The sequence below is a fragment of the Podarcis tiliguerta genome (genome assembly GCF_965153285.1).
Source record: "Podarcis tiliguerta genome assembly, chromosome: 3".
Taxonomy (NCBI): Eukaryota; Metazoa; Chordata; class Lepidosauria; order Squamata; family Lacertidae; genus Podarcis; species Podarcis tiliguerta.
Genome location: NC_139536.1, coordinates 55,552,766 through 55,694,808, shown reverse-complemented (window position 1 = coordinate 55,694,808; position 142,043 = coordinate 55,552,766). Strand labels below are relative to the sequence as shown.

Here is a 142,043-nt window from a genome sequence, read left to right as displayed (position 1 = left end):
AGCATGTTTTACAGGATCAAGAAATGTAATATATATCTGTTATATTTTGTGACATGTGTGCTCTGAACTTTTGATGCTGTTGTGCAACACTGTATTATTCAATGCCTTTCCTTTTAAAACAAATGAAGTCTACTACTATTTTCTTTAATTTGCTTGGTTTTGAAAAAGGACATGAAGAAAGAGATGGTATCAATAAATCGTACAGGAAACATCCAGTATAAGAAAGCAAGGGTGGAATTGTTTGAGGCAGGAGACCTTCAGACAGCTGAGAATGGTGCAGCTGTAGGAGCCAAGGTCATGGAAAGAATATATTGGGATATGAGAGCAGAAAGTAAAGTGCTGGAATGGGAAAAGCGGATAAAGCTTAAACTCATGAACCAGAAAGCAAAAGGAGAAGAGAAACAGCAGCAAAGAGAAATGTGGCAGCAAAGAACACGCCAGCTCAGAAGAAAAGCTGCTGTATTAACTTGCTCCTTAAAAGAGAAGTGCAATCAGATCCAGAGCACCTATTTCTGCAAATATGCTACCTGCACCAGCATCAGCTTCGTTTCAGCTGGACCAGAGTTTGCAGCAGCTACACCGTCACTAACTGTGAAAACTACCATCTGAATCCATTTCTGAATCCATTTCTGATGCCACAGGACCAGAGGTAGATCCTGAGTGGTGAACCTGTGGCCCTGCAGAAACTGGTTGGCAACAATTATTATCCCTGACCATTGGCTATGTTGACTAGGACTAATGGGAGCTGGGAGTCGAGCAACATCTGGAGAGCCACAAATCCCCTATTCTTGAGCTACATGACAAATTGTATCTATGCTGGAAGAAATGTAAACAACGCTCCTAAAAGACATGGGAAAGCTGATCCTGAGCTGAGAAAATGAATCAATTAAAAAAGGCCTGATTTTGTGTAATATGTTTCGGCTGTATGGCAGAATTCACCAACCTGGTGCATCTAGATTTTTTGGGGACACCCAATGCCCATCTGTCCTAACTAGGATAGTCAATAGTTAGGGATAATGAGATTTGTAGTCCAGAATAATCTGGAGGATCACAGTTTTACCTTACTTTCTCTAAAAAGAGAAGAAACGAGGACTGGTATCATACAGGAATCTTCTAAAAGGGTGGCTTATGAAGAAAATCTCAATCTAATTGTGCAACCAATGTGCTAAATTATGGAGCAGCTGTGGAGCATTGTGAACGGTATGTGGCAGCAACAGCAGCACTCTGACCCAAATATGCTCCAGTTTGGCATGCAAGGAAGGCTGGCATCTAAGTGGCTGAAGCTTTCAAATAGAAATGATTGTACAGAGCTCTTGAAAGGAAGAAGGTAGAGACCAAGAGCATCTCTGTAGGACAGCCAAAGTAGTGGGAGAAACCAATAAGAGTTCTGTAGAAGTGGCAAGGCTACATGTGGGGCCATCAAGGAGGAAGTATAAATGGTCAGTGAGATGTGGGGAAAAGGTTAACGTATATATGAAAGTAGCAAAATCAGGAGCTGACTTTCGGCTGAGATTATGCAGACAAGAACTGGACAATGTTAGAACATTTCACAATACAGTGGTACTTCGGGTTAAGTACTTAATTCGTTCCGGAGGTCCATTCTTAACCTGAAGCACCACTTTAGCTAATGGGGCCTCCCGCTGCTGCCGGAGCACGATTTCTGTTCTCATCCTGAAGAAAAGTTCTTAACCCGAGGTAATATTTCTGGGTTAGCGGAGTCTGTAACCTGAAGGGTATGTAACCCGAGGTACCACTGTATATCTACTGAGTGTTGACTGAAGTGTGATGAAAACATTCCATGCATCTGACCCAGTGTTTCCCTGATGCAGCAACACATCATTAAACTGAAAGGACAAGAGCCCAGCACCTTAGACTTTTTGGACCTCTTCTCATCCTCATCGGTATCATCTGAATGGTGGCGTTTCTTCTTCTTTTTATCAGAGTGCCTGTGACTTGTTTTGCCGTCATCCTCTTCCTCCTCCAATACAAGGTCATATCTTGAGCTAGAGCAGTCTGTTAAGGAAAGCTTGGGAGACCGATATTAGGGTTAGCCAACAAGTTGGCCAACAGAGTAACACCTTCCAGCACTATCAGGCAAAAACATGAGTGAACTGGATCCAGGAGAATAAAATGACAAAGTAAAATGGTCCACTTCAGTGTACCTCTGGATTCATTTCTGGAAGGTCAAAGCCAGCGAATGCACATTATCATTTTAACTGCATAACAAAAACAAATGCCACCCCCCACCCCATTTCACAGCTATTCTAAGGCACAATTCAAATGGCACAAGTAGGGAACAAAAGCTGTCAAAAGATATTTCTGCATAGAGATGATGGTTAGACTCCATGTCACAGCATCTGTAATGGGTTCACTATGTGGTTCAGCCAGATTGTACAGTAAGACGATCCAGGCAAGCATCATCAAGTCTGAGGGAGGCAGCACTGGCAGGGCAATTAGAACACACAGAGCTCCCACTATATGAAAACATGCATTTTTAAAAGTTAACTACTCTGATTCGAACCACAGCCTGAGGATGGAGCTGCTCTGTTTTGAAGCCCACAAAGCTGGAATATGGCCCAATACAGACATTTAGCTGGGGCTATTTTGTTTTGGTCAAGGAGTTGGAAACGCCAATTGAAAAGTGATTTCCACATTTCTAAATTCAACTAAGATTTTAACTAAATCAGTGAATTAAAATTTTACATGCACAGTTACATCGCAAAGGAGTTTACATACAAAAACTACTAGTCTGAGAAGTTAAGGTAATAAAAATCTATCTACCAAATTCAAGGTAAAATGTTTTTGCAATCCCACTGCAAGATTCCAATAAACTAGAAACATATACCAGACTTATCCAGGTTGTAGCCTTTTTACTCATAAATAGTAAAATAGGAGTTTTTAAAAATAACATACAATTATTTAGTTGGAAAGGATACTCTTGCTTTGGCTTCACCTTCTCCTTCAAACTTAATTTAGGAGTTTTGTCACGGTCCTTTTCATATTCTTTGAAATCATCCTTAGTATACTTCCCACCTGTTTATAGGAAGAGAGATAAGCTGCCATTGATCTTGAATGCAAGTAAGACAAAAATCATAAGTCGCCTCCGCACCCCAAATTTGGAATTGTCAAAATAATAAATAATATAAAACTTTTTAAAATGTGGGAGAGGAGGAAAATTCACTGCTTAAATGAGTATCTTTAGCTATGTGCTGCCATCTTATGGTTCAAGGTCACAAAATGCAAATGGCTAAATACTTTGTAGAGTTGAGGTTCCAAGCTAGCAAGAAGGGACTATTCAGCAAAGAGAATTGAGAGAAAGGACTCCTGCTAAAACGGTCATTAATGTCTCTCTTTCTTGGTCTACAGATTCTCATGCACGGCAGAGCATATGTGCAGCTGCAGACCAAAACTCCACTACATTCTCATCTGCCTAACAGAAGCTCTGAATGTTTGGGTATGTCTGTGAGTCTCAGTACAAAGAATAAGTAGATTTTTAGAAAGGTAGTCAAAAAGTTTGAGAAACATTCACTTTCAATGCTCATTGCCTCCCAGTTCCCCCAGCTTTTACTGGCTGCTACCATTAGGGATCCCATGAGTGGCTCTCCTGATTGTCTGCATATTTGGTGGCTAGCTGACTTGGCTAACAGAACTAGGGAGGGACACCCCTGTTCATTCTAACACCTTCCCACCAGCCTGGTGTAAGGGAGAGAGTTGGATTGCTTTGCCCTTATTCTCCACCAGCACAAAATACTATACACTGCCCAATTTGAGAAGCTGGGTATTTATAGGGTGCTAACTGGGAAGAGATCACATTTTATGGTTGTTTGGCAATTTCATAACTAGCAAACCTGAACATGACTGCATCAAAAGCTAATGTTTGTCTGCTCTCCTAAAGGAGAACTGATGGTTATAATAAAAAAGAGTTATAGATATAATGCATAAAATAAATTACCTTTTCCTTTCCATTTAATCTTTGCAACAGACTGGCTAAAATCCACATGTATCCGCCTGTCATCTATTAAAACATTATCCATCTTAAAGTAAGCTTTCTCACAATCTTCTTCCTGGTACACGTTTCAGAGAAATGTAAAGTTAAAATTAGAAAATGACATTTAAAAATAAACCTGCAACGGCAGTATATGAATGGAAAAAGGAAATTCCAGTAGCTTAAAAGTCCATGAAGTCCTCATGCTTCGGATGAGGAACACCAACTGTTGTGCTGGCACAGTGATAATGTGTCATCCATGATTGTAGAGATTTGTTTCAACTTAAAACGTTTGGTATCAAGTTTGCGTAATGAAACCCCAAATGTTTCTACACGGTGGTTATCCAAAACTGCACTAATCTATCTACCTGTATGGTCAAGGAATCCAAAACCATTTCTGCCACAGCCCTGTGCAACCTACACAACCACAACATCACTACACTTCTATGAGGAGAATTGAAGAGAAGCAAATCAAGAGCCTGGTTCTTCCCATGCATTAAGAACTGTCAAGCCATTTTCAATTTCTTAAATGCATAAACTAAACCAGAAATTGAAAGGAGCACAAGCAACGTTCTCCCAGGATAACCAACTGTGGAATCAGGCACCCGAACAGGATCTGACTTTCTGAAAATTTAGGGAATATAACATTTACAACCATTAATTCTCTCACGATCCCAGTGAGACTGGTTACTGTAAACTGTATTTTATGAATGGGGATCTAAAGCTGAGAGGCAGTGACTTCCCAGAAGCCACAGAAATGAACCTACAGCAGAGCTCATTTGGATCTTTCCAGATGAGCATTATACACTATCCAGGACACCAGAATTGTTCCAGCAGAAAATACTTTCCTCAAACTCACAACAGAAGATTTGTCATTATAGATTTTGGGTGTGGGTGAGTTGTACTGGTGCTTTGAATGTCATAAGCTGCTCCACCTTTGTAATTTTATTAGCAGCATTATAAAACCATTTCATAAGAGACAGGTAGAACACACCTTTAGGTTTTACCCTCCTATAAAGATGCTACATAAAATGAACTGTGAGTACAGTTTTTGTGAGGCCACATACCTTTTCAAACTCGATGAAAGCATAGCAGAGGGATTCACCTGTCTTCCAATCTCGAATCACTTCACAACTGAAAAATGAGTAAAGCATTTTGTTCTGGAAATCGCAGGACGACGACAACAGTGGTATGATATCAATGGGCTGAAACCTTCCTCAACAAGTCCCCAAGAAAAACAGCTCTGTATCTGCTAACATGGATCACATTTTCTATACAGTACTAGCCATCGCTGTTAGGTCTAAAACCAGAAACAGAGGGCTGCCTCCTATATCACAAATTCTGGGTATAGAGTGGCTTCATAAGCAATTGTTGCATCAGAAACCACAAAATGCATAAGGATATGTGATAAAAATGCAGGTCTTGCGAAACCCAACATTATGATTTGGATCCAGACATCTTCGTCTGTGAATGGAAGTGCACCTTCCATTTGCAGGTAGAACTCTGCTCCAGAAGAACCTCCTGCTTTTCTCTCTGGGCGCTCCAACTGGTGGAAGCAGTGAGGAGAGGAGATCTTGACCAATCTTCCCTTCCGGCTACAGCCCTCTCCCGTGAGGGTCCCTCATGCAGGAGGCATATGGGGAAGGAAGAATGAGCAAGAATTCCTTGCTCACTCCTTTTGCTCGTGGGATAATCCAGTTAGCAGAGTTCCACTCTGTCCTAACGAGGCATTGCATAGGTAAAGCCCCTTCTCTGTGCACATACCGTATTTTTCGCTCTATAAGACACACTTTTTCCCCTTCAAAAATTAAGGGGAAATGTGTGTGCGTCTTATGGAGCGAATGCGGGCTGCTTGGCTTCAGCGACAACAACGCAAAGCCTTCCGAAGCGCAGAGGAAGCGCTCCTGCCGCGCTCTGGAGGCTTCGCGTTGTTTTCGCTGAAGCTGCCTGAAGCCTCCGGAGCGCAGCGGGAACTCCTGCTGCGCTCCGGACGCTTCAGGCAGCTATCCCCGAAGCCTTTGGAGCGTAGCAGGAGCTCCCACTGCACTCCAGAGGCTTCGGGTTGCCTTCACTGAAGTCTGGAGAGCGAGAGGGGTCGGTGCACACCAATCCCTCTTGCTCTCCAGGCTTTGCTTCGCTGGAGAGCACAGTTTTCCCTCTTTGCGCAGCATCCCTTCAGTGAAGCGGGAGGAGAAATGGAAAGGGCTCCGTTTCTCCTGCCGCTTTGCTGAAGGGGTGCTGAGCAGAGAGGGGGATAATTTTCCCCCCTGTTCCTCCCCTCTAAAACAGGGTGCGTCCTATAGAGCGAAAAATATGGTGCCTCCCTTCCCACTCTGTCCCATAGCCCCTGGGGCACTCTTCTAGGGATCAGACAGCAGCACGCTTGAAAGAGGTAGAATTCAAAAGTGAATTGACAAGAAAAGGCAGGGAGAGAAGAGGACGAAAAAGTGCATCTAGGGGAAAAAGGACTCTCGGAAGGAGAGGGAAAGATGCTGCACAACTTCTTGTGATACCATGTTTCCCCTAACTTTGTTACTACACATGCTGAAGGGGAAGGCAGCCAACAAGCACTTTCTTCCAGCCATAGTAAAATTCCTGACTCCCACCCACCAGCACCCGCCTCTGCTGTTCAAGTCTTAAAAATTTCTAAAATAGCCAAAGGTTGAAATAAAAGATTTATGACTGCAACAAACTGAAAGCAGAGCAATCAGTCCCAGAAAGGAAGACTTTTAAAATTACTTGCAAACTTTTTGCTTCTTGCACCGATTTTCAATAATTACCTTTTTATTGATCCAAATCGGGAAAATATGATTTCAAGGTCTTCATCTGTTGTCACAGGATTAAGTTTGCAAACAAACAAGACATTTTCAGGAGGCTTGATATCTGCATCAGGCAAGTCTCCAACCTGGAATACAAGTGTGATATGAGAGGAGATTTTAGTCCCACTTTATACAGTATCTCGGGCAAGTCACATTTAGACATGCTTTGACATGTAATTATTTAACATATACAACCTTTTAAGCATGAATAAAATCCTTCTGATTTATCTTTATGTCCCATTGCAAGATCAATTATTAGATTTTTTTAAAAAAATTGAACCTACATCTAGTTTCAACAGACAGTCCTAGTAATCATCATATCTGATGCTGCGATAGCTTTATTTATATTCACAAAAAGCACATGCATATCTGCAAGGCTGACTTTTGAGTTAAATAATTGAACATATTTACCATTTCCAAAAGAATAGCCTTAGTTTTTGCTTCTTTCTCTGCCAGAATTTCTTCCACTTCATCAACAGACCTTCCTTTGAAGTCATCAATCTCCTCATCAGCTCCTATTCTTCCACTCTGTCTTATATTTAAAACAAATAAAAGAAAAACAGCTATTTAATAATATTTAGCCAGTGAGTATATATTGTTGCTTTTTTCCAATCCATTTGTGACTCAATGCATAGCTGAACTAAAACTAACTTTACTGCTTGAACACAAATTTTAAACATACACAGGAAGACATACAGAAACACTTTAGAATCATTATATAGATGTGAGTTCAAGCTTAAGAGATTGATTACAGTCCTGTCCACAGTACAGTCATACCTTGGCTCCTGAACAAATCGGTTCCCGAATGATCAAAACCCAGAAGTGAGTGTTCCGGTTTTTGAATGATTTTCGGAAGCCGAATATCCGGCACGGCTTCTGATTGGCTGCAGGATGCTCCTGCAGCCAGTTGGAAGCCACGCTTTGGTTTCCGAACGTTTTGTAAGTCGGACGGACCTCCGGAACAGATTCTGTTCGACTTCCAAGGTACAACTGTACTGTGTAGCTTACCCTTTTTGCAATTATACACTCAGCAAAATGTAAGCAATTAGCACAATTTTACATATATCACAATAATCTATATTGTGAACCACCAGACACGAACATGCTTGATGACAATTATAGCAGTTAATTTGTATTTTTCTCCTTCTAGTTACAGGATGACCCTTATTTTTCTCAATTCCACAATGAATGCACCAATTGTTCTCCCCATTTTCTTCACCTTTTAAAACCTGGACAGGGGAGGGGTGTAGATGCAGTTCCATTTCTGAAGTTCAAGGCAGCAGTGTACCTATAAACCTAAAGTTGCCTGCCATATTAATGTCTGAAGCACAGGCATATAAACCTGCGCCTTAGGAGGCATAGCTACATAATGTGGCATGGATAGCACATGTGCCTGTTTGCCTGTGAAGACACTTATCTTCCTCCTTATCTCTGGTCAGACATATGCCTTCTTTGGAAAATACACAGGTATATCTTTTACATTTCACATATTGCACCTCCATGTTTCTGCAGGCATTGGGTTGTGTGCAGCCATGCATTCCAAATAAAAATGGAAGATATACCCAGAAATAACAATTTTAATAATCTGTCTGCTTGAATGTTTCAGCCCTTGAAAATATAAATTCTTTCACATCGCAAAGTGTTAGCGCCAGTCTAACATAGTTTAATCAGAGGTTGATGGATGCCTTTCAGGATAGGCTTTTTTTTATGACACTGCTTATTGAATTGGGAGGAAAGCAGCAGGTGGAGGGAGAATCTCTCTCTGGGAACCATTCCTCATGCAAGTCAGAGCTCCAAAAAATGCACTCTGCTGAAACTGAGAAACCCACATTACTATTGTCCTTGAAGAGGATTCATTGTCAAGACACAGCTTGATTCTTGTTTCAGTAGTAAACTTTCTATCTCCACCAGTTCAGGTTCCCTTTTTACTTTTTGTTTTACAGTGGTGCCTCGCAAGACGAAATTAATCCGTTCCGCGAGTCTCTTCGTCTAGCGGTTTATTGCGAAGCAACCCTATTAGCGGATTAGCGCTATTAGCGGTTTAGCGGCTATTAGCGGTTTAAGGGATTAGCGGATTAGCTGCTAAAAGGCTATTAGCAGCTTAGCGCCTTAGAAAAAGGGGGTGGGAAGCGGAAAAACCCCTCAAGAATCGCAAGACATTTTCGTCTTGCGAAGCAAGCCCATAGAGAAATTTGTCCTGCGAAGCACCTCTGAAAACGGAAAACCCTTTCGTCTAGCGGGTTTTCCGTCTTGCGAGGCATTCGTCTTGCGGGGCACCACTGTACTCTTCATTTTGCATATGTTGAATGGGCACCATGATTAAGGACTGAGGGTTTGTGTGATGGTGATAAATATTCCTTGTTTATCTATTTTCTTATTTCTCTCTCCAGTATCAAAAGACATTAAATAGCAACACTCACATCCAACTGTTCCTTGGTAGGCTCTGGTGAACGATCTGGTATTGCCAAACCAGGAGGGTCATCAAATGGATCATCCAAGATCACTGTATGGTTTATTCTAGACAACAATTACAGTAAAAGTAAAGGATAATTTCATGCATATGTGTGCATTGTGGCAACAAATGCATCAGTAAAATACACTCACACACTAACCTCTCAGATGGATAATCAGAATCTGTAAGAAAGTCAGATCATTTGCAAAGTATGTATGTCAAGTATGGCACACAGCCAGACAGGCAATGAACAGAGCATCACTGTATAGTGCAGGGCTCTTGCCGTTTCCCAAAAGCATGTGAGCTGGCTTTTGTGGAGGAAGGTTCAGATCCTACTGCAACATATGACTGCAGAGATATTCTCTTGGCTAAAACAGAAGGCAAATCATATTTGGCCTGTTCATAAGACTGTCGCAAAATAGCCAAGAGCTGATGGTCACACAACTGACTGGCAACGATTTCAGAACAGACCCCCCCAAAAAAGTTAAGAAAAATACCATCATGTAATACACAACTGAGGTCCACTTGGCAGTAAAAAGCAGCATATAAACACATTAAATAAATAATAAAAACATTATTTTGTGGAATTCACTGCTTCTGAAGATGGTCATTGTAACTAGTTTGATTGGCTTTGAAAGATGAGTTCATTGAGGATAGGTCTAGCAAAAACGTTTGGCATGATAGGCCAAATAGACCCTCCAGTGTCAGAGGTGGTATACCACTGATCAGAAGGTATTGAGATGCGGCAGTTGGGAACAGGTACTGATTGCTATGTCCTGCATGTGGACCTCTCAAAAGAACCTGGCAGACCCCTGAGGGGGATGCTGGACTAGAAAGACCATTGGGTCTGATCAAGCAGGGATTTTCTGATATATGTAGCCTATAAAAGCAAAACAGAGTCAAACCTGATGTCTTGATATGGAACAAAATCCTTGTCAACGAAGGCTTCATTAATTTTCATCAACACATCCATGCCTTCTGTTACTTCACCGAAGACTGTATGTACGCCATTCAGGTAATCTAAGTTGTCTCCTGTAGTAATAAGAAACTAAAAAAACCCAAAACTATTTTGAGTTAACTGTATGGTGGAAATCTCCAGGTATTTTAAGATGTTTCCTTTGAGACTGTTTGCTATCAACAGCAGCTTTCAATATCATCAATCACTGTATATTCTGAACGGGATTAGGAACTACAGGCAATATATTGTTTTCTCTGGAGGGCAGGTTCCAGAAGAGAGGCTATTGTAATATGTTATGTGTTACATGTGGGGCTGCCTTTTAAGATGGTTTGGAAACTTCAGCTAGGACAAAATATAGAAGCCTGCCTGTTAATAAGTGCAGACTGATATTCACATGCAAGTTTTGAAACATCTGCACTGGTTGCCGTCCAGTACCATTTGGAAATATTGGTTCTCAGTTTTAGGTCCTGACTCCCTCAGCGATCATCAGCTTTGATATTTCCCTCCCCTCCCAAAGATTACACATTTACATTTTTATGCCTTTCCAAACCTAAGAGTGCTAAAGTCATGTAAAAATCTAACACATTTTAAAATTTACATAATTGCCACAAGATTAAGAACCATCTCATCTTGCTTGACACTGTGAACAAGTAAAAGAAAGACAATACTGTATAGGAATTTTGTGCATGTGCTTTATGGTGGTTTTTAGAGTCAATGCTCTTCTATTACCCACAATGTCAATCTATGTAAGTATTAGTTTTGGTTTTTAATGTTGTGTCAAGTCTTGTTAGTAGCTGTTCTTTAAGAACATATCTGTATCATGTGCATGGATTATGCCCAGTCAAATCGTTATTTTAATTCTTTGTGGCATCACTCCTTTCACTTATCCCAAGTTTCTTGTAAGACTCTTCCAGTACTGTGGACTGACCTGAGATCCATGCTGATCACTGCCATTGTTCACCATTGACACTGTACCCCTTTTCTTGTGTTTAATTCTTGGCACTTTTTCTGTTTCAAAAAATCTAGCTTGGTCCCCATACAATTTGCTGAAACACACAAAGGTAATATTCAGACAAAAAAACTAAACAAATGTTATAGTCTACTTACACCTTTCCTCCACAAGAATATAAAATGATCAGTTATTGGCGGTGCTCATAATGCTGCTAATTAGTGTTTAAACTTCATTATAAGTGCCTCAGTCCAACAATCAGTTTAAAATGCTCCAATATGCATGCAAAGCTCTTCTATTAAGATCATCACTATTTGTTTCAATAGGAGACCAAGATGCAAACATATTCCTTTCAAATGAATAGGCTACATCAAATAATGTAGGAGCTCTCTGTGTGCCTAAGAAACTCTTAATCGGGTAACAACACCCAGGTTCACAAGCTTTTAGAACTGCTTTTAGAAAAACAATGCATTTGCCTTGATCTGTCAAGCTTGCCTCTAGTTCCATGTGTTCAAAGGAGTGGTGTGAATCTTGTTGGACTGGCTACGGAGATGATATTCATTTCCATTTTTAAAAGAGTAATGTTCCATACAACGGAATCTCCCTTCTTTAGACAGCTGAACACAAAATTTGTCAGCATTACTGGAGGGGGAAGAACACCTAAGATAGACAGTCCAGATAAGGTCTATTGGTCTTTCTCCTGGGTTTAATTACCCAATGAGTTGTCCATTCCAATGCATGTTTACTTGGGCAAAGGTCCCACGGTGTCCAAAGAGACTCACTTCCTGGTAAGCATACACAGACTCAAGATCTAAATGAAACTCACCAAAAAATTGATTCACCTCCACGGCCAGTCCCCTGTGGGTCTCCAGTTTGTATGATAAAATCTCTCTGAATGAATGCAAAGCACATATAAAAAGTTCTTTAATGCTATCTATCACCATAGTTTATTTATTATTATTATTTATTAAATTTATATACCATCCCTTATCCAAAGATCACAGGGCAGTTTACGAGTTTTAGAAAAATAGGTTTATTAAAATTTACTGCTTGCACTGACATTTGTATGATGCAGACTGCAAAGCTATTATTCCCAATATACAGTACAGGTGAAGCGAGCTAAGATCTCCTAGGTCTAAGTTCAACTCTCTTTATCAACTGTATAGCACAAAATCTTTAAATCAATCATAACAAATACTTACTTGTATATTATGTATAAGGCAGTAATTGTAATACTTGATTTTGCAGAGCTTCAGAAAATTCAGGCAAGCTGCAAGAAATTTAAAGCAAATGAACCAGTCTGCATGTTTTGCTTAATAAAAGAAACTTTCACTGTTCCTCCATTATATGTAAGAACAACAAAATCCACAACACATCAAGGCCTGCAATAAGAGGCTAGTAGAAACAAACCCTGTGCCAAGGTTGTCACTCTAGTCAACCCTTAACAGAAATTTCAGAATAAAGAACTCATCCTGAGTAAAATAACAGTGAAAAGATGATGTTCAGATGTTAAATGGGGTTGCACTCCCTTTAAAGGAGCAAGTGTGCAGTTTAGGAATGCTTCTGGAACCACGGCTGTCATTGGAGGCACAAGTAGCCTGGATGGTGCAGCGTCTTCCACCAGCTTTGACCTAGATCAGGGGTCGGCAAGGTTTACCTCACTTGGACTGGTTCACTCCAGCGGAAATCCCTCTGTGGGCCAGACTGCACGCACGGCCGCAATTTCCGGTGTCTGCACAGACATGATTTCCGGTGTCTGCATAGATGCGATTTTTGGCACCTGAGCATACACAGACGTGATTTCTGGCACCGCAGAAGTGAGTCCCCGCACAGCGCACGGGGACTCGCCGAGCAGGCAGCTCAGTGGTGGCTTGTGGGCCGGTTAAACAACCCCAATGGGCCACTTGTGGCCCATGAGCCTTAGGTTGTCTACCCCTGGCCTAGATGCTACTCTATCTGGACAGAGATAACCTAGCTTCAATTATTTATATGCTGGTAACCTCTACGGTAAACCTCTACAATGCTTTATACATGGGGCTGCCTCTGAAAACAGTTCAGAGGTTACACTGTTGCACAATTCAGTGGCCAGATTGCTAACTGAGACCAGAGGTAAAGGGACCCCTGACCATTAGGTCCAGAGACCATTAGACTCCGGGTTTGCGGCGCGCATATCGCTTTACTGGCCGAGGGAGCCAGCGTACAGCTTCCAGGTCATGTGGCCAGCATGACTAAGCCGCTTCTGGCGAACCAGAGCAGCACACAGAAACACCGTTTACCTTCCTGCCAGAGTGGTACCTATTTATCTACTTGCACTGCGTGCTTTCGAACTGCTAGGTTGGCAGGAGCAGGGACAGAGCAAGCCCTAGGCTCTGTGGTTTAACCCACAGCGCCACCTGAAGAATCAACGAAAGTTGTCTCCTGGAAGCAACTGTACTTGTAGAAATATATATCCCAAGAGAGACTGTGCTAGAGGATCTACGCTTTGCTCTCAGTATCTACAACATTGCAAAGGATGTTGTTTTGCTTCTAGACTGCACAGTCTAGCCCAGTCTTTCCCGAATTGGTGCCCTCTAAATTTGGGGGCCACAACTCCCTTCAGCCCCAGCCAACATGGAGCTCTAGTCCAAAACATCTGGATGACACCCTCCCACCCCCAAAGGTGGGAGAAGGCAGGTCGGGCCACTTGGAGGCACACCACCTAGGACCGGTCCTGCTGGGCGGTGTGCAGAAACCCAACCGGTGCAGCGCAGAAATGCAACGAGGGAGGAAAAACTCCATGGCGGCTCCTGAAGGCCGCGTCGGAGAGGGACACTCGGGAAAGGCATCTGCAGCCTGTTCGGCCTTCTGCTGGCGGACGCCGGAGCTTCCTCTCACCTCTCGGCCTCTCCTCCGTATACAAGTCGATCACCAGGTCTCCCAGCGTGGTTTCCAGGAGCACCGCCATGGCGCCTCGCTCCGCTTCCCGGCGGCCTCCCTCGCCCCGGAAGGAGCCGCCTCAGTGCCGCTCCGCCTTTTCCTCCCCTGCTTGGCAACAGACTCACGCGCTCAGAAGCCGCCGCCTCCGTTCACTTTAGGCACCATTTTGTGGCGGTGGTACAAACCTCCCGGAGAAAACACTGGGTTTCCTATAGGTGTGACTGGCCGGAGCGGGAGTGGGATCAGCCTGTTCCCCATAAAACAGGTCGCAGCAGAGGCAGAAGCGCCTGCTCTTTCCGGCGAGGCAGGTCGTGCTTCGCGTGGTGAAGGCGCAGCGCACCTGCCTGGAAGTGACTGCAGCGCAAAGCTTCTGCCTGCATTTCTGACCGGGGATCCGCTCGAGCATGCGATGCTTGAACTACCTGCGCGGACCTTGGCTGCCAGTGCAACCCGAGAACTGCTTCTAACCTGCGATAGAGTGGTGATTTTCTAGAGCTCCTGGAAGTCGCTTTCCACCACAGACTACAGACCCCATAGTATAATTGCATTGGCATTGGTGGGGCAAAGTTTCAAATGCTTTAAACTCACAAAAACACATTTTAAAAAACCACTATGACATAAATCCTTCCTTTCGCCCACTCACAACTGTTCGGAATTTCTCCATTGGCAGCTCTAACTTCTTTCTCCTGGAATTAAACAGCTTCAGAAGGAGCCTGGATGTTATGTCTCATAACAGCTTGGTCCCCATACAATTTGCTGAAACACACAAAGGTAATATTCAGACAAAAAAACTACACAAATGTTATCGTCTACTTAGATCTTTCCTCCACAGGAATAGAAAATGATCGGTTATTGGCGGTGCTTGTAATACTGGTAATTAGTGTTTTAAACGTCATTATAAGGGCCTCAGTCCAATCAGTTTAAAATACTCCAATATGGTTACAGCAGCTGGAAGCAGTGCCTGCAGCGCCGCGGCCGAACAAACCTCTCTGAACGCGCATAAATTGGGGAGGGGGCGCTGCCTGTACCTGACAGTAAATTGTGCTTTGTGGAGGGCATACACATATTTCACAAGAACACCACTGAACCTGCAATTTGCTGTTTCCCTTTCAATTGCTCCTTCCCTCTGAGCCACCAGACATAGAAAAATTCAGGAGTTAAACCATGGGCGTAGCCAGGATTTTTGTTAGGGGGGGGCTGGACTTTTCGGGGTGGGGGCAGAACCGACGTAATTGTTCAGTTTGTTAAGTATTTCTATTGTTTTACTGTGCTTGATCTAGGGGGGTGCAGGTGCCCCCTGCCCCCCCCCACTGGCTATGCTCATGAGTTAAACTGAGCAATGAAGGAGTAATGGCTAAGTAATTATTCATATGTCCCCATCAACATTCAACATAGCAACTGTAAATCATTCACTAAACAAATGGAAAGAGATCCCAATAGGAATTGATTTGACAGAACGAAGTGGTTTAGGAGGAGTTATTGCTATCAATCCCATCCACAAATGACTCAACCGCATTACATTCACAAATTCTCAAAATACGTTTTTATTCTGGACAAGTTTAGATTCCCAGGTATAAACACTTTTTTGTCGGGGTGGGGTGGGGATAAAGTAACTTCTTTCCACTCACACCTGGATTTTAATTACTACAGTACTTTCGTCCCATTAATAGACTGGCTTTATGCAGCACATTGATTTCAATGGGATTAGGCAATTTGGATCATGCAGCAAGCTGATTCATGTCCTGATAGTTAGTCCATGTGAAATGGACTAACATGCATTTTGCTTCATAGTAAATATTTTTTAAAACAAAAAACCTGATTTTTAGTGTGCTTTTTTAGACCCTCATGAAATGGCAAAACAGCCAAGTGTTGCACTCTTTTTAGAGAGGCAACCATACCCACCTTTAGAATAACAACTTACTCATTAACCCATTGCATTGGTAAGTGTGTTCATTGGGGTTCACTCTCAGGATTGCAGCGTCACAGCCTCTTAAGAACATAAGAGCCATCCGCTGGATCAGGCCAAGGGCCCATTTAGTCCAGCCTCCTGTTCTGACAGTGGCCAACCAGATGCCTGCAGGAAATCCCCAAGAAGGACTAGAGCAAGAGCACTCTCCCCTCCTGCAGTGTCCAGCAGCTGGCATTCAGAAGCACGTTGCCTCTCACCTTAGAGAGTACTAGCCATCATGGCTAGTCGCCACTGCATTGTTTACTCTTCCAGGTTCCTCTGCAATTACAACAGAGATGGCCTTTCCCATGGTGACATTTCAACTTTGCAATTCTCTGCCCAGAGAAGCTTGCCTGGTGCCCACACTAATGTATTTCTGGTGCAAAGGAAAAACGTTTTTTGAATTCCCAGGCTTTTAAACTTTATCTGTTTTATTTGTTTTGTTTTGTTTTCCAAATAAAAATGCTGCCTTTTGCTTTGTTTCAACTTTCTGTTTTGCTTTTAGCATTATTCATTTCTGCTGTTTTTAACCCCACCTAAATAATATTCGAAGGCGGGGGAAAACTCTGTATGGTAATACACAAAAAGATAATGCTCTGGTGGGCATTATCAGGGGATGGATGCTGAGGAGCCTTCAGTGGTACCGTATGCACACTGAATAAAGCGGGATTTATTGCTGACTAAACCTGCATGCCTATTGTCATCTCTGCTAATTTGAGGAAGGAGGACTAATTTATTTGAGACAGGTTGCTCTTTCCCCCGCGCAAATCTCCTCTGAGCTGTTTGGCTCCAACTCCTAAGCCTTTCCCAAGGGAAACCTTTTTGACAGGGCCTTTCTCCTGCCCTCAGCAGCACCTCTCCTAATCCTGCATCTTTCCCGGCTGTGGTGTTGTTGTTGCTGCTGCTGCTGCTACGGTCTCCTCCTCCTCCTCTCCTCTCCTCTCCCCTCCCCTGCCGGACTCCTCCCCGCCTCTGCTCCGCCTGCCGCCTCCTCTGGCTTTGTTGATGTTTCACTTTGTTTTAATTCCCGGCTCCCAAGATGGAGGCGGCGCTGGGGCCACGCGAGTTCCTGCGGCTGCTCCCGGGGCTCCTGCTGCTGCTGCCCTCCTGCCTGGCCGCCCCGGAGCCGACAGCCGCTTTCTCCCAGCTCGATAGCCAGGTAAGGGAGAGGAAGGGTCTCCGGGCAGCCTCATCTTTATTCTGACGGCACCAGGACGGAGAGTACACGGAGGGAGTGGGGAAGAGGGGCGAGCAGAAGTGGACCCCTCGGAGGAGTCCGATAAAACCAAGAAACAAGAAATGCAGTGGGTTGGCCCCTAATCTTCCGTGCTCAGCTTCCTCTTAATTCGGAGTAAGGAAGCGACATGCTGCTGTAGATAGGCGCGGCGGCGTTGCATTGTTTGTCTTGTCTAAGGTGCCGTGGGAGTGTGCAAGACTGAGTGTGACGTGCAGGAGCTTCGTGTGGACATCCCGAGATGGTGTCCTAGTGCCCACCTGTGTGAAATGCTCAGGCTTGTACACTTTGAAGGTGTGTGGGGGGGGGGGAGGTGTTTCTTCCTCCCCCACCCCCAGCCCCGTGAAGGAGCGATTTGTATATTAATATGTATGCAGAATTGCATAAGATGTGGCATCGGGCCTTGTGTGGCTTGGATGTTGGTATGAAGTACGTCAGCTGCGTGCTTGCTATATATGCACACAGGCATATTCAAGGGACCAAATGGATATGCAGTGAGAATACAGGATGTCCATTGGGCTAGGTAACACCAAGATTAGATTTTATTTGTCTGATTTGAACTTTGGGATTGAGTGCTTTCTTTAATGCATCTGGTCTGCGTTGAGAGAAGAGCATGATATTCTCAACTGTTTCTGTGCGGAAGCCTTTAATGATAAGCTGTCCAACAAAAACAAATTGCTTTTGAAAATAAAGAGGAATGTTTAAGTGATTTGTAGGTGTTACAAATCCTGTGTTTTGTGGGTATTACTAGTAGTTTCTTTAAGTTAATCACATGTTATAGCTGTGTTAGCTTGAAGCACAGGAGTGGTTTTGGTACAGTGTCCTTTTCAAGCACTTAAGATGCTACTGCTTTCAACTTATGATAGCTAGCTAATTGCTAAGAGAGCTAACCCAAAATCTCCACCACAAACATCTGAACAAGCAATGATTAGATTTGGATTAACTTTATCCCTGGTTTTCAGTGTGATGGAGTAGTATATGGAAAGATCCACTTTATGAAGAACTAGCAAAGTAAATACCTCAAGTGAGCATTTATAAGACACACACTCACTCTACGTTTTTTATATTGTTTATGAATGAACTGAAGTTTCACATGAATATGCTGTACTAGAATAGTCAATAACTTTGCTTTTTGAAAGCATTTTTTATTTTAGAAAAGGAAGGTGCAAGAGTCTGGGGACTCTTCTTTAAAAGAGTGGTGCATATTTACTCTTCCGGTAGTGATTCTCTTCACTACTAAGGTGATGGCTACTTGCAAGAAACAGTGGGAAATGCGAGAATCGCCCTCTGTGTCTTTGTGGTACCTAATGCACAAAGAGCAAAGGAATAGTTGACACATCATAAAACTTTGATAGAAAGAATGCACTTATTTCTTAATAACCCCTAAGAAGTAGATGCTGCTTGCATAAACATAAGGGTAAAAAGATTTTGATCAGTACAGGTGTTCATGACTTGCTAAGGGGTTTGGACTGGCAAAAAGAAGTATTTTTGAGGTTCTTTTGTGATTTGTTTTCCTCTACAGCTATCTCAGTGATTCCTAGGAACTATAAAATCAACAGGAGAATATCTAAGAGGAAAGTGGTCAGAAGTTCTGTCCTTCAGGCAAAACACTGCTAGTTTTCATTCCATGAATCTGGAATGATCTTCCTTTAGTTGTTTTACTACTTCCCTACTTCCCTCTTCCCCAAAGAATTCTCATTTTCACCCTTAACATGTCATCTTTACATCTTATATTTTAAAGCCTCCAGAAAGGCTTACTGCATCACTAGAACCTGCTGGTAGAAGTTTACCTTCAGAATACAATTATTTTAGAAATATATCTTCTTGAAAAATTGTTAGAGGAAAGGACTAAGAAAGAAAGATATTGAAAGGCAAAATAATAAAATGTCTGTTCAGTCATTTGCTTATGGTGCAATCCTCCTACATGACCACTATTGCACAATTTCTTGCAATTTTTCTAAACTACGTAGAATATGCTCTACAGTTGACTCCTCCCCCTTTGTTCTGTTGAAATTATTCATTCTTTGCATTCGTCACAAAGGGAACATTGTGAACTCTGGCCTCTTCGTCATAATTTTGCGGAATGGAGAGTTTTGAACTGAAGGGTCATTAAGTGCACCCAAGAAATACTCTACCCAGTCATGCAGTGTGTGTATTTGGCAGGGCAAGAAATGCTGGGACATCCAAGAGACGTGTAGTGTGTGTGAAAATAATATAATGTGAAAAGTACTGTTTTTTATTGATTTATACTTTTTATTATTTAAAGTTTTATCACAGCATTCACAATATGTGCCAGCATAAAAGGAGGGGAGGGGGGAAAGGGCTGGGCGGGGTGACAGTTAAAGGAAATATAAACCAGGTTATACATACAAAGCCAGCATACCATATGTGAAGCACATATGCAGGCTAGTATACATTTAGTAAAATTCAGACCTAAGATGTACATTGAAACTGCTGTACCTCAGTGAATTATTGAGAGGATAAAATCAGCTTGGTGGTAGGGCTGGGTGATATCTGGTTTTCAACATCATGATATACCAATATATCACAATGTCTGAAATAAGGATGGACCTAGGTAGAGGCATTGGCTGGCTTCACGGTTTCCACCACATTGTGATTTTTGCATAGGGCACGCATGCACACGCGCACACACACACACACACACACCATGATTCGTGATATATTGCCAGGTCAAAAATTAAGAAACCAGCATCACGGTATGGACTCCGGCCAGCTCTTCTTGGTGGTTGGGAAATCATGCACATTCTCCTAAGCATCTTGGAGGAAAGATAGGACATAAATGCAAAAAACCCCAAATAAACAATAAATAAATTAAGGAGTTCCAGAGAGCTTATGCAAACTTAGGTTTGCTACCTGCAAACGACCCCAAGAGCATTTTATTTTGTTTGTTTTCCTGAAAATACAAATGCCAGCAGTAATTTGGATTCCATCTCTGGTGCTAATTGAATTGTAAGGCAGAGAGCAGAAGTAAAGTATTGGTTAAACTTTTGATAAGTTAGACATTTGTCACAGTGTGGCACGTGCTCTCTATTCATGGCACTCTCATGCACTGTGTTCTCATATATATAGCTTATAAGCAGTTGATTGCCTTAATTTTTTTAATTAAAATATAAAGCAGGTGTGGGGAACCTTTGGCTTGTTAGCCCCAGCAATCATGGCCAATGGCTTGGGATGGTGAGAGATGTAGCACTGCAACATCTGGAGAGCCAAAAGGTCCTCACACATGATCTAAAGGATAATGTGAACATACAACAAATAAGGATATAGTTAATATACCATCATTTTGACAGTTGTTTTAATATAGGAAAACCTGGATATGGAATACAACTGGTGTAATACCTATTCCGGCGCTGTGGGTTAAACCACAGAGCCTAGGACTTGCCAATCAGAAGGTCGGTGGTTCAAATCCCCACGGTGGGGTGAGCTCCCGTTGCTCGGTCCCTGCTCCTGCCCACCTAGCAGTTCGAAAGCATGAAGTGCAAGTAGATAAACAGGTACTGCTCCGGCGGGAAGGTAGCGTTTCCGTGCACTACTCTGGTTCGCCAGAAGCGGCTTAGTCATGCTGGCCACATGACCTGGAAGCTGTACACCGGCTCCCTCGGCCACTAAAGCGAGATGAGCGCCCCAACCCCAGAGTCGGTCACGACTGGAACTAATGGTCAGGGGTCCCTTAAAAAAAAAAAAAACCTATTCCAGCAACTCAGATGAGAACCTGTTGTGCATTGTAGAATGCAATGTTTATTATTACTCAATATCTGGGGCACAGATCAGGATAAACTGCAGAAAGTGGAAGTAACTTGGCGCCTGTTCATCAGATTATACATTTTTTTTACCAACCACACCATGATCAACTGACTGCTAGATCTCACAGCTTTTGAAAACTTGGTTGTATTCAGTTCTTCGTAATCTAAAGGTCTGTTATCTAGTTTTAATAAAATTAGACTCTACTTTTTGAATATACAGGAAACACAGATAGATTAAAACTGGTATTGGAAAGGGTTTTGGAACTGGAAATAGAAACAGCTACCTAGTTAATGCCATATTGAGGGATATGTAACATGTTTCTTTCTTTGAAACCTCTTCCTCCTCTTACATTTGCAGGAAAGCATCAAGATTAAAGTTACAATGCTGGAAAACAACAGGGATGGGCAGGTATGTCAGACTTCCTGTACTTGCTTTAGCTAGCCTTTTATCTTGTGATTGTGATCAGTCAGTGGAAATCAAGCATGTATTTAGGGTCTAAATAATCTGTGATAGATACAGAGTAGCAGGTACCGTTGATGGTAGCAAGTGATGGCACCATGTGACTTCTTGTTTTGCTCCCCTAAAAGATTATTGTGATCAGTGGGAATTGCTTATGCCTACTGCATGGCTGGTGTAGCTTTGCAAAGCATTTTGGGGTGTCTCCAGGGAATATGGAGGTGAGAGGATGCAGAATCCTGTGGATCCTCAGCCTCGCCCACTCCATTTTGACCCCTACCACCAGCAAAACATCTACACCTTCAGAGCTTTCCAAACATGTACTGGGGGACCTCTGGTGCCAACTGCATCCCATAACCAGTTGAATGCCAGTTACATGATTGCAGCCTTAACTTCTTAAGGTCGGAATTCTGGTAATTGCTAAAATGATTATTTAGATTAAACAAACTTAACAATTGTGCTTGACCTTGTATTACAAAATGTGGACATTTTAACATATTCGATTCTGTTATTTTCTTTAGGTCATCCTTAATATTACCTATGTAAATGGTCAGGTGTATGTAAATGACTTTCCGCTGAAGAGTGGAGTTGCTCGGATTAAATGTCAGACTTTAATATGTAAGTATTGTTTAATTCCTTACCTGTGCTGTGTGCTTCCATGCAGTTCACCACTCATGAATAATGGTATAATAAATTAGTAACACTATACTATCAACACATCTGCACTGTTAAAAATAAATCTCCACTGTTAAGGTATATTTAAAATAGATAAAATACGAAATGGAGTGCCCTCTCTATTTCTCATCCACAGTTCTCACATATTCTGCCCATAAAAAATAATGAGTTCAAACCTTCCCTTTCTGGAACAGTTAGCGAAGTTCCTGTTCAGTTAATTTATTTGTTAAAGGCAAAGAATTTGTGCCGTAGACTAGGCAGTATAAATTCAAGGATGTGACTCCACCCTGATAAGTCCTGTCTGTCTCCTTTCTTAAACTGGCATCTATCCAGATACAGTTGTGTAAAAGAAAGAATAATAATAGAATGTTGGGAGAGTCTTTCAGATAATCTTTGCAAAACACTTTCTTCTCCTGTAAACTTTCTTAGTTTAAGTTCAATCTCTTCTAGAGATTTGATTGAAAAGATTTCCTAGTAATTTTTATAATGTAGTTATTGAAAATGGAAATACTGTCCCCCCCCCCCCCAATCTGCTTTGCCCTGGACAGAAACATCCTGATTTGGGTATACAGGCAACATTTTACATAATGAATGAAGCTAAAGCAATTACTTTCCATGGAAGAACATTTTATGCACAGAGTAGTCTCTTGATGCACTGGTTATGGGTGGTCTCAAGGTTAAGTTCTGAGATCATCTACCCTTTATGATCAGCTCTTGCACTAAGGGCATGCTAATGTGTTTTAAGCATTGGCTTTTGAAAGCCTAAAACATTATGCATTAATAACTAAACATGGTTTCCTTTAAGGAGACCAGGCAGTGGCTCATCATGGTTTGGATGCAGCAAAAGTGCTCCTATGCTTAAAAAAATTAGTATAGATCTTCTAAAGGAAGTAGGTTCTCTTGAACTGAGCAGGGCATATGTCTCACTAAACATATTTAAAAATGAGCTCTCACTGTTCTTTACTCAGATGCAGTCAACTCTCAAACCATCACAATACAAATTTGTATTGATTTAATATAAAATCTAATTGCTGTTGGTTCTGTAAGCCTTACCTTTGAGTTTCTGTTAAATTTCCAAGATAAGAATATAAAATGTTTCTGGGGTTGTATAATAAGAGTGCATGTTATTACTTCCCACAATGCATTCAAACATCCACTTTGCCTTACTGGAGGGATGGAGGGAGGTCAGGGTAGGAGGGGGTCTCAACTGACACTAAATACCCCAATCCTTGCAGAAGAAAATAGTGGTACGTGGAACAAGCCCTTATTTTTTTTGTCTGAAACTCCAAAGACTGATTTGACTTGTGTGTTGTGGATAGAAGCTGCCTACATATTACCAACAGGGTTGGACGCATGCATGTGCAAAGCCAGCAAGACAGCCGCTCCGTCCCTAACATAAATGTCCATAGGAGCAAGGATATCGTACTTGCCCCTGGGGCAGGGAGTTTGGATGTTTGAATGGATGCAAGTGTCCTATCATTTGCTTTCCTTCATTTTTGTGCCAAAAAGTCGTGGGGAGATTGGTCTTGGTAGACATGGTACACATGGGTGGTGCTGTGGTCTAAACCACTGAGACTCTTGGGCTTGCCGATCGGAAGGTCAGTAGTTCGAATCCCCATGACGGGGTGAGCTCTGTTTCTCTGCCCCAGCTCCTGCCAACCTAGCAGTTCGAAAGCACACCAGTGCAAGTAGATAAATAGGTACCGCTGTGGCGGGAAGGTAAATGGCGTTTTCGTGCGCTCTGGTTTCCTGTTGCACCAGAAGCGGTTTAGTCATGCTGGCCACATGACCAGGAAAGCTGTCCATGGACAAATGCCGGTTCCCTTGGCTTGAAGCGAGATGAGCACCGCAACCCTATAGTCGCCTTGGACTGGACTTAACCGTCCAGGGGTACTTTACCTTTTTACCTTTACCTAGACATGTGCTGTGTGCACTTATCTGAACACTATTCCTGCTCCCCTTTCTCTGCCACCAATTTTCACAAGCCCCAGCTTTAATGGGAATGCAGTGCTGAACTCAGTTCTTGGGAACCCCTATGGAATGAAGGAGGCTGCTTGTGTTTCCACTTGTTCTTTGGGAAAACCAATACACAGATGATTAAAAAGTATTCTTGTTTGCATTCAGGGAAACCTTTGTACTCTCTTGGCCAATGATCACTTCTTTTGAAAGCTGCCTTGAATCCAGCAAGCAGTTCTGTTCCCGTTCAGTGAGGAGCCAAATCTAATCTGCAATGCACCGATCACCCATTTATGTGTACCTTGTTTTTAGAGATCATATCTCTCTATATAACCACTATATGACACACAGTTCTTCATTGATAGTGGAGAGTAGTAACTCTGAAACACTACAGGAAGAGGAGCGATTAGGAATTGTCAGCGTTCGCATCATGGTCCACGAATGGCCGATGGCATCCAGATCCAACTTGCGATTGATTGTCGTTCAAGAGGAAGTGACAGAAATTGATGGCAAGCGGGTAGGTCATACCACTTTAAATTATTGTATTTGTTGGCCAGTTTTTAAATTCATTGGAGCACTTGGTTCCACTGTGAATGGGTAGTTTAGTTGTATGATACGCCCTGGGCCACCATATCATAACGGTGTCCGATGTTTGTGCTATTATATGTCCTCTTTGGGCAGTGGACCCCAAGTACATTATTTATTTACTTTAAGTATATTCTGCTCCGTATTTAAACAAAAACATCTAAGCTGTTTACTAAAGGAATCCATCTAAAAAAATGCAATACAAATTCCACATTTAAAACTAAACAGCAGCAGCAGCAACAACCACCCCACATTTTGAGTAACATAAGCAACAATAAATATCTCTTAAAATATACATAAGTAAAAGAACTAAAAACCACAAAACAAATAGGATTTTAAAAGAAACCATAACACCACAACAATATATACTGTATATTATCACCAAACAGGGCTTTCCAGGGACAGGGAGAAGACAGGGCTCATCTGGACTGGGACTCATTGGATACAGAGACAGCCCTGCTGCTGTCACATAATGATATTGACCTAATACCTGTTAACAGAATTTCTAGTACATCGCTCTTTTCAACTGTAGTCTGATCTTATTGTAAAATCCACTCCTGTACTGCATAAATTAATGATTCTAATCAAGAAACTGTCAAAAGAGAATCTCTCTTACTAAATGTGTGTGGCAACAAGAAGAAACAGGGCTTTCGAAGAAAAATGGTTCTGAGTTCTAAAGTGACAAAACTCTTCCTCTCAAATAGTTCTGGTAGCCTGGTGATTTGCTTAAAATGTATGGTGTTTTTAAATTTTCAGCATGAGATAACTTGCCACACCCAGTTGAGTATTGTGTACCACTGTGTACAGTACAGTACTGTTGACAGTAATTCTGTGTTGTATTGTGTTTAGTGCTCTAATTGTTTTATGCCATATGCTCAGAAATGTGAAATGAACTAAGTGTGAAGTGAACTACTAGGAATTTGTTTGCTTCAACTCCACTGTTCAATGCTCAAATCTAAATTTCAACAGAAGTGTCAGTTTGAATATGTAATTCTTGATCAGCATTGCAGCTAGGGCACCTGAAAGCCTGGCAGAGGGCTGAACGATAAAACTTACATCAAAAACGGCATCCTGCTACATTCCTCTTCATTGACATGTCTCTAAATTGTTAGGGTTTAGCACTTTACAGTCAGATTGGATTCCCCCCCCCCTTCACAACTATCATGTCAGTGTTGGCATCAGGTAGTATGTTCTGAATTACTAGTGACAAAAGGACAGGAAAATCATCAAACCAGTTCTGTAATTAATATATGACAGTGCTCTAATTTTGGTGCCAAGACTTATTCAGTGAGCACTCATGGCATCCCATCTCCTCCTAAAGAGTTAATAGATTGGTGATTTGTTTAGAAAGTTTTGTTTTCTGAATTCCAGCGTTAGAGAACTTTCCTCATCCAGTTGCATTCTATGCATAATGGGGAATTGTTGTCCAGTAAGTCTGTGGTGTGTTATTTTTAGCACTCCCATTGTTTTATGCACTACACTCAGTCTGCTGCTTATTTCTGAGTGTGATAAATGCAGCCATTAGTTTGTTTAAATGCATTTTTTCAGCTGAAGAGTAGGGTAAAAATACTTCAAAATACATATGCCTGATCTTTTTTTTGCCCTTTTAAGGGAGAACCAGTCAGGATATTAAGTACAATTACTGAAGCTGAAATAACAGCAACAGACACTTTGGAAACAAGTTCTACTGATTCAGAGTCATTTACTTCCTATTAATCAAACTTGGTAGAGTTTACACATCATTTATTAAAGATTTCTCATTACCATACTATTCCAGGCAATGTGATTCACAAGATGCCTGTCTCATTTTTATCCCCATGGACTTTTGTAAATTGCACCACACTGTTGCAAGCAACAAGTGGCATGAAGACTCCACAGCAGAATGACAAATTCTATTCTGCATTGAGTTCAGAATGTGGCATATTAGAACAAAAATCCTACACTTTTATAGTGACAACTTGGGGGTGGGGGTGGGGAAACACCTTGAGGCCTTGGTAAAAAGCCCCTGTGAAAATCAGCCCGACACTTGGTGGCAACTGAAAGGGTTATTGTTCATAACCATAGAAAAGCTCAGGACGTTACTGGTTCAAATCCACACAGAGGCAGAAACATTTTAGGGAGATGGGTGCAGTCCAGGTTGGCCGGAGAAGCACTGGTGTCAGCAGCTCTGAAGAGCTGCTTCCAGTCAGTGTCGACCAAGCAGTTAACATGCTACTCTATGGACTATAACTTCCAACTTTCCTGACCATTGGCCATGCTGGAGCCCAACAACATCTGACGCATAGCTGTCAACGTTTCCCTTTTTTAAAGGGAAATTCCCTTATTCCAAATAGGATTCCTTGCAAGAAAAGGGAAAAGTTGACAGCTATGATCTGACGGGCACCATGATAGCTGTAAACAATACTGAGCTGGATGGACAAATAATCTGACTCTGTATAAGGCAACCTATACTATATATTTTTCCAGTTTCACAGAACTAAAAATAAAACGGTGCCATTATTTAAGTCTGGGGGATATTCCTTCCTTATCTGAGTGGAGTCCTGGTGGTAGAGGGTCCTGTGTTTGGATTAGAATGAAGGGGCAGCTTCCTTCCATCCCAGGATTTTGGAACTCAGGAGGCAGAACTTTCCAGGAATTGATGTGTTCATGGTCAGTCATGTCCAAGTATGGGAGCATCGTTTGGAAGGGAGGGGGAAGGAGCAAGCCATTCATTCCTTCCCTCCCATCCAGTCAAACAGAGGCAGCTCCTTTCTTCATCATTTAGGCCACAGCTAACAGATGCTGTTCTGTGGATAGTTCTAATAGCCAGATGCATGAAATACTAGCATTGAGGTCATCAGATGAAACTGACAGCTCATACGGGAATTAATATTTGGCACAGAATTATTCGCAATTCTCTTCTTCAGTTACTTTAAAACAAAACAGCATTCCCATACCACATGACATTGCTGCTTTTTCATACTTCCCCACATTGGCCCTCATTCTAGAGAGAAGATGTTCAGCATGTTTATGTTGTAGTGGGTAGGCCCCATTTCCTGGTAATGTTTTAATGAAAGATTAGGAGCATGGGTTTGTTGGCTATTTGCAGATTAGTTGCGCTGCAGAAAGCTTGCTGGGGAGACCACACATTGCAAGGAACACAAAATAACTTTAACTAGGTTTTAATAACAAAAACAAAAACTCCTTTTACATTAAATATATCAATAAGCATAACCCAACCACCAGGGTACTGAGAGAGCTAGGTGCTGCTCTTTATATACTATACCCAATTGCTGACACAGCTTAATCACCACAACTTAACAGCACCTGCTATACTGCTTCACAGCTGTAAAACTAGGTCACGTTATTTGCTCTGGCCCTTAAAGAAATACACATATTGTGGAACAATAATGAACCTTCAAATTTCAAGAGACAATTCAACAGGGTTGCTCTTTAGAAGAGAGTCGATATCACATTCTGCCTTTCACCTTAATATCTCTGTAGTGAGACTACAAAAAAGGCTACAGTGAGTGGAATCTTTATTTAACGAGGAAGAAACATGGTTCACTGGTAGAGCATCTGCATTGCTTGAAAAGGTATGAGGTTCAGTCCCCAGCATCTCCAGTTTGGGCTGGGAATGGCTCCTGCCTGATGAGTGGCTACTGGTCAGTGTTGGCAGTACTGCGCTAGATGGCCCATTGGTCTGGCTCAGTATAAGGCACAGCTTCCTATGTTCCTAAATCAAACAGACTTTTCATCTTGGCATTCTGTTTATCTTTTATACACCTGCCTTTTTATTTTCACCATTTCAAAAAAGCACCTACCGCTCCGGTTTCAAGAGGATTACTCATAAATAGTTATACTTCTCCTTTGCAGGTTCAGCAAGATGAAGTGACTGAAATAGACATCTTGGTAAAGGACTTAAGAGTCCTTAGGCACTCAAATTACACTGTTCCTTTGAAGGAAAGCATGCTGTATTCCATCCCCAGAGACAACGATATCTTGTTCACACTTCCTAACATTGCAGGAAAAGGTATGCAGTGATGTTGATCTCTGACAAACCGGTTTGGCTTCTTCATTACAGAAAGTGTTGCCATAATTTTTGTCTTTTCATTTAAGCTTTCCTGTATTACTTTTCAGTATCCATACACCGAAAGGGAGAACATCCAATCTATTTTAAGTTGATTGATTTTAAAATGTCTATAGGCTGCTTTTCCGATGTTCTAAGTGGTGTGCATCATTTAAGAACAACTTGGTAAGATGAAAGCAGCAAATAATGATAAAACAATCCCCAGACTAGTGAATCAGCCAAATGCCAGCTAAGAAGTCTTTCAAGTCTTATGGGAAATGGCCAAAAATTGACTCCTCAATTTTAAAGGCAGGTCAAATTTGTTTGTTTGTCATTCTTTTTAGTATGTTGTATTGTGAAACAAAATGCACAAGTATATTTGGATATTCTCAAAATGTAGCCTTACTTTGTTATTTTGCTTGCTTGCTTTCCCCTGGAATTATCTATGGAGGTGGGGAGGCATCTACTTGTTAAGCTAACCTCTTTCTTTTCTTTTTAAAAAATAGATATTGAAAGCCCACTACAAACAACCAGTCACTACCTTCTAAGACAAGTAGAAACTACAGTGGACGAAGAGACAATGCCTGGCAAGTTGCCAGAGACTCCTCTCAGAACAGAGCCTCCATCCTCTTATAAGGTCTTTTCTGTTACTGTTACACCACTATTGTAGGGTGGTGCATTCTCGTGAGACATTCCAGGAGCCTAAATTATGTAGGGGACAAGACAGCAGGGCAGAGTACTGCTGGGACAGAGGAAACTGCTCCCTACCCTTTCCAAAAAATATCATAGAGTTATTCTGATTGCAGAAGGGACTTCAACCCAAAACCCCAATGGTAGGGAAGGCCAAGAGCTGGGCGTACATGCACGTTTCAGAGATGAGAATTCACAATGCCCAAGGCCAAGCTTGTGTGTTCTCAGCTCCTTCCCTCCTGGGATATGAGAGCACAGGTGTCTTTTTTTACACATTCAGCTGAACTCCTACTGGTTGGGAGCATGGCCTGTGGGCATGGTCTTCCTCCTGCTCTACAAGATGATTGAACATATGTGATGTTCATCAAGGAGCTGAATGTTTCTTGCCCTGTAACTGAACACAAAATAGAAAAGTTAATTTAAACATGAAAAAGAAAACATGAAACCAAACTAATAACCAAATGTATTATAGTCAAAATCGTGCGCAAAAAAAGACATATATACCTTGAGCTAAAATGTATTGGTATTTGTATGCTAATTCTAGATGTTTCAGATCCAAGATAAGCAAATTAAAAGTTCCTGGAATTAAAGAAAAGCATATACTTAAAACATAGTTAAAATATCAGAAGCATTATGGTGATAATCTATTTCCTACTCCTGGGTATAAAAATTCCAGAGGCCCTACTTGGAGTGGTATTAGTCTGCATAAAAGAGGACATTACATATAATAAATTAAAAATAATAAAAGAAGAAATCCCGTCACAGAAGTACCAGGCCTCCAAAATAATATATTATGAACATGTCATTATGCTCCTGACCAAAACTCTGATGATGATTTTCAGACAGACAAGCTGGGTAGGCAGCCAAAGGAGAAACTATTGTAATAATGGACAACTTAAATTATCCTCACTTTGGTTAAATATCAGGCCATAACAAAAAGACAAATTTCTAGATACAATAAATACTTGTGTCTCAAATTCAGCATTTCATAATCATTGTAAGCTTGCCCCGAAAGTGCAGTAACGTGGCATTCAATTTCAGAAGAGGAAGTGTCTAAAAATGAGAGGTTAGTTACAAAGGAAGTTAAAAAAATTCTGCTTACTGCTGCAGTCCCCAGAGCTATATTCCACACTGTCAGCAATGGTCTCCCAAGTCTCTGGAACAGATTTTTGAGGAACATGGCGGGGTTATAGAGAGAAGTAAATTGGCACAAATGACTTCTCCTTCTCTTATATAAACAGACCCCACTGCTAGATCAAAAGCTGTTCCAGTATCACCCAATAATTATAACAGAGTCAGATAAAAATGTACAGGTGCAAACGAGTCCAAGAGAACGGCAGTGTGGTTAAATAGCAACGTCAAGGAAGCTGTCAAAGGCGAGTTAGTATCCTTTTTGAACAAAGGAGGGAAACAAAAAAAAATTGGCCAAAACAAGTGTAAGTTTATGAGGCAAGTACAGAAGGAATTTGAGAAGCTTCGGGCAACTGTGGGGGTGGAAGAGGGGAAGGGAAACTTTCCTTCCATGATCTTTTTGTTCACTTATCTTAAGATCTAAGTATCTGTGTAGATGCAGCATATATATCATGTGCTGAAGGCATAGAAGAGGAAAAAGCTGCCGCCACCAGGCTTGCAAACTTCACCTCTAAACTGGCCACTTTTGGATAGAGTGCAGGGCTAGAGCCGCCACTCTGATCAGCCCCCGCTAGTCTTAATCACTGTTTATTTATCAGTAAATAAATAGTGGTTGAGAGCTAAAAAGATCATTTAAATTGGAGCAGTTGGGCTTCGGAAGAGGATCTATGGTCTGAGATTTGAAACAGATATACCACCACCTGTGTTTAGTGGGCACCAGTGATGGGTATTTAACTGGCAGTATTGTTGCATTTGCAGGTGATGTGCCAGTGGGTGGAATACTCGAGAAAAGAGCTCTGCAGGTTCTGGCTGCAGTCCTTTCCAGTGTTCTTTGATCTAATGTTGGTCATTGTTGTTGGAGTTGTTGGAGCAGCTTTAATCATCAAAGTCTTAAAAGTGTTTTGCCCCTCATGTGAACCAAGGTAAATGCCTTTCTACTTTTCATTCTGTAGAACCAAACTGTTACTTCAGAAAAAAAAGGAGCTTATTTCTGACTACTGTTTTCTTTCCCTGCTTAAATTTTTGTGAGCATAGTCCAGTTCCACAAATGTAGTTCTCCTAAAATATTATAATATATCGACCCTTTTAAAACCATTCTTCTATATTTCAGGTGCAGCTGTTTTGAACAGTTGCTCTTCCTAATAGGCACTATAAACGCAGAAGACAAACTTTTTTTTAACAGTCTTAGCTTACCATGCTTACATATCTGTTGAAGTAAACTTGTTTTTGTTGTACAGTTTTCAGTTCTGAAGCTGAAACAACGCTGTTAAACTGGGCATGACAACTGGTAAGAAAAACCTTGAATTTCTGAAGTCTAGATTTTAATGACTACCTGCTTCTTTTTCAGGGGAGTCCTTCAGGTTGATCTCAGTGTCGTCCCTGTGGTCGGGATCAGCTTACTTCCAGATATTCCAGAGAAGACAGATAATATAGAGGAAAAATGTATTTAAACACATTCACCTTAATTGTATGAATTTGTTGACACGGTATTTGACACTTGAGTCTTAATATATTGTGTACCCTTTCCTATACAGACTATGAACTATCAATGTTTTAAAATGTTTTAAGAGGCCCCAAAGACTACATCTCCACTTCAAACACCTTAATAAGTTATTGACAGAAGGGGGAAAAAATAGCAGTTTCCTTCCATAAGGACTTCAGCAAGTTCTAACTTCTATGAAGTAATTTCCCATCTCCTCATAAAATCATCCCGACTACACTGGTTGCATGAACCTGCCACACTAATCTAAATAACCTGCTGCCTTGAAACATCCTGAGATTTCAGTAATGATACGTGAACATAATTAAGACTGCAGCCTTAAGCTCCACAGAGCAATGAAAATAATAAGTGATTAGACCCCAGCAACATGGAACAGCATGGACAGGATTGTACACACCTGTGAGAAAAGGAAAGCTAATTTAGGCCTGCTGTCCTTAAGCGTGCCTTATGGGAGAGGTCGAGAGATAGCTTTCATCCTGCTCTTACAACAAATTCAGTATTGGTGCGGTGCTTTTTGGTGCACGAAAGGCAATCTTAACATTACAAGCACTTTATTCAGTCATTTTTTTAAAAAGGCCTCTTCCCACTAAAAGTTGTGTTTGTAAAACTGTACTTCTTGAAGTTGCAGTACAGTATAAATGCCTCTTACCCAAGAGAAAATGTCTTCAAGATCCCGATTTACTAAGAATTGTTTTACATATGGATTTGTACGATCACAGCTTTACAATAAATCCTTATCTGTTGAGAGAAACTGGAGGCCTTGTATCATTCATGTCTATCAAGGACAGCAAGGCCCGACCCTTGCAAAACTGTTTTGCTTCGTATATTTTACAGGGGGTGGTTTATTTCACAGAGTTGCTACACTACCCTTCAGTATTACTGCTCCGAACATGCCTAACAAAAACACACCAGATGTATTTAACTGCTTAGAGGCAAAGAAAGCAGCAATGTAAAATAAATTCTCAGCAGCAGATAAAAAACCCAATCACAGATTTAAAAAGCTTTAGGATTGTGTTGAAGGGACGCGGGTGGCACTGTGGTCTAAACCACTGAGCCTTGGGCTTGCTGATCAGAAGGTCGGCGGTTTGAATCCCCGCGACGGGGTGAGCTCCCGTTGTTCGGTCCCAGCTCCTGTCAACCTAGCAGTTCGAAAGCACTAAGTGCAAGTAGATAAATAGGTACCGCTCTGGTGGGAAGGTAAATGGCGTTTCCGTGCGCTGCTCTGGTTTGCCAGAAGCGGCTTAGTCATGCTGGCCACATGATCTGGAAGCTGTCTGTGGACAAACACTGGCTCCCTCGGCCTATAGAGTCGCAACCCCAGAGTCGTCCGCGACTGGACCTAACAGTCAGGGGTACCTTTACCTTTAGGATTGTGTTGAGTGTTGCTCAGCGGACCGTAAGGAGTCTGTCAGCAGAATAGGGAGGGAAGCAGCATCTCTTCTCCTGCACATCCCTCCTAAGTTAGTATGGAGGGCTGGGGACTTTCCAGAGCAGATTTGGAAAGAGGAAGGGAAATTGCTTTGCTCCTTATTCTGCTGCTGGAAGCCTTACCTTCAGCCAAGCACCACCACTGAATGATCAAATGCTACTTTGGGGGCTCTTTCTACAGCTGAAAGATGGCACATAAATGCCTTTATAACATGAAAGCTAAAAGGCCTGGGGAAATAAAAAATATATTTGCTTGGTGCCAGAAAGATAACGGAGGATGCAACAACTGAAAAAACCCATATCCTAGCTGCTACCTGCATTACCTTTGGAGATGGGAGGACTCAGGGTGATCTCAGCAGGAGGGCAGGTTCATGTAGCTATCAAGCCTATGACTTCACATGAAAAGAATGCCTTCAAATATTTTATATTGAAAAGCATTCCATTTTTGAGATAACTGCCATGCTAGAACACAAAGCACTACATATTCATAATACTGAAATGCTACTGCTGCTTGGTGAATAAGGTCTCCAGAGCAAAGTGTGAGACAAGGCAAAATATTTATTTTCTTACCAGCACCATGTTACCCTTTATATATTGCCATTGGTTTTCTCCTGTGAATTCTCCTTGTGCCGTTCGTGTTTCCCAGCACCACCTAGCATTGATTCCCATTGAATGTTTATGTAATTCGCTAAAGTTACAGAATTAGGGCACTGTTAGTGAGTGGTTCCTTAGGCTGTATGGATGGGAGATTGCCTGTTTCTGATGGGATTATATACTCTGAAGGAGCAGGTATGTAGCTTGGGGGTTATTTTGGATCCTTTGCTGTCACCTGAGGCTCAGGTGGTTCACTTTTACTTATCATTAAAAGTGTAGGCAAACAGCAAAGTGAGCTTACTCTATTTGAATATAAAAAAATTGAAAATGTGGATCTATGTCAAAAAGTTTTCACCCTGTTATCTGTAAATAGGTACGTATAACACTTCCCAACTAATACTATTGCATTAGTTGGGTGCATAGATGGAAGTAAGACTAGTTTACATGCAAATACCTTGTGCAGAGAACAGAAGGGACAACTGGTGCAAGAGGTAAAAAATGAGCTGCAGTTTAAAAAACTAACTTTATTAAGGATATTGCTGTTAACTGTAATTACAAAAGTTAAAAAATAGTACTCAGTGCCCTGTTGCACTACTTTTTAATTACTTCTGGAATTGTTTGAAGACTTAAGGCAGATATCTCAAGGTAGGAAGGCTTAGCATGATCCAAATTCGAATATCCATTTCTCATATTTTTGAATGTCCGCAGCAGAGACTGACTTCGAAACTTTCTTTAAAGCCATTTCAAAATCTTCCATTGTGGTTGGCATGTGCATTTCATCTCTGGAAAGATTTCGGATTTCTTCTGGTGTCAAGCCTTCAATACGCCTTCTCATAGCCATTAGTGAAGCATCCCTGTTGGTATCCAAGATTGAACTTAATGAGAATACACAATGCCACTGGTCCTAAGCAAATGGCTAATAGTAGTTGTAGATGAACACTGACATGCTTAAAATATCAAACGGAGACTGCTTGGAAAGTTTGACCTTCCACACACAAACGGAAACACATCTGAGGACTTCGTACTGTATCCAGTACTACATAGATAGGGAACCTGTGGCACTCCAGATGTTGGAGTCAGTCCAGCAACATCTGGAGGCATGCAGGCTCCCACTTCTACAACAGTGGATTAATAACAGTTCAGTAGATCACATAAATCTATTGCAGTAATTTGGAATCTGAGACCCAGCTTGAAAACCCAGCTTACAGAGACACCTTTTTATCATTCTTTCCTCTCTCTCTGATCTTGCATGTCTTACCCTTTGTACAGTGGTATCTCGGGTTACATACGCTTCAGGTTAGACTCCGCTAACCCAGAAATAGTACCTCGGGTTAAGAACTTTGCTTCAGAATGAGAACAGAAATCGTGCAGCAGTGGTGCAGCAGCAGGAGGCCCCATTAGCTAAAGTGGTGCTTCAGGTTAAGAACGGAACTCCGGAACGAATTAAGTACTTAACCCGAGGTACCACTGTATATTCACAGAAACCGCTACACATTTTTGGTATCTCCCTTTAGCAAAATGTCACAAGAATCCAGGAAGTTGCCTTATACAGAGTCAGAGCATTGGTCCATCCAGCTCAGTATTGTCTACACTGACTGGCAGTGGCTCACTAGGATTTCAGGTAAGGGATGTTTCCAACCTAGGAATTTATGCATTCAGAGCAGATGCTTTACAGCTACAGCTCTGTCAAATATCAAAACTGCCTTCAATGGGAAGACAGGAATTTCGGTATTTCAAACAGTGACACCGGCTAGGCTAATAGATGACAGAAGGCAAGCGGTGTGGAGTCATTTTGGAGGGGCCGATATGGGCATTACCCTCTTCATTTTGCAAGGGCTGAATGGATTCAGCTACTGAGAAAAAGCACAAGTAGTGCAGTTGAGACAGGTATGGGCTTAGAGAAAGATTTACTGAGTGAGGCAGGAAAAAAATAACAGAGAGGGAGTAGAGGGGAGTGGAAGAAATAAGAGGAAAAAGTGAATATGGCCAGAGAAAAAGGATAAAACAAAATGTAGAGTGGAGAGGAACAAATACATGAGAGAAGTGTGCACCAAGAACAAAAATAACCATCATGGCAGAGAATGGGGACTAGAGGGAAATGGTATACAAACCTGCCATTCCCCAAGTTCAAGGAAAGCAGAGAAATAGGTTGAATCTGTCTGCTTTCCTTGAACTAGAGGAGAATGAAGAGGGAGAAGAATAAAGACTGCCTGGCTGGGAAGTAGTTTCAGTATAATATTTTTTTTATCAAAGCAGCAGTAAGCCAGTGGACAAACGGCAACATTAATGTATTTTCATAAACAAATTTTGGATTCCAATAGAAGCCCCAATTAAATGATTATTCATTCAAATTTCTGAGCAGGTATGCTTAAAACAGGCCTTAATTATTTTAGAAGTGTTACAGTTTTAACGTACCTGCACACATTAGTAATGTCAGCCCCGGAATAACCGTCCATATTTTCTGCTATATTGGTAAGGTCAACATCATCAGCAAGTTCCAACTCTCGCAGGCTTATTCTTAGAAGTTCTTCTCTACCTTTGGCTAAAACGGAACATTTTTTAAAAGTAACAATATAAATAGTTTGAACCACATAGTATAGTTACTAACTTTCAAAAAATGCTGAGGCTTTCAAAAATGGGTTCCTAAACATGCACTTTGTTCTGCTTTTTGCCACCCGAGAATCTTGTGTGCCAAAGTTTACAAGCAACAATCTACCAAGGAAGGGAAGTGATTTTCACTGCAACCCAAACTGCCACCCTAATCACAGCTCTGGAGGTACAGGGGACTTCCCCGGGGAGAAGGGAACACTGTCCCTTCCATAGAAGGCAGCACAAACCTGGGATTCTACTTCTTGGGGGAGTATTTTCCCCGGAGGCCACTTGGAAGCACCACCCCTATTTCCCAATACAGCCCTATACCAAATTCAGGTTCAGAATTCAAAATTCAGGATAAATAAAAAGGTTGGTTTCCCCCAAAATGGAAGTTGTTCTACCTGATGGTAAAGGAATGTAAATTCTCTTCTCTAGCCGCCGTCGTAAGGCCTCATCAATATCCCATGGGAAATTAGTAGCAGCTAGTACCATAACCATTTTGGAAGGGTCATCATTTTCAGAAGCCCCTCCAACACCTAAATCAGAAGGAAAGAGGAAGTTATAAGGGGAGGTCACAAAATTCTGGAAGCTATCCAAAGTTAAAGCCAATGTGAATTTTAATCACCTGCATAAAATGGCAACATATTTGCACTGAACAATTTGAATAAAGTGTCTCTTGGCTATTGAAGCAGCTCCCCCTGCTGCTGCCTTTAATTACTAAAAAAGAAAAACAGGAGCAGAACGACTAAGACAGCTTTGTAAAGAGGGAAAACACTTTTCAGAAGTCTATCCACTGGTCTGCAAAATTAAGACTGTTCAATGATTCCACAACCACAGTAATTCAGACAGTGCTACATCCACATGATACACGTATAGCACAAAGCTACTACTCTAAACAGTCATACATAATTTCTGATCCAAAGCAGAAATATTAGTACAGTGTTGCTACTATAATGTCCCATCCAAGTTCCTACTTTGAGCTCCACATCTCTTTAACACAATGTGAACTGAGCTTATTTACCATCCATCTGAACGAGTAATTCTGCCTTCACCCTTCGGCTGGCTTCATGCTCCTCAGAAGTTCCTCTGCGACTACAGATAGAATCGATTTCATCTATAAATATTGTTGTTGGTGCATAGAATCGAGCCTGGAGAGACAAGATGAAGGAACATCAATTAAATCACCAAAGTACCGCTGAGCTATGTTTAACAACTTACTTCACACAAAAACATGGCATATAACCTTGAAAGTCCATACAATTACAGTTTTCCCCTCTCAAGTCAGCAACCAGCACCAAATTTAGGGTGATTCGGGTAGTTCCCCTGCACAGGGTGCCGAGCCGAGGGGGTGCATCATCATCATCATCATCGCTATATTTATATGGGTACCTACTCAAAGTTTTTTTTGGGGGGGGGACAATGCCAGATTTTGCCTTTGCTCAGGGCACCATATTATTAAAGTCTACCCCTGAAGCAACAATCTTGGGTTCCCAGACACTGGACTTCAACTGCAATTCCTAGCCAGCATGGCCAAATGTTATGCATTAATCCAACATCCAGAGACCCAACAAACTTTCAAATAATATTCTGGGCAGCATGCAAGCGGGCTTTGGAGTGCTTCATAATAAATTTAAAAAATCGTCCAGTAGCACCTTAGAGACCAACTAAGTTTGTTCTGGGTATAAGCTTTCGTGTGCATGCACACTTCTTCAGATACTTTTTAATTTTTTTTGACTGTGTCAGACCAACACGGCTACCTACCTGAATTCATTCATTAAAAAAGTAATAGAAGTTATACATTAACTTGAACGGTATGAAACCAAGGGAGGTGCTACTATGCAATTCACTGCTAAGTGGCAAAGCAACTTGTAAGACTTTAATGGAGAGGGGTGGTGTGGGAATGAGGCTGGCTGCACACACACACACACACACACACACACACACACTCTACATTTTGTGATGCAACTGCATCATGCTTGTCTGGTAAAGGAGAATAACTCATTGCAGTCAGATTGGACTGGTACTGCGTTAAGACAAAATTATGACAGTACAAGGAGTCTGGTCCATGATAGCTCAACGCTGGTCAGGCCTGCTGAACTGACCAATGTAACACAACAAACATGCATACCCTTTAGCTGCTGTACAACTAGAAGTCTGAAAAAAAAGCTTAAATATAAATTTCAGACGAGTAGCCAGGTTTTTGAAACACCTGTATATTCTAGAAACTATTATTCATCCAAAATATATATCAAAGAACCAACAGTGAACTCTAAAATCACCATTTCAAATAGAAGTCGAACAAGTTTTTCAGATTCTCCTCTGTATTTTGAAGTAAGTGTTGACGATGATATGTTGAAAAAGGTTGTCTTGCATTCAGTAGCTACAGCTTTTGCAAGAAGCGTTTTTCCAGTGCCAGGAGGACCAACCATCAAAACACCCTATGTAAAAGAAAGGAAGTCCAAAAAAATGTTCAGAAAGTTTCTCATTTGAGATATCTAGAACACATTTTCCATGGGAAATTGCTTTAGAACTTCCTTTTCTCCAAATGTGCTTTAATATCACGTCTAAGGAAATGGTATGCTAGCTCTGAGGATCAGAACAGCAGGCATTCTTACATAACTTGTTTACGTATCCAGATCACTACACATTGCATTCAGTGGAATTGTGATATATTATATTTTGCTCTTGGAACGCGGGTGGCGCTGTGGGTAAAACCTCAGTGCCTAGGACTTGCCGATCGTATGGTCGGCGGTTGAAATCCCCGTGGCGGAGTGAGCTCCCATCTTTCGGTCCCAGCTCCTGCCCACCTAGCAGTCCGAAAGCACCCCTAAGTGCAAGTAGATAAATAGGTACTGTCTTATAGCGGGAAGGTAAACGGCGTTTCCGTGTGCTGCGCTGGTGCTGGCTTGCCAGAGCAGCTTCGTCACGCTGGCCACGTGACCTGGAAGTGTCTCCGGACAGCGCTGGCCCCCGGCCTCTTAAGTGAGATAGGCGCACAAACCTAGAGTCGGACACGACTGGCCCATACGGGCAGGGGTACCTTTAAAAGGTAAAGGTACCCCTGCCCGTACGGGCCAGTCTTGCCAGACTCTAGGGTTGTGCGCCCATCTCACTCAAAGAGGCCAAGGGCCAGCGCTGTCCGAAGACACTTCCGGGTCACGTGGCCAGCGTGACATCGCTGCTCTGGCGAGCCAGAGCCGCACACGGAAACGCCGTTTACCTTCCCGCCAGTAAGGTACCTTCCCTATTTATCTACTTGCACCCGGGAGTGCTTTCGAACTGCTAGGTTGGCAGGCGCTGGGACCGAACAGCGGGAGCGCACCCCGCCGCGGGGATTCGAACCACCGACCTTTCGATCGGCAAGCCCTAGGCACTGAGGCTTTAACCCACAGCGCCACCCGCGTCCCAGGGGTACCTTTACCTTTACCTTTATATTTTGCTCTATTGCTAAAATGTGAGAAAGTCTAGCCATACAATAATTGCATTCAGATTTTAGGTTAATACTATCTCATCATTTTCTCTTATTAAAATTGTGCCTGATCAGGACATATGAAAACATTATTAATTCAAAACTAAATTGCATGATTTTACCTTCCAGGGCCTTCTAATCCCCTTAAAGAATTCTGGCATCCACATGGGTAAAACCACCGCTTCTTTGAGCAACTTTTTAGCTTCCACTAAGTCAGCTATATCATCCCTGTTTAAGAAAAGAAATTAACAGATTATGACACACTAGAAGCAACTAATTACTGTTCCATTCAAGAGTCCCTATCACAGTCGGACGGTAACCTTGGGTTAGCTTCTAAAAGATGCATTCCTACCTGCAGCTGAAACCTTCTATGACTCTCTACAGAAGAATATCAAATAGTTTCCCATTTGAATTCTATCCAAGTAAATTTGCATGATCTGTAATTCTGTTCCAGGAGAAAACTATCAATACATCAACACACTTGTTGTTTGTACAAAATGTTCTTTCACATGGAAGTCTATCATAAAGTTGTTTTTAATATAAAAAGTTCAGGTGTTTTTTTTCATTTAAGCATTTCAGTAACATTTATCATCCCTTTAAGTAACCTGGCTTAAAATGCTCTCTGAATGCAGGCACCACATTCAGTTAAATTTTGACTTTTTAACACACCAAGTTAAAATATGATTTTATATATAAACCAAGGGTAAAAGTGATTAGAGGTGAAGCTTTATAAATACGTGCATTTGTTATACAAATTATAAATATTCAAGAAGTCAAAAACCACAGAAAGGTATTCAGTGGGTGTCCCACTGCTGACAGAAAAAATATATTAGAAGACTGAGCAGGCTGGCTGTTTCCAGCAATTCCTCCTCCCCCTGCAGCCCCTCAAACCACCTCCTCCTCTAGAGAGCTTCAAAATATAAATTAAGTAACAAACAAACAAACAATCACAACCACAACCGTTACATTCTAAGTTATGGAGAAACATTATTTTGTACAGTATGTGCCAGCCCTTTCTTTGGGCACAAGTAGCCTAATATTATTCATGTTTACTCAGCAGGGCACATTCTTCAGGATTTAGTAAGAATGAAGTGTTTCAGTATGAAGGAATTTGCTTTTAAAGTACAGGTTCATAATAGAAACAGAAACCAATCCATTGGTTGTATATGGCAAGTAAAGACCAAGGAAAGCAGGCAATTTGCTTCTCTAAGTCAGAAGAGTGTTCTCCCCCCCCCCCTTTCAGGCATTGAACAGGCCCAAATACAGACTACACAAGCTCTAATTTTAAGATGCACAAACTCATTCTCCCACCCTCACTGAAAACTGGCTCATGTAATATTCTAAGAAAAATTCTGTTGAGGCAAATTGATCATGTTTTCCAGGGATTCTTGGTACAAGTGTATATGTTAAGCTCATTTTATAACATTCTTGCCTTATGTATAAACAAAGGAGGAAAATGTTAATTCAGATAATTAGCAACTCTTAACAACTGTTGACTAGCCCACATTGGGACAGTAGTCATTTACGCTTCAGCCACTAAAACTACATCCTGTTCATAGCAAATACAGGATGCCAACCAATGAGTGAATGGCCACTCAGCTGGCTATGTGGTAACAGGATTGCTTCTAAGCAAGGAAGTCTGTATAGCAGCATTAGTTAAGAGTATGCTTATTATTCTTTCAGACCACTGATGTTGTGGTATAGCATCTAGTTGTGTACCATTATTTTGCTGTTCCTGGCTGCACAGTAGGTATGATGTAGTGATATCCCCTCTATAGAAGCCTTGTGCTAGATTCAGCTGAACGATGCAAATAAGTTGGCAGGTCACAGTGGACAATATGTTGCACTGAGCTAGGCCTGATACACTTAATTCCTTGAATGTAATATCTTGCCGTAAACTGAATGAAAAATATTATTAATGGAAGACCTACAATCTGTTGTCAGGTTAAATTTAATTTTTAACCAAGCAACCTTTAAAGGATTGAGCTTACACACATACTTCCCAAGTAAAAAAAATTACAGAGGTGAGTTACACTTACCATCGAACATTGGGATTTTGGGAAATGATGTCTCTTTCCAAAGCTTCTACTAAGTCTTTGTCGTATCCAGTGCTATCAAATTTCTTTGGCTCAGATTCTGAAATGTCAGACGAGGGCTTATTCTGCATTACAAACACAGTTTGCATATCAAACCTACATTTGTTATTTTTAAATTATCCACACAATGAATCACTATACCTGGCTTAATGCCTGCTTAATTATAATAGAAGCAAGGGTCCTGTAGGCAAAAGTGGGCATAGTCTACACAGCTTACATCTGCACCAGAATAATGCAAATTCAATATGGAAATATGGCACTGGGTGGAACTATTAAAATCATCCCCAAGTGCAGGCTAGCTAATTCAGAAGTCAGCTGAGCCATGAACTGATCTGGCACCTTGTTATAATAAATAATTCCGTTACTGAATTGTGGCATTAGGTATATTTATATAGCATTTTACAATGGAAATGTTTTGTAAAAGCACCCATGGCTCCACCCAATATTATCAAAGGCTGTTTCTCAGATGGAAGGACATAGTGGAGGTCTCTGCTAGTGGAAGAGGGGGAACCATTTTTACCAACCCCATTGATCCCTTCCCCAAAGATATATTCTGGAGCGTTGAGCAGTGCTGGAGTGCCATGGTGGGTGTTGGTGAAAACGGTCCCCTTCCATTAACCGAAGCCTCTTCAGTTAACTAAAAGTTCTTCCGTGAATGGAATGACTCCATCCATTTGCAGAAACCGCAGGAGAGGGGAATGCTCTTGTGCTCGAATCCTGCTTACTGGTTTCCCACTGTGAGAACAGGATACTGGACTAGATGGGCCCTTGGCCTGATCCAGCAGGGTCTTCTTATGCTCTTATGAAATACACTATAGCCTTCAGACTCCCTGAAAGGAAATTCTAATAATATTCATCTTTGTACCATTTGACAAAAACGCCACGTTTAGTTTCATTAAGGCTGCAATTCTATACACATTTACCTGGAAATATGCACTACTGAATGTAATGGGGCTTCAAAATTGACATGTTTCAAACTACTCTTCTCTAAAACCTTAGACCTCCTGCCTCTTGAGAATGCTGACAGTGTATATGAGAGAGATCCAAATGGGAGAGGGGCACTTCTAAGAACTTGAAAAGCTAGCTTCACATTTTAGACACTTACTTTTTCTTCTTTCATTTTATTCTGCGGATCCTTCTTTTCCCGGCCGCGGATTATTTTGCCTTTATCGTTAGAGCTTCGGGAGGAGGGACGGCTGGAGACTTTAGGCGCTGCACTCGCTCGGTTATTTTGGCTCCTGCAATCACTGCAATGAGCAGACTGACGTTTCCTGGCTCCTGGTGAACTTCTGGTTAGTTAGAAAATGTAAAAGAGAAAACTGTAATAAAGCTAAACTAAAGCAGCTTTCAACATAGGGACAAGTGCATAAGCATTTCGTTTGGACCTATGAGGATCTGAATAGTTTACATTATGGGGCAATAGATCTTAGGAATCCCCCCCCCCAGGCAAGGTCTGTGCTGAGGCTTCATGTGGATTGCTATGGTATATTTACCGGGGACAGCGCAGCATGCTTTCCCCCCGACTTAGGAACTGGAACCGGGGTGTGGGCCTCACAGACATTTTAAATGTAATGTTTTGGGCTTCCCTGATCCACTTTACACTCTCGGCGTCTCTTACCTACGTTCGGCAGGTACAGGCAGGGACCAAACTTCTCCATCATGAGCCGGTAATTCTTGCTGCGCAGCTTTCAAAGGCGTGCTGTCTAATTTAAAGCTTTCTAGTGTTTTCATGATATCCTTCACGTGCTTCGCTTCTACACTTATCTCCTGCCTAACCTGAGTGAAAACATGAAAAGTACAGCTTTAACAGGTAGAAACGTGTCCCTAGCTGAGCATATGTACCTTAAAAAAAATTCTCCATTAGAAGTGCTAGAGATGTTTAACTTCAATTGTTTGCTTTGATTTTTTTCAATTGTTTGTTTTTATATTGTATCAGTCTTTTATTTTTATCTTTATTTTGGATGAAGGGGCCGTTTGGAAGTTTTCAAAATAAATATGTTACTTTATGGGAAGTTGACCTGGTCCACCAAAGATTCCCAAATCCTGCACCAAAATGGGGAACAAATGCACCACTACATGCTTGACTTTTCTTTCAATGGATCTTACATGCAAACTTTTTTATGCTTAAAGTTCATTCCAGTCCACTTTGTACTGTTTGCAAACTTATGCTAAGTAACTTAGAAGTTTGTTTGCATGTTCCATTCCATATTAAAGGTACAGTATTACTTCTCTGTGATAGCTAATCTTAAGGATCATCCATATGCTAGGTGCCCTTTAAGGTGGTTATTCCAGAACAGACTCCTGTAGTCTAAATTTCATAGCAGGCACAGTAATGCACCACAGAAGCCCTCACACTAGTGTTTACTGCAGGCCTTTCAAGGTTACTTGGGCCACTGCAAGATATTCCAGTACTAAATAAGCAAGTCATAATGATGAACTATTATTCTATTTATATCCCACTTTACATATTTATATTCCAGAGGCATATGTAGGATTTCCAGATGGCCTCCCATCCAGGCATTGATCTCAGCAAGGTTGCCGCATCATGTGCCTTTGGAACATACCTTTAGTACTGAGAAAGAATACAACTCCCAGTGTGGCAGGAGCAAATTCTCGTGACAGGAAATTTCAGATGATCATTAACATGGAAGAGCCACGATATGCCAGAAAGGTCACAATTTTTCTGCATAAAGTTGTGTTTTTGAAAAACATTAAGGGAGAGCATTCATAAGTGCAACTCCTCACCAGCAGTCTGAAGTGATACATTCCAGGAAGGGCTCAGATGTTCACATGATAGTGATTAATTAAGAGCAGTAAGTTTTAGATTAATCAACTAAGGCTGCAAATCCAAACTCCACATACCTAGCAGAAAACCCCACTGAATTCAATATAGGACTTGCTTCTGAGTGGACAAGGTTTGGCTTGAATTTTAATTAAGCAGTGGCATCAGATTTTAATCAGTGCTGAGTTTATTTTTGAGGCTTTTTAATTATTAAAATAATAGGTAACTTAAAAATTAAAGGTGCCATTTTCTCTAACAATTAGTAGCAGCTTTTCTTTAGTATGTGTAAGTCAGGAATTCACCAAGAGGAGGTTTTAGAAATGTGCATGTTTATAAAATTTAATCGATCTGTTGTAAGCAAATTATTATCAAGCATTTTTTTTAAGCCAAGGACCTTATGAATTAAGTGTAAGTAAGAACCAATCAATGGAAAAAGGATGACCCACCTGTTGCCATTTCTGCTGGAGGTATGTGTCTTTGACAGAAGAGAGGTATTTATTCATTTGGTCAAGTACTCCCTGGTAATAGACCATTGCAGAGTCATAATTTCCCAGCAAGGCGTACTCACGGGCCAGCTTCACATTCTCACTTATCATGACAAGACTCATGGTCAACATAAGCTGGGGAGGAAAAAAATGCTGCAATTGGAATATACAACAGCTGGGATATAAAGAAAACCTGTCAAATGTGTAAGAATGGAAAGTTTCTCATGCTGTATTTCAATTTTTCATACATTATGTGAAATAGTCTTAGTACTACAGAACACTTACATTTTGTAACAAAGCCATCTCTCTCAAAGACCTTTGAATCTATTGTGAACATAGCTGTTGTCAAATAGTCATGACACAAGCATTACTCAATACATAGTTCAAGCATGCTCAGTTTCATCTCCAAAGAACTATACTTTAAATAATGATAGAAGTTGCACATAGTCTGTAGATTTGTCATAATTTATGTTAGACTGTTAATTGTGAATAACTAGAACATAAACTGAATAATTAAATTATATGGTATATAGCAACCAGACACATGGCTTCCCCTCCAGTCCCAGTTTCATTGCTTTGTATTATTCAAATTCAGAATCTGAAAGATTTTCTCTACCAGTCTTAAAGCACCTGACTTGGATACAGAAGGTCCTAAATTTAATCCCTGGCATTTCCCGGTATGGCTGAGAGACACAGGTGCAATCTACACACACATTAAAAATGTTCTGAAAATGCTTTTTAAAAAGCATTTAAAAAATACATTGAATTTTCCATAAGGTTTCATACTGCCATATAGTGTCACATCGTATATTGCACTTAAAAAGGTTTATTTGCAGCTGTATAGCTGAGTCCACAGAGTGGCCAAGGGCTTTCAAAAGAATAGAAGTACATGATGGGCAGAAGATGTTCCATTAAAGCCAAATAAGGAAAAGAAACCATACTTTCCCTCTCAGAATACATTTAATATCCCGAGCTGCCCATATGTATTACAGAAATGCTATCAACAGGAGGGAGGCTGATGGAATGAAAAGACACACTGTAGTTGCCCAATCGCATCGTGACTTCTTAATTATTATTAAATGTTCTCTCTTTATATCACTTCAGAAGTGCTGTGTGTCTGACAGTGCAATTCTACACAAGCCTATTCAGCAGAAAGTGCCATTGAGTTAGTTGGAATCTACTCCCAGCATTCCAAGAGTTCACCCTTAGAAAACCTAATGTATCTTAATGGCTCATTCATAAACGATCATTGTTCTGGTGAGACTTAAATAAGCAGCCATAAATGTTACATTAAATGTTCTGCACTATGTTCTAAGTAAATTAATCTGGTTATCCATGGAAGAGGGATTTAGGATAGAATTACACTTAAAAACAAATGCAGGATCATTTCTGCAGCATTTTGTGTTTAGTGAAAATTTTACTCTTTTGATTTCTACTTGTTTGTAGGTAACACGAGATTAAAACTCAGGGAATGACTCTCACTGAAGTTGGTAAAAGCTCTCTGCTTTATCCCTTTAAAACACATTTCACTGCGTCAAGTGTTGCTATGAGATTTAGGACGCAACCCATTCAGAGCTACATGTTGAAACTAGTTATGGGTAACATTTCTGGCTACAGAACTTATATTAATAGAAACTCAAAACACGCTGACATAACTGGCAGTAAGTAGTGCAGGGTGCGGCAGCAAGTTTGCAGCTTCCCCTGCCGATAACACAGGGGCCCAAACTACATTGACCTGATAAACAGCTAGTAGCTGTGCATTCTACTGATCACCATGTAATTTTTAGAATTTTATTTTATCATATTGGTATATAATTTTGATTTTTATATGTTTTGATCATTTTGTACACTGCTTTTTTTATTAAAAAAAATTAAACTTTTTAAGTGTCTTAAGCTTTAAAAAAAGTTTAACAAAATTTCATTGAAGATACCAACCACACTTAAATTAATGCTAAAAGACATTGCTTTGTTTAGTATGTGGCTCTTTAATGGGATTTACTTTGTGTACAGTGCTCTCTCATTTCAAATACTCTTCCTCTGGTTTTCTCCTTGCTTACCATTGCTACCGTTTCATTCAGTATTATCTACTTCCTTTTTTTTTTTTGCCTGCCTATGACTTTTCAGAGCACTCTTATCTCTCGTTCTTTACTGCAAAAACCGAACTATAATATGCTTTTAAACTCTGGAATCCAAAAAACCCAAATCTCCTTTATGACTTGCCATTACTTGCTTAATTGTTTTCATCATCTTGCTAAACTTGTAATTTCAAACTAGTTTAGTCATCAGCTCATACTAGCAAACAGGTGTATCAGGTATGAGAACCATTTTTACCCATCCTAAACATCTATGAGCAAGCTTGCTGAAATCTTGGAAGCATGTTTTCTCACACAAGTTGTGCACTAAAAACTTCACAGCAGTTTCCAAGACTTGTAACTTTTAACAACAGCACTAACAGAAGCTCAGCTTCCAAAGAGAAATTATGAAGCTTATAAAATGCATTTCCAGTCATGACATCATACTTTAGCATTATGTTTTTTATTCAAACCATCTATTTAAATTTTTTTTTAAGTGTGTTTGTGTGCTCTGCTGCTAAATGAATCTCTCCCAAAACAATACTTGGGCTGGATCGGGTGTGGGGAGAAAGCGGTCAAGTGCCCCTGGACGGCACATTGGGGGGGGGGGGGACTTCAAAATTACTGGGTTCAACACACACACACATCAATGCTGAAAGGAGCGAAAGGGAAGGGAGGAGCCTCTCACTTCAAATTGGGTCTGGTCTGTTGGGCTGGCAGCAGTAGAGCCCAGAACCTTCCCTGCCATTTCTGCCTTGCCTTGCCTCACTGTTGCCTGGCAGCCCTTGTTCCAAGACGCAGCAGGTCCCAAGGCAGACAGATGGGCAGCCCTCCTTGTTTTCCTCTTCCTTCCACTTCACCACTACAGATGCAGCTGCATCCCCTCTGCCTCCTTGCTGGAAATGCCCAGGGCAGCACCCACAGATATGCTGTAATCAAATGCCTCCTTTTTTCTCCCACCCGATCCTCAGCTTTCAGGCTACACACCCCGCCACAGGAGATGGGTCCAGATAAGCGCCTCTGCCTCCTTTGCCTTCCAGTCACCTTCTGCTTCCTAGTACCCACTGCACCAAGAAGGGCAAGCACATGAACCCTGGGCAGAGCAAACCAGGAGGGTGGCCCCCTTGCAGGCACTCCCCTATATACTGGCCTCCCATTATGCTTTACAGTTAGTAACCTGTGTGTGGATGTGTGTGGGCTAATTGGGAACACTGACAGCTTCATACATCTAAGAAGAAAGAAGTGTATGTAACTTGATTTCCTGTGTTGGATGGTCCTGGCTACTAAGCTATACATTATTATTATTATTATTTAATTTTGCTTTTAATTGAATTTTAAATCTGACAGTGCAGTATAAAGGAAACTAGCAACTCATTTTCAAAGCTCCCTTTCCTTGACTTAACCCACCAACCTATATGAGGCCTTTTTAAAGCATTTGTCTTTAGGGAGAATGGGTGGCACCCTAGGACAAAACTTGTAGATCCAGCACTGAACAATACTACATAAGGAGAGTGTTGCTTCTGAAATGACAGTTCAGAATTCTGCCATCTGCTATAGAGTTTCACTGTTAATTTTGAAAAGTTATTTGTAAATGGGTAACAGGGATAGAGAAAAGCATTGCTACCTTCATCCCCTCTGATATGCATGTTACTTTGTCCATTCTTTTACTCTAGAACAGGGGTAGTCAACCTTTTTATACCTACTGCCCACTAATGCATTTTTCTTGATGGTAAAATTTCCTTACCGCCCACCAGTGCTCAATGGAAGGAGGATTCAGCTTGTGCCGTAGAACCCCCTACCGCCCACCTAGAATCCTGAAATGCCCACTGGTGGGCGGTAGGGACCAGGCTGACAACCCCTGCTCTAGAAAACCAGAGCATTATGGGCACAATGTACCCAAAGTCCCACCAATATCAATTTTGAGAGAATTAAAACACTGAAATCAAGAGAAAATGCTTGTTGTCATATTACAGCTTGTTACACTATGCTAGTTTTGACCTGTTTGAAGATTGTTTATTATGCTCCTGTACACTGAATAGAACCAGAACACTTTGTTGCCATTATTAGTTGTACATATAATAAGAAAAATAAAATATGGACTAAATAACAACTCTTTAATTACAATGTTACCAGTTTTTAGAGTCTGGGTGCCTTCACTGAGAAATGTATACCCCTCTTTGCATCTTTTAAAAAACATGTTAGTCCAGTAATAGTTGGTGGGGCAGGACCAACCTGCCTCTGCTGACCCTCTCAGTAATGAGCAGTGACTCAAGTGTTGAAAGGCAAGATCAAAAGTGAAGCTTTACCCTGTTCTGCTGAGCACTATTGTCTTAGCCGCAAGAGTTATACCCAGATCCCTTGGAAAAGTGAAGAGTATGGGTGTTCTCTCTTGGGTCTAAAAAAAAGGTGTCTAAAAACCAAGGTGACCGCTGGTTTAGGGGGACTTGCACAAACCACAGCAAGACTCAAGCTCATATTCCTCCTTTCCTCTTCCTGTGTAACCGGGAAGATGACCTTCTGCTGAACCAGGGATAACCAAAGAGGTGCCCCCCAGATATTGCTGGACTACACCCCCGCCCCCATAACCAAATGTGAGGAGTGATGCAGCTGTAGCCCAACATCTGGAGGGCAAAAGACTGGCTACCCACAAAATTTCAACAGATGCAATAATTTTATCAAGACCAAATGCCCATTCTTGCAACCTTCAGGAGCAGACCCAAGTAATCATTTTACATTAGCTCACTTGCAACAACAACAGCAATAATGCACAATCCTGATACTGAATTCTCCACTCCCAGGGTTTATTATCTACAGGACAAGAAAACAATGAAATATTTAGTCCTATAAACACCAGCATTGTTTCTAATATTTATATACCATCCTTTTTATCAATTTTCAGGGCAGCTTATATTGAACGTATTTAAGAAATAACACAAAGCATTAATGCAACAATAACAGTGGGAAAATAAAAAATATTTCACAGAAAGCTAGGTGTTTAATAAAGGAAATGCTTGATAAAAGTGGTGGGTCTTAAACAGATACCAAAACACAAGGTTGGTACCTGTCATACTTCAGGAAAGAGTGAATTCCAAGAGCTGGGCATTGCACCAGAGAAAGATCTCCCCCTCGGTGCTTCAGGATGCATGGAATGACTAGGAGGGCCTGACATGGAGAACTCAATTAATGGACAGGATGATATGAGAGAAGGTGCTCCCTCAAGTAACCAGGCCCCAAGTTGTTCAGGGTCTTACATGTCAATAAGCACCTTGAACCTGCCCCAGTGTAACATGCTCAATGGTAAGCAGCACCATTCAGCAACCAAACCACTGAGTTAGCCGCAGGTCCTAAAGCAGCAACAAGCAGAAGACACGAGCACATTGCAGTAATCCAACCTGGAAGTTAATGGTGTATAGATTAGCCCTGTCCAAGAATGGCTGTGGCTGGTGCACCAGTCAAAGCTAGGAAAAGGCACTCCTAGCCTCTGGGGCCACCCACGCCTCCAGTAGCAATGATGGTTCAAGGTGTAACCCAGAGTACACACCTGAACTTCCAGGAGGTCTGCAATGCAGTCATGCAGCAGCTGTGAAAATAGGCAACTTCCATGCTAAATATCATTACAAAGGAATGGAAAATAAAGATCTCAATATCATAATGCCATTATACAAATCTAAAGAAGAAATTATAAAGATGCATAAAATTATGTATTGTTACAAAAGCTGGGTGCCTCCCACTCTCTGCTGAGCAGTGGCAAGAGCTCATGCTCATGGGCTTCCAGGCACTGTGGTCCTTTGAAGAACTGAGACATGGTGGAAACTGTTGTGGCTTCAGTCTGCATGGGAGGAGTCCAAATCTTACAGCATGGTCATTTCAAGAGGGCTTGTCCCTGCAGCAGTGAAGCCCTGGAGTCAAGGCATCTCCCTCAGCCAGCCTGCCCAAAGATGAATCCTAGTCTCTCTTCCTCCTTCTCCTTCCCAGACTCCTTTTTCCTGTCACCTCAAACACACAGTCACCCTGCCAACCTTCCAAACCCCAGTCTCTGTTCACAACTCAGGGCAGGGGGGAAGGACAGTTCTCTTGCATTGCCAAGTTATTTTAATTAGTGGGCCACTGTTAAAATATTGGTCAGATATCACTGGAACTCTATTGTTCCTTAATGGCCCTGTTTTGAATAGACTAGCCCAGAAATTCCTCTGCAGTTTGCACTTCTCCTTTCACATCCCAAATCATCAAAATACTACCATTTATTAATTTCTAGGATTTGTGGGGCGGGGAGCACTCCCAAATCTATAACAGTATAGTATGGAGAACTAGCAGACAGAGAAAATTTTTCCTTCCTCTCTCATAACTTGGGAACATCCAGTGAAGTTGAATACAGGAAGAAGGTAAAAGAAAGGGCTTCTTCATACACAGCACATAGTTTAACTATGGAGTTCACTCACACAAGAGGTAGCATCACCAACCTGGATAACTTTAAAAGAGGATTAGACAAATCCATGGTGAATAAAGCTTTCCATGGCTACTCGCTACAATGGCCAGGGGTTCTACTTCCACTTTCAAAGGCAGTATGTCTCTGAGCACTAGTTGCTGGGAACCCCACACCTATGGCACAGGGAAGAAAAAAGCCCCCCCCCCAACCTCACGATGATGTCCCCACTCCGCCCCCAACCATGCAAAAAGAGAGACCGACTTACTCCAAAAGCAGGTGTTGTTTACTCCGGAAAGCAGTCCAAGGAATGGCAGGACGAGTAGCCCGACAGTGACGTCTCCCGCATCACCTGAAATCCTAAGAGAACACGTAATGGGCAAAGGGCTCTCCAGTCACCCGCGGGACGCCTCACACGGGCAGGTGCTGGGGGGCGGGAAGGGAGTGCAAAGAAAGTACCGAGCAGGAGGAGGAGACGAAACAGGGTCTGGAGCCGCAGGAAACCGGGAGCTGGGGACGCGGGCGCCTCCCCTCCAGTCTCTTTTCGGGCCTCCTGGACGAGGAGAGGCTGCCCAGCAAAGCCCATTCAAAGCCCTCCCGCCAACGCCGCTCGGGGGGCGACATCCCACTCCGGATGCTATTGGGGGGGGGCAGAAGCAGCCCAGAGAAGCCGCCGAAGGAGGCGGGCGGCGAGGGAGGGAGCGCTCCGGGCTCAACGGACGGGGAAAGCGAGGCTGGCGGAAGGGGGAAGCGGAGGCTCACTCACCTCTTCGGCGCGCTCAGCTCCGTAACGGCGGCGGCGGCGACGGCGGTGGCGCTAGGGCCCGACTCATCTCAGCGCCGCCTCCCGCCCACTCCGCGCGGAGGCACTGTCGGTAGCGCGCAGGCGCCAGCTCTTGTCCCGCCCCACAGCGTCCTAACGTCCCTACGCGCCGCCCACCGGGCGGTTCTTTTTTTCTCGGGACTCTGAGTGGCATGGGATTTTTTCCCCCCTTCTTTCATTTATATTCTCTCCTCCAATCAGAACTCGCAGCGTCACTGCTGGGCGGGCTCTTCTGCCCGCTTTTTCTTTTTTACTTTCTTTCCCCCCTCTACCCGCCACATTGTTTGGCTTCTCGAAGTAGAAGGATCCGGCTGGCCTTTCGCTTCTCGCTCTCTTTGGGAAGGGGTCTAGTGGTCCCTGATCTCTTCATGTCAGGGACGGGGATCGCTAAGCCGAGGTGCCTTCTCGGAAGTCTTTCCCAGCCACAGCCTCATCCTGCCGCTTCACCCCCCGCTTGGCGGCCGCGCCTTCTTGCCTGCTTGAAATATGCCCTTTATCTCTGACAAGCTTTCTTGCACCTCTGAATGCAGGATACAGAGCGGGCTGAGTGTGTACAAACTAGCGTACTGGACCTGCCTGTCTGCCTTCAGGCACTGCAGTCATCTGCAAGGGACTCCCACAGGGCAGGGTTGATGTGGCCAGCCTGGCTGTCATGTTTGCAGACGTCTTTGTAAGAAAGAGTTGGTCTGCCAACAGGTTGGTTGGTGCCTGTAACTATGACCCTGGGGGTTCCTGCCACCTTCCATTTTGTGAATATGACCAAGTCAGCACAGACATCACCGAAACAGGAGTGCCAACATGCTGGGAGTGTGGGCTTGGGAGAGGCTGTCTTTCAACATGCTGCCTAAAATATTTCTGATTCAGCACATGTGGAAGGCGTTGAGGCATCAGGTCTGGTAATGCCCTCTGTTTTCCTGAAATTAAAGACTATATGATTTTGAGAAGGGGTCCTCCAGATGTTTTGGTTGGTATCTTCCATTATCCTTGATCTTTGGCTCTGCTGCCTGATGGGAGGTGACATGTGGAGGGTAGATTCCTTCTTTTGCTTAGTGGCAAAGCCAAGGAAAAACCTTTTTACCTTACCTTACTGGCAGCAGTAGGATCATGCTACACTCATAGCATTTCACAGAGCCTCATACGTTTCACAAACTGCAGTATCATAGCAATGCAACAGTACAGAGCATCTACCAATAAGTAAACCTGGCAGAATTAAACTGGGCTTACTTTCAGGTGTGTATAGAAAAGCAGAATAAAGTGCTGTGTATTTTTATTTTTTTTAGGTTTGATTTTATATTTTATTATATTTGTACTTTGGAATGCTACTTCATGTTACTTTAGAATAAAGACCAATAGGATAGGGTCTTAGATTTGTACCTAAGTTGAGAAGAAATTACCAGTCTTATGAACTGTGGTTTTCAAAATACCTATATTTATAGGGGGGGGGGATTCCATTACATGGTAAGATTTATACTCTATTTGTACACTGTCCTGGGACTCCATGGCATTAGGGCAGCTTTAGAAATACAGTGAATAACAACTGGGGGCAAAATCGTAACCCCTGGATGCTCATATCAGATGGTAGTGGGATGGTGTGCAGGCCTATCAGCTGGTGAAGAGCGCCACTGGTGGGAGTGCATGGTACCAGTGGCTCCAAGTTCTGTGAGGGCAGGTGTGAAGCTACTGCTGCTGGTACCCAAAGAAGCTCCCCCCCCCCAAAAAAAACCCCAGGACATTAGAGACATTGGAGCTCCGAGATCCAAAGACCCGTAGGTCCCTGACAGCTATACAAGCCTAACGCTAGCGCAAGGAAAAACGTATGAAAAACCACCCTTCACCCATGGTGGCAGAGTTTTGGATGAGCTGATGGATCCATCCGTCTGTTGCTCCCTGTTAAGGATTTGGATTGCTCTGTGAGCCAGGTAATCATGGCCAGTAAAAACAAATACAGTATAACATTTGAATGAACAGGATTTCAATATCCCCATTCAACAGAGGAGGAAGACCAAACCAACACTTTTCATCAGTATAGAATTATATTTGATTAGCAGCTTATTCATTGAATTTAAATTTTATTACCTCGGCAAATGGTACATTAGAGAAAATTGATTTAAGAAGTGGAAAGAGATCCATAAGACACTCAAGGAATTTAATGGATTACCAAATAGTTATTACATGCAGAAATATGTAAAGATGATAGTTACACTGTCCGTCAAGGCACTTCTCTCACACTACAGAATTTTCTTAATAAAAGTGTAATGTTTACCAGCAGTGTTTACAATACAAAAGGCATATATACAAAATGCAATATAAAAGTAAACTTGAATAGTGCCTTTCACTGAGGGTATATTAAGGCATTTTAAAGTTTTACTATAAGATGTTTACCCAAATATACCACTGCTTTCCTTTGGCTGCATTACAGCAAATACTAATGTCTTGTTTAAAATACCAGAGATCTGCAGCCAAAAATTAACAGGTACTTTGGGTAACAGCAGCAGCATCTATGAATCCACTCACACTGCATTCTCTAGCAGATGTACAATATCAACAAAATCCAAAAAAAACTGGTTCTCCATCACAGCTTTGCATACTGCAACAACAGATTTTTTTTTTAAGTCTCCAAAAAAGAGAGAAAAGTTTTAGTCACAACATTCTGCAGGGTTGGTTACGAATAAGGTAGAAAAGAATCAGCAAGAGGGCCCGCCCAAGGAAAGAATATAAGCAAATAGTACAACCGTATTTACAATACAATTACATGATTATAGAACATTTTATATAAATACAGGTCATATGTGTATGTGGAAAAGCAAAGAAATGACATTTTTAACGTTTTAACTGAAAAGTTTATTTAGAAACCAAGTGTGGAACAAGTTTATGTTTTCTCTCTTTTGTTCGGTCCCGTCACAAACTTTTTTGTTGAAAATACTACAAAACTAAAAAAATAGAATTTCTTCTACGAAGAAAAATGTAAATTGTGCAGTCTATAAAATATTCGAAATTCACACCAGAGACTACTTTGAAAAAAGTATGAGAAAATCTACACATGGACACAAGGCAACTATAACATCACAATCGCTTATGAGCATATCTTCTGTTTTTCCAAGGGCACAACTTGCCAATAAAGACACACAAACTGATGAAGTACATTGCTAATAAAAACTGATGCTACAATAAATCCAGTCTGACTACTGATAAAGAATAGGTCCACCAAGACTATAAGTCACAAAGAGTGGGAGAGCATGACATTCTGTTTATACGAGGACTCACACAAACACCAGTTATCCTAATTTAGCACTCTCCTTCCCCAAGAAAAAGTAGCATTTGTTGGAATGTTTTGGATGGACAGTAGGGAACAAATGAGGCAGAATATTATTTTTAAAATGTTCCAAAATGCAGAGTCACACATCACATTCATAATTTCTCTGCATATAAATATTATCAAGCTTAATTAAAATAATTAATTTGGGGTCTACATTTGCGAATGTTACATCATCACTCCTTAGCTGAAAACAGTAATGGGCAAAATTTAGAAAACTTAACAGGCCTTATTTGTGCACCTAAAACTTTTCATATGTTCTTAACATTTGGGTTATTATTATGGTTAATTTTTATTTATCACTCACCCTTCAACCTAAGGTCTCTGGGTGGATCACAACAATTTAGAATACAACTTTGTAGTTTGTTGTAAACTTTTTAATCGCAAAAGTAGGGTAGGTTCTACAAATATACATCTCGTGTCAAAGGCCTGGATAAAGAGGTGTATCTTCAGCATTCTCTGGAAACTTTGTAGTGAGGGTCCCAAACACACCTCTGTGGGGTGGGAGTTCCAGTTTAGGGGCTGCCACCAAGAATGCCCTCTCTAAGCCTCACCCAAAGTTCTTGGGGGCAACAAAACTATGAAGAGAGGCCTCCTCTGCCGATCTTAACACCTGAGAGGGTCTGCAGGGAAGGAGATGGTCCTTCAGGTATATGAGGCCTAAGTAGTTTAGGGTTTTAAAGGTAAACGGTAAAGGACCCCTGGATGGCTAAGTCCAGTGAAAGGTGACTATGGGGTGTGGCACTCATCTCGCTTCAGGCCAAGGGAGCTGGCGTTTGTCTGCAGACAGCTTTCTGGGACATGTGGCCAGCAGGACTAAATCACTTCTGGTGCAACAGAACACCGTGACGGAAGCACCATTTACTTTAAACACTAACATGAACACCTTAAACTGGGCCTAGAAATGAACAGACAACCAATGAAGCTGTTTAAGAAAAGGGATTACATGATTGAAAATGGAATCCCAGCCAGTAAACCTGATCAATTGAGCTTTCTAAGTAATCTTTAAGGGCAGATCAATGGAGAGTGCATTGCAATGATCCAATTCGGAAGTTGCCATGGTCTGGAAGTGACCAAATCATTTATTTTCAAATTGGTGCATAGCTGGAAAAAGGCACTCATAACCCACTAAGGCTACCTGAAACTTCAGTTGAACCCAGAACCCCTAAGCTATGGACCTGCTGTTCCTGCTCTTCCAAAACAGGCCATCTCCTGGACTTGAGAACTCAGAATACATAAGATCTCTCTGTTTTCTCTATGAGTTTAGATGATGAACATTCTGTTTTGAAACTGAGAAAGCAAGTTCACATATGTACTTAACTGCAAATAGCAGTTTAAATTTATCTAGCTTTAGCCAGGAATATATTATATTTTATTGCAGGACAAAAAACAATAACTTGCCAGTTTAACTGGAACTCCTATCAATAATAAACAAGGGACAACCTTTAAAATCCTCTTTAAAATAGGACTTTTTTATTTTTACAAAAAACACATCTCAAAAGTTAGAATAACTGTACACTGCATTCTATATAATGCTAAAGTTAGACATTCCAAGGTCTGATTCACACTTCAGCTCCAAACACAGAACTTATGTTTTGTAGTGTAGGGAAGCAAGACAAGACTATCTGGCTGCCCACAGAACTTTTCACAAGATTCTCTAGTTAAGACTAAAAGCTTTATACCAGCTAAGGGAGGGTGCATGAATTGGTTTTTTTATACCCATCATATGTAGGACCCACACAAGGTAAATTCTAAACCAGAATGTTAAATGATAAAGGTGCTGGAGCAATTGTTTTTCTTGAAAACAGATATCTATATGCATTTTGCAATAGCCTATACTCCAGGAATATTCCTGTTTTTAATGGAAAAATATTTAACATGCCTATTGCTCAAGAGGTAAGCAGGCCAGAGAATGGTCTAAAGGCACAAGATCTGGTTCTAATGCTGAAAGTAAGCAGCCCTGACCATGTTATCCTATATAGGCACAAGATTATCTAGAAGATTCTTATGAGCCATTTATGACATTATCAGAGGAAAAGCAAGGAATCATAATAAATAATAAATTAACTCATTGCAAAAGAATAAGCACTAGTCAGGGAAGGAGATTCTTCAGAGCACATCACATTATTTTTCACAACCAGAGAGATATATACATATTCTTAAGTAGTTGTATGACTACTACAGGATGTTGAATCTGCTAATTCTTCAAGGGTGAAAAGGCTAGCATATGGGTTTGAAAGGGTAACTATCTGTGCATCTCTGTGTTAGAGAGCAGGATGTTTAGAATAATCTGTGCAGGGGGGTGGGGAACTGCTTTCTAAAAAAAAATCAAGCAAGCAAAATTGTATGATCTGCCGTTTTTCCTTTAGTTTCCTTTAGCTCTGGGATGAAGAACTATTTACCTTCTACAATCACTGAGGTACAAACAGATTTTGCGGGTACAACAGTTACCTGCAACAGCAGCATGTGCCCTCTATGCAAGAAGCAAGAAATATCTTCAAGCCAACATGTACCATGGAAACCAGGCCTTAGCATGTTATTCTTGGAATGATGAAACAAGAGGCTGCAACTTCAAAGGTATCCCAGAAGCAGTCTACTGGAGAGATAAAATTATACCTAATCCCCAGTAAGCAGGATTACTAGTTCAGTTCAAATTAGTTAATGAATCTGGGAGTAAGGAACTGAACCACCTGTTTCAAAACAAGCCCTTTGGTTTGAAATGATACAGCACAAGGACAGTAATAATGGAACTGCAGGGAACCTGGTTATGGCGTTTCTTACAGGGATAGGGTAAGAATTCATAGTAAGTATGTATCACAGGAACTCAAGTGTTTTCAGTCTTTTCTAATGCAGGATGAGATCAACCAGCAAAGACATTTTGTGATAGGCCAGTATCACTCTACACAACCCCCCCCCCCAACCTCAATTTTATGTTATGGCACCACAAAGCCAGTAATGCTTCACAAAACAATCAAGCAAAATTAAAATAATTACTAATATGTGGACATCATCATTTATTGTCAGAAGAAACACAAACATTCCTATGCATGTTTACTCAGAAGTCAGTCCCACTACATTCTCAACAGTTTACTTCTAAATGGGTTTTGGGTTATAATCCTACGCTTCTTTGTTCCAAACCCACAACCCCCACAGAGTGCCAGAAAATCCCTACTAGTTTACTCTCTGCAGTCTCATCTAGAGTGAGAATTTGATAAATAGTCAGGAAAATCAACTATCAGTTTAGTAAGTACATGGTATTAATGATATTTGGTCAAGCTAAGGCAATTTAAAAAAATGAAAAATTATGGGAGGAAAATAAATGCATGTGGTCTATATACAAATAGACAAGTATCTAATTTCCTAAATATATTACAATTTCCTAATCTGAATACTTTACAAAGGTGTAACTATTTATTTTACAATTTATTTTTTCCTAATATTACTGTTTCCTATATTCCTCTTTAACAATGCTGGAAAAAATGAATGCTTGAAAAAGGACTTCTGTGTTGATAGGGAGAAAAGAAAGACAGGAGAAACCACTAGATCAACAATGATCATGCATCCTTTTTCTCCACCCCAAGTGTGCAGAAAACCAGCTTTCCAATTGTTTTTCAGGTTCTCTTGTAGCATACATCTTGGAAATCCCAAAGAATGGTTTAAGTCCTCCACTAAATATAAACTAGATCATGATTTTGGGCCTCTCTTCTGGTCCTCTCCTCATCTTCATCTGATTCTGACTCCAATCTATGACAATTACTGTATTCATATTCAATAGGCTTGGGATAGCTGTAAGGGTAACCATTGTCATCAAAAAACCTTCGAAATGTAAATTCATAAAAAGCATGTTCAGGATGTTTGCCATTTTTATACCACCCATTAAGTGTGTCATTTACATTCCCTTCCTTATCCTCACTCCATAATTTATCTGGGTCAATTGGATCAAAATTTGATGTGTCTGTGGGATGCGTAATTTTAGGGATGTAGGAAGCAGGTTGCTGCCGCAGATCACTTGAAAAATCAATAGATTTAAAAAATGGATGTGCTTTTATCTCATCTGCACCATTCTTGCCTAAGCGGTCTTCTGGCCCACGGCAGAGCTTAATAATAAGGTCAGATGCCTCTGGCGTTAGTTTTGCTTGCAGTGGAATGTGCAGTGATGTTTTCCAATTGATAACCTTTAGATTAAAAACACAAACAAGTGCAACAAAATTAGAAGACTGTTTCAGTAATAAGACACCTAACCTCACCAATAAGTGAAGAAACACTTCTGAAACACATTCGAAAGTAGATTTTCCTCAGATACCTTCATCTGTGTTTCCAATGGTGTTTGTGCCAGAAAGGGAGGTTGTCCAACAAGCATTTCAAAGAGAATCACCCCAACACTCCACCAGTCACACAGCTGTGTATATCCTGAAACAAAAGAAAACTCAGTAATTCAATATTTCAATAAAAATTCTAGATTTAATTTGAGAATACACCAGCTATTTTTTTTTCCATTTCATTTTTTCCCTTCATGTTTTTCAATTTTCTACTTCAGGTCTTAAAAATGGGCTGATGGTTAGTGATGCTTTTGCATGTGGCACTTTAATGTGTATGCAGTTTGGCTTGATTCAATTTCAGAAATGTTGCTATATTCAATGCTTATATAAATTATTGATGAAATGTTATTGAACATAATTTGTTTTGTGGAAAGGCAGCATACAAACAGAAGTCTAATGCAGCAGGACTGTTAAAAGCCAGGAGCTCTATCACACGTAGCACAATAATACAAAATTTAAGATCATAAAGTGTCACAGTACAGTTGTATTACAATGTTACCTGTATGATAAAAACATTTTGAAAAAAATGGTAGGCTCACCAAACAGGGGAAAACCTTCATTGTTCATGTTTGCATTTGTAGCTGAAATGAGAAGCTACCTTAAAAATAGGTGCTTTTCTATCCAGGTGTACTTTACCACAAGCAGAGGAATCCATACATTAGGATGAAGAATTCTTCACATTGATACACTATGTTGTGTTACAAAATATTGCACCATAAATTGTCATTTGTATCACTGTATACAGTCCTGTATTATAGTGGTGCTTCCTTATTATACCAGTTTGCGTTTTTGGGTAATCATTTTCGGAAACTAGCACCAAATTACTTTGCCAAGGAACAACAGGAAATATTTACCTGTCCGCAGCAATACTTCTGGTGCAATATAATTTGGTGTCCCAACTAATGAGTGTGCCAGACAGCGCTGGTGCTGACGTGCTGCTCTACGTTCGAGTGGCTTCAACCTGTCTCCACATCTACAGCTTGCTGGATCTCCCCATTCATTACTGAAATCCATGCTGTCCTGACGTGGGTGGTCACCTGCAATAGAAAACATTTTGCAAACTAATAGAAGCAATTGTGAAGGGGGTGACTGGTCATTTCACAATAGTCACTAATATTTTTTGAAGTGGGACAAGATTACAAAAGTCATCTAATATTATATAATGGGTGATTGAGACTATCTCTGCTTTGATAATGACTTCACAAAATGTTATGGTGCTCAAACAAGCAGCAATGTGGAAAACCTGCTAGTAAATACAGGTATACACTGCTACTATATATGCTAATATGCAGTAACAAAATGCCATTATTGCAAACATTTCTCTTACCACTCTGGTAGTATTTGGAATCATGTGTCCACCGAAAGCCAGTACAAAGCCCAAAGTCAGTCAATTTGATGTGGCCATCACGATCAATCAGAATATTATCTGGTTTTATGTCCCTATGAATGAATCCCATCTTATGGACACTTTCAACTGCGCAGATCAGTTCTGCTATGTAGAACCGGGCCATATTTTCTGGGAAGACCCCCATTCGAATTAACAGACTCATCATATCTCCTCCTGGAATATAGTCCATAACGAAGTATAAATTGTCTTTATCTTGGAATGAATAGTACAAACGAACTACCCACTCATTATCAGCTTCTGCAAGAATATCCCGTTCAGCTTTAACATGAGCAACCTGATTCCGAAGTAACACATCCTTTTTACGTAGAGTTTTTGTTGCATATAAGGCATTTGTATCCACCTTTCTTGCTAAGCACACCTCTCCAAATGCCCCAATTCCAAGGGTCTTAATCTTAACAAACATTGATTTATCCATTTTTGCCCGTTTCAGACGGATGTAGTTAGATTCCTTTTGGCATAACATTTTCCTCATTTGATCCTGGGCTTCTTGGGATAACCCAACCTATGCAACAAATATGAAATTTGACAAGTCAAAAAAATGAAGAATTGCTCATGGAAAATGTCTACAAACTCAGGTTTAGGACAAGCAAAGCACCAGTCCTTAAATAGGGAATAATGCCTCCATTTTTTATTGTTTTAATTTCTGTATTGCAATATGTTAGGAGTCAATGAAAACACTTCAGAACAAATATGACACAAAATGTAGTATTCAGGGATGGTTAAAAGGAGTGATTATAACAAAGCCATACACTAAGAGCCATGCACAATGAGGCTCAGGATTTAAGGACAACTGGTTTGATGAGGGTCTTGACTGATGAAAATAGGCAAGCTGAACACAACATTCTGTTACTGCCAAGAGTTTGGGGGACAGGATGGCTATGACTACTTTCCTTCATAGAAACGTTCTTAATAGTCAGCTAAAGCTAGATCTCATTCACATTTCTTCTATTTACATGACAAGAAAAGTAGTCTTCTCCTGTCAGGATTCAAATCTTACTAAAGAAACTGCACTATTTCTTCCCATGTGAATTTCTACCCTTCACTGTTAAAGGACTCAATTTATAATTGTGTTGAACACAATCTTTAGAAGAAAAGGAGGGTGGAAAGTTATACAAATAAGTGTCTGGCAAAATAAGTAGTGAAAGTACTAAATAAACCAGCCACTTTTAAGTATATAGAATTAAGTAAAATACAAAAGTATAATTGTACCATTATCCCTGTGCTACTGCAGACCATAAATAATTTTATAAAACAGGAAAAGGAAGGAAGATTAGTAATCTGATATAAATACATTCAAGTACAGTGAAAGAATACATGCTTAATTCAAATGCAAGTAAGCATGCAGGGTCCCTAAGAAAGAGTCCATGCTATTCTGTAAATGCAACACTTTTCTCCAAAATATTACTTGCCTACCCAGTAACGAAGGGTAGAGATGTCAGGAAAGGTTCCAACACCTTAATAGTTAAATCAGCTGTTAGTGAAAGTGAAAAGGAAAGAGACTAAGAATGAACATGTAGAAAAAGCAAGAACTGGAATTTGATTTACACATCAGTTAGCTTACTATTACATAAAGATATAATTTAACAGGGATATTTTTTGAAAACAAAACTGCACTTCTAAAGAATGTCACAGAAGCAGAGAAAAGTGGTTCACCCTTGATTCCAGTGAAAGTGTAAACTAGAAATTAATAACATGCAGCTGAAATTCCAATGCTTATTTTTAACACAGGTAATGAAGGCAATTCCACTGCTTTGTCAAAATATATCTGTCTGTAACATATCAAAAGAACTCACAACTGATCAAAACAGTTCCTTCCTACGTCACATAATTTTGGAGTTGTTGTTTTCTTTCAAAGAGGCCTTATACATTCCATCAAATAGCTTAACATAAAATTAGCAAGATTAAGGAAAACCCTTATATCTTGTTAGCCTGTATTCATCACAGGATTTGTTAAATCTCTCAGTCTACTAAGTCACTTACTTCTAGGCCCATGTCTGCCACAAAAAATAGCTGCAAAGCTCAGATTTAGAAGTAATGGTCCTAGCAGAATCAGTGTTGCTAGAGTTTGGGGAAAATAATACTTAATCTCTTTGGCACATTCCTAGGGAAGCTGCCTCCTTCTGACTACACTTGTGTATATCCTTGGTTGGGCACATATAAATAAGTTTCCAACTTCCCCATTCCCAACTCTCATGGAATCAACAATTTGTTTCTCTTCTGAGCAATAAAGTTGAAGGTTGGCATACTGCATTTTTAGATCACTTGTTTCTACCCATTTTCCAGTGCTTCCTGATTGCATGCATTCCTTTTATAGTTTCTTGAATGCACCAACTTGGCTTCAGCAGTCATAAAGAGATAGGTTCTTTTTTTGACCAAGAACCCTGTTTTCAAAAAGTAAGGTAGGCCTTTCCTACAAAGGTATAGACAATGGCTAGAGAGCTTCAAGCTCTCCTGTGATTCCAGCCTGATACCCTGATTAGAGCAGCATTATCGCTGATTGTTAGAAGAGCTTTCGGTTTTTCAGGGTTTCCCCCTGCAAATGAGATTCCTTCCATTAGGACAGGCTTCCTCAATCTCGGCCCTCCAGATGTTTTGAGACTACAATTCCCATTATCCCGGACAACTGGTCCTGCTAGCTAGGGATCATGGGAGTTGTAGGCCAAAAAATATCTGGAGGGCGGAGGTTGAGGAAGCCTGCATTAGGATCTTTAAGTTTAAGAGATATGTAACAACACCTGTGGTCTGAGGCTGAATTCTACCACTACTAAAGTAAAGAGAGAAACAGAGTGAACGACAAGAATCCATAGGACAAAACAGTATTCTGGAAATGCTGCCCTGGGACTTTAATTGAAGGTGAAAGTATAAATTCTGCAAATATATTCTGGAACTGAATTTGAGATTGTACAGATACAGGCTTAGATCTTAGGCTCAGAGTCATTTCTGGTAGTCAAACAGCAACTCAGGATCAAAGCCATTTATCTGCTAGGTATAATATTTAATTATTTATTTATAGTTTTCAAAAGAGAGTAAATGTAGAACTATAACAAATGCTACATTCCTACAGAGCTAGACTATCATCAACTGTGCACATGGAAGAGGTAAGTTAGTAGCATATGTCACAAATGCCTGCTATGGAAATGACCAAAAAACCTGAAACAAGCTCCTTGCAGGAGCTTAAGTATATTTTGCTCATGCAACATTACTTCAGAAACAATTTTTTATAACTTTTCTTCCTAGACACAAATACCCAACACATCTACCTTGATACTGTTGCATGATATAATACATATAAGGGAAACAACTCAGATTCAACAAATTATCTAAGTATGAAATGGGGGGGGGGGGGGCTGTGGCAAATGATAGCATTGCCTCTAACAGTAATGGTCGATGTGGTACGCTAGAGCCACAGACCTGTCCTTCAGACACCAACACTGCTGCAGCTTACCTGGACATCATTGGAGTGGAGTGTCAAAAAGTCAATCTGGTACTCCCATTGGTGCATTCATGGAGCCCCAACCTGCTGATGCTCCACCTAAACACTGCCCTGGTAAGCTGCAGCAATGGTGCTGCCAGGAAGATGGCTCCACAGTTCTAACCCACCACACTAGCTGCTCCTGGCATTTGGGTATGAAAGATCTCAGATTCAGAGTGTTTGGCCATGAGTAAATCACTGAAGGTCAGCCTTGTTCACTTCAGAGATTTTGACACAATGATACAATCAGAAGGCTTGAAAAACATTCCACACAGAAGCAACACAGAAATAGGAATTAAATAATGAAAAGGCTTTACCCGCATCATTTCATTTTCCAGTTGTTTCTTACGATGGAGTCGCTGCTGGTGAGATTTCAGTATGTTTTCAACATGCTGCTCCATAAAGAACTTAAAAGCCTGAGGAGAATAGCTCTGAATGCGGGACTCCCGTCTTTCTTCATCTCTCTTGTTTTTCCTAACAGGGACTGGTGAAGTTGTTATTTGCTTCTTTTCTCTATCCATTCCCTCGTTGTTCTCATTCTTTTCACTTTCTTCTTCTTTAGGGAAACTGGGCTGATCCTCTTTGCCAGGCTTTGCAACAGACTCGTAAGAAGTGACAGGTGGATTTGGGTGTAATAAATGCTTTGGATAAGGTGGTGGTGGACCTTGATATGTTGGAGCCTCTGGCGCAGGTGACATGACGGCCATATTTGTACATGGTCCCTCAGAAAAGGAGATGGGCTGGACAGCCTGCATTGGTTGTGACATCCAAGAAGGGTGAGTAGGAGCTAAGGCAGTTTGCAGCTCTGGTTTCAGTACACGCATACTTTTTACTGGCTGCTGTATAGGAGCTGGAGTAACAGCAGTTACTGTGGTGGCAGAAGTCTGTGAATTGGTAGCATGGCTTTGTCTGCTTCCAAGAGGGTTATTGAAGGAATTTGACCTTACTGGAATATTAGGTTGCCAAGCTGGAATTTCATGCCCAGAGGACGATTGGGGCCAGGATGTTGGGATTCCAGGAACATTTATATTGTACAGCTCCATATTATGGCTGTTTCTGTTTGGAACCATCATAGACTGAGGAATGTTCCCATTAGGATATGATGGGGCTGCAGAGCCTCCTGCTTGCATTTGCAAAGGTGTGGGGCTTTGCTGGCTTGCCGGAGACATGGGGTAAGGCGGTGGTGGTTGACGATTTGCTGAGTTACCAGGCACAATATTTTGATGAACAATATAATCAGTCTGACAATTGCCATTTTGTATTCCAGCCCTTCCAGATGAAAAACTAAATTTATTGTTAACTGAACTTTGCATGATTATTGGTTGCCTGCCAACAGGAACAGAACTAATACCTCTTTGTCCCTGTGTGGAAGGATTCATCGATGATGGATTTATAGGTTGCGGGGGATAGCCATCTTGCCATGCCCCTGGTGGCACGGGAGAAATGCGAGAGATCATATATTCCATGCTACCAGAATACCGTTTTGTCTGAGAATTTGTTTCCCAGGAAGGAGGAGGTGGAGTTGTTCCTCTGGGAGGTGGAGGAGGAGGGGTGACACTCCTTACTTGAGGTGGAGGTGGCGGATTTGCTCTTTGTCCATTACCAGGATGAGCCTGAGCAAATCCTGTTATTCCAGAGCCAGACAAGGGTCTTCCTCCATCAGGCTGGGAAATGGGATTCTCAGAATGAAATGCCAGGCCATCTACCAATGCAGGACCATGTCTCTGAGGCACCAAGGATTCTTTAGAACCTTTCCAGCTCTGCCTGCGGTTGACTGACTGCTGCACTCCCCCTATTTGTTTTAAAAAGAAAACAACAGTATGCTTTTTATTACACAGTCCACTGTTAATTCAGAACAGGAATTTCACAGGATTAATAAATGTAGTGTTTCATGGAAACAGAGGCAAACTTCAAATATAACTTTGAGTAAACAATAAGAATGATTCATTTGAGTTTAAAAACATTAATTTAAAATAACTTACTTCTAGGAATAAGGGGCATGAATTAATTCAAATTTATGCACAGAAAAAGACTGGAAGATCCTAAAGGGTTTATACCCTCAGGCATGCTTTCCCCAACCAATTTTTTATTTTTAAAAGTTAAGTATATTTTCCCTCTTTTGGTTGTTTTGTTGGGAAGCACTGTCCATTTTTTTAGGAGGTATTGCCTACTTTGTTTTATTTCTTATTTGAGGAATTAGATACCTGTCTGGGGTGGGGAGGACTCGAAACATCACAGGTGTTTCTTCGGTGAAATGGATGTTTTGTGTAACTACATATGACAAACAACTGCATGTAACTGAGCTCAAACAGATTTTTTTTCCTCAAAAGGAAAGCAGCAACAGGAGGAGACTATTTTTTCTATCCAGCTATTTATTTGCACCAAATTGTTCCTATGCTCAAGAGGCTTTTCTCTCTTTTGTGGTCAATTTCTGAGTATGATAGGACAAAGAAACTTGTGGAACTCCACAAGAAAGTCTCTGGGGGAAGGAGGCATTTGATTTTCAGCACAGACATGGCAGGTGGAGAATGGACTAAGCATCCCTCCCCCTTACACTCTTAAAGCAGTTTTTCATATATATTTTTTTAAAAGGCTTAGTTATGCACATCTGAATATAATAAGTTAAGTGACCTATTGCTGTAAAACTTGGTCCAGATCTCTAGGTATTGCCTTTCTCCGGCTATACCCAAAGGTGGGAGAGAAATGGGGCTGGAGCTAGCCAGATGAGATGAGGAAGCATTCTCAACTTACTTCCCTTCTTTGTGCAGGGGCTTCCTGGTGTACTGAGTTAGAATGAAAGCAATAGCAAAAAGACACCCCCCCCATTTCAACAGGCCTTTAATTAAATACCCACTTCAAAAGTTAAATAACACCATCTCCGTCCAACCCGATGTCAAAATGAACTGAATACACAAAATTAATTGAGCTGCAGTAGTTTGTTGTAACATTGTGTAACACTGAACATAAAATTTTGTAGCATATATAAATGAAAATGCTACTTTTTAAAAAGTCTTGTCTTTATTGTTGGGATGTTGAACTTCCAAAGCTTATCTCTCCGTCCTCTGCCACAAGATTTCCAATCATGGCGGAAGTGGCCAGTTTCATTTCTTGTTTCCAAGGCCATATAGTAGAAATGGTTTAGTCATGCTGGCCACATGACCCAGAAAGCTGTCTATGGACAAACGTCGGCTCCCATGGCTTGAAGTGAGATGAGCGCCGCACCCCATAGTCGCCTTTGACTGGACTTAACCATCCAGCAGTACTTTACCTATTTTAACTTTACACCTACCTGGTGGTTTTGTGCCAGCGTTAACAGGTCTAGCTGCTGCCGCTGCCATTTGTTCTCGCCGAGAATCTTGGTAGCTCATTTTACTTATGAATTCAATTGCTGCTTCTATACTGCGGCTGTTGGTTTGTCTTAGAGCTTGTACAACCATATCCTATTTGGGGAGTGGGAGGACAAAGGTTTTAAAATAAAACCTCCAATAACTCACAACAAAAAAGGGTGGAAGGAACACATTCAAACCTTTAATGCACCATGAAGATGTCTAGATAAGATCTAGATTTCAGTTCCCCAAATGTGGCCTAATTTTCATACTATGCAAAGTATTTGCTAATTATGCAAATCATGTGGGCAGTTGGGAAAGGATGTATCAACCATCTCCTGCTGTTATCTCCCTCCAAATTACACCTTCCAGATGGCAGGGCTTCTTATATACTTTTCCATGGAGAGTATAATTGAACCCTCAAAGACCAAATAAAAATTCAATAGATTTTATATATTGTAAGAATTCTAAGACTGCAATCCTTTTCTGGGAGTAAGCCCCAATGGACACAGTGAGTCCACTTCTGTACAGTATATGATTGAACTTACAGTTTAAGTTATTATCAACTCTCTTGCAAAGGCTGATGCACCCTTCGCAATCTGTCCTTTTTCTTCTGCACGGAGGTACCTTACTATATTTCTATCTGTCTCTGTAGCTTGGTGCTTCTTTTTTGTCACTCCTTAAGACTTTTAAATGACATTTTATCTAACTCCAATACTGATAACACTGTGAAGTTGTAAATGCAATACTATCCTATTCAGAAGTAAGTTCCATTAAATTCAATTTGGCTTACTTTCAATAAGCAGGTACAGGATTGTAGCCTTAGGCTTCTTAGTGCATAGTGTTGTACAATTAGCTATTAAACTTGAGGCAAACTTTCCCCGAGCTCTATTAGAATTTAACATTTATTCTTCCTGGTACAATGTATTTTAAGGTTGGGGATTAGCAGTGTGGGAGAAAGTGTGATGCGGGATTATGAGGAAAGAGTGAGTGTGAGGATTAGACTGATGGCAGGGTGGGATCAAAAGCACGCTGAGCTGCTTCTTTTTCTCTCTTTAGAATACATAAGAGAGTGGTCTCAAAGAAAACGCAAGGCAGACAAAAAAGTGAGTGAAGGGGGAAAGGTAAAGGTAAAGATAAAGGTAAAGGTCTGAACTGTCTCCTGACTCAAGTCAGTAGACTGAGGGAAGGTACTCTCCTTTAGAGGGTAGTTGTGCCTGATTTCAATAGCTCCACTTTCTGGAATAAACAGGAGCAGCAACCCAACTGAGGATATATTTATCCACCAAATCCATTCCTGCCACCCAGACCAAGGGATGCTTCCCAGCTGCAAGGGAGTGCGAAAGAAAACAGAGGGAAAACTCTCCCTTACATCATGCAGTACGTTTCTCAATTCAGTGGTGTATGTTGCAGGCAGCAGAAATAGATGCAAGGGGATATCTTGCCACTTTCCCTTGAAACTCCTACTCCCTAGTTCATTACATATTCCTTTCACCAGTGGCAACAAAAAAGCACTGGGTGTGAGAGAAAGTAAAGCAAGAGGTGAAGACTATGAGAAGACAAATAAAAGCTAGATAAGATGGTGTCCATAGAGAAGACGTTTAAGAAAAGGAAGTGACAGCTTAAAACTGTCTCTGATAAGGAACTCAATGAAGGTAATTGAAACAACAACCAAGACAGTGGCCAAAATGAACTAAATTAGCAGCAGAGTGAAAAGGATGGAAGAGACCAGAGGAAGCTGAGAAGAGGAAAGCTATAAAGCTATAAATTAATAATTAATACTACACCAGTGCCTTGGCAGTGGAAGCAGACAAAAAAAAAATACATATTAGTTATATTTATGTTTGAACAATTTTTTGAAACAGCTTAAATAAAGAGAGGAAGCAAACACAACTTTAACATAAAGGAGAAGAATGATGCAAAGTAAAATAAATAAATATAGTGTATGTAGAGAAGTAGAAAAGACCAATAGCCCAGTTTGGGAAACGTTAAGAGAAAGCGAATGGAAACACATCTAGCCAGAAATAGCAAAAACTCAAGCAGAGTTATCAAAAATGGAAACAAATATAGAAGTGAAGCTGCAGGTTCAGCATAAACAAAATAACTAACAGGATCATGAGGAAAGAGATAAAGAGAAAATGATCCAAAGCAGATGATTGACAGACTCCAGAGAAGAGAGAAATATGGGAAGGGGACTTCCTCTGGTAAGCATGTTAGGAATGCAGCCTCAAAAACATGATGCATCTTAAAAGTATACAAGTTACACTGAAAGAGTTGGGTACTTGGGCTGATTTGTTGCAGCATCTAAAGCACTTGAATTTTATGCACTAATGAAATCCCAAAAATAATAAAATACAAGAAATAGAAAACACAAAAAGAGCAATAGTGTATAAAATAATCATCTCATTAACATTACTTATGGTATTAACTTTAATCAAATAAGAGGTTGCTAGCAATCTGAAATGCTTGTGGAAAAGACCTGAACCACAATCAATAAAGAAAAACAAATCCTTTTGAAAACCAATTGAGCTAACTATAATCACTAGAAAGCCAAAGTTATACACTCTGTATTTTGGACTGAATTCTAGACAGGAACATTAAGCTTATACTAGGAATGTGAATAGGAAGCAGCAAAATATTACCAGCAACACTGCTTTCTGAGTCCCCAATAAGAAATAACAAGCAAAACATTCACAATGATTTCATATGGCTTTTGCACTATCATTAATATAAGTAACCACTTAAGTTTGTTATTTTACCTCATCAAATCCAGCAGCTTGTAGATCTTGCAACATCTGCCGATTAACTTCTGATGTTCCTCTTGTTGAAGAACTTGCTTCATTTGCAAAGGGAAGCAGAGAATTTCGAATTTCTTGTAATGCTTTATGGTAGGTCACAAATTTAGGGGGATTTCGACCCTGTCTGGGATCATCAGTTGATATTTTACCCACATTTTGCTCAACTTTTGCAGCTTCAGAGGGCTTAGGCAAATTTCTAAGGCTTTCTCGTATTTCTTGCAACATTTGCCGGCTGCTACCAGTGTAATTACTGGCAGGAAAAGTTTTAGGCCTCATTTGTCTATAACCTTCTGGCTTCTCACTTCTCTTCATGAAACTGTATAACCTTTAACGAAGATTCACCTTCAATATACTCAACAAGTTGGATGGCAACTTCAAAATTCACGGTTGACCTTGATTCCAGGAGGATAACCATTCATTCAAACCTAGGTCAGCCAACCTAAATAAATAAATGTCATTGTTATAACATTTTCCAATTGTTGTTTTCCTGCCAACAGCAAAATCCTATGCATGCTTAGTAAAAAATAACTCCTGCTGGGATTATTTGGTTTTACTCTCAATTAAGTGTGCATAGGATTGCAGCCAGAGTTTTATTTACATGTTTGTTTCCAAATGATTTGATCTGACAGCTTTAGCAAAATGCTTTATTCTTTATAACCTAGCTTGAATTGAGGGAAGCAGGCATGGAGAGACTCTATAAAAAAGGCACAACTTCAGAGATATCCATGTATAACTCACCCAACGTAAGTTTCTGTGTGCTGTCAAAGACTGGGGATACTCTCAAAACAAACTAACCAAGTCCAAGACTATTATGCAAAAATTCAGACCTCTTTTTGCAAGAAGTCATTTCTGTTGGGGTAAATTAAACATGTCTAGTTTGTGGAGAAAGAAATATTTTAAACTGCTTTTAAAATGGGGGTGGGATGTCCCGGAAATGCACTTTTGGAAAAGCTTTGTTGGAGGTTTACTTTCAGTAGCAGTAGTCCATTTTCCCCCTCTGAAACTTTTAAGTGAAGCTAACTCATCTGGTGCACATCTGGATTTATAAAACACAACATAGCTACCATTTTCTCTGCTCTACAATAGGCTTTTGCAACTGCTTTGTTGAGTTTTACACTCTCTGAAATGGACAAGTACGTTATTGGTCTCTGAGCCTCACCAATCCTCAGTGAAATGGATACTTGAAACTTTTATTCCTATTGCAAATTTAATGAAAGTTCATTTTGATACCCAGATCAGGCTCCAAAACTGGATTTTCCATTCCTAGGTAAGTTACAGCTGCTGAAAATTTGCTTCTCCTTGCAGCTGTTTGAAGGCACAAGAAACCAGTGAGGAAAAGGTGGCAATTCTACTTGTCCCCCAAGGCATCTTTCTAGACTAGCAGCAGGATTACCAACTTTATTTTCCTGCTTCCGTGAGTTTAGCAGTAGCCTGATATGAAAAGCAGGGTTTCTATGAAGGCTGAACTCCAATGCACTTAGGAATAAGGCCACTTCTAAGTACACTGGCTGGAAACTACTTTCCCCACAATTGATATAGCCATGTTATGAAGAGCTTCACCTGTTTACTTTCAGCATGTTAAGCTACTGTCAAAGGCACAGGAATGCAATCCAATATATACTACTTTGGGAGCCAGTCATATTCCATTCAATAAGTAATCATGCATTGGATCGAGCTGCATGTGGTAAAATAACTGTTCCTGAAGGTAACATTTTGCTGGTTTCTCTATTGGAATGATGTAGTGTCACTATGTAATGACCAATTATATTTCTGAAGTAGGACATAGTCAAGATTACTAACACAATCTTACTCAGAAGTCCCACTTTGTTCAATGAGGTTTACCCTAAAATAAGTGTGTCTCACAAAACTGTAGTACAGTGGTACTCTCGGGTTACATACGCTTCAGGTTACATATGCTTCAGGTTACAGATTCCGCTAACCCAGAAATAGTACCTCGGGTTAAGAACTTTGCTTCAGGCTGAGAACAGAAATCATGCTCTGGCGGCACAGCAGCAGCAGGAGGCCCCATTAGCTAAAGTGGTGCTTCAGGTTAAGAACAGTTTCAGGTTAAGTACGGACCTCCGGAGCGAATTAAGGACTTAACTCAAGGTACCACTATACTTCCCCTATCTTTAGCTCTATCTCGATGTACCTGGCCCCACCTCCCAATAGCTGCCCTATCCTCTGTCCCTCTAGTCACCTCTAATAATAATAATAATAATAATTAATATATTTTTTATACCCCACCCTCCCCAGCCAAGGCCGGGCTCAGAGCGGCTTACAAGCAATAATAAAAACAAGTTGAATGATTACAACTTAAAAACAAAATTAAAATACAACATTAAAATATTGAAACATTAAAATATTAAAAAGTAGCCTCATCGCAGGAGGAGAAGGAAAAGAAAAAAGAAAGAGAGGGAGGGAGGGAATCAAATTGGCTCCAACCCAAAGGCCAGGCGGAACAACTCTGTCTTACAGGCCCTGCGGAAAGAAATCAGATCCTGCAGGGCTCTGGTCTCATGAGGCAGAGCATTCCACCAGGCCGGAGCCAGAGTTGAAAAGGCCCTGGCTCTGGTTGAAGCCAATCTAACTTCCTTAGGGCCCGGGACCACTAGGGTGTTGTTATTTCTGGACCTTGAGGCTCTCCATGGAGCATACCGGGAGAGGCGGTCCCGTAGGTATGAGGGTCCTAGGCCGTGAAGGGCTTTAAAGGTCAAAAGCAGCACCTTAAATCTGACCCTGTACTCCACCGGGAGCCAGTGCAGCTTGAAAAGCACTGGGTGAATATGCTCCCATGGCAGAGACCCTGTGAGGAGCCTCGCTGCAGCATTCTGTACCCGCTGGAGTTTCTGGGATAGCTTCAAGGGCAGCCCCGCGTAGAGCGAATTACAGTAGTCAAGCCTGGAGATGACCGTCGCATGGATCACTGTGGCCAGGTCGGGGCGGGAAAGGTAAGGGACCAACTGCTTGATGCGGCGAAGGTGGAAAAATGTCGCCTTGGCTGTTGCTGTAACTTGCGCCTCCATGGAAAGGGAGGCATCAAGGATTACACCCAAACTCTTAACGGAAGGCAATGGCACTAACTGGGCCCCCGCAAGAGAAGGGAGTTGGTTCCTCATCCCCATGCCATCCCGACCTAGCCATAGGACCTCTGTCTTCGAAGGATTTAGTTTCAATCGGCTCCCACGAAACCATCCAGCCACAGCTTCCAAGCATCTGGTCAGTGTGTTCGGGGCCGAGTCGATGTGGCCATCCATCAGCAGATAGAGCTGAGTGTCATCAGCATAATGGTGACAGCCCAGCCCAAAGCTCCGGATAATCTGGGCAAGGGGGCGCATAAAGATGTTAAAAAGCATCGGGGAGAGAATTGCACCCTGCGGCACTCCACACACCAAGGAGTGGCGCGACGACATTTCCCTCCCTAGTGCCACCCTCTGTCCCCGACCAGAGATAAAAGAGCACAACCAGTTACGGGCTATGCCCTGTATCCCCACGTCTGCGAGGCAGTGGTCCAGGAGATCATGATCGACCATGTCAAAGGCTGATGACAAATCTAAAAGGATCAGCAGTCCTGACCCGCCTCGAGCCAGTTGTCTACGAAGATCATCTGCTAGGGCAACCAGAGCCGTCTCGGTCCCAAAACCAGGACGGAAACCGGGCTTTAACTCTGGAGTTAAAGGGCCCTTTGGAGATTTGGAGGGCATGCAGGGGAGCTAAGGGAGCAAATTAAGGGGAGTCCCATTGCATACACAGAAATCTGCTGCACAATCAGGCAGACATCACTGGATGTCGTCCTATACATTTGCTTTCAATGAAGGATGTTCAAAGTAGTGCTAAGAACACAGGCCATCAATCCAGTTAAAATACTGCAAATATAGTAGGTACACAAGAGGCAAAGACCTGCAAGACTATCCACTCACCTTTTAAAAAGGACTACCTACTTAAAGTCTGCATTTTCAACAAAATAATCTACTTCCCACTTAAGTCAATGGAAAATCCAACTTTGATTTCAATGAGCCTGAACAGTCCTCAATGGAAAAAAAAAAGCTTCTAAAGTTTTTGTCCACACTTTACCAAGTCCACACTTTAGTTCCACATTTCAAATGAGGTGTGGGCTTAAAAAACCCACCAAAGTATCAGCTACACTGCAATTTGCTTTTGAAGCATAGTACTTTCAAAAGCAGTAGTGAAAGAATGTGGGATCCACACCTGTAATAAAGAAAGAAAGAAATCCTACTGGGATGGCCAATATGAAAATACCTCTTTGAATAGGAATAAACTAGAAATGCTCAACACTATATGTGCACTAAAATATTACATGTTGTATTAACTTATTTTTAAAAAGCTGATAGGAATTGGCTTGTGTCCCTTCTGTTTTCTTTCAATATATTAAAGTTTAAAACTATTTTTCTCTTCCTGTCCTGCTAAATATCACTAAAGGTAAAGGTAAAGGGACCCCTGTCCATTAGGTCCAGTCGCAGACGACTCTCTGGGATTGCGGCGCTCATCTCGCTTTACTGGCTGAGGGAGCTGGCGTTTGTCAGCAGACAGGGCATGTGGCCAGCATGACTAAGCTGCTTCTGGCGAACCAGAGCAGCGCACGGAAACAATGTTTACCTTCCCGTCGGAGCGGTACCTATTTATCTACTTGCACTTTGACGTGCTTTCGAACTGCTAGGTTGGCAGGAGCAGGGACTGAGCAACGGGAGCTCACCCCATTGCGGGCATTCGAACCGCCGACCTTCTGATCGGCAAGTCCTAGGCTCTGTGGTTTAACCCACAGCGCCACCCGCATCCATCACTAGTCATGTTTTAATTCACAAAGAGCTGGATTCAGACCTGCCATGTTACAAATGAAAAGGCTTCTCTAATGAAAATGTGTTGATTAAAGGAAGCTGCTGCTCTGCAAACTGGACATTCTTGCAGGTAGAATGGAGGGATGGGAGATGCAGTATTTGCTGATTCCACTTAGAGTCCTGAGCACCAGGTTATTGTATTAAAATTTGAATTCCATATAATTTTAAAGAAATACTTCAGTATCTAGCACAGCACATTACAATTGCTAAACAAATAGAAAATCATTAAGTGGTCTGCCAAGACACTGCTATTTTCAGGTGGTCCAGGAGATAACAAGTTTGGGAACCACTACCTTAGATCACAAACACACTTGGGAGTAAGCCCAATTTAAATAAATTAAACTTGAATAAACGTGTAAGATCAAGCTGTTAGGAGACCTATAACAATAAAGCAAAAGTCCAATAGCTCATAATGAAATACTATAAACCAGGGGTCAGCAAAGCTTTTCAGCAGGGGGCCGGTCCACTATCCCTCAGACCTTGTGGGGGGTCAGACTATATTTGGGGGTGTTGGAATACGAACAAATTCCTATGCCTCACAAATAACCTAGAGATGCATTTTAAATAAAAGGACACATTCTACTCATGTAAAAACATGCCGATTCCCAGACCATCCAGGGGCTGGATTTAGAAGGCGATTGGGCCACATCCGGCCCCCAGGCCTTAGTTTGCCTACCCATGCTATAAACTATGAGGACAAACACAGCTAACTTTTATAACTGTTAATACCTACAATCATTATATCTCAAAAACACCACATTGAGGCACACTTTTAAAACAAAAGAAAATAAAGCATAGTAATCTTTTCATTCCTCCCCCCTTAAGTAAAATTTATATATCTGAGGTTCTGTGTTTTTTGTTTACGATATTCCCTCTCTCCACCCTGGGCATAAGATAATACAGTAAGCCATCTAGGCAAAAGTTTGCCTATTTTATTGTTTGTATAGCATACAGCAGAATGTTAAGAACCTAATATTTAATAATGACAATCAATACCAAAATACTTGGAAGCAGAGCTGTGGTTTAAAGAGAAAAAAACTCCAACTGCAGGTTTTTCTTCACAATCAGACTATTTATGACTATTGATCAGTTCAACTCAAACTTGCACCTAAGCAAAGTACTATACAGTACTGTAAACCAGAAAAAGAAAAGCCTATCAGCATCATATCAGTTAGATATTGTTCCCTGTTAAGTGATTTGATCTTGCAGATTAATCTCAGATTCGAATTGGTGTTATACTTTGAACAGACATTCTTTTTCATCTAATCATTATTCCAAGCAGTAAGATGAAACATTTAAAAAATGATAATACAGATCTCGCTGTGGAGAAATAGTAGGCAGGTTTCCAAACAATTCTGATCTGCCCTGGGAGAATGTTAACTACTACCTTTCTTTAATTATCATTTTTAAAAAAAACCGTCAGCAAGATAGAGAGATCTGACAGGAAAACGAAATTCCAAATAGAGAAATAAAAGAGAACAGCTACTTCGTTAAGACTTACTTCTCGTCAGCACGGCATGAAAAAGTGGGGAACGGATGGAGAGCAGGAAATAAATAAGGTGGCTGCAAGCGGGTGTCTAAGGTTGAATGGGACGGATGGTCTAACAAGGAACGCCCACGACACCAAAAAGGCCAGAAACCTGCCTGAGAGAAGCTGTACGGAGACGGAGGAATGCGGGGGGAGGAAGGAGGTGAGACGCTCACCACGCAAGGGAGGCAGCGACGTTCTTGCCGTGGCAGCGAAGGACCCGTTATAACACCCCAGGCCAAGGCGTGTGGTGCGCAGGGCCTTCCCCATTAACTAGCCACCGAGTTTCCTTCCCTGAGGCGGAACTGCAGCCAAGCCTTCCTACCCACCTGCCTGAGGGAGGAGGCGGAGGAGACGGCAGCGCCTCAAGGCGAGCGATTCCCAGAGGGGCGGGAGCGGCGCGTCTCTGCAGCGGCCAGCAAGGCTTCGGTCCCCGGTGCTGATGGCAGCAGTTGCTCGTCCCCTCCCCCCTGCAATATCTCCCACCCACCCCCTTTTTTCCGGGGTTCAGTTCCGGGCCGCCATTTTGTCGGCGGGCCTGTCGCCCAGGGTTCCCGGATGTAAAACCTTTTCCCGTCTTCCTTTGCGTGTTTCGCCGGCTTTTGGCCTCCTCCTCTTCTCCCCTCGCTTTGGAATGCGAGCAGTAAAAAGCCTCCGCCTTCTCGGGGGGCGGGCAGGGGGCGGGTGATGCAACTGCCGAGGGAAGCTGGGCCAGGCGAGCAGTGGGGAGAAGGCAGGCGCGTGCCTGTCTCGCAGCGCCTGTGAGCTGCTTCTCGGAGAGGCTGCTGCGGGGAGACTGCTCCCTCTCACCGAAGGGAGGCAGAGGACCTGGCAGTGTCAGCGAGCAGCAGCAGCCTCCGCTTGCTTCTGCCCGGGAGGAGCACGCTGCGCAAGCGAGGGAAAGCGGCTGCTCAGGCGGGCCAAGCAATAGGGCCTGGGCAATGATATGAGCGTGCCGCTGAAAGAGCGAGATGGCTGCGGCAGCTGTTTCTTGCAACTAGTTTCGTTGCTCGGTTGCCGGCGAGCAGTAGCTGGCTGCAAGGAACAGCTGCAGTCTCTACTCATGGGTCGCTTCTCGCTCGCCTGCTCTGGCTGTCGGGGGTGCGGATTGGGCCCATTGAGTGGAACTAAGTAGAGGACAGAACCAGGCCAAGGCATTCTGCTGCCTTCGGCTTAGCCTACCCCCCATTCTTCAGGGAAACAGTTTTCAGACCCAGGACCCACTCTTCACCCAAACATGCAGTAGGGGACACATTCTTTAATCTTTTACCGTGCATTTGCATGGTGGTAGTGCTCCTGTTGTGGCCCACCTTGGATCAGGCCACAACTCACAAGTGGCATAGGGCTGTTTAGCCTAACTGGGTTAAACCACAGAGCCTAGGACTTGCCAATCAGAAGGTCAGTGGTTCGAATCCCTGCGATGGGGTGAGCTCCCATTGCTCGGTCCCTGTTCCTGCCAACCTAGCAGTTCGAAAGCACGTCAAAACACAAGTAGATATATAGGTACCGCTCCAGCGGGAAGGTAAACTGTGTTTCCGTGTGCTGCTCTGGTTTGCCAGAAGCAGCTTAGTCATGCTTGAATCCTGACAAGACAGAAGTACTGTTCCTGGGGGACAGGAGGCGGGCAGGTGTGGAGGATTCCCTGGTCCTGAATGGGGTAACTGTGCCCCTGAAGGACCAGGTGCGCAGCCTGGGAGTCATTTTGGACTCACAGCTGTCCATGGAGGCACAGGTTAAATCCGTGTCCAGGGCAGCTGTGTACCAGCTCCATCTGGTACGTAGGCTGAGACCCTACCTGCCCACGGACTGCCTTGCCAGAGTGGTGCATGCTCTGGTTATCTCCCGCTTGGACTACTGCAATGCGCTCTACGTGGGGCTACCTTTGAAGGTGACCCGGAAACTACAACTAATCCAGAATGCAGCGGCCAGACTGGTGACTGGGAGCAGCCGCCGAGACCATATAACACCGGTCTTGAAAGACCTACATTGGCTCCCAGTACGTTTCCGAGCACAATTCAAAGTGTTGGTGCTGACCTTTAAAGCCCTAAACGGCCTCGGTCCAGTATACCTGAAGGAGCGTCTCCACCCCCATCGCTCTACCCGGACACTGAGGTCCAGCACCGAGAGCCTTCTGGCGGTTCCCTCACTGCGAGAAGCCAAGTTACAGGGAACCAGGCAGAGGGCCTTCTCGGTAGTGGCGCCCTCCCTGTGGAACGCCCTCCCACCAGATGTCAAAGAGAACAACAACTACCACACTTTTAGAAGACATCTGAAGGCAGCCCTGTTTAGGGAAGCTTTTAATGTTTGATGTATCACAGTATTTTAATATTCTTTTGGAAGCCGCCCAGAGTGGCTAGGGAAACCCAGCCAGATGGGCGGGGTATAAATAATAAATTATTATTATTATTATTATTATTATTATTATTATGCTGGCCACATAACCCAAAAGCTGCACACCGGCTCCCTCGGCCAATAAAGCGAGATGAGCGCCACAACCTGAGTCGGTCACGACTGGACCTAATGGTCAGGGGTCCCTTTACCTTTAACTGAAGACTTATTGTGGAGGTAAAACTATGGCCTTCACATGGTTTCTGTAACAGGACAGCCTTCTTTGGAGTGCATCAGTGCCTTCCTACCCCAAACAGCTCTTGGTCCTATACCTGGAGGAGGGCTGGAACAAACTATTCACTTTTGGTTTAAAAAGCTCACTTGGACTCATAGACTAAGGTTACCAGACGTCCCCAGATTTACAAATCAGTCCCCTGACAAAATCCATCTACGGTATTTAGTATGAATTTGAAAAGTGTCCCCGGATTCATTGGAAAAAAATCTGGTAACCTTATCATAGACCCTTCTCCTGGCAGCCCTGCTTACAGCTATCAAAGACAGCTTTTTCAAGTTCTATAATAATTGTTTAAGCACTCGAGTGTAGGAAAAGAAAACCAACTTCTATTGACAGTTTAATAAAAAAGTTTTCTCATAAATGATACATGCAGTCAGTGATTTCTTAACAATTTTACAAGCAGTTGTGTTTCTTAAATTGATAAGGCTGTTGAACCTTAGTTTACTTAACTGGGAAAAAGTCTTTCTGAAATCAGTGGGACTTACTTCTAAGTAAAAATTCATAGTAACAGTGCTAATCTAAATGGAATTTGTATGACAGGCCAAAGATTGATCTTATTGTCAGATACAGTGTTGGAGGTATGCAGTGTCACATTAAAGTTACTATTTAAAACCATTTCATGGCTTACTATTAAAATTTTGAAGCATTTTAACCGTCTACTGTTTACGTTTTCCTTTGCCAAGATTTATATTTTTTCCAGCTTTGATTAGAAGTATTGTAACCTAATTGGTACATAAAAATGCAACATAAGTCTCCCCCAAACAAGCATTTGTTCAGAAATTTAGTCTACTGCCACTATCAGTAACTTAAACATTAATTATATTCTTCATGGTTGCTGAAGAACTGTAAAAGTGGCTGAACTATCCTTTTAAATTTTTGAGCTTTAGGTGGCTTACTGCAAAGAGGAGTTGGTAACCCATGAACTAGAAAGAAATGGCAATTATTTTTCTTTTATGTAACATGGTTAAAGAATCGAGGCTGCAATGTGAATTGTAGTTTATCTGCCATTACAAATTATTCCCCTAGTTTATGACTAGAAAATGTATTTCAGCATTTAGAAGTTCAAAATCAGCTTTGGTGGAGATAAAATTATGCAAATAGGTTTTTTTTAACATAAATAGATTCTGCATCAGTTCCATATACAAGACATGATCCTAAAACATCTAAACTATTCACAGATAATGTTGGATTTGAAACTAAATTTGTGATCTCCATGCGGTCTTTAGTAGGATCATTGCTGAGCCAGGCACTTGTTACAGATTGATTAACTGCACTGTGAGGCAGATATGTAGTAGTACTTCTCCCACCTAAAATAAAACACAAAATGAGTTAATTTTTAACTTAAATGCAGAATTAGAAAGTCATTGTTCTCCATAGCAAATGTGATGACTGACAGTTGTTCATGTTGTTAACAGTTTAAGTATTTGGCTTTGCTGCTAACATTCCAGAAATATAGCCTACACCTCTTTCCTTCTCAACTTAGGGATGGGGTGGTGCTATGGTCTACACCACTGAGCCTCTTGAGCTTGCCAATCAGAAGGTCGGTGGTTCAAATTCCATGATGGGGTGAGCTCTGTCCCAGCTCCTGCCAACCTAGCAGTTCAAAAGCACGCCAGTGCAAATAGATAAATAGGTACCACTGTGGTGGGAAGGTAAACAGTGTTTCTGTGCGCTCTGGTTTACGTCATGGTGTTCCGTTGCACCAGAAGCGGTTTAGTCATGCTGGCCACATGACCCAAAGCTGTCTGTGGACAAACGCTGGCTCCCTCGGCCTGAAGGCAAGATAAGTACCGCAATCCCATAGTCGCCTTTGACTGGACTTCACCGTCCAGGATCCTTTACCTTCTCAACTTATGAGAGCCTAGTACAACAGTGAGACATAGCCCCTAGAGCCAGCTCTAGTTAGTAGGCTATCAGCTGTGTTTTATACCAACTGCAGTTTCCAAACAGTTTTCAAAGACAGAGGTCTGTAGTTCAGTATACAGGTTACCAGACCACCCTATTCATTACCTATGAAGTCCTAAATGGTTTGGGACTTGGCTATCTTAAGGACTGCCTTCCAAAACATGAACGCTTCATTCTTCAGGTCTTGTCCATATCCCCTTGACAAGTTAGGCAAGTTGCCCTGAAGTTAGGCAAGTGGTAATGGGAAGAGGATTTTCTCTGTCACAGTGCCTCATATATTTAATGCTCTCCCAGGGAAATTTCCCTAGTGTCTACCTTAGTTTCAACATACTTTGTAGATAGTTTTAAGTTGTTATGACTGCTGAATTTTATGTTTTTTATGGGTTTTATTATTGGAAATTATATTTTCTATAGTGTTTTACTATTTGGGTTGGAGTCTTTCACCAAATGGCTGCCTATAAATAAAATACAGAGTAGCAGCAGCATGGGCAAAACCACTGTTCTTCAGGTGCTACACATGTTATGCTACATAATGCAACACATTATTTCCTTCTCTTCCCCTGGCTCATCTCTGTTTTTATAATTCATGGCCTAGCCTTCAACCACTTGATTTCAAGGGGATCTCTTCTACCCAACTTTCAAAATTTGAGCCTTTCATTCTAGCACCTTATTTTCTACATTTGTGTGTTCCCTTCAAGCACTACCAACCTTTCACTTCCTTTATCAAAGCAGTAAGTCACTGCTGAAAGTTTCATTCCCCAAGCAGAGTGATTGTAAACATACCACATCACCACACCAACTTGGAAAACTGGCACCAGATACTGTACTGCTTTCACCACAGAATTCCTTTGAGATTTCTAGTATATGTATATATTTCCTCCCTCCTCACATTAACCACAGATGGGATAGCAGAGGAACATCAGGCCAGTTTACGAACTTGAAACGTAGGTTGTGCCAAGTTTTACTGCTCTGTCTTAATTTGGCTAGAGACACAGCACGTTAGAAATAAACAGAAAATGCCAAACTGAATATCACAACAGAAGAACTCTCTGAAGATGAGCAGACACAAAAATGTAGTAACATCTATGCTTGATAAGCCCATGTTGTCCCATGCTTTTCCTTTACACTCACTCCCAAGTCTACTGACAGAAGATAAGCTCCTTCAAGTTTCTCAAAAATAGGAAATTTACCTGTATGAAGGAATGATTTTCTCTCAGACACGTCAGTAGAAACATCCCAGTGCCACAGAGCTCCATCTTCTGAACAAGTGAACAGATGATCAGGATTGGAGGGATGAAAGTGGACTTCCCATACTGAACAAGTAAACAAATTTTATTGAAATATACACCAATCTGGACATAATAAAGATACTATATAGCATGAAGGCGTGCAACATTTTACAATAATAGACTATGATTGGAGGCTGAGTCGAATACAATGAGCCTAAGGAGAACAGAAGCTTGAATTCTTACAAAGTAGACTCATACATATATTTTTTCTATGAACTACAAAATGATTTTGAGTATGCACACTGCCTCTGGAACAGAACCCTCACATGGGGTGTGATTGTAGCTTTTCCTGAAATGAAATTTTATTGAGAAAATACAGTGAAATCTCTATTGTTCCCCCTTGAGCACCTTATGAGAGCATTCCACTGCCTAGACTATGTTCCCAAGTTACAGTTGCTACGCTCTTGTATATTTTGTAAAATGTGTCGTAGTTTCGGTGCTAGCTCTCTTGTCTCCCAGCAGAACAGAGGGTGACTGTACCGGGAATAGGTTCTATTTAAGAATTTTGTAATAAATTCTCTTATTCATTCATGTTCTGGAAGGGCTAATTCCCTGATATGAATACACACACATGCTCCTAGGGGTCCCTTGCAATGCTACAATTCTATTACAGTACTCTATGAATCTGGGGACCCAATGTTAAGAAAGGCTGGCTTAGAGCCATTTCTCTTTTACCTCATAGCTCGTATACATGGACACACCACAACCATTTGAATAACTGGAGGTTCTACAGACCTCCCAAACATATACCCATGTATATGCCAAGGAGGAGAGATACAAGGGTCTATTGAGCTCTATGGAAATCCTGCCTTGGCCAAGTACTGTACTCATGTGTGGAAGGCTTGTACCTCTAGTTGTTGACATTAGGACAGGCGCAAGAATTATGCCTGTTTGTTTTGGTACTTACATTCTGCGTCATGAGCATTTAGCAAGGAAACTGGCATGCCGCCTTGTCTTACATCCCAAATACTCAACATTCCATCTTGGCTGCCTGTGGCTACAATGTGCTGCTGACTAGGGTGCCTATCCACACAGTGCAGTGGAACTCTTTCCCCTGTCCTGCAAGGCAAGAGGAACACACATTTTAATGGGGAATCAAACAGGCTGTAATCCAGGAAGCAAATGACATTTAGCGATAGTGCTTGGCTTTAACATCATTCCTTATCCGAGAGTACATACTTACAGTGAAAATATCTGTGAAGGCTCATTTCCTTGCTGTCTGAAATCCCATACTTTTAGCTGACCAATGGAATTGACTGTCAGGATCTCTGTTGTGCGAAGTTGAGTAACTGCATGGAGTGTACTGCTGTCAGCATTATCTACAGGAAATTGGAACAAAAAAGTTCATATCATCTAAAACTGTATCACTCTTAGCAAGCATTGTTTGTTTATATATCAGAAAAGCAGAGTGAACAACTGTTTCTAAGAAGTAACTGTAGGATTTACCCCAGGAGATTAAATGCTCTAGAGAGAATTCTCTGGCATGTAAACTACTAGTTGGATATACTAATATACCTTCTCATTATGGGTATACTATGGTTTTAATCCTATAGCCATTTACCTGGGAATAATCCCCACAGAATTCAATATTACTGTTTCTGATATATTGCTCACACTTCTGTCTACCAAGAAAGATGGGAATTTTTGTACAATGCTTATTAAAGTGCAAAGAATCCAATTAGAAACTTCATGAAAGTAAAGGTCAAGTATTTTAGAGTGTACATGGCCCTTATCAGTGTCCTCACAAAAGATCAACACCAGAATAACTTCATTGGTGTATGAGAGAAGAGTGTTGCCTCCCTGAGAACTGCTCTGGTTTGTTATGCCACTATCTCATTATTAAATATCTCAATACCTTGGTTAAGAAACCAGTAGCAATTTTAGATTTTTGTTAAATGGCTAAACAGTTTTGGTCTACAGCTTCCATTTTGCTGAAGCTATTGTTTCTTGTTCACTTTTCTAACCATTACTACAAAAGCACTTTTTTAACCAGCTTCTTTAGGATCTTACTGTTGAAGCTTTTGCTGCATTCGCATATGAGTTCTTATGAAAACCACAGCAGAACATGTCTGTCTGTAGGTCCCTGAGAATATTCTTTGCTCTAAAAAAACCTAATAATTTTATTAGAGAATGCTTTTAACGAGAAAGCAAAGTACAGGCATTGCAGCAGAGTATACCATTCCTATGGAAATTGGATGTGTGCAGAAGGAGTTTTAAGAACTAATAGCAGTACTAACTTATAGCAAAGCATGAGCTATACTTCGGTTCAAACAGGAGAGCTGTCAGTTTGGAAAATGTTTATCTCATCTGCTTAAAAACATTCAAAACACCTTGGCATGTAGATTAAGGCAGATGACAAAGGGCACCATCCAAAATTTAATGTCTTCCTGAGCCTCAATGAACTGGTGGTTTATAGGGTAAGGTAAGCAATACTGCACATGCCCATCGATGTACAGTATCAGTGTAAATCACATTCCAGTGTTTCATAGTTGTGTATACTCTGCTCTAAAAGTGTACTTAATATTCTTGTTCCCTACAGCTATGATTAAGTTCACATAAAAATGGCACTCATGGATCTTCCAAGGACTCCCCAGACAATTTATTCGTTTTTATCCTGAGCTAGCAAAGGTCAGCAGGAAAGTTTACAACAATATGTTGCACAAATATTTAGGACTTGAGCTAAAATTACTTACCTATAGTACGTTTAGCTTCCTTATGGTCAACTTCAAACACATTTATCCTACCATCTTCACCAACTGTAAAAATTTCAGGGCTGTTGCATATGATTCCAGTGCATGATGCACTGCCACCAGATGCATCATAGTAATGTGCATTTTTCCATTTCTGGTTTAAAGACAAAGTCTAAAAGACAAAAGAGAGGATTAAACAGCCACCCTATGTGGAAAAAGTTAGTACAGTATCTGAATTTAGAGCTGTGATGCACGCATTCAAGCTCAAAACTCTATAAAAGTTCAAAACTCCATAGAAGGTTTTTGGGCAGCTCTATACAAATTACCACTTAGGCTAAACCAATTTACAGAGTGCAGTAAGACTGCATAAATGTGAATTGTAAATAAAATGGTAAAATGAAAAATGCTACAGAAGTAACAACTACATAAGTTAGCTACTAAAGTTTCAAAAGTCAAGATAACAATCTATGTATTATATAAATTGCCAGTAAATATATCTTCAGTTTTGCAAGCAAACACATATTATATTTCTGGCTGCTCCTATATACCCCACATCTTCCAAAGGATTTTAAAAATGTTTGAAGTACAAATGCATGAGTGACATGTCCAAGTTTCAAGGAAGCGACACAGAGGTATTCTGTTTCCACCTTTCCTGGTAACTAGAATATGTTGGATGGGCAGCATCATGAAAACCTTAATTAATGGTTTACCACAGATGTGCAGATGGCTCTCACTTCACTTCCTTTCTAACACAGTCAGGAGCCACAAATCACAATCCCTAACTTAGTGTTACATCCAAACTGGCAATCGTGGTTTGTTTCACTCCAAACCACAATGTCAAGTTAAGGTTAGTTCTTGACTTAATCGTGTATTTTTCTGGAGAAAAAGACATGATGCTAAACCAGGGGTGGTGGAATGTTGCTTCTTCAAGGGGAATAGAAAAACAGACGTAATTTCTATGTTCAGGGCAAACCATTTGTAATTGTTAACACAACAAGCAAATTGGGTCAGTGTGTACACACTCACAATTAGCTTGTCACAGATAGCTTCCAAAAAGCCTACTGTTTTTCAAAGCCTCAGTGCAGCAAGAAGACAGGAGAGAATGAATATGTGTATAATAATAAAAATAAACCTTTATTGTCACTACACCACCTGTATGCAGTGAAACTAAATGAGCCCCCCCCCCCATACACTCAGACAGCATCAGCAGATTTATGTTTGTTGGCCACACCATCAGCTCTGGCCTTGTCCATTCTGGTCACACTTACTTTCATTTTGAACCCATTGGCATGTGGCCCCAGAAAGCTGGCTATGAGGGAATGCAGCCCCTGGGTTGAAAAAGGTTCCCCACCCTGATTTACAACATTTCAGGTCAGTGCTTTGCAGTTATTTATAATGAGTAACCAACTCCAAGGAAATCAGATTGCCAGACATATCCCATCAAACCATTCTGCAGGAATGGTTTTGCATTTAATCTGAAAGACTGATTACACACAGCAAATCAAATGGTAAGTTATCAGCAGATGTTCAAGGACAAGGGCAAATAATTATGGATGGAATTCAACATAGCGGTGGGTGGGGTATATACACAGGGAGTGAGGTCCGCTCATGCAAACGGGTTTCCAGTTTCTTCTGCCTGCACACCTCCTAAATATGTTCCAGGAATTCCAACCCGAGAGAACAGATTTAGGGGGTGTGCGGGAGGGAGGGAAGGTCCCATTGCATGTCATTTAATGACTTAGCTGAATCCCATCCATTGTTTATTTATACACTACCTTTAGGTCAAATAATCTCTCAGACAGCTTATAACGCATTAAAAATACACAAGTACCCAATGCCCCTTATTCTTCTGGCCAGTGACAGAGACTGGCCCTTGCTTCAACAGTTCCATAACTGCTGATAGTTGGAGTGTAGCCTTTGATGAAGTCCCAGACACAACTGGGGGGGGGGCATTTAATATAGGACTACATTATAAGTGTTCTAATGAAGCAGAAATGTTTCACTGTTTTCTTTTGTATATTGAGCTTTATATTAACAGCACAATCATATGCAGCAGTACTAAGAAGCACGTCTCACTATGATTAATGGTGATTAGAACTGCAGACTATTCCACAATGAAGGTTTTGTCAACATTAATGTATACTCAGCTAATATACATCAACACAAACCTGACGAGTTGTATGGGTATAGTTCTCATAAAATGTTCCTAAAGCTGCCTAGGGACCACACAATTACACTTTAGTCAACTAAGTGCAAGAGAAATAACTAACCACTTCTACTAGAGTTTTTTAGCTGTCATTTATATTTAACAGCTTCACACTTGTTTATTTCAGACATGCAGAGCAACTGTCATAGTAGCTGAAAGTGAATACTATTTACCTGATTATTTTGATGATGTCTGAATATGGTCACACTTCCAGTGGATGAAGCAGTCACAATTCTCTCCTGATCCAAAAACTAAGGGGAGAAGAAATCCTCAAACATGTTAACACACAAATCTGTATTTACACAAGATTTGATAAGCAAATTGTATCAGTGTCCCATATTTAATTTCCCCAACTGTAGAGGTTAGCAACTCCCTTTCTTACTGGTATAACTGCAACACCTTAAACTTTCTTAACATGGAAATTAAATGTCATTAAGAGCTATTTTTATAGCACTTTTACCTCCATATCCATAACATCACCACTGTGTTCAATATCACATAGCAGATGTGGTTCTCCATGGTATTCTCCATTTGGGGTTAAACTTCCAAAGTCTCCAACAGACCATATTGAAATCTTATTTTCCTGTAGGATTACAAGAAAAGCAAGCTCTTGTACCAGTATAAGAAAAACCAAACTTGGATAGCAACCTACTTCAGCTACATTTTCATTTTTCTTGCCAAGCTAAAAAAGTGTCCCAAATACCATACTATCATCAACAAATATATAAAGTTAAAAGGTAGATACAAAACACTATATATTGTGCACACCACATAGAGGTAAAAAGAATGGAAACACAAAACTGCTGGATTTTCTTTTTTACATACGTAGTACCTACTGAACTGTCAATAGACAGCTTACCAGGTTTCTATAATTTTGTACAAAAGCTTTCAGTGATCACATAATTTACCTTATTGCATTAGTGAGGAGAGGGAGCAAATAGAGAGAAAGCTATTAAATTACACTTCCAAAGCAGAATGAAATGATTATTAGTATATGTCAGTTATTTCTAAGCCACCCCACACCTTAATTACAAATGGCTAGTAGTTGTTTTAATCGTTCATTTTTTTTTATAAAAAAAGAGAGGGAAAGGGGGGGAAGAGTTCATTTTCTAGGGAAACCTAGCCAGATGGGCGGGGTATAAATTATTATTATTATTATTATTATTATTATTATTATTATCCTAACATTCTCACTGGCTCGGGGAGCTCAACAGTTAAATAAGAACAGGCAGAATCACACAAAACACAAAAACCGCCCAGTTAAATTGTAACTACTACTACAAGTTGAATAAACTAAATAAAAAATATGGGGTCTGGGGCTTCGACGGACCTCTGAGTCTAAGCGAATACAGCTCCACCCCCGAGATTCAGACACGGAAAACGTGCACGTAGGAACGGAAAGCACCGAAGACGGGGGGGGGGGAGAGTGCTGCACCCCCCTTTCCAAGGCAGCTCACCCTGAGGCCACAGGAGAGAGGGGCGGGGTGGAAAGGGGTGACCGGGTGGAAAACCGCGTTACCTCGTTATCCCACGAGCCGGTAGCGAAGACTTCGGGAGGTTGCAGGGCACCGGCAGACACGGGTCGCCAGCGGGCCTTACTAACTTTCTGGGACACGTACTTGGCGACCACATCCTCCATGCTTAAGCGGGGAGAACCCGCCGCGTCTCTCTTACCTCCGCCGGCTTTCAAATGCGCCCTCTTGATTGGCTGACACACGTCACGGGAGACGGCGAAGGAAGCGGGACAAAAGCCTGTCAGGACTGCGCTGCTCTCTCTCTCAAGGAGGCGTTAGGTTCCCGAGATTACTGGGGGGAGTTACGCGGGATGCTCTATCTTTGGCTTTTCCTTTCGTTTTCTAATAGCTAGAATTGGAGGAAACGCTGAGGTGGGATGTAAAGCATCTCCAGACGTTCCTTCCATGTCGGTTTTTCCCAGGACGTGGTGGTGATGCCCCACATCTCGTGATATATGTCAATACTGAGCACCCTAATAAAGACGAGGGACCCAATGGCACGAGGGATGGCTTGGCTCCCTGCAATCCTTCTTGGCCACCATCCCATTATGTGCTACTATGGGTTTAGCCAGGATTTATGTTAGGGCAGGGACAGGACACCCACCTGTCATCAACTGTCTAGCAGATTTGGAATAAAATGTTTTAAATTACTTTCTTTTCACCCCAAGTTCTCGGAAAAATCTCTCAAAATCTCTGCAATTTCTACTTTTAGTTAAGTATTTTTATTTATTTACTTATGGGGGGGGCAGCTGTCCCCCCTGGCTACACCCATGTGTGCTACAGCGGCAACTGTAAACACACCTATTAGGAAATTCTAGTGAACAGAGTGGCTTTTACTTTTGAGTAAACATGCAAGGGATCATGCTATGCAGTGTCATTCGAAACACAGTTCCTATGGAATAAGCCTCATTGAACTCCCCGTCAGTGGAATTAGCTGAAGAGTACAGTATTCATAGGACTGTAAAGCTCCTTCCTTGTTTCTTCTACAATTTCTAAAGCTAGACCTTGATACTTCATAAACTACGTCATGGTTTTCCTGATATGTCGCTTCAAAATTATGGGATGATAGTGGTATTTGTATGGGTTGACGGATGTTTGCTCAGTTCTGGGAGAAAGAAGTGTGTACTGTATATACGTAAGTAAAATATGAGTGTTAGTACTGCATCAGCAAAAGAGAACGAAATGTGTTTGGTTTGGAGGATTCATTTTTGTGCAAGACAAAAACAGCACTTGATTTCATGTGACAATCTCAATAGCATCGCATCCATGCCCCCAGATCTTACTTGCTCAGTCATATGTCTCACTGTGTTCAATGAGGTTTATTCTCAGATAACTATACATAGGGTTTGTGGCTGTAAACTCAAACTGGGCCAGGAGTTATTGGTTATTATTTATTTTCAAAAATTATAATGGCTGATGGGTACTTAGCTCTGCATAGAAAAGGACTGAAAAATAGTATAGCATACATATTGGATAGCTTCTTGGCAGCTACTCTAGCCTCTATAAAAACTACATGATTTCAAGTGGTGTAGTTAGGTAATTTTAGACTCTGGACTTAAAAGTATTATGGAGGGTACCCTCTTTAGAAGGCAGTGTGTATTATTTTGTTACTTCAAAATGTGGTAATTCAGCCCTGAGTGGGGCCTTGAACTTCTGTTCCAAAGTTCTGCCCTCTAAGCAGTTTATTTAAGGTAATATTAAATATTCATAGGAAAATACTGGTAAAATCAACACAACAAAAGTAGGCATAATATAATTATATTTATCATAATATAAAAATCAACCTTCTTAAAAACAAATATATACAAAAAATAACATTTTTAGCAGACATTGCACACAGTACAACAAAGAAGTTTGCCTATAGGCAGGGAGTTCTGAAGAACAGTGCTGCCATAATAAAATATTTATTTATCTCAAGTGTGCAATGAACAGTAAATGGCTCTTTTTAAAGTAATTCTCCCTCTCAGGTACATAAACTGCAGATTCTGGGATTCTTCCTCATCCAAATCTAGGCAGAGTTGAGGATGTGTGAGCAATTACCAATAAATTAATTAAAGAAGCATGTTTCCCTCATTCTCCTCACAGGTTAGATGGAACAGCATTCTTGACCCTCTCCTTGACTTGGCTGTTTAACAAGACTGCCTCTTCCTCTTTGGGTGGGCCTTATAACTTTAACCTATAAGTGCTATGTGCATACAGTGGTACCTCGGGTTACACACGCTTGAGGTTACAGATGCTTCAGGTTACAGACTCCACTAACCCAGAAATAGTACTTCGGGTTAAGAACTTTGCTTCAGGATGAGAAGAGAAATTGTGCTCCGGTGGCGCAGCGGCAGAGGGAGGCCCCATTAGCTAAAGTGGTGCTTCAGGTTAAGAACAGTTTCAGGTTAAGAACGGACCTCCGGAACGAATTAAGTACGTAACCCGAGGTACCACTGTACTTTAGGTGTGCCCTGCCTGGGGAGCTAAGTGAGTGCTGTGTTGTGTGTGCTCCCCTTCCTGTCCTTGGTGGGTTATGCTCCAAAACAATGGTTGTGAGGAGCATAAAAGGATTCAGATCCCTGCCTGGAGGGATGCTTCAGAACTGGCAGTAGGGGTCAGTTTTGGCTGTGCCGCTTGGACTGATAAGAGTGGGGGCAGAGTGGCATCGCCATGGGTGTTGTACGTATGGTGATGCAATGGTGTGTGCTGTAGATACACCTATCTTGCTGAGAGTTCATTGGCTCCCTCCATGGGTGGGCAGCATGTGGGCATACCTGGCATCGCAGTCACAACTTAGTGGGCACTGGCTGTTTTCAGGGGTGTTGAGGGCTTGTTTGCCATTTTTGTAGTGCATTTTCTCATTGGATGTGTTGTCCCTCCCAGCTGAGCACACACCAATCCATCAGCAATTCCACAAACATTCCCCAGCCCTATCGTTTTAGTGGGCAACATCCTTGTAGCCCCTTTCTGTTGTTTCTTTCTGTTGTTTTTGTATGTCACTTTTTTTTGTTTTGTTAGGATTTTCTCTATGTTGTACCCAGTGCTGGGATTGGTGGGCTATGAATCTTTTTTCTTGATACATAAAAATCATGTGGCCCCATTACATATACTGTACTGTATGTCCTATGTGCCGCCGCCGCCACCACACGACAGAAAGCGTTTTGCGTCCAGCCAGGCGCGTATGTTGCGCTTTGCTCCCTGCCGGCGACGCTGCGAGACTTTTCACCCCCTAAAACTGAGCTCTGCCTCAAAAGCCTACCCACATTGCACTGCAAATAAAACTGCAAATGTGCCTTATGGGCCATGCCACGGTTATTTATAGCCCGACAGGAGAACCAGTCACATGCTTCCGTTTAAAGGAGCAGCCAGCTTCCCACAACCTCGGCTACGAAGCCCCTCGGCGTCCTCCCCAACCCCAAGAACCCAGCCTCCTACCCCGCCCCTCCGCTCATCACCAAGAGGTTCCCCCCTTCCCGGCCCGCTCCCCTTTATTCCATGTACTGCGCCTGCGCACACCAGCCGCGGTTGCCCGGCGGCGGCGCCCGTTCAGAATGTCGAGCGCGCGGGGGGGCGGGGGAGCAGCCCCTCCCTCCGGCGGACGCGAGGCGGCGGCAGCGGCGGCGGCAGCTGCTGCTGCGGGAGGGAAGGAGGCGGCGCCAGTGTCGGCGCTGGAGGTTGTGTCCTTCCTGGGGAAACTGCTGTGCGCAGTCGCGGCACTGAAGGCGGCTCTCTACCTGCTCCGCAGAGTCTGTCTAGCTATGGCCTGGAAGTCAGGAGGCGCCAGTCACTCCGAGCTCATCCACAACCTCCGCAGTGAGTGCGTCTGTGTGGTGTGCGCGCCGGGGCCGGTGGCCAAGGAAGGGGGTGGGAGGAGGAGGAGGCAGAAGGAGGGGCCAGGGCGCGCGCAGTCCATTCATGTACCACACATACACAAGCAAGCGCGCGCGAACCCCGTCGCTAGGGAGTGACCGTTAGTTGTCGGCCCTCAGAAGCGCGCGCTGGGGTGCCTTCGCCAACGGCCTTCGCTCCTGGCGGCTGCTGGAGACGTGGGCGGGTGGGAGGTCGCGAGCACCGCGAGGGGGGGGGGAGAGAAGAGAGAGTCCCCGCAGTCGAGCGGGTGTGTCTCGGTGCGGCGGGAGCTTGCTTGAGGGCGGTGGCTGCTGTCGCCACTACTGGAATAGAGCAGGGCTGGGTTCCTCCGCTGTTTCGCAAGCGGGGAAGCAGCAGCCTCGGCTGTCCACCCAGCTCCGCCGCTGGGCCCGGCAGTCGTCGTAGAGGTGCCTCTCTCTCTCTCCCGGTTCCGTTTCCGCTTCCCGCGTCTTAAGGGGGAAGGCAGCTAAACGGCCGGCTCTCAGCTGTGAGCATCCCGCATCGGACCTGCCAAACGCCCTTTTAATATAAAATAAATAAACATGCGGGTTACCTACTGCAGCAGGCATGTGTTAATGTAGTTTCCTACCCACAGGTAAACAACCGATGCATAGCTCACAAAAGCCGGAAAGTTCCAGGTTTTTCAAGTCGTTAAAGGCAAAGTTAGGTTTCAGGTTCATGTGACTGCAGAGAAGAATGAAACCATCTAAATCTAAAATGTCCCTTGGATAGTGTGGCAGCTGCTCTTTCGCTCTCCCCTCAGTCATTATGCAACCGTCTAGTGAGTCTCTTGGGGTGCTTCTCATCGGTTCAGCTGTTAACACCTTTGTTTGCCTGGGAGCCACCACCCATGTTAATGTGTGCTGCAAATGCGAATCCCATAATGAGAAAGTTGAATGAAATGGATAATTTGTTGTTCTTATTTATTTACAATAATTGATTAACAGCCTTATAAAAAAAATGTCACTTATTGGTGCACACAAAACAGATATCAATATACAATTCAACAAAATTTAAAAGCAGGTACGCATAACTTGTTTACATGGCCGGGTAGGCTTGCTGAAACAAAGTTTTTAGTCAGCGTCTAAAGCAACATAATGAAGGTGTTTGTTCAGTGCAAGTTTTGTGCATTGAAGCTGTGGAAGTAGGCACATAAGGGGCTAGATGACCCCAGAGACAAACTGCTCCCAAGCTGTTACGGGCTTTATATGCCTTGAACTTGGCCTGATAGCAAATCAGCAGCTAGCGCAGTTCTTTGAGTTGCAGTGTAATATGCTAATAGGTTCTCACTCCTGTCAGTGATAATGCTATAGCATTCTGCTCTGACTGCATCTTTCAGAGCAATCGCAAGGGAAGCCCTGTATATATCATACTTTAGTAATCGCAAGGGAAGCCCTGTATATATCATACTTTAGTAATCCACTTTCAGAATTACTAATTCCCTGGGTTTCTTTGGGCAAGCTATCCTAGTTGAGGAATGGCTGAAGCTGGTGGAAGGTGCTCCTAGCTACGGAGATCACCTGAGCCTAGTTAGTGAGAGCTGGGTCCAAGAATAACTCCAGACCATGTACCTGCAACTTCTGAGCAAGTGTAACTCCCATCCTTGGAGGCAACTGGCCCATTTCTGCGACACAGGAACCACTCACCCTCAGAGCCTCAGCCTTGCTTGGATCAAAGTTCTGTTTATTTGTCCTCATCCAGCCTACCATTGCATCCAGGCACTAGGCCGCCACTTGTGCAGCCTCTCCTGTTTCAGATTTTATTGAGAAATAGAGCTGGGTGTTCTAATAGTCTTTTTATATGCTTTTTCTTACCCTGAGACCATCTTTTGAGGGGTGGGAAAGCCATACAATAAATTATTATCAGCACCTTGCTTGAAATGTCCTAATGACCATTCCTAGCAGCTTCATATAGATATTAAACAACACTGGTGATAGTATAACACCCTGTGGCACTGTCATGGGACCAAAAACCAGTTCCCTAGTCTTACCTTCTGGACTCCTGGTCCTTCTGGTCCTGTAGGTAAAATTGCAACCCCCCGTAAGCTATTTAGGAGGATAGCATGGTTAATGGTAGCAAAGGAAGGACTTATTCCTCTTGTCCCATTCTCAGTAAAAGTGATTTATCAGGGCAGCCAAGGCAGATTTGGTCACATGGCCAGGCCTAAACCCAGATTGGAATCAGTAGATAAACAGCATCCATAAATGCTTACTGGCACCTCCCCACCCCCCAATGTTAAAAGTGTGGCACTTACTGTATCAACTTCATGGTGAATTCTGGCACAGGGTTGATTTCTTTAGGAGTGGGTGTTGTTTCTTTCAAGTCAGGGATCACCTCCTCACACTATGAAGTGTTAACCATGCCCTCAGTCCAGCCAGTCACACCCCTCTGCTAGATTTAATAAGCCAAGAAGGAGCCATGGTTGGGCACAGAGCAGCAGGTGCCTTGTCAACATCACCAGGCTGCATAAATCGAAAGTAATCCCACAACATATGACAATCTGCGGTAGTGATACCAGAAATATAAATTAGTGATGTCATTTGTTTGATGGAGTTGTGATTTTTGTTTATTAAAGCATTTGGGGCTATTACTAAATTATATGGATTTGTACAAAAAGCACCCAAATAAATGAGCAGCAGATCTCGAAAGTAAGAATTCCCATTCCTGTTCCATGAAGTATTTTACAGGAGAAGCTGGTTGGAAAAGATTTATAGGTCTTAGTCAAAAATCATTTGCAGCAGCTCTTGCTGTCTGTTCCTGTTTTCGTATTGCAACTAAGCAAATAGCTTTAGTATCCTGTTTGTCGTATTTGGGAATGTAGCAAGTGATTTAAAGAGCAGAGTGAAAAACAGTTGGAATTTTTTTGAGATTTGTTTTATATTACATTGTATCTTAATACTTTTCCTGTTATATATGTCTATAAACTCATTATAGGACAGCAGCTTTTAAATTTTGGAGGCAGTTTTAGTATGTGTCAGTCTCTACTTGCGAAATAATACTGATAATTTTTATTTATTTATTCCCCGCCCATCTGGCTGGGTTACCCCAGCCACTCTGGGCGGCTTCCAACACATATAAAAACACAAAGAACATCAAATATTAATAGTAACAATCTGATATAATGTAAAAAAGTCACAACATATCAAATAAAGGAATATTCAATAATCCATTAGAATCTAATAGTAAGCAGTTGTTTACCATAAATAATTTGGGCATGTGGCTTTTTTTATGCCTCTGACAACAGAGGAATTAGACTGCCAAGACCACATAACACCCGTCCTGAAAGACCTACATTGGGTTCCAGTACTTTTCCGAGCACATTTCAAAGTGTTGGTGCTGACCTTTAAAGCCCTAAACGGCCTTAGCCCAGTATACCTGAGGAGCGTCTCCACCCCCATCATTCACTGAGGTCCAGCTCCAATGGCTTTCTGGTGGTTCCCTCACTGCGAGAAGCGAAGTTCCAGGGAACCAGGCAGAGGGCCTACTCGGTAGTGGTGCCCGCCCTATGGAATGCCCTTTCATCAGATGTCAAGGAAATAAACAACTATCTGACTTTTAGAAGACATCTGAAGGCAGCCCTGTTTAGGGAAGTTTTTAATGTTTGATGATTTATTGTATTTTTTATATTTTGTTGGAAGCCGCCCAGAGTGGCTGGGGAAACCCAGCCTGATGGGTGGCATTTATCTATTTATTTATCTATTTATTTATTTATTTATTTATTTATTTGAGTGTACTTCTGTAAAGGAAACATAACTTTGCAACATTCTGACTTCAACAGCACATGCATAGTTATATTTTATGACTGTGTATGTCCATAACACTCATTTTATTTTGTTTCTTATTTATCTATTTCCAGTATTTTATACTTATCCTTTGTAGAAAAATATGCGTAGGTAGCCAAAAGGATCTAGGTCAATAAATATACAAAAATAATAATTAACTGCAGAACAGGAGTCAAAGACAACACCAGAAAGATTTAACTTAAGGAATTTAAATTTAACTAAAAAGAGAAGGTATGCTGAAGTTAATCTTTTCTGCCTGACCTGCCAAATATTTAAAAACATTTCTCTGTTAAGAACATATGGCTTCCTCCACCAACCCATCACTGGAAAATCAATGATACTGTCTAGCAAAGCAATAGCGTTTCCTGAGAATAGTGTAGGGAAGGTGGGCTTGTGTTATTTCTCTCCCTACGCCCCTCTCTTATTCTTGATGTTGTAGGGATGAAGAGTTAAAAGCTACATCATAGTTTATTAATAAGGTAGGGGTGTGAGCAGGGACTTAAATAAGCTGCAGATTTGTTTCAGAACCTTTTGCAACATAAATATGTATGGTGCTTGCAGGCAGGACAACAGCATGATGTAGTTTGAATTCTGCTACTAAATAATGAATATGACTCTTAGTACTTAAAAACCTTGGAAATGTTACATAAATTCTAGTGCTGCTTTGCAAATTTTGGATGACAATTTCAGAATGATTTTCACAGCCCTAAAAATGATAGAAATGTGATAAAATGAAATAGTAAATATCCAGAAATGTGACACAGATAGGGTGGTATTCAGCTAGGTATTAGGGAACTCATTGAAATTAATGAGCATGACTAAATATTTTAGAACCTGATTCTTCCCCTGTAAAATCATGCTCAATTGTCGTTTTTAAATCTTCTGATCAAGAAGCTAACCAATCACTATGTCAAAGAGCACATTTACTTTCAAAATTCACCCTTAAAATCATTCTAGTTTGAAGTCTAGGAAAAAAATGATCTAGGCTCTTACAAAGCTCTGTTTACTGTTGCAGCTACTAGTATGTGTTTTTGAACTTGTTTTTCAGGAACTCTCTAAAAAAAGAAAGAATTTTTTTACTAGTAGATAGTGCTCCACATCTGGGGTGAAATGTTAGTTATCAGACTGTTATTTTTCTCCCCTTCCCCCTTGTTATCTTCTAGTCATTTCCAGATTTAAAAAAAACTGTTTTTCAAAGTGAAATGTATTGGTGTTCCAACCCCCTTGCCTATGACTATTTTGTTCATTCTCACAGCAAAGTTGAACATATTATGGGTTTGAAGATTATTAAACAATTCATAGTTTCTTGAACTCTCTTCTCATGTTTATCTATAACTTGTACTATTGCTGAACCACAATACAGTAGTGTAGTTCTTATTTTACGACATAGTTGGGAAGAGACCATAGTTCAGTACCTGAGCGCATTATTTCACACAAAAGGTTCCCAGTTCAAGACCTGGCACCACCTGTTAAGCGGGTCAGGTAGCAGATGAGAAAGACATCTGCCTGAGACTCTGGAGCTGCCAATCAAAGTAGACAGAACTGGACTAGGTGGACAAATAGTCCAACCTGGAATAAGGCAGTTTTTATTATCTCAGATGTTGCATAATTATTTCTTCTGCAAGAATATAGTTCTGCAATCCACAGAAACAGGGACAAGCCTTAATTAGTTTAAAGTGAGGTAAGGAAGCTGGACCAAGAAGCAAATATTGCTAAAGCAATATTTTAAGGAATAGGGATCATAGAGGTACTGTATTCTAATAATGAAACACGGTTATCGTATTTAGTTGTAAATCTATTTTTATGCTGTTGCAGATGTACTCTGAAGCTTTTCTCATTTGTTCTTCTAAAAAATGGGAGGTTAGGAACTGGTTGACCAAAAAATAAATAAAACAACACACTTATTGAGGGGGTGGGAACCAGCATGACTTGGTCTCAGGGCTAAACATGTGCTGATATAATGCTTGTCAACAAAGGTACCATAGCCCAGCCACTAAATCAGTAATCAAGGCAGGCAGGAACTGGATTGTACATTGTGGATGTTAATTCAATTTTTCCTCATTGACAACTATGCTGAAATAAGATTAGAAGATACACTCTCAGGGTAAAGCCCCATCTAGAGTTCACATATTTTCTTTCTGAAAACTGTGGCACATTTTTCAGAGTGTGGAACTGAAGAGACTCAGATGTGTTGATACACATTGGATTTTCCAGGCTTTATATAACTCAAAGAGCTGCAGTGGTCTATTCTTTGCTGTGTTAGAACAAGTATAGCTGAATTTTGGTTACATGTGTTCTCTGCTGCAGTCCCATTCCTGCCTGTATTTCAGTGCTCTATGTGCTTAGCTGCTCTGCTAAAGAAGAACTTAGGAAATGTGGCACATAACCTTAGCAAGGGGGGATCAATCCAGAAACAGTCAATCACAGGCCAAAGTCCTAGATGAGGAATTTGTCCAAACAGGCAAGACTAATATTTGGCCCACCCCAAAATTCAGGTTTTATCTGGAAGCACTTACACCCAGGCCATCTCTAGAATAACAAAGGGACTGGCAGGGATAGGATAAAGCGCTTTCCCCACTCTGAACCCTTAAATAGCTGACTGTAACAATAACATCAGCACTACGCAGTCCAGAAGACTCGTAGTCCAACTCCTAATTTATTTTGACAGTGGGTTTTCATAGTAATGTTGAAGTGATGAATTTCAGCTTCCATAATTTGCAGATAAACTAACATGGGCATAATGTATATCATTGCTGTAGGCTATATTTTAAAGTAGCATCTTCCTGAAGTTCCCCGATGCGAGTTGGTTCACTTCAGAGCCGCTGAAGAAGGGAAAAGCCAAAACATTTTGCTATAAGAAAGTAATCTCTTTTTTATAATCTCTTTTGTAATAAATATACTGTATTGTTTCAGTAATTAACTCAATCCTTCCTGGATTCATAGCAGACATTTGCATTACTGTTTGATGCTTGAAAATTTCTCTCCTATAAACTTTTACAACTGAGCATTACATCAATTGACTGACCACTTGTGTTTTTTTCTGAAGACTGTGGTACATTTTATTTTGTAGTTTCAGTATAATGGTATTGTGGAATAATATTCCCTTATATTTTGATTTGCCTTTCTTCCAGAAAATGGAATAATCAAGTCAGATAAAGTATTTGAAGTAATGCTTGCAACAGACCGCTGCCACTATGCAAAATGCAACCCATATATGGATTCTCCTCAATCAATAGGTATGAAAATTATGTATTCAAAGTCTTTAACGATGACTAAAAGCTTTATTTTCCTAAGGGCTTGTTGTGTTGAACTAAAGATGAACTGTTCCAGAAGTGTTGCAAATGCCATCTTGGTAGTCAAGATAACTCCACAATTAATTGGCTGCTGTTGTAGCAATGATTTGCTCTTGGAAACTGTTTCTTTGTCATTATAATACTTCAGAAATGATATATCTAAGTCTTCATTTGTTGGCTAGCAAAGGTGCTGATGTTGAACATTTTGATAAGTGAGCTGTTTTGTTACTCATATCATTCTTTAAATGTTTTATAGGATTTCAAGCAACAATCAGTGCTCCACACATGGTAAGCGTTATATTTATATACTGTCAGCCTGCCTCGTTTAACAACTAAACTTTCATTTTCCTTTTTCTACCCTGATGACACACCCCAGTGTAGTACATGGCAGGGGGAACCCTAATGCTTATCCCCCACACCCTTTTTATGTTACGGGTAGGTAGCCGTGTTGGTCTGCCATAGATACACTGAAACTGAAACAGTTTCAGTGTATCTGAAGAAGAAGTGTGCATGCACATGAAAGCTCATACTAATGACAAATGTAGTTGGCCTCTAAGGTGGTACTGGAAGGATTTTTTTTTTGTTTCAACCCTTTTTAAGGATACTGTTAGTTGTTAGTGGTTTGAGAAGGTAGGTTTTTTTCTCTCCCTCATGTTCCTAAACATTAGGAAGAACTTCCTGACAGTAAGAGCTGTTCGACAGTGGAATTTTCTGCCAAGGAGTGTGGTTGAGTCTCCTTCTTTGGAGGTCTTTAAGCAGAGGCTTGACAACCATATGTCAGGAGTGCTCTGATGGTGTTTCCTGCTTGGCAGGGGGTTGGACTCGATGGCCCTTGTGGTCTCTTCCAACTCTATGATTCTATGTTTTTCTTTGTGGGTGGGCTTGGCTTCCAACTGTGACACCCGTTAACATTCCATATCATAGTTGCTGTCAATAGTAGACTTGATTGATAGATTCACAGTCTGCCTGGCACAAGTTTCTTTTGAATGCTTTTCTGTCTTTCTGTGTCTAGGCTCATTCTGTAAGCTCAATAGATTTTATTAGGGTTTATAGAGAAAAATACAAAACTTAATAAAAAATATTAAGCTCATGGGTTCTTGTCAGATAACCTTTGGGGGTCCTAAAAGCTATTTTTCATTTAGTAACGTATTTCTGTGTATCCTGGGCTTGATCCTCTGAATTGTTATTGTGTAAATGGACAATTCTGAAATCAAATTTGGGTAGCTAAAGGGTTTGGGGATCTTTTTACATTTACAAATTGACAGTTGACATACTTATCTTTATGTGGTTTGAAACTGCAGCTCTTAAATTGTGAAATTGTTTGATATCTATAACAGCTTGATTGAGTTCAGTTACTGGATTCTCTGTAGGGAATTGCATAGTTTGAATTCTTTATGAAAGAACATAAAATCATAGCATTGTACATTGGGCGAAACCAAAAGTAAAATACCAACATCTTTTCCTTTTTTCCTTTGGTCAGCATGCATATGCTCTAGAACTCCTATATGAACAATTACATGAAGGAGCCAAAGCCCTTGATGTAGGATCTGGAAGTGGAATTCTTTCTGCATGCTTTGCACGAATGGTGAGAGGACAATTCTTAACCACTTACGATAAATATATGACTCTTGTTAGGTTTCTGTGTGCATTACAAAATGCTTTATTTTTTATGTCTTTACAAGAGAATTGCAAGCACTTGATTCTGATATTATTTTATACTTTTAGAAGGATAGGTCTTTGGGGTATCTTTACACCAATGCCTTACTGTTTCAATAAAGTCCAGCTCATAAAGAACATGAAGCAATACTAGCTCAAATCAGCTCATATTTTTGTTTTTTGTATTTAATGCCACCTAAAAGCCTCAGCGCCTAGGGCTTGCCGATCGAAAGATTGGCGGTTCGAATCCCCGTGGCGGGGTGCGCTCCCGTTGCTCGGTCCCAGCGCCTGCCAACCTAGCAGTTTGAAAGCACCTCCGGGTGCAAGTAGATAAATAGGGACCGCTTACTGGCGGGAAGGTAAACGGTGTTTCCGTGTGCTGCGCTGGCTCGCCAGATGCGGCTTTGTCACGCTGGCCACGTGACCCAGAAGTGTCTCCGGACAGCACTGGCCCCCGGCCTCTTAAGTGAGATGGGCGCACAACCCTAGAGTCTGTCAAGACTGGCCCGTACGGGCAGGGGTACCTTTACCTTACCTTTAATAGTTGGATTGAATATTTTGAAGAAATAACAGCCTATGAAGTATGGAAGTACTCCATTCTGGGGCAAGTTCCTGTGTAATGCTTAGTAATTATAACCAGAAAAAGGATGCTTTAAAACAGGGCTAGGGATCCTCAGGGCTAAGGGATCCCTCCAGACCTCTATGTCTGGCTCTTGGGACTCTCCCCCAGTGAAGCCCATCCTCAGACCTCACTGGCCCTGCTCTGCACCCTCCTTAAGTGCTTTTACCTTGCTGGAATATGCATTGTGAAAATGCCTCTTGTCTGCCTGGGTAGAAGATGCAGAGATGTGTAGAAGCATTTGACTTGTATGTGGCTGGAATAAAGCTTACTGTACAAATGTAAGAATTGCATCCATTGCTCTGCTGACTTGTTGCCTCTGGCCCATTGACCATCAGCATGCAGGTTCCCCAGAAGGTTGCTCATGAGGCATTCATGCTGCAAAATGTTTCACATCCCCACTTCAATACCTTCCTCAGTGATTTTTCTTACTGATCATGTAAGAAAGCAAGCAGGGGTGTGCAGGATTTTCTGTTTCTATTTTCTTTTGCAGAGTGTGCGATGTGTATGACATGCCATTAATATAGAAGTAGACTCCAGACTCTGCATTCTTCTTTTAACATCAACTTGCAACATGGAACACACTCTTATTTTTTTAAAAAACCCACCATATTTCTTTCCCATAATCTTGTAAGAAAATAAGAACTGCCAAGGTCCATCTAGTTCAGTATTCTTTTTCCAGCTAGTGGCTTCTTTCCATCATCTCAGTATATCTTAAGAAACCCTGAACTTTTAAAAAGTTGCCTTGTCACCTGTGTAATCCTGCTTAGGTGAATCAGCAGTCAATAGTAGTGCTGAACAGATTATATTCTATTACATTTCAAATGCCAATAGAATGTTTTTTAAAAAGTTCTGTACATAACAATATAAGTTGCTATTCATGTATTTCATAGTAAAACTGCTAACATGCAGCACTGGTTTGAGGCCTTAAAATATTCATATCTTCTTGGAATGTTAATTACAACATATTAATATGAAAAAAAATATTGGGAAATGACTTCGTAAGTATGGACCATGAGAAACTCTAAAGTATTTATGGCAATAACTTTATTAGAAGAAACTTGTATGCCAAACATTCTAAGGCAAAATGGATGTGGTGAAACTGGGGGAAGAGAAACAGATAGACAGATAATAGGAAAAACCCGTATTAGGTTTTATCCTTCATCTCCTGTAGCCTTTTGCTTATAACTTCAATTGAAAGTAAAAGTAAGAAACTGAATGCATACATAGTACATTCCATACCAAAATAAACTTGTTTTGTTTCAGGTTGGTCCCAAAGGACAAGTTGTAGGAATTGATCATATCAAAGAGTTGGTAGATGACTCAATAAATAATGTTAAAAAGGACGATCCCCTATTGTTATCTTCAGGAAGAGTGAAACTGATTGGTAAGTACTGGAGTATATTAACAGTAAAAAATAGGTATAGGAATATGCTTGTTCAATGCAGGGTCTTACTCTTTGTAGTAGGTTTTCTATGAAATATAAACAACTAGAATAGTTAGGTTTACTATCCAACTTATATAATTTTATTTAATTTTTATGTTTACTTTTTGATGGGGTTTTTTAAACAAAAACCTTCCAAGCCCACTAATAACTTCATTTGCAGTTACATGTGCTTAGGTCTGTAATCTTTTGCAAGCTACTGTGCCTAGTGACCAGGTCATGGGATCCGATCTAAGAAGTTTAGCGTTGGCACAGGGAGTCATAGCCTTTCAAACTGGGTTTCATTTGTGGGTCCACTCTGTAAAAGTGTTTCCTCTTTATGGCACTGCAGTTGCACAAGAGCAGAAATCACTAGGAGCCCTTTCCAATCCTCATATACAGCTGCCTTTTGTTGTGTCCACATCTGGCTGCATTTAGTGAACTACTGCTTTTGGGACTAATTCCCTGGAACCCAGGTCGTTCATTCCCAGTAGAAATTTCAGTTGGGAATCTGATTAAAATTTAGGAGGCTAATTATGGCTATTTTTTATTTCAACCTTTTTTTGCTGGTTCCACATAAACTCATAAACTTAGTTAAGATTTCATCTATGAGTTCAGTGTCTTGAATAAGCTGAGGACAATATTAAGTCAGCTGTTCCTCATCCTTGTATATATCTTTCCCCCCCTTGTAGTGGGAGATGGAAGGTTGGGATATTCTGAAGAAGCTCCATATGATGCTATTCATGTAGGAGCTGCTGCACCAGTTGTTCCCCAAGCAGTAAGTGATTTATGCATATATATGGTACATATTGTTTGCTATGATTTTTCTTTATTAATTGAAATGATTAATTGGATGCTTATACCTGCTTTAAATGATGGGCTTTTTAATTAGATTTCATTAAATGAAACACATTCCAACAGTGGGATTTGATTTGGTATACCAATAGGTGATGTTGATGTTTTTTGGAATTGGGAGTGCTGGTGGTTTGGAAATGAAAAGCTTTGCACAGTGCAGGCCCAAATCCATTTTAATTTTGTCAAGGCAAATAAAGACTGGGGCATTCCAAACTATCCCCTCTCCTTTTACCTGTTTCCAGAACTTAGCTTCCAGCAATTTTTCAGGGGGAAGGGCTAGAACTGTGAGCTGTGTCTCAGACCATTAGGCCTAAAAGCTCTTACCATCAAAGGAGTATACTACAGTATTCTTTGTTATTTTACATTGTACAAGGTAGGGATCTTAGAGTTGTATCCAACTAAGTAATTAAGACTCAAGAGCAGGCCCATTAAAATTAATGGACCTAAATTAGTAATTTCCATTAATTTCAATGGGTCTGCTTTGAGTATAACTAACACTGCTTAGGAGTACACTTGCTGTGAATAATTAACTTTTTTTTTTAATTTATAGCTTATAGATCAATTAAAGCCTGGTGGAAGGTTAATATTACCTGTTGGACCTGCTGGAGGAAACCAGATGCTGGAACAGTACGATAAGCTAGAAGACGGCAGTGTCAAAATGAAGCCTCTGATGGGAGTGATATATGTGCCTTTAACAGATAAGGAGAAGCAGTGGTCCAGGTGGAAGTGATTTTCTGTTCAACTTTCTTCTTCCACACACTTACACATACAAGGTGAAAGGGTCTTGAATCTTGATTCTTAAGACATAGCTTGCCAAGGCTGTTTTTGCTCCCTGCTTTCTGCTTGACTGTACCACCAAAAGCAACCTCTTGCATTGTTACATCACCACATGCAAGTTTTTGTGTGTCTCATTAAATGCTGGGGAAAATACCATTGCATCAATTGCGTTTATTTCATTTTTCATTGTAACTTGTGTCTTCTTGAGGTTCTCTAGTATAAGCTAAAAATATTACCTACATTTTGAGACTAAAGTATTCCCAAAATACAAAGTTCTTATTGCTGTCTTGGGTTAGATTTTGATAAGTATGCATTATATGCAAGGTGCAATAGATCAGACTGTGTTTCACACTGCAAGTGTCTGCCTGACTTCTATAAAGGAAAGGGATTTCCCAGTTTTCAAAAGTTAAACATTGCTCAGAAACCTTTAGAGCAAGCAATCTAATTACGGATATTTTTACATGTTAGTTGTTTAGCTTTAAGACAAGTTCACTATAGTTGATCAAAAGCAACCCAAGCCAAATACTTTACATTTGCTATTTTAAAAGAAGATGGTATTGGATGTGTGATAATGTTTGTCATATTTTCTTCAAGCTGACAAACTGTTCATTTTCAACAAGCTACCAGGTCTCAGAGATTTTTAACTCGGGGAGCTGTCAGGGTTTGTGGATAGCTTTGTAGTTTAGGGCACACATAACAGAGTAGTCAGTGCTAAAAGGGTGCCTATCATTAGCATGCATATGAATAAGCCAGCAGTCCTTCACTGCTGGCTAGATAGAAATGCTTGTGAACTGTCTTTGTTGATGAGACAAACACATGCCTGATTAGCTCTCCAAATCTATAAAGTTTTACTTTGACATTTAATAAAAATGTCACATTTCTAGACACTTTACAGCTGTAGAAATGTCTGTGCAAAAATAAACTAATTAATTTTGCTTTTCTGCCTTCAATGGAAGGCCCACTGTTTTGTGAGAACAGTATTGAGCTACTGCGTAGCATACCGATAACTTCATGAATGAATTGCTGCTGACCAAAAGCTGCTACAGAAAGCTTGTTTCATATTCAGACACCTAGATTCTGCTGAGCAAATTAATATTTCCTATTTGTTTAAATTCTGTATTAATATTTTATTGATGGATAGCCTTTGCTTCCAAAGTAGATTTAGTACAGCCTTATAACTTATTACTGCTACTAAAAAAACCGAGCCTATGACAAGCAACAGATACCTCTAGGTTAGTGTGCAATTTCCCATTTTCACCAAAATAGTGTTTGGGGTTTTTTGCTGATAATGGAGAGATAGCTCTACACAGCTAGTATAGGCTGTGGATAGCCCTATTAGCCTCAAAAAACTGCTGGCAACAGATGCATGGTATTCACATTCTCCCACTCAGTGAAGGTTGCATATTTGGTTATGTCCTTGTAACGTCCTGGGTAGAAGCAGAAACCTTCACCCCTGCGTTGCTGTTTGGAAGCCAGATAGGTATATTTTCTGTTTTTATGTAATAGATAGATTAAGGAGATATGGTGTAGTGTGTCATAAAATAGGAAGGTCTTCTTTTCATTAAAATCTCCATTAAAGCTAAACACTTTTGAGCTTATTATTTGAAAACTGACTGAAGTGCCTCAAACAGAACCGCCATTTGGAAATTGGTTATAAATATTGACAGATCTGAATGAAGCCTACTGAAGATCATGAAGGTGTTGCAACAGTCATTAATACAGATATTGCTTAAAGAATTTAGAAACATCAGAGCAACTGGAAGAAGATTCAGTTTACAAAAATGTCAGCTAGCACTCCCGAGATACAAGCTAACAGCTAGTGCAGTGAAGAAATTGCAGAGTGAGTAAGCTGGTCAGTAGGTTTTATGCTTACATTTCAATTAATCTCCAGTATCTCCCTACCTGTAGGGATCAAGCCATGTGTCTAGTTATTTGCACATTGGACACTTCGTTGTGGATTGGGGCCAGTTCACATAACTGCTTTCTTTTCCCAAGCCTTACTTTTTACAGCACTCTGTTGTGGTGATAGATATAGCTGACATCACAAGGTGATTGCATAAATCAGTCTATTTAAATACTGCTCATCAAAGTAATTGTATTTCAGAATGAGCTCACAAACTAAAATGTACATCCGTTTATTTGAATGTATGTAAAATTCTAAAAGGTTTCAGTTTGAACGACCACAAATATAATCATGAGGAAATCATATCAGGGTTGTGCTTCTGCTGCAAAAGTTCTTAAGCCACAAAAATGCAAGTCTCCAGAAGACCATGACCACAAGACACAATTCCACCTCAGATGTCCTTGCTGCTGCTCCTTTGCTCTGCTTTACACCCCAAATCATTGCATGGCTTTTTCTTGGATTGTATTTCCCCCCACAACCAGTGACTGCACCAGAAAAAATGGGGGCACAGAAGGGGCTGAGCATATGGTGGGCGAGTTGTTTTCTGAAATTAACATAACAGAATATGCTAATGACAGCAAGGGGGAGGCATGTGGAGGTGGGTCAAGCTCCTTGTTTGGGGGGGGCACTCCAAAGAGTTGATAGAGTAGCAGTAGTATGAAGTCGTGTATATGGTTTCTGACATTTATGTACGCTTTTACTTTGCCTGTTAGAAAGATACTTGAATACTGTATTTGTATAATCACTATTGATATAGAAGAAACTACCCACATCTATTCCACTCTGAATCTTTGTCCTTGGCTTCAGGTCTTTCAGTGGTATAGGTACTATTTAGTCCTGGATCAGTTAAAATCAGTTGAGAAAGATGTTCTGAAAAACAAGCAGTATTTTATAATTTGTATTGCTCTGTGATTGGCTACTGCTTTGGTCCATGCCTCATCCTTATAACAGTGGAATCAAAGGCTCTGTTCTTTCTGGTTTGTGGATAGGGAACTATAGCTGAAGCAAAGTAACTAGTTCAAACCCCCTCGGCAAGTCCATGACTTGAACTGAACTCCTCAGATTTAAGTCTACCATATTGCGGGCCAACTAGACTTCAAGTGCAGATGCAGACCCTGTTTCCTTTTCAAAAAAACAAATTAGCATTAAGAGGCAATGAAAAGCAGCAGGAGTAGTTGAAGAGTTTAAGCCTTTCCTTGCTTGCTGTTTCTCAGCTACATATATCCTCCTGCCACTCTCCACAAGGATCTCACAAACTCAATGCCTTGTTTGCCCCAGGGTGGTCTGCATTCCTCTGGACAGAACAGGGGAGCCTGTTATCAACACTGTGAAGTCTAATTTTGAACTTAGGTTTCACATTTTGCAGCCTTTGGTGCAGGTTCCAAGAATAACTGGACTATAATGGCAAATGAATCTACAGTATATGGTTTACAGAGAGTGAAGGCATTCTCTTCTTCAGTAAAAAGGTAGACTTGTGATTTTACAGCTAATGGTATTTTAAATGACATTGACGGAAGCATAGGAGGTATCTTTGCTTTGATTTATGTGCACTACTAGTTTGATGTTCTTGACCCTTCTTTTGGCTTAAGTACCTTAACAGGCTTATGCAATTTTGCTGCAGTATCTGAGAATGAGTTTAATTTTGAGGAGTTAAACTTGTAATTTTTGTCCTCTTTTTGCAGGGATGAAATGTAAAAGCTACATCATCTGACCCAAACATAGTGTTAACAGTGGACTGCTCATCTCCAATTCTTAAAAGCTTTTCAAAACCAACAGCATTGCAGCTTGTTTTGGACTTTGTTACACTGTTATCAGCATGGAAAAGTGTGGTGTTTTTTATTTTGTAGAAGTTAATGCAAGTTTGATAATGAACTGATGGAAAGTTTAAATTTGGGCAAATGTTTCTTTTCAACATGCCCTTATTTTCACCTGTTTAAAGAAGTGAAATATGTCTGCAGAAAGCCAGACAGACCTGCAATTTGTTATCTTCTTTATTTTGGATTGGGAAACGTTCTGAACACTTCTTTCAGCTCCAGTGTTCGTCCATCAAACCGCTTATCTGCACTTTCTGACACTACATGCACACTATATGGTTCCTGTGTTCAGCTGTCTTCTAAATGCTACTAAAATGAGATGAAGTTCTTCAAAGCTTTCAGCGTGGTGTCATAGACTAGCATGTAGTATATACAATCAGCTGCTTTCTTCCCTTTAAAAATCAGATATCGTGTATATAAACTTCAAGACATCAGAAGTGACAGCTCTTGTTGAATACACTGCTGTTCAAGATGGACATAACTGACATAGTTTTCTCCCTTTTACTTGTAGAATAACTTAGAGGTTTATAGTAGAGTATTGTTTGCAAATTTGATGTACCTGAATTTAAAACTGTATAACAAATACTGTGTAAGCTATGTCCTAATCATTGAACAGTTTATGCAATGCTGCTTTGCCAAATAAAATTCAAAACAAAAAGGGTTTGCAAGTGCTATTTTTAATGGGAAAGTGTCTGGGTAATTGACCCATTTGCTAAACATGAGAAAAGACTTTTACCAACAGCTAATTTTCAGAAGTGTGAAAGTTCTCGTGTGATCCTTATGTTGTTTTTGAAACACATATTCATTTTCTCCTGTTGTACCTGCAAGGAGACGCTTGCTTTTCTTAAAAAAGCAACACGCCTTGAGTGCTTATTGTAACAGAAGGGTGTGGTTTTGTGTGCAGCTGTTAGTGTACATAATCCCTGATGTTTCAAAGATAGGGCATAGATCTGCACAGAATTTGCATATGATTTGTGTCACATGCAAATTTGTGTCCTTTTTGTAGGTGGAGTGCTCAAAAAATAGGTGTCCATAAAAATAATAAAAGGCACACAGAATGTGACTAGGTAAAGCTTTTCCCTTCATATTACGGGTATTTCCATACTAGAAAATATTTAACCTGTTGAACTCTTCTGCCTGCCACACAGCTATTAAAGACACAATAACCATGCTTTCCCCCTATGCCAACCCTAAACCAAAGCCTAGGTGGCAATCCTATATTCACTTAACTGCAGAATAAGCTCCATTAAACCCGAAGACATGTATTCTATAAATTTCAATGAAAGCAGCAATGTGTAGTAATTGTTTTACTGTTTTAACTGCTTTATTCTAATTGTGATAAATCATCAGTATCAAGACCAGGGCTTTTTTTCAGCTGGAACTCACTGGAACTCAGTTCTGGCACCCATCAGGTGGGTACCATTGCTATTCTAAGGGAACAAGGGAGGTGTTCATGGTGAGTTCCAGCGCCTCTTTTTCTAGAAAAATAGCACTGATCAATACGACATTTTGAAAAGCATAGCTAATACAGGAACAGGATGAGGGAAGAGATCCCAAAGATTTGAGCATTAGAGAAGCACATTGTGAGGATCAATATATTTGCTGTTGCTTGTCAGATACTTTTAAAGGCAAATAGAGAGTTAGCTTATTTTCCAGACAATACAAATCATTATGCAAACAGAGGTTTAGGGGAATGGAGAACACTGGCATGATTGTCTTTGCAGGCATTGTTGTTACGTGGTGATGAATAAATCACCAGTTCAAATAGCCCTGTTGAACATCTTTTAGTTGTTCAAGCACGTTTACAAATGCTGCAAAGGGCCTCATTTATTTTTCTTCATAAAATGCATGCAATATGTAATGGCTCCATTGTTTTTAGAATGTTTGCAAAAATGATTATGCTACAGCTTGCCTAGCAAAAGACTGGTAGGCCTGACAGGAGCAAACAGAACTTGAGAAGCACTGAAACAATGAGAAATGTTTTAAGAAAGAAAAATTAAGGTGAGTATTTAAATCAAAAAGTGCTCTTTTGCGCTGCCTCTTAGTTTGGAGAAATAAGTTCACAGCAGTAGAAATGGACTGCCTTGTACAATGCTAGCTAGTCCGTCCTAGGTTTTATGTCTTCAGTTAAGTAAATGAGAATGAGGCTATGGGCATGGCAGGGTAGATTTAACTAATCTCTCCCCCAACCCCAATGATCCCCAGCTATATTTTTACTCATTTATTTAGATTTAGCCTAACAGTTTGGGCCAGGCAATAAGGTTAATCATTACCTCAGTTAAATTATTAAACTTTCATCGTGCTGCATTCCTGGCCAGCAAAAGCCAGCTTGAATACAAATGTCCTACCTTGCTTCCAAAAGATATGTGAAGTGACTCAAAATTCAGCCATGGGTCACATCCTAAAGCAGGAAAGAGGAAACATGGGTGATATCCAGTTAAGCAGTTCCGTAAATGCAAGATGTTGAAGGACTTCCTTCCCCACTGCTTGTGCCCCTCTTCCCAAATCTGCTCTGGAGGTTTCGGGTGGGGGAAACCTCAGAACAGGTACACTGGGAGGCGAAGAGAATAAGTTCCACTGTAATCAGAAGTCTTTGCATTGATGAAAGCACTGGCTGGTTGAGGCTGATGGGAGCTGGAGTCCCAATGGAATCAAGAGGGCCCCATATTCTCTGCAGTGGCGTAGCGTGGGTTGTCAGCACCCGGGGCAAGGCAAGTAATTTGCGCCCCCTAACCCGTGGATTTTAGCAGGGGGCAGAGAGCTGCGAGTGCGAGCACGCACCCCCAGATGTTGCGCCCGGTGCGGCCGGCCCCCCCTGCACCCCCCACGCTACGCCACTGATTCTCTGTACCTGCCCTTAAAGGATTCTGTGGATTGTGGCCTTTAGCTTTGTAGATAATTGTAAGATTAAGAAGGGACAGAATTGGTTGCTTCATAGAGCAGGAGTTTCTTGTTAAAATGGATCTGCAGTGAAAATAATGCAAAGAAGGGGAAAACACATTCGTAATAGCACTGCCAATAGTAAGTCCACTAGTTACAGCCCTGCCGCTGTGAAAAATTATAACAATTATTTGTAAAGCTTAGCATTTGGACAAAAAAATGAGGTAACTCCAAACTGATAAGCAAGGAAAGGCAATCAAAGATGATGGAGCAAAGCAGCGTGCAGCTACATTAGCATGTAGTGGGGCTTTTCCTTAACAGTAGCACTTCCACCCTGGATACATGATTTCTCAAAGTAGAAGGTTCACAACACACTTGAGAAGCAGGTGCAAAAGTATACATTAATGCCACATACCTGAAAGTACTGTCAATTTACTGTTAAAAGTCACGTAACATTCACCATAATTTTGTGACAAACAAGTAATTTGTACATGGCAGTATTGGTTAGAGAACTAACAGCAAAGCCTTAACACAAATGTTTCTCTTTTTAATCAGTTAATAATGCAAAGCAGCTGGTAACAGCAGCAGACCTGCTGCTTTCAAGCTCCACAGAGGCCTGCTTCTTAGCAAAGTGGTAAATGGCAAACTGGCTGTCAAGGAGAAGGTTTCTAGCCTCAGCTTCATATGCTAATTTGCTATGTGAGGAGATCATTTTGGGTGCAAGTGTCCTTTGAGAACCGCATGTTCAGCAGTGAAGCCCAGCTCCAGGCAGTAGGTTTTAGAACCCAGCTAGGCATGATGAGGCCATCTTTCATGTGTCTAGGCAGTTTGCACATAAAGCAGAAACTGGATGAGGGGCTGAGCTAATGAAATGCAGGAGATCAATTATATGCTAAGAATAAAAACAGCCCTGGCTACCTCTCTTCCCCTTAGTTGGTTTCTCCAGAACCTTTCCTCTGTTCTCAGCTCTGACACTGGCTCCTTTTATTGTTTAAGACACAACTTCATATTATAATAGGGCAGAAATGTAAAAGGAATGCATGTGCAGCTATCACAGACTAGATTACCTGTGTGGTCCCTTCCAACTCTGTAATTCTATGGTTCTAGAATTGTTTCTATGGTTCCACTGTTTTGCAACAACACAGAACCCTGCTAACATAGATTTTTGTTTACACAGTTATTGAAAGGAAAACAAGTATTTTGCAAGGTATTAAGAATAAAATAGGTTTATTATCTCTTACTTTACATTATCAGGTTGGGACATTGGCAATGTGGAGGTCTGGGGTAGGATTCAAAGTTGTAAGTTCGTTAGAATAAGAGAGACATACAGAATCATTGCATGCCTTTTCTGCATTGATTTGCACCTGGGTCCTCGGATGGGAACTTCTTTGCACAGATGGATAAAGAGGAGGGTTCACACACAAAAGCTGATAACACAGACTACAAACTTTACTGCATAACGAACACTTCCGACAATTCAGTCATACATTGAAGTCATCAGACGACGGGATGAGCTTTAAAATTGATGCAGCTACTGAAACTTTAACTTCGCTGTGAGGGTCCAATTAGCAAGAATCTTTCAAGCTCCATGAAAGCAGGCAGCGTTGTATCAATAGCAGCAATGGGATGTGTTGCTAAACATAAGGCCTAGTCCATATCTGTAGCACAATGAGGTGGCAGAGTCCTGAGCTATTAGCATAGAGTGTACAACTTCAGACTGCTGGGGATGCTATTATCTTTTTGATCTTCAGTTTAAAGCAGGGGATAATGCTGCTCATTGCCCATGATAAAGAGATTGCTTGAAGGGTGGGAATCCTCACTGTGTTTAGAAATGTATCATAGCAGAGGGCAGTCTCCCCTACGGTCCTTCTGTTTGTGCTGCTAGGTTTGTTTTTGTATAACGGAACACTAAAACATCTCTCTTCCCTTTTCCACTGTCTGAAGTGATACAAACCACTCATACCACTTTAAGATCCAAGTACTTCGTTTTGCTGCCTGTCTAGACCGAGCCTAATGTTTCACCTTGGGAAACTCTGCACTTTAACAGGGTGGCTTGTAAATAATCCCATGCCTGTGACAAGTGAGAAGCAACCCCAGGCAATTAGATGAGTAGAAAAATATGCTTCTATTTGAACCAATCTTGAAGTGATAATAGTGCCATGTTATTTAAAAATAAAATAAAATACTGGTTTTAAATTAGCAAATAAATATCCTTTCTGTAAAAGGAAGCTAAAGAAAGATCATTTATGTCAAAGGAATCTAATTTCTCACCTAAGGCCAGATGCAGAGAGCCAACACAACAGGAAATAGATGTGTCTAGGATCTTATATGACTGCTGTATTTTTCCATGCCCTGGCCTGTGCCATCCCTTGGGACATGGGAGTGGTGCAGCAATGTGGATCATCAGCCACCCAGAAACCAATATTCAAAGTGGTGCTGTAACACTGCATGATGCTTCTTTGCAAAAAAGAACTGAGTGAGTATTATGGATTACAAGGAGAGGGCAGTTCCTGGAGAACATGGCATTTAATCCATCGCAGAGCTAACTCCAGCCACATTACCTTAGATATGGCAGTATTTTCGTGGGACTGAACCGATACACAACCCAGTAAGATGGAATTTGCCTTATTGGCAAGCACAGGATAGTCCTAGAGCTCTGGCAGAGGGAAGTCGGTCTGTCTGCTGGTGCAGCTACAAACATCTCTACCACTGATGTTAGAAAGAATCTTTTAGAAGGTGGCTGCTGCGTTTTCTCTTTAAATATGAGTTTTTACTTTTTTTAAAAAAAAGGAAAGTGTAAGATGCAAGAGGCACACTTTTTTTGAGGAAAGCTCAAGGAAAGGGAAGTCACCTGAACCCTGCTTTAGAGATACATCCCATTTATGAGGTAATCGGATTCCTCAGACATCAGGGGCCGAGCTTTCTTAAGTTTCTGTCTCACTAACCGAAGTCGGCAAGCTACCATGAGCAGCAGCATAGCCGTGATGGCCAGCCCAAGAGCCAAAGGGAGGACAGCACCTTTAAAAGGGAAAGAAAGAAGCAGTTAAACAATGTTATCACCGGAACTAATCAAGAATGTGCTATATAAAGCCAAATTAATAATAATAATAATAATAATAATAATAATAATAATAATAATTCACCAGCATGTTAGTGTATATTTCTTCTAATACATACATTTTTGTATGCCATTTTGCTGAATATACATTCCCCCCCCCCAAGTAATTTCCCCCCTAATATTTTTGTACCTTATTTTTCCTAACTATCATTTTTGGTTTTACACACTTTTCCCTAATATACATAGTTTTGGGTTGAAGAGATGCACCACAAAATTTGGAAAAGTGTGAATTTCAAAGGACAGCTGTCTTGTGGTTTGTGTGTTGCTTTGGGAACTGCAAAATACGTAGGTTTGCATTAAAATGTGGAATGAACCAAATTATCTTTCATCCCTAATGTCAAGCCACTTAAAACATTCAACACCGGTTGCTGTCCCAATTACTAGAAAAGGATTTTCTTAAAAAGTTAACAGAGAATGCTTGGTCTCCAGTAAAACAATTCCAAGTTTTGCAAGAGTGCCTTGCAGGTATGATGCTCAATGCTGGGGTTTAAGGGGAAGGTGCCTTTGAAGAGCCAGGCAGCTACTATGAATTGTAAGTAACAGTGCTTTTCTCCCCTTGGGCACAAAAACATAACTTTTGCCTAGTGAAACTGTTTTAAAACCACCTTGCCATTGAGACTTTGTAGCAATATTACCAGATGGTTGCCTATGTCACTTTGATAAACAGAGCACTGTTTTACTGTCTGAGCATGCACCTAGATAAAGCTTAGGCCAGTTTTCAACACATTTCTTTTTTATTTGCCATGGCTGCAAGTTACAGCAGAATTTTGACTGTATATCTGATGATGAAAATTGGATCCTCTACTTCTAGGAAAGAAATGTGGTCACATGAAATTTAGTGCTTAGGGCTATCAACGCTGCAAACAGCTTATACCTGCAAATAGGAAAACAGTGCTACAGATTTCTCTCTCCTTGCCTTCACTCTGAAAAATATGAGCACACAACCTCCAAGCTGAAGGCTGATCTCCCCCTGTGTCCCTCCCCATTCTGAGCATCCTGCATGTTTAGCTGATCAATCTGCCCCTTTTTTTCTTATAATAGTAACACTTGCTTTACGCTTTTTGCATACTGGATAACCTTGCAGGCTTTGGCATGGACACAGTACCCATGAGAACTGTGCAAAGCTGGCATTTGCTGCAAACTGGAAGAACAGGTTTTCCCTGAGGTCAATAGGAGAGAGAAGACTGTGTGTCTAAAACGCAGCACATATGCTTCTGCAGTGTGGTTGTGCAAAAATTATGTAAGTCTGTATGCACCCTCACACAGGGGTCATTACCAGGAAATAAGCCCACCATTGCTTTTGTGATTTAAAAAGTTTCTCTGTAAAGTCCAGCTTGTTCTGCCTTAGGAAACTAAATAGATGGCCTTTTCCTTAAACAAATCTTTGTCGGAAAAGAAGTGCATACTATCACTTGTCAACTGCTGTAAGAATACTTTGTGCTAACCTACATGTCATAGGGATGATACTACAAACCTAGCTCTCATATATTATGTCAGGATCATGCTGAGTTTTTGAACCGCCGATCTTCTGACTGGCAAGCCCGAGGGGCTCTGTGTTTTAGACCACAGTGCCACCCATGTCAGACTAGCTACAACAGCAAATGCAAGAAGCAAAGGAAGCTTAGGCAGGGGTACATGGGCATGCTGACCCAATCCAGGAGATAACCATCATGCAGGGATGTTATTCCTGTAGTTTGTGATTAATTGATGATGCAAGTTGTTAAGATTGTATTGTTAAGGCATTTTGTTTTGTTTCGAATCAGTCCCACTCTGCACATTAATGGGAATTAAAACGTTCAGTGACACCTAACTCTCTGAGGGTTAGTTTAAAAATACAGCATTGTAATTACCTGCTTCTGGAACCGGATGGCTCTTTTCGATGGGAGTGCCCTTTAACACCACAATGTTATTTTCATTTTTATAATCTGTGTCTTTCCCTGAGGTTTTAGAGTCTGTAAATATGGAGCAGGATATATAGCTATAAGTCATATTCCATATACATAACAAATCATTTGCTTTACAGTCTGCCCTCCCTTCTATGTTTTTTCCAGTAACTACAGCACATAGAGTGCTGTCATCAAGCAGAAGCATAGGGGCTCCTCTTCGGCATCTCTTAACAGGCTGCAGATGCATTAGTATTGTTCCTGGCTGCCACTGCAAATTTCCTGTCATCTAATAAGAGGATTATTCAAGCAGCTCCCGGGATTTCAAGGGGCTTATTCTGAGCTAAAAAACCAAGAGATTCTGCAGCTATGTTGTACTGCAATATTCCCCTCTTCTAAAAAAAAAGTGACTGATTATTACCATGAGCTTTTACACATTCAGCAAGGCAGTCTGATTCTTGAAGGAAGTTGTTTTCATTGCCTTTGCAGCCGCCATAGACGAAATGTATGCAAGTGCCAGAAAAAGCATCAAAATGCCAGCGAGGGAAATGGCCATTGCAGGGGCCAGCGGCAGGAGGCACCAAGCACAGCTCTGCGATTAAAGCAGGAAAAAGAAACTATAAACATTATGTCTTCTAAAACATCTAAAAATAAGCCAGGATTTAGCTTTTCTAAAGTTTGGTACTTATTGCATTAAGTATGTGATTTAATGGTTGTCACTATTTTATAGCACTTCAGTTTCTTAACTACGAAACTGTTGGATTTTGTTTTTGCTTTAATATGCCTGACTACTTCTGCTCTTTCCGCATCAGTGGCTAGAACTGTGTCCATCTCACGTTATTAATTGAATCACAGGCAGAAAAGGCAAAAGAGTAATTTGCACACAAAAGTAATCGGCTACGGAGACCATATGGCACCTATTAGAGCCAGATGCTGGGTGAAATGTGTATTGGAATATATGTGTATTGGAATATGCAGCAAAATGGTAAGAAGTATAGGCTCAGGGTCATTCTGACAACCTTTCCCGTGTCCAAGATGAAGGTGTATCATGTTACACCAGCCAAGGAAGACTTTCTACGTGACGTTTGATAATTCAGAAATGCGGAATACAGCTCTAAATTTGCACATGACAGTAAGAGCTACCAGAATTAACCAGGGTGAGAACACTTTCTTACTCATAGAATACACAATGATAAATACTTCCATGATCAGACATGTGCGTGGGAGGGAAAACAGTGCTTCTATGAGCAGGATCAGAACATGCAACATTTTCTTCAAATTTAATTGAGATGAGATCAATGGGCTTAAGTGTAATTAATTCTGCACCGGAGGGTGGTCTTTATTTTTGTCCAAGTTAGTCTTGCAAGTACAGGTGCTTAGCAACATAGTGTTGCCTGTATTGGTTATAAGTGCTTAGGAAGAGGCATCCTGAGAACTATACTAATGCTGCAAAACATGACTTCAAACTTGCAGTGTGATAATGTCAGAGATATTTAAGGTATATTCATTATACCTGGCATTAACCCAGTAATTTGTTTCTTTGGTCCCTGAGAGGATGATTTGTTGATCTTGTCTGCATCAGATGCTTGATTGCTTACAGTAGTTTTCTGGGTGATTTCAAATGCAAGTTCCTTGTTGACATCGTTAGTTTGTCCAATGCTGTTTTGCTGGATGAAGCTAGTGGCTGGGTGAGTTATTGTCTTTTGTCCTGAAGTAACTGAATAAATTAAAACACAGACATTGTCTTTAGGGTGTGTGTGTGTGTATGTTGTTTAAACACTCAAATAATCAGATGACTGACACTGAGAATGCACTTTCAAAGGAGCTCACTTGCAATGCTGATCAGGAGATTGCTGGTGAGAGCAAGCCCCATTGAAATTTCCCATCTGCAGGTGTGGTTTGAATTCAAACCCCTCCTGTCAACAGACATTTTTCCTCTGCAAGGCTGTAGAGGAAGAATGTCTGTTTGAAGGTACATAAGTAAAAGATGCGTGTAAACTCAATGTGCTGTTTACTCACATTTCTGACAAAAAGCTTCATCAGACCCATCCAGACACTGCTCTTCTCCATCACAGGCATAGGTGATATCAATGCAGCAACCATCATCACAGAGGAACTGGTAGCGAGAACATACCCCAAAACATCCTGTAACAAACCAACTCTCAAGTTACATGAAAATAGAACCACTAAACTGAGTTGTTTAAAACTGGAAATGCTGGAATGGGAGTTACAGAAACTATACATTAGGAGATTATTATACCGCCCTTCACCAAAAATGGTTAAATAAATAAATAAATAAATAAATAAATAAATAAATAAATTCTAAAGCCACTTACAAGCCTACTTTGGCATTGTGGCATATAAATTAAATAATGATAATGATAGCAGCAGCAACATAATACATAATAAACAAAAGCATTACGATAGCTCTTAATGGCACACCCTTTCTCCCCTCATCATTAGAGAGTAAGCTCTGTCAATTTCATAATTATGGGCAATATCAACATTGCACAAGTGTAAGTTTGCTTGTGCGATGAGACTTCTCATTCTCTTCTTCAGTTCACAGTGCTTGACAGATACCATATGGTTGCAAAAATATTATTTCAACCGTTTTCTCACCTAACATGGAGTGACCCACTGGAAGTACGGTCACTGAGACATTATCTGAGCTTCTTTGGCCAGCTGTGTCTGTCACGGTCAGCTCCAGCATGTATTTCCCTTCTTGCAAATGAGAGAGCTTCAGAGTTCCAGGTTGTGGTACCTGTCCCAAAGAAACCAAGGCATTAATTGACCAAGTCCTGCTCCTCACACCTTGCTATTTTATAGTAACACAGTCAAAAGCCCGCAGAATGCTACTGAATGAAGCCAGCATCCATGCTTTGACACAAGCATAGACCTGAAAGTCTGCCAAGCAGCTGATAAGAATATATATAGAGAGAGAGACACTGAAATTGGAAAGAGGGAGTAGTGGTAGTGTAAAAACGCAGCAAAGCATCAGCATATTGGACCAGTGCTCTTTTGGTAGCAAAGAGCACAGGCCCAGAAAATAAATATTTGACCATAAGAAGTGCAGTGGTATCCTAAGAGTAATATCAAAAAATAATCAGGAAGGTGATCAACCCATTTCAACTTCTTCCTTTTTAAGGAAGATTTCATGCTAACTGCAGGGCTAAATAATAAATCCAAACAGCAGGATTCCATATATGATAATAGTAAGCACATATTCATTTCCTTATGCATAATATGAGGAAGGAATGTTTGCAAGGCATGTTCTTTTAAGGCTTAATGCCCATATTCGTAATATATTTGTAATATATGCATACAGTATATGTATATGTGTAGAAACCCAATTTCCTGACAAATACCAGCTTTGAGAAATGAATATCAACTAAACAGTCTACAGCCTCCAAAACATCTCAATATGGATTTTATCTGATTGCACTCTGAAAAGTTCACCTTGTTATTTTCACAATACCAGGACCAAATTTAGCAAATAATTAACTTGCACTTCAAAGTTATAGGTACCTTCATATCAACTGAAGGGGCACCTTGAAGCAGTCTCCACTCATACTGTATGATCCCATGGTCATCTCTACTTTCTCGGCCATCTAGAATCACCCAGTTCACGGGCAACTGAAGCATAATGTCTTTCCCTGCCTTGCTGAGAGGAGGCTCATCAGCTTCTAAATAAAAGAAAAGCAATCCGGTTACTAAAAGAAAAGAGAGCACACATCCCTGGCAAGTTTTGAGTTCTCTTCTGGCACACAAGTGCCTTCACAGAAACACACCTGGATGGTGAAGGCACAGCACTGTGAGATGGGAAAGAGAAGGGAGGCAGGCATACTCATTGGACTGGAAGGAAAGGACTGAGAAGGCCACACAGAGATCCTACTCAGTTTTCATGCAGCCTTTATGGAACTTTTGAGGGCTCTCAATGCCCCTTTCTCTGGGGAAGCTGCTGCCACAGCCTCCCAAGGGGTGAAAATCCTCACTCTTTAATGGACAAACATAGAAGTCACTTGATGCTGGTCCCTTGCCAGTCTGAGCAGAGGTGCGGTTGTTGCTGCAGCAGTTCACTTCTCTTTTCCATTCACTAGCTCTCTCTGCTAGCGAATGCAATAAACTTGTTGAAGAATAGAAGCAGAGGCATGGACCTCTCAGTCCAGGCAAGTTTCTCTCCCTGCTTTTTACCAAATTAAAAAGAAAGAAAAGAGATAGCTTGCCTGAGAGTACTCACATTTTTCTCTAGAACTTAAAGACCTTGACTCATACGTCTGAAAACTGGCTGTGGTTCACACCAGTCTTGTGAAAAAAACACTCCGCTCATAATCAAGGCATCCTTGTCTTCTCAGCACTAGCATGCTTAAACTGCAACCTTCCATTTACTTGTAAGAGAGCAAATATCTTCTGTAAGTAATGCAAAATGAGTTGCAATAACCTTCTTGTGCTCTGAAAATGAAGGTAGGAAAGTGCCCTTCCCCAAATGCCCAAAGCTGCATGCATTTGCATGTTTGGAACTGCCAGACTTGCTTGCTCATGCCTCTTCACTCATCACAGGATTTCTATGTGTAGAAATTGACAAATTGTCCAGACAAAGGTTGTAACATTTGAAGATTCTGCATGAGCAATGTTCCTACATATAAAGCAGTGATTCACTGCAGATCCTCAGTGTCTGCACATCATGACTGGTGTGTTTATAATGTGTTAATTTCTACATGGAAGTGCCTTGCGGAGAATCAAGTGAGTCATGCTTCTGCAAGGGCTGCCGCCAATGACACAGACACTGTGTCATCCCCACCTGAGTGGGCAGAGAGTCTTTGACTGGGAGCTGCTTGACACCAATGCAAAAGCACTGCGGCTACGTGTTGTGGAAGGAAATTCATGCATGCCTTTGTGTGTTCATGAAGGACCTTAACAATACATTGGGTGGTATTCAACTAAGTTTTACTCTGAGCAGACCCACTGAAATGAATCAATATGGCTAAGGTAGGCTCCTTAATTTCAACAGGTCCACTCCGAGTAAAACTTAGTTGAATACCACCCAGAGAGTGATGTTGACCTAAATCCTACTTGGAGCAGACCCAGTGAAATCCAAGGACACTTATCTCAATGGGTCTCCTCTAAATATACAGTGGTACTTCGGGTTACCTACGCTTCAGGTTACAGACTCCGCTAACCCAGAAATAGTGCTTCAGTTTAAGAACTTTGCTTCAGGCTGAGAACAGAAATCATGCTCTGGCAGTGCGGCAGCAGCATGAGGCCCCATTAGCTAAAGTGGTGCTTCAGGTTAAGAACAGTTTCAGGCTAAGAACGGACCTCCGGAACGAATTAAGTACTTAACCCAAGGTACCACTGTATGTTAGTTCAGGGGTAGCCACTAGATGTTGTTAGATTCATCAGCCCCAGCCAGCACGAGTGATGGGAGTTGTAGTCCAGCAACATCCAGAGGATGTCATGTTGCTTACCCCTCAGTTGGATATCACCCACAGAATTGAGAGAGGAGAGGAGAAGTGAGCGACACTTTTGCCACTTTGTCTGTCAGCTTTATGTATACTTTTCGAACAAGAGCAGAGGTTGGGCTGAGAAGGAAATAAAAAAAGAAGCCCACTATCTTGCTCCCCACCCTCCACTACATAGGCCTGTAACAGGGACACGATGTTGTGAACCGCCCTGTGATCTGCAGGTGAAGGGTGGTATACTAAATACATAAATGATCAATCAATCAATCAATCAATCAAGGGGGCCCAGGCAGAAAAAGGGTATGGCACAAAGATGCACTCTGCCTGCCTGAAGCACAGTGGGTGCCTACATAATATATACTGTACAAAGATTCATCTCACTCTATCTATGGGGTCACCATAGGAGAAAGAGCTGCCCTCTTTCTGCCTCCCGCCCCAACCGGCCCCTTCTTCTCCGCCCCCGCCGACAGAAGCTCTAGTATGTAAACAAGGCCACCCTGTAGCGACTGCCATTTCCTCCCTGGTACAAGTCTAAGGTGAGGACCATCAGCCATGGCTCAGTTCCAGGCCTTAAACCGCTCCGTTTCCAAGAGCCTCCCGGGCCCCGAAAAGCGCCTCGTCCCCAAGGCGGCTGCCTCGGACGGAAGGCCCCTTCTTACCCGGGGCGGATGGGCGGCTGCTGGGCTCCAGGCCGTAGCTGCTGTAGCCGCGCTGCGGGGAGAAGAGGCAGACGGCGCGGCCGCGGTAGGTGCAGTTGAAGAGGTAGCAGCGCAGCGCGGCGGGCGACTGCTGCGGCTGCTGCACGACGGCCAGAGTGCAACGGGCTTCGGCGCAGCAGGCGTCCAGGCACTGCCTGGGCCCCGCTACCGAGCCCGGCGAGTCGAGGAAGGTGGCTCCCGCCGCAATGGAGTCCTTGGTGCGGATGATGGTGTCGGGCCTGGCCGAGAAGAAGCCCGACGGCCCGCCGTTCCCCCCGCGGCAGCGGCCTGCTGCCACCTCCGCCAGCTCGTCGCCTCCGTCGCCGCCGCCCGGGGGCTCCTGCTGCAGCAGCTGGCGGCGGAACTCCTCCAGCAGCGACTCGACCCCGGACGCCGCCGCCGGCGACCGGAGCTGCCCCGACGCCCACCCCGGCAGCGGCAAGAGCAGCAGCGAGAGGAAGAGAGGCAGGCCCGTCGGGCCGGGCACCTGCGCAGCCATGGCTCCGAGAGGGCCGCAGCGAGGCCGGCCAGGGAGAGAGCCGAGGGGACGCTGGGTGGGCAGGCGGAGAGCCCCGCCGCTACCAGAGCCGCCCAGGAGGCGGCGGAGGAGGCGGCGGCGAAGGGCGCCCCATGGTGGCCCCTCCCCGCGCCAGCCGGGGACGCGGAGGGAACAGCCCGGCTCCGATCAGCACCACCGAGCGCTGGACAGCTCCGAGGCGCACTTTGGCGCCGCCTCCTCCGAGCCTCCGCCCGCTTGCGGAAGGCGGGAGGGCAACCCGAGGAAAGCTCCGCCCAGCGACCGTCGATCCCGGCTCCCTCTTTCTCCGCTACGCCGTATGTTTCACGTCCGAAGGCGGGATTGTTTGGAGATGCGGGTCTGCTTATGCGCGAGAGCCGGCCGGGTATAAACGGCAAGTGGGATTGGCTGCTCGCGAATCATGCGCTTTGGTGCTTAATCTGCCCGGTTCCAAATGGATCGCTGGCTTGGTGCACGCAACAAGCTGGCATACTTCCAAAGGAGAACAAACGGAGTCTCCAAAAACCTTCCAAAACTGCATTAAGCGGTATTTGATTTATTAATTTTCTGTGTAACAAACCTTGCATCCACAGATGCTAAGGGTAGAACAGAACACAATGTAAACATAGGACAGAACACCTATAAACACCTCTTGCAACAAATGGAATCAATGGGCTCATGGGTGTAGCCAGGATTTCTGTTAGGGGGGCAGGACTTTGTTAAGGGGGGCAGAACCAACGTGATTGGTCAGTTAGTTAAGTATTTCTATTGTTTTACTTGATCTGGGGGGGGGCAGCTGCTCCCCTCTGTCCTCCCCCCTTGGCTTTAAATTATAGGAAGAAATTCCTAACTACATAATTAATTCACCGCCAGCTGTCTTAATACTCACCCTGTGTTGTACTCCTGGTCATTTGTAACTGAGGATGAGATAGTTAGAGTTATGGGACTCAAGTCTGCAAGCAGGATCCCTAGGTAAGAAGAGAATGGAAATGCCAGTGGTCCATCCTCTACAAATTACTTTGACTATCCAAAATGCCTGTGCATTGATGGAATGGATGGCCTTGTTCATTCACTCTGCATGAAGAGTTAACTCCTTTTATAATGTAGTGGAACGCTCAATTAAGTAAATTTTGAAATGTCTATTATTGTTGGCATTAAAAAAAAACTTTTATCTGAGTTAGTCCATGCTTCTCTTAGAAGAGGGAAAACAGTATCTGAATTTATATATGTGGTAGAAGTTTATTAGACTAAACAAGCACCCCAGATGAAGCAATTTTAAAACATTTCTGAATGATACAGAGCAATAAACCTCTGAAGGCAGCCATCAGTGCTTCTTTCCTTTCGTGCATCTCTTCCGTTTACTGTAGTTCAAAACAATCTATTAAGAAGCCAAATGCCCATTTTGCTCTTTCCCCCCTGCAGTACTTGACAATAGTTACAGCAAAGAACACAGAGAAGACCTTCTTTAGCAATCACTCGTAGCCAAGTAAGATTGTCTTCCATGAACATAGTCTTAACAGTGAGTCTGTAAGTGACTGTGAAGGCCAATTCTGGACACACATGTCCTTCCACAGTGGGGACATAGGCTTCTAGGAGGGAGTTGATCATGGTGAGGGTTTGCCAAATGTGCTTGTTTCTCCTTTTAGCCCTGAGTGCTGCTTTAAAGTCCATGACACCTGTGGTAAAGGTTGTTCTCCAGCTGGCGCGCTCACAGGCCAGTATTTCCCAGTTATCAGTGCTTATACGACATTTTTAAAGATTTGCCTTGAGAGCATCTTTAAACCTCTTTTGTTGTCCACCAGTATTTCACTTTCCATTCTTAAGTTGGGAATAGAGTAGTTGCTTTGGAAGACGATATAATCAGGCATCTGAACACCATGACCAGTCCAATGAAGTTGATGTTGAAGAATCATCCTAGTGTTTATTGGTTTGGTATCCAATAGTTTGTTCACAGGCTGCAATAAAATAAGATAACAGATAGTTAGATGCTGGGATGCTTTTACTATGTAAATGCTTTCTGTACCTATGAATGAGTGCTTTTGGTAGATTGGTAGACTAACAAGATTCCCTTTTCCTTGCCACCTATAGCATCCTTTCCTGACTTGTCATTCAACGCATGGAAGTCAGGGTGGGGATAGAAGTTGCCCTGCTTTGAAGATGTGAGTGCCCAAGAGGCTTGCAACCCATCTATTGGGCTGCAGCCTTTTGCTTTCAGACAAGCATGGGAGCAGGGATGTACCTAGGGATTGGCCAGGTGAGGCCCCACCGAGGGAGCAGGGGCAGAGGGTGCAAAAATCATTCCTCTCCACTCTGGCTTGGAGTGTCTAGGAGCCTGCCTGCCTGTCCATGCACTCAGACAGATAGACCAATGGAGGAGGAGGGGAGATGTAGCAGAGCAGACCTGACCCTGATGGCTGCGGCGGGTCATTGGCAGAGAGTGAAAGGCAATGAAAAGCAAACTTTTTGAGTTTCTGCTCCATGGTCTCTCCTGGCTTTGGAGGTGCTGATACAGCTCCTTCCCAAGGGTGCAAGGGAGCCTAGGTACCTTCCTAAGTACCTTCTTAGCCTCTGCATGGAAGATGGTGTTCCTCTAAGATATGAACTCATTCTTTTTTCAATGCTGTTGTTGTAACATAGTTTTTTTTGACTGTGTGTGTGTGTGTGTGTGTGTGTGTGTATGAGAGAGAGAGATAGAACTCGGACTGTGTGCGTTCTGAGTGATTTCTGAGTTAGGGGCAGAGTAGGGCTTGATCTGATCAACAAAATAATATTTGAAAATTCTTGGAAATTCATTTCCTGATTAAAGTAGCGCTCCAAAACCCCTTAATACCCACTTCTGCCAGGCTCACTCGGTCTCCCAATGGTGGTTGCCTGAGAGTTTTCACATCTGAGACTGTGACATCACAAATGGTTAGAGAAGGGACTAAGCTTTCCTAACTGTGAATATGTATGTAGTTATGCACAATCAGATGGACTTCTATAAAGAGAGTAATTTTAGGTTTTCTTCAGAAGGTGGCAGCAGCTTACTACTTATTACAACAGACTTCTTGCGTGTGGGTTATTAAGATATCTGTCCCATCTTTCTGTATTAATTGTTGACTGATATTGTAGAATGAATAAAACATATACATAAACCAGATTGCTTATCAGCTCAGTGGTTAGGTAAATTATTCATTGTCTGGCTCAAAATTCAGTTTTTTCAGAGGGATGTTAAAAGGGAATGAGAATGTAGAGCAAACTGCTGTTAATGTAATCTGTATAGAAATTCTCAAAAATCATAGTTAGGATTCATTAGGCTGCTGGCTTGAGCATTCTGTAAAAATGTTGCTATTATAATCTAACTTCCACCTCCATCACTGGAATGTGCTCAGATTTATAATACAAATTGTAGGAGGAATTCTTTCTAACATGGCAGATTCCTATGAGACAGATAAGAAGTTGAATATAGGCAATCCTTGTTTTGCGTGAGGGTTGTGTTCAGGACCCCCGTTTGTGTTGGCAGAGCACACATGAGCCCGCCCCGCCCCTTTTTGTGACATCTTTATGAGATTTTGTAGCTACTTCCAGATTCATTGCTGCACATTCCTGCATGATTGTGCATCATTCCGACATGCCTAAATCAGTTGTTCTACTTCAGAGCTACAGTAGAACAGTATCAAAGTGTGTGTGTTCAGTTACAAGTTATACAGGCCCTTTTGATGAAACAAACCATGACAACTCAGTTTAACAAAACCATATAACCAGAATTGCTGTGTTCTAGCCTGATTAGACTAATGCAACTTTAAAAAAATAATAATCGTTTGGTATCCAGATCATACACTTTTACTAAATACTATGGCCAGACTATGCATTTGGTATAACGGGAAAATTATAGGGTTTTTAGATAAGTGACTTTAATCTCATAAGCTCCTGCGCAAATGCAGGAATCACTGTTTCTTCTCCTACATATTACCGGTAACTGACAGTGTGATACAAATACAGAAAACAAGACATGTTGTGTTAGAAAGCACAGAGTAGTTCAGCCTGGATTATCTACACAGGCACAAATCTGGAGATTGTGCATTAGCTTTGTGGCAACGTACAGCTGAGCAAGGAGTGGTCTGTATAGGGTCACTCATTAATCTATTTTACATTTGCTACACCTTGATGGGATTCAGCTTAGAAATTGCTGCATCCAACATCTGATTCAAGTTAGGAAAGGTGTTGGCACCTGGGTATCCCACAGAGGCCCCAGAACCTTTGCTGCTTCCCCTTCTTGCTAAGTCAGACTCCTCAGAATAAATTAGTCAGGTTGAATCTCAACCAGGGTTGGGGAACCTGCAGCCCTCTGGGTGTTGCTGGACTCCAGCTCCCATCATCCTGCTCTATTGGCTAAACTGGAGTCCAACAGCATCTGGGGCTCTAAATTGCGTGGAATGGGAAAAGCTAGGAGCTTGTAGCAGAGGATTGTTCCTCTTTCAGTTTCCACTTCTTCCCTTCAACCCTGTGTGCCCCTGTTAGGTGGTGTTGAAATCAAGAAAATTCACTACTATTAGCTTCAGACTTAAGAGATATCTGGAAAGCTCAGAGATGCTAAGAACAGTTATACATGTAGGTAATAAGTTAGGGGGAAGGATTCATTCACTTTGGGGTTTGAACCCCAAAGTGGATGAATCTCATTAAATCTATTTTTAAAAAAGCTGCACAGTACAGCTATGTTGAGGTTTTAAAAACAACAGGCAGGGGAAAAAAACTCCTAATTTTTCTTCAAAATATTGCAAGCTAATTTGAATATAAATCAACACAAAAACAACATCTCCCCAACCTTCAGCAGTTATAGCAGAAGCCCCCTCTTCAGATTTAGATAATTGCTTCACAAATAGCAATAAGCTGTCACAGGCGCACGACATTCATTTATATAAAATTTTGTCAGTTAAGTGTTATTTTATATCAGTCTGAATTATTTCTAAGGCTGTCTCTGGCCTTGAGTGCAAGTGGCACACACACAATCAGATTCTCTCTCTCTCTCTCTCTCTCTCTCTCTCTCTCTCTCTCTCTCTCCCCCTCCCCTTTAGCCTTCCTAATATGAATTAAATCAGAGAAAAGTGTGCAGAAGCAGTGTTTCTATTCCTGCTCCACTCCCCATATAGATTCTCTTCACCAACTACTTTTTTTAAAAAAAAAAGCCAATTGCATGATATATTTTACTATATAGAGTGTGTGAGAGTGCAGAGATTGTTTCTCTGCCCAGATACTGCATAATTGACTGCACAGTGTTCGGTAGACACCACGTGGTGTAAAAGATGAGTACAGCGAGGAACTGGTGCCATGAGAAATCCCTCAAATCTTGTTTTTTAAAAAGCAAATGGCAAACGGAAGAAAAGCAATTTATTTGAAGGGTTTATCTTTTAATTTGTCTGTGGCTTTAGGGAGAAAATCACCCAGAACAGTGAATGAATGGCCCTATCATGCCAAAGCATGGCAAGTACCTGCTGAGAAGGTGGCCTCTGCTGAGTGAATGCGAGAACCGTAGGACAAGTAGGTCACAACTGATCGGTAGTGAGACAAACTTGGCACACGCAGATATGACTAAAATGGGGTCATGACCGCTCTCCTATCAACCGGAGGGCGTCCTTTGTATGGACACTCGCAGCACCCCTATCCCTGGGACAATGGCAGAAGTTCCTGGTCTACCTCCCCATGTCACAGTCCTTTGAGGTTCCTGCCAAACCTCAGTTCTAATGAACCTATCTGTGGCAGGTTCTATCTTCGCATAGTTAAAAGGGGTGAATCCTACCTGATAGCGCGCAGCTTCACCTTCCCTCCCCTCCCTTTGTTTAATGCTCTTTTATTACAGGTTAACTTCTTTTACAGGTATGCAGGTGCTGCTACGGTCTTAGGATGGTTGCTGTTAAGGGACCAGGAAGGAATTTCCCTGCATTGGCAGGTTTCGCCTTCCTTGTAGCAGATGCCACAACTTTAGTTTTAGGCCTTGGGCGGAATCCTTTAGTTTATCTTCCCTAAATGGGGGTGTGTGTGTGTGTGTGAAGCGGTGATGGCAGCTGTGATTCCAGGGTTCTCCATTACAAGGGGCTAAGTTGGAGGTGAGTCACTGGCCATACTTTGAAAGGTTGTCAGTGCACTCCCCAGTGTTGCAGTGAAATGGGGGTGGGCACTCTGCTAAACAAATGTCTTCTAGAGCCAGCCCACTTCCCAGGCAGACCTGATTACCCTGATGTGCCCCAGAACCCTGGCTGGGGACTGGGAGGGATACACACCCAATGCCTCAGTCAAGGTCTTCCTACATCTGAAAGTTTAAATAAAGTTGTGACCAATTTAATCCCATAACATGTTGTCATGAGTCATTCATTTCTTCTGGGTGGCTCTTTAGGTCACGGGTCTCTGCCTGGGCATGCAAAGCACACATATCCCACAACAAAATAATAATGGGGAACTACTCTCCTTCCTTATTGCTATGACTGTGTCTCTAGAGTCACTGGGAGACTGGGACCCGATTTTGCTGGAGCACATCCTGGTTTCTGAAAGTGAGGATCTGTCTCCTGAGATCTTTGGGCTCTTCCGGCTTACAATAAATATAGCAGGATATTGCAATGCCTAATATTGTGGGGATGATAGTTAGGGAGAGGAAGGAGTGGGAAAGAATGAGGAGCGGGGATAGTGAAGAAAGGAGATAATAAAGGAGGAAGAGAGATGGATAGAGAGGAGATGGCATGGGGCATTCTTTCCTTCATGTCCTGGTCAATGTCCTGGTCAGCAAGGACAACTTTATCAGTCATGCTGTAATACAGAAGTCTAGGCTGCAGAAGCAAGACAGTCCTGTACTTCCATTCTCTCTGAGAGACACATTATTCTCCATCCCTGACAGGTTGTGATCACTAGGAATGGATACACCTCTGGGGAGCACATTTTCTCATCCACCTTCTGTTATCTTCTTTCTTTCCCAACATCACTCTGATCCCTTTATTTAAAGTTATCCCTCTTGAAATCTGCTGCTTTATGATAATCATTTCCCTTTGTTCACAGGAAGTTTTAATCTTCCTTTGCTCTGTCTGATTTTTGTGATCTTTCCCAACAGCCCTTACAATTCCAACCAAGAGTATTGGCTTGTTTTGAGCTTTTCCCCCACTCCCTAACAAAATTTGAGACAAATAATGAATAACCCTGAAATGCAGCAATGGGAATCTTGCTATACATTTTCTCTCTGAAAATTCAGGTGGTGCAATTAAAGTTGATTTGGTGCTCTAGCATGTCAAACTCCCCCTCCCCCCAAAAATTACCCAGACTGTTTTGCAACAAAGAAAGTGACAACAATATGCACTGGAAAGTGCAGGATAGCAATTCCTTGATGCAACATCATATAACTGTATTTTATATTAAACAAGGAACAATACATCATTGTTCTTAGTAGCACAGGCCATAACAGGTTTTTTTTTTGGGGGGGGGGAAATATTCCACAGATACCACAATATGCCTGTACCACCTACTCTCACATGAAATTCTCTTCAAGTGATCAGATAGGAATGCCAAAGTGACAGATTTAAAACACAGAAAGCACCTGCCTTTTGGAACCTATAACTTTAAAAAAAAAATCCCAGGATGGCTTCAGGCTTACAAAAGCACAAAGAGCCTGAGAAAGGCTTGGGGACTGGGGCTGGGGGTGGGTAGCTAGCTTGACTCTCAAGTCTGATCCACGCAGCAGTGGATACCAGCACAAACCGATATAGAGAGGAACCTGACAGCTAGTAAATTGATGCAAACATAATGTGGGATAATATGGGTACTGCAAGAGGTTTAAGAAAGCACAAGGAGTGCAGGTTAGTATTGCAAATGGGTTGCTGGGATATCATGGATGGTTCACTGACAACAATAAAAAAAACCCTCATCAGTTTTTCCATTAAAAGAATTAATCCAGATTAAATTGGGGAGGAGGAGGAACACAGGCTGGCATTTTGATGACAACAAAGGTGTGTGGATGCTGCAAAGAACTTTTAGGCATAAGGAGCACCCATCCCACAATCAAAACCCACCTGAAAGTGCCTATGGTTGTCAGGGACTGTGCAGATGAAGAGGAGTGGTGGAGACCACCTCCCCTGGAGCCTCCCAGAGAGGAGGAAGGGGCAGATAACAAATGGTTCAACCCAGGGCACACTCCAGAGGAAGAAGAAGAGGGAAAAAGTTGGAAAGTAATGGGAGGTGAAGAGCTGGGTAGTATTGAGAACGCAGGGCCCAAGCAGTAGCTGACGGACACGCTGTCTCTGGAGAGCCCCCCAGAACCCATCCCCGCCCCTAAAACCAGGAGCTCACTGAGAATAGCAGAGCAGAGGCCTTAAAGGCAGCGGACCCTTAGCAGCAACTGTAGAAGAGGGGAGGAGTCTGATGAATAGGGGAGTACGGAGAAGGGGGGGCATAGAGCTTCACTTGGAGCAACATTAGATACTGAAAAGTCTTGGTTGTCTTGCCTTGGCATCTGGAATAATAATAAAAAGGATTAAAAAGCCTGTGTTTTCTCTGTCTCTCTGCTTCCCTGGTCAATTAGCCAGGAGCCATCGACAGCAGCCTGACAATGGTGTTCATTGGAAGTTGCTTTATACAGAGTCAGACCATCTAGCTGAGCATTGTCTATGCAGACTGACAGCAGCTCTCCAGGCATGGGAGCCAACTCCTACAGGCCAAGGTCCCTTTGGCCCCCCAATAAAATATTTGAGGGGTCTGCCCCCCTGTCGATGGACATTGCCATTCAAATGATGTGTGTGAGCCGCGTCTTGTGATGCAGGGTGGAGCTTACCTGGGCCCCCCAATATTTTCTCCAGGGTTTGAACCCAGAGCTGTAGCTAGGTGTTCTTGCGCTGCTGGCAGAACCATCCAGATTGCGGCTCCTAGCCACAGACAAACTATCTCTTCTTTCCGCCTCTCCTCCAATCCCCCCCTTCCACCCATTCAACTCACCCTCTATTTAAAACCATTTCTTATGAGACAATAATCAATATTTATATTTATGGACATACTTTTAGCCGATTTTGCGGGGGGGCCCCATTGCCTGCACTCCTGGTGGGTGGCCTGCCTTGCCACCCCCTAGCTATGGCCCTGTTTGAACCTGGGACCTTCTGCATACAAAATGGAAGCTCTGCCCCTGAGCTCTTCCCTGCTTGTTCAATGGCTACAACTGAACCAGCTTGCACATTGGATATAATTGCTATGTCCTCTCTATTTATCAGTGTTAGCTGCAAAACCTCAAATCTAGTATCCCATTTGCCAGAGTTTGGGGCTGATTTGTGGTCTATATGCCTTCTTTTATAGTGATGTATACTGTGTAATCATTTAAAGCTTTGCTAGCTGTGTGTGGTGTTAGTCACATTTCTCTGAATCGTGGCCAGAAAAATCTTTATATGTTTTTATTCTAAATCAAGGTTTTCCCCCCTTGAAATTTACTATTATGTTCTATCTGCGACTTTGAATGTATGAGAATGAGCCGTAATTGCAACACACGGTCACATTTTCCTCCAGTAAGAATAATTTGGAAGGAAAGGCATTTCTCTGGGCTTATCTCATGAAAACACGCCTACATTTCCACATGAAACAAAATAACAGTGGTCTTTCTTGTTCAGCTGACTCTTGCCAAATAATTAGATTACCGCTATCTCATTAGCATTGAAATGGCATCACCAAAGCACACAAAATGAATGTTTCTGTTCTTTTCACAGAGGGAATTTGGTGCATATTTGCCATCATTGTTCAACCATTTGTTGCTGCTGTTCTGCATTGATTCACATACCTGATTTCAGGGGCAAGGAAACAGTGTCCATCTAGTAGATGCTATTGGACTACATCTGGCCACCCGTCACCATTGGGCATGCCAGCTGTGGATGATGTGAGTTGAGGTCCAGCAGCATCTTCAAGGGCATAGGTTCCCCACCCCTGCCTTATTTGCCCAATGGCATGTACAGCAAGTCCTGCGACAGAAGATCAGCTGCACAGTTTTGGCTTTGCCAGTCTTGACATGACTGGGATCATTCCACACCTTTTCTCATTCTTCACTGTTTCACATGGTTGATGGAAGGAGAGGGTGGCCAATGCAGTCATCATGCCTTGCTTTCCAAGGTTTCCCTATGTTTTCCATAGATGCTTTTTCTGGTGCAATTTCTACCTGGATATACTTCCAGTGGCAGGTTTATATACTTCATGCATTGATTCTGGCCACATTTCAGAACAGTCATTTATGTGTAAGTCCAATTGAAATCAATGGGACTGGAGGGAGGGAGAGAATTGGCTTCTTGTCTTTGTGGAAAAACATTCCCATAAACTTTCCTTTCCCAGCTATCCAATTATAATATGTTGTTACTGGGAAATTTGAGCTGTGCATGCCCAGTTTGTGGTATGGAATGCTAAGTGCACTGTCCTTTTATGTCATAGGCAGGCACCCATGGTTAATTCCTGTAACACTGATGTACCCAACACAGTGACCTTTGCTTCTGGCTGGGAGAGGGGTGGTCTGAAAATTGGGAGTAGCGGTGATCACTGCATTGCCATGGTCAGAGTCCCAATGGCAAAGTTTGCTCTTATGTGCCAGTCCCCTCCTCTGCAGGGTTAGAGATCCCATTAAAATGGTCAACCCCAGGCACTTATGGACTCTGAGGGATGTTCTGCTGCTAGAGCTGGCGATTCTCCTGAGGCCCTAGTTGAGCTATGGAATGGGGAGAAAAGAAAGGTCATAGACGCAATTGCTCCTGATTGTCGTCTCTGATGAGTCTGGAAGGCTCCATGGTTTGGTGGTGAACTTCAGGCAATGCTGTTGCACTCAGGTCCTGCTTGTGGGCTTCTCGTAGGTACCTGGTTGGCTACTGTAAGAACAGGATGCTGGACTAGTTGGGCACTTGGCCAGATCCAGCAGGATTTTCCTCATGTTCCTGTATGTACTTAAGAGTGTTGTACTGCAAAAGTATGTGAGTTATTCTGTGTCATTAAGTGAAACTTGTTGATTAGTTCCCCATTGCCCTATCACTCAGAAAACCTACTGAAGGAATGTTCCATCAAGGAATAACTAGATAACATTGGTGTCTTTTTTATAGACAATAAATGGATATGCACATTAGCACCAAGCTGTCGCAACATTCTGTGCTGAAATAGACTGAACCATGATGCAAGGACTGCAATTTAGTACATATGCAGTTGCGGGCAGCTTAGTCATAATGTATGATGCACCAATACACACACGTTTCAGATAGAGCAGTATATCACAAAATGATTAGGCTTTGGGTGATAAACTGCATCATTTGTTCTCTTTGCAAAATGGAAGAGTGAAGTCCTTTCTGTGGAATTAGAAACGTTGTGTCTTGAGTTATTTGTCAGGGATTGGTGAAGGAAAGTTGGGATTCATTGAATCATGGGAGATAATAGGTATTGTCTTCCATGGAGAAATAACTAAATACTTGGTCAGAGTGAAGGAGCTTTGTTAAGCATAAAGGTCAACACGTGAAGTTTAATTTGAGTCAGGGTTTAGCCTTGAAACTTGTTACCACTGTTGGGATTTAGCACTGGAAAAAAATGTGGAAAAGTACTACCGTGCCTCTGAGCACATGCAGAGAACTACAGACTCAGGATGAGAGTCAACTAAGTTGATGTTGTGTGTGTAATTCAGTTCACTTATGAAACATGAATTATCCTCTTCTCCTCCCCCTGCACCCTCTGTGCGTCCCCTAAAACTGCTTAGGAGTGTTGGGGGGGGGGACTCAGAAGAGTTTTAGGGTATGTGCAGGTGTGCAAGCAGACCGCATTCCCCACTTAGTGCTATGTTGAATTCCACCCTAAACTTTTAAAAAAGGAATGCTCTCTGGATTCTACAGCCCCCATTTAACTCCTTCAGAAGTTGCATCTCATGACTTTAGTGAGCTGTACTGATTGACCATTGAAGAGCAGAGTATACATTTTTAATAGTAACATTAATAAATAAACTATCGATCCCCTCCAGGCTGCTGAACATGTGGGTTCCTGGAGCCCTTGATTCTTTCTTTACTGCAAGTATAGTGTGGCTCTTCTCTTTATTCCGGCAAGAAGAAGGTTCTACTTTAACAGTGTTAATGAAAACGTAAAAGTATGTCTTGTGTCTTGTATTGCTCAGGGTTCACATTGCAATTCTGTGGCATAATGGATGGATCATAGAATCATACATAGAGTTGGAAGGGACCATGAAGGCCCAACCCCCTGCAATGCAAGAAATTTTTGCCCAACTTGGGGCTCAAACCCACGACCCTGAGATTAAGAGTTTTATGCTCTCCCAACTGAGCTGTTGGATGACAACTAAAGTAACAACGGGGGGGGGGGGCTGAGAATGAAGTGGGAACAGGTGAGACCATGGAGAGGGAGGAGAACTACAGACCAGCAGAGAGACCCTCCACTGTTGGAGAGGGACCCTATGCTTGATCAGAGGACACCTGTCTGAGACCATCTGCTTGTTGGATTGCATTCCAAGCCAGTGGACCAAAATAACTCCATCCTAGTAATTTTTATCAGGGAATGGCTCATGTCTTTTACAATTTAACTATCTACCTCTGATGAGGAGGTGGTAGTATTTGACTACTAGAGCTGGGCATTGCAGGACCCTGTGACTCAGAGGAAGTTTGTGTTCTGTACTTCTTGCCTTACTTAACATCTGATGTGTCAGATTTGCTGAGATATATCATTGTCATAATTGCCACACAGGCACCTGTGGGTTCTTAACCTACAAATCTGAATGCATCAAAAATGTGGTTTCCCCCCCTACATTGCAGGTGGTTAACATAATTCAACATGCATTATAAATTTGCTAGTCTGTTTTTCCCCCCTTCAGGATATTTTTGTGTGTGTGATGTACAGAGCCTAAAAGCCACCCAAGAACCTCTCATGCATCCTTATCCACAGCTGGTGCACCCCCCCTTTGTGTTTTGTGTGTGGTTGACCTGGGCTCTGTGCTTGGACACCAGTTTGATTAGGCCTTTGCTGAGAAGCTCCTTGGCCAAGGAGCCTCAAATCTGCAGCCTTTCAGAGACCACGGCAGATGTGATGAGTTTGTAGTTTGGCACCTCCTTGCACAGCTTGTCGTAAGTAGCTTTGTCAAACAAAACAAGGTTGTTTGACTTGTCTCTCACTTTCCCTTTGGACCACTTCTTCTTCTTGGCTTTTCCACTGGACTTGTTGATGGGGTCCTTGTCCTTCTTGGCTGACTTGCTGGTGTCCTTCTTCTTCTTATCGTCCTTTGGCGGCATGGTACAGTCGGAGAGGCTACCGTAGCTGCTTCTCCCTCTGTGATTTCTGGCCAGAAAGTTTTGCTGGTCTCTGTTGGGGCAGGACGAGAGAGAGGCATTGGTCTGGTGCCAGATGGAAGCCTTGGAGGAGACAGGGAGGGGAAGCAGGAAGCCACCAGCCTCTTTGCCAACCAATGAGACGATCCATGCAGTGGTTACAGTGTGAAGCTACTGAAGCTGACTTGGGGGTCGAGATGACAGCAAGTTGTCTTTTGAATTTCATACAGGTAGACAAATCATAAAGAATAACTTCTTGGCATTTGTAATAAAAGATCTCTGTGGGCAAAAGGTAAACAGGATAAAACAAATAGCAGTTCCAGGTGAACTGCACACACACACACACACACACACACACACACACACATTTCAGCACCCAACAAGAATGTAAAAACTTGGTTTTGAGAAACGCTGTACATCTGCTTGCCCCAAGGCCTAAACTAAGCTGATGTTTAGCTAAGGAAGGCTAAGAGGAAGCAGACTCTGGTATCAGCATGTGTTTTAACTTGTTACTTCAGTGTCTGTCACAAAGCAATTTTGGACATAAGATACTGTGCTACACAAAGGAGCATTCTTCTGTGGGTAAGCAGTTCTTTAAGCACTCCCTTGACTTTTCTGACAGCCAGCAACTTTTTTCATATAGTAGAACTGTATCTTTGAAAGCTGCCACAGACTAGCCTATAGGTAGGGATGGGTAAATATATCATGTTTTGTTTTTCTCAGTTTCTCATCTTTTCAATCTCCATATTTCCACATCAGTTTGCATTTTTAAAAAGTCCTCGTAAATGTTTATCAGATTTTTAGTGCAAATTTTCCCTAATATACATATTTTTGCAAGCAATTTCCTCCCAGTATAATGTGTATTTGTAGGTTAGTCTCACCAGTATATGCATTTATAGGCATGCTTTTTAGCCTAGTATATACTTTTTATGCATTACTTGGCTGGAGAACTGCATTGCAAAATTCAAAGAAGTGTGAGTTTCAAAGACTGACTGCCTTTTAGTTTGTATGTTGCTTCTGAAACTCTGAATTGAACTGAATTGAATCTCTCCCCCATCCCTGCCTGTAAGTCACCCAGGATAAAAATGGATACCTGATCTGTGCTGAGAAAGTCAGAATTTGAACCAAAGTATACTGAACATACCACCCTCCCACCCCAAACTGTGGGATATATTTTCAGAAATATAGGAATTGTGCCCTTGGCTAATAAAAATAATGTATGTTAAAGTGAAATTCTATTCACTCCCATGTCAAAGGGAAAGACCTTGGTCACCATGCACTGGTGCAGCACAACTGCATACTATGTCACACAACTAATTGTACCAGAACAAGACATTTACCCTGCGCACAGCTACAAATGCCATCCTCTTGACTGCTGATGTGTCACATCATATTAGAAGCTTTTTGCTTTGAGCTTGTGAGATTTCTTCAGTGTGCCTGGTTCTTGACTCACCTCTGGGAGACCCCGCAGCCACCCCCTCATTGGAAATAACTCACACAAGGACACGGATTTAGGTTTATGTTATTGGGCAAATTTTGGCCACAACTTTATTGAAATTACAGAATGTGAGCGGTATTGGCTTAGGCATTGATTGGACCTCACTATATCTGACTCCTGCCCATTGTGCAGGAAGTCCAGTAAGGGTAAGCCACCGGTAGGGGGAGCCCTGTCGATGCGAACCAACTCAAGCTCCCCCTGGTGTTCCCCGTCGGGGTCGTGTCAAGGCCTTAGCCCCCCAGCCGGGCTTCAGACTAGATCGACACCCCCGGGTTCCTTTAACAGAATACCCTTAAGCATGGAGGGGCAGGTGATGGCCACACCTCCCCTCTCCCACACAAAGTCAAACAATGCCTAACCGCCACAAGAGCCCAAAGGCTTGCCGTCAAATACCCTCAGACCTGTAACCAATGCCTCAAGCCCTCTGCAATATCAGCACTCCTCCCCACTGGGAAGTGGAGCGGATCTGCCGTACAAAACAATTGTTCCAAAACTGCAGATGGCCATGCTTGCCAGTTATGAGCTGTACTGAAAATATTTATCATGGACAAATATTGAGGCTAAGAATTGACATCATCTACTATGAACAAGATTTGAAGCCAAGTCTCCCTCTTTTTCAGGGAGTATCCTTTGGACCACACCATCTGGGCAGAAGCTGTGACAGAGAAGAGATCTGCTGTTTTCTACTCCTATCCCCATGGCTGCTCATGATATTGAAACAAAGGGAAAGGACTGCCATCTCGAAGGGCCCTAAAATTGGGGTCTCATGCCCCATTCTTGCAGTGCATGTAACTGAGAAGTAGCTATTAATAATAAATAACTGGTGAATACTTATTATGGTTATTTCTCACACGCATGGAAGACAATGCAGTATAATAAAATTAAATTAACAGTTACAAAACCCTGCCGGTGGGTTTATAGTATTCATTCTCATGAGGAAAGAGAGAGTGAGAAGGAAAGATGATGAAGCAAGAGAGATACTGGATTAAAATCCCAGAAAATTAGAGAAGGACAAGGAAGATAGACCTTCCCTGAAGCACTTCTCAAAAAGTAGACGGAACTGAATCATATGAACATCTGGAGGCTCTCCGGTGCAAAGATAGCCTTGCCAAAGAAAATGAAGGTAGGAGACAACAATTTCCTTTTAGATACTGCTACAGGCACCCCAGTCTCCAAGCAATGAGAGATTTTCGGGTTGCCAGCACATACTTTGGGCTTGGTTTCCTCAGGAACAGAGGAATCTGCCTTGTTTTAAGTCAGACCATGGATCCATCTAGCTCAGTATTATCTACAGACTGGCAATGGCTCTCTGGGATTTCAGACTGGGGACATTCCCACCTGGAGATGCCAGAGATTGAACCAAGGACTTTCTGCAGACAAGAAGATGCTCTACCACTGAGAAGGTCACTGGAGATGGAGCTTTGTGATACATGGTTTTATTTGCACATGTAGACAGGCTGAACATTGGATTGAAGGACTTTCAGCATCAATACTCCAATAGAACTTGCTCCCCCATTAGTATTCCAGGGCAGTGGGCAAAGTCATACTTTGGTTTCAGCACAGAGAGCAAGTCAGGTCTCTGTGTCTTTGATACTCTAGTTCCAGACTAGCTGAGGTCCATTCTTCTTATGCTCACCGATGACACGGAGTGAGGCCTGTCCCCTTCAGCATCTCCATCTAGTTGTTTCTTTAGCATCTTGTTACCTGCACTCTTTAGTCATGCAAAAAGAGATACTTAACCACTTAAGCAGCCTCTTCCTCTGCAGAATCAGACTAGCCTCCCAATCCTATAACAATATTTTCATTAACAGTGGCTGGTCCAATTAAAAAAAACCACACCTTACATATTCATTTAGAGTCAAGAAAAAGGAGAGCTCATTGCAGAACTCCAAAGTAACTCCCCCTTTTCTCTGTTTCAGTCACTTGCAGGCTGCAGCAAAGATGAAAAAGAACTTCTTTCTTCTGGCAGCCTATATTTCCCTTTATCCACATTCAAATCCTGGCATTTTTTGCTTCCAGATAGGGAGGGTTTTTCTACATTCATGCTCCATCTTGTTCTGTTCTATTGTCTGTATCTTCAGGCAAGAGCAAGAGTCCCAATAGGTTTTGTTGCTGGGTGTTAAATCTTCCAGAAGTTTTCAGCTGCTAGCAGTTTTGGCCAGGCAGAAGAATAGTGCAGGAGGGAGGTGGAATTCCTACATAATATGTGTATGTAGCAGATGAGATACAATTGTTTCCTTAAAAACCAGCAGTCTTCACTGCAGGCGGTAATACAAATGTGTTTGTGGGAGGGGGGATTGTCAGTGGCGGAGCTTCATGCTCCAGCACTGGGGGGGTGGAGAGCAGGCGGGGCGGGGCTGGTGCGCATTCTGGTGGCATGGCGCGCCACCTACGGGGGTGTGGTGCCCAGTGTGGGTGGGTGGGGGGCCAACCGCAATGGCACCCCATCGGGATCGCACAGCCGGGGGTGGTGCACTCCCCCCGCACTCCTCTTCCTTCGCCAGTGGGGATTGTTGGCTTGTCTTTGTTCTTGTTTGATTATGTCTTTCGTCTTCTCATTTTGTGTTTTTATGTTATGAATTGCTTTGTGATATTCAGATGAAGGACAGTATACAAAGTTAACAAACAAACAAACAAACAAACAAACAAACAACAATTCTGTT

General features: G+C 41.8%; 7 protein-coding genes, 1 long non-coding RNA gene and 1 pseudogene across 19 annotated transcripts in view; 2 read left to right on the top strand and 7 right to left on the bottom strand.

Moving 5' to 3' along the window:
- PPIL4 (peptidylprolyl isomerase like 4) overlaps positions 1-14,489 on the bottom strand; it is a 15,927-nt gene extending 1,438 nt beyond the window's left edge. Inside the window, exons 1-12 of one of the 2 annotated variants that reach the window (XM_083435057.1) lie at positions 14,038-14,489; positions 12,366-12,433; positions 11,990-12,054; positions 11,143-11,260; positions 10,162-10,304; positions 9,225-9,321; positions 7,216-7,332; positions 6,766-6,890; positions 5,053-5,119; positions 3,953-4,064; positions 2,937-3,033; positions 1,868-2,003 (exon numbers count right to left, since the gene is read on the bottom strand). In XM_083435057.1, the coding sequence (XP_083291183.1) occupies positions 1,868-2,003; positions 2,937-3,033; positions 3,953-4,064; positions 5,053-5,119; positions 6,766-6,890; positions 7,216-7,332; positions 9,225-9,321; positions 10,162-10,304; positions 11,143-11,260; positions 11,990-12,054; positions 12,366-12,433; positions 14,038-14,107 (1,215 nt within the window). In that variant the 5' untranslated portion in view covers positions 14,108-14,489. The remainder of the gene's footprint in view (positions 1-1,867; positions 2,004-2,936; positions 3,034-3,952; positions 4,065-5,052; positions 5,120-6,765; positions 6,891-7,215; positions 7,333-9,224; positions 9,322-10,161; positions 10,305-11,142; positions 11,261-11,989; positions 12,055-12,365; positions 12,434-14,037) is intronic. The other variant, XM_083435056.1, reaches the window with a different exon arrangement.
- Positions 14,490-14,781: 292 nt separating this feature from the next.
- On the top strand, positions 14,782-32,819 carry GINM1 (glycosylated integral membrane protein 1). 2 transcript variants are annotated; one of them, XM_083435112.1, is made up of 8 exons: positions 14,782-14,850; positions 21,384-21,434; positions 22,004-22,100; positions 24,479-24,630; positions 28,554-28,710; positions 29,253-29,383; positions 31,327-31,490; positions 31,916-32,819. In XM_083435112.1, the coding sequence occupies exons 1-8, from the start codon at positions 14,797-14,799 to the stop codon at positions 32,016-32,018; spliced, it is 909 nt and encodes a 302-aa protein (XP_083291238.1). In that variant the 5' UTR covers positions 14,782-14,796; the 3' UTR covers positions 32,019-32,819. The 2 variants fall into 2 exon arrangements, with proteins under 2 accessions (XP_083291238.1, XP_083291237.1); XM_083435111.1 differs by lacking the exon at positions 14,782-14,850 and adding an exon at positions 16,929-17,186.
- LOC310675085 lies at positions 27,844-31,320 on the bottom strand. Its single transcript, XR_014509934.1, has 2 exons — positions 29,941-31,320; positions 27,844-29,830 (listed from the first exon to the last, which is right to left on the bottom strand). It is a non-coding gene; the product is annotated as an uncharacterized lncRNA (long non-coding RNA).
- Positions 32,820-34,594: 1,775 nt separating the features above from the next.
- KATNA1 (katanin catalytic subunit A1) lies at positions 34,595-52,931 on the bottom strand. The gene is made up of 12 exons (XM_083435047.1): positions 52,776-52,931; positions 52,278-52,369; positions 45,476-45,649; positions 43,866-44,023; positions 43,353-43,536; positions 42,191-42,312; positions 40,274-40,379; positions 38,962-39,120; positions 37,704-37,830; positions 37,084-37,218; positions 36,506-36,632; positions 34,595-34,944 (listed from the first exon to the last, which is right to left on the bottom strand). The coding sequence occupies exons 3-12, from the start codon at positions 45,644-45,646 to the stop codon at positions 34,746-34,748; spliced, it is 1,488 nt and encodes a 495-aa protein (XP_083291173.1). The 5' UTR covers positions 45,647-45,649; positions 52,278-52,369; positions 52,776-52,931; the 3' UTR covers positions 34,595-34,745.
- A 2,026-nt stretch (positions 52,932-54,957) lies between these two features.
- On the bottom strand, positions 54,958-71,780 carry LATS1 (large tumor suppressor kinase 1; the record flags this gene model as incomplete). Of its 2 annotated transcripts, XR_014509829.1 has the most annotated exons (8): positions 54,958-60,320; positions 60,449-60,555; positions 61,319-61,501; positions 61,792-62,374; positions 63,286-63,343; positions 65,662-67,136; positions 68,634-68,784; positions 71,430-71,780. XR_014509829.1 is itself a non-coding variant. In XM_083434807.1 (7 exons), the coding sequence occupies 7 exons, from the start codon at positions 71,778-71,780 to the stop codon at positions 59,814-59,816; spliced, it is 3,357 nt and encodes a 1,118-aa protein (XP_083290933.1). In that variant the 3' UTR covers positions 54,958-59,813. The 2 variants fall into 2 exon arrangements, 1 of the variants encoding a protein (XP_083290933.1); XM_083434807.1 differs by lacking the exon at positions 63,286-63,343.
- Positions 71,781-80,799: 9,019 nt separating this feature from the next.
- On the bottom strand, positions 80,800-93,888 carry NUP43 (nucleoporin 43). The gene is made up of 9 exons (XM_083435105.1): positions 92,521-93,888; positions 90,085-92,284; positions 89,026-89,148; positions 88,739-88,816; positions 86,363-86,531; positions 84,853-84,988; positions 84,577-84,728; positions 83,571-83,693; positions 80,800-81,782 (listed from the first exon to the last, which is right to left on the bottom strand). Exons 2-9 carry the CDS (start codon positions 90,202-90,204, stop codon positions 81,565-81,567), a joined length of 1,119 nt encoding a protein of 372 aa, XP_083291231.1. The 5' UTR covers positions 90,205-92,284; positions 92,521-93,888; the 3' UTR covers positions 80,800-81,564.
- PCMT1 (protein-L-isoaspartate (D-aspartate) O-methyltransferase) lies at positions 93,449-110,711 on the top strand. 8 transcript variants are annotated; one of them, XR_014509850.1, is made up of 9 exons: positions 93,449-93,874; positions 100,845-100,949; positions 101,263-101,294; positions 102,487-102,591; positions 104,548-104,668; positions 105,397-105,482; positions 106,110-106,279; positions 108,072-108,176; positions 109,922-110,711. XR_014509850.1 is itself a non-coding variant. In XM_083435099.1 (9 exons), the coding sequence occupies exons 1-9, from the start codon at positions 93,613-93,615 to the stop codon at positions 109,948-109,950; spliced, it is 1,008 nt and encodes a 335-aa protein (XP_083291225.1). In that variant the 5' UTR covers positions 93,449-93,612; the 3' UTR covers positions 109,951-110,711. The 8 variants fall into 8 exon arrangements, 3 of the variants coding, with proteins under 3 accessions (XP_083291225.1, XP_083291223.1, XP_083291224.1); XR_014509851.1 differs by having other exon boundaries at positions 108,072-108,188; XR_014509852.1 differs by having other exon boundaries at positions 108,004-108,188.
- Positions 110,712-114,143: 3,432 nt separating this feature from the next.
- On the bottom strand, positions 114,144-124,968 carry LRP11 (LDL receptor related protein 11). Its single transcript, XM_083435029.1, has 8 exons — positions 124,053-124,968; positions 121,460-121,617; positions 120,554-120,695; positions 119,954-120,079; positions 119,448-119,651; positions 118,356-118,526; positions 117,902-118,003; positions 114,144-115,951 (listed from the first exon to the last, which is right to left on the bottom strand). The coding sequence occupies exons 1-8, from the start codon at positions 124,588-124,590 to the stop codon at positions 115,797-115,799; spliced, it is 1,596 nt and encodes a 531-aa protein (XP_083291155.1). The 5' UTR covers positions 124,591-124,968; the 3' UTR covers positions 114,144-115,796.
- A 12,514-nt stretch (positions 124,969-137,482) lies between these two features.
- Positions 137,483-137,898, bottom strand: LOC310675341 (small ribosomal subunit protein eS25-like; annotated as a pseudogene). The gene has a single exon. The product of its transcript is annotated as a small ribosomal subunit protein eS25-like (transcript).
- Positions 137,899-142,043: the final 4,145 nt, after the last annotated feature.

What these genes read in the sequence shown, in the direction of transcription:
- GINM1 (XM_083435111.1), top strand. Translation starts at nt 17,067, where the DNA reads ATGGAGGCGGCGCTGGGGCCACGCGAGTTCCTGCGGCTGCTCCCGGGG. An exon ending in TCTCCCAGCTCGATAGCCAG is followed by an intron (nt 17,187 to 21,383) that starts GTAAGGGAGAGG and finishes TTACATTTGCAG; the next exon opens with GAAAGCATCAAGATTAAAGT. An exon ending in TGCCCCTCATGTGAACCAAG is followed by an intron (nt 31,491 to 31,915) that starts GTAAATGCCTTT and finishes CTTCTTTTTCAG; the next exon opens with GGGAGTCCTTCAGGTTGATC.
- KATNA1 (XM_083435047.1), bottom strand. Translation starts at nt 45,646, where the DNA reads ATGTTGACCATGAGTCTTGTCATGATAAGTGAGAATGTGAAGCTGGCC. An exon ending in TCCAGCAGAAATGGCAACAG is followed by an intron (nt 44,024 to 45,475) that starts GTGGGTCATCCT and finishes GTTTTCACTCAG; the next exon opens with GTTAGGCAGGAGATAAGTGT. An exon ending in TTACATTCCTTTACCATCAG is followed by an intron (nt 36,633 to 37,083) that starts GTAGAACAACTT and finishes GTTCCGTTTTAG; the next exon opens with CCAAAGGTAGAGAAGAACTT.
- NUP43 (XM_083435105.1), bottom strand. Translation starts at nt 90,204, where the DNA reads ATGGAGGATGTGGTCGCCAAGTACGTGTCCCAGAAAGTTAGTAAGGCC. An exon ending in CCTTCACAGATATTTTCACT is followed by an intron (nt 84,729 to 84,852) that starts GTAAGTATGTAC and finishes CTTGCCTTGCAG; the next exon opens with GACAGGGGAAAGAGTTCCAC. An exon ending in AAATGCTCATGACGCAGAAT is followed by an intron (nt 83,694 to 84,576) that starts GTAAGTACCAAA and finishes TTACTTGTTCAG; the next exon opens with TATGGGAAGTCCACTTTCAT.
- PCMT1 (XM_083435099.1), top strand. Translation starts at nt 93,613, where the DNA reads ATGTCGAGCGCGCGGGGGGGCGGGGGAGCAGCCCCTCCCTCCGGCGGA. An exon ending in CTGCATGCTTTGCACGAATG is followed by an intron (nt 102,592 to 104,547) that starts GTGAGAGGACAA and finishes GTTTTGTTTCAG; the next exon opens with GTTGGTCCCAAAGGACAAGT. An exon ending in AGGAAGAGTGAAACTGATTG is followed by an intron (nt 104,669 to 105,396) that starts GTAAGTACTGGA and finishes CCCCCCTTGTAG; the next exon opens with TGGGAGATGGAAGGTTGGGA.
- LRP11 (XM_083435029.1), bottom strand. Translation starts at nt 124,590, where the DNA reads ATGGCTGCGCAGGTGCCCGGCCCGACGGGCCTGCCTCTCTTCCTCTCG. An exon ending in CCCCTTCAGTTGATATGAAG is followed by an intron (nt 120,696 to 121,459) that starts GTACCTATAACT and finishes TCTTTGGGACAG; the next exon opens with GTACCACAACCTGGAACTCT. An exon ending in AATTACTGGGTTAATGCCAG is followed by an intron (nt 118,527 to 119,447) that starts GTATAATGAATA and finishes CTTTAATCGCAG; the next exon opens with AGCTGTGCTTGGTGCCTCCT.